Source organism: Micropterus salmoides, unplaced genomic scaffold (genome assembly GCF_014851395.1).
Source record: "Micropterus salmoides isolate LMB-PRFRI ecotype aquatic unplaced genomic scaffold, ASM1485139v1 Ms_hic_scaffold_1, whole genome shotgun sequence".
NCBI lineage: Eukaryota > Metazoa > Chordata > Actinopteri > Centrarchiformes > Centrarchidae > Micropterus > Micropterus salmoides.
The window spans coordinates 7,176,656-7,320,834 of record NW_024040040.1 but is presented as its reverse complement, the minus strand read 5'-3'; the positions used below and the strand labels follow the sequence as shown (position 1 = coordinate 7,320,834).

The window sequence follows — 144,179 nt, the reverse complement described above, 5'->3', positions numbered from 1 at the left end:
AAGGATCTTTATTGTCATTCTGCCATGTAAACATGAAGAACGAAATCAGTACTCAGTTCTAAAAATAATAATAATAATGCTTAATTACATAATAAAGTGCCTATTACATTAATTATCAAAAGGGGATAGAATAGCCTAAATGTGTGATTTTGAGTGTGATCATGATCCTTTAGGCATCCAGGAACCAACTACTACTAAAAAGCAATACACTCTAGCCACTCTAGTCACCACTGCCACTTTTAAAGGCAAAATCACCAACTTATTTACAGCAATCTGTCTCTGCTTCATGCGGTGCTATGTATTGATCTTGTTATTTGTTGCCCTGCTGCAGTCATTTAATTAAACTATTGTGCCATTTGCTGAATTGGTTTCTCTCTGTAGATTGTTGCATGTCTTAGTCTGTTATGTTTCGGTTGTCTGTGTTTAATTATTCTTTCATGTTGTTTATTTATGTCTTTGTGACTGGTTTATGAGGTTTGTTATTCTGCCTCTTGTTTACGTTATTTTACTTACCCACACCCTACAGGAGGCTTTTCTCTGCGGCCAGGCCCTTATTGTAAATAAGAAACTGTTCTTGCCTGTTTCAGTAAAAAAATAAAGGACTAGAGCAAAACTGACCAGGTAAACTAAAGGAGGGGAGGCCCGCATTCTCAGACTTTTGAAAAACACTTATCTAGAATATATGAAAGTTTTTCTTTTTTAATTATATTACCTTAAAAAATGAACTTTTTCCAAAAGTCCTACTCTAATGTTATTAGATGCACCTGCACGTTTTCCTTACAGCTGTTTTTGGCGCCTGAAAAGCTACTGGCTCAATGGGAACCAATGAAAACGCTGCAAATCGTTACTTTATTTATTTAAATATTTTTTCCCCCCATGATAACTTTATTGTACAGTAACAGTCAGACATAACTGTATTATGGCAGCATGCATACAGCACGTTTTAATACAGTAAAGAAAAGCAGATGGTGCAATTTTTTACCAACCATTGCCATAAAATATAAACTTTCTGAAATGCTTCATGCAAGTCCCTACTGTCGAATTAAGTGCTTTAATGTTTTAGTACTGCAAGATGTGTGCAGGACTAACGTCTGCGTAAAATCTCAAAACATCCCGGACAGAGTTTTAGTGCAGCCAGTAGTTAACTTCCCCACTAGTTTACCTGTCCATAGTGAGCAGCCCAGTGCATGGGGGTCCATCCGTAGCAGGAGTCTTCAGCGGTCAGATGAGCCCGGTTCGGGAGCTCCTGAGACAGGGAGACCAAAGCGCCAACATCTCCGTCCCGACATGCGCGGTGGAGGGGGAACCGGCTGTTGAACACCGCGTCGCTGGAGAAGTCGGGCTGTTGTCCCGCAGACATGAGTGAGCTGTGAGCAGCGGCAGACGGCGACGTTTCCCTCCCGTGTTCCCGGTCCGGTCTACAAAGCAGGTTGAATAAAAAAAAAAAAGGTTCAAACACAAAGGAAGAGGAGATAAGCCTCTCTGTGCCCGGCGGAGAGCTGCAAAACCCGGACTGGAGTCTGGCGGCGTGAGCAAGACAAGTCGAGCCCTTTCATCTGACAGGTGTGGCAAAAAAAACATCACTAGAAACTTTAAAATGAAACTCACAAGTAAGAGACTAAAGTAAAATGCTAATGCTAACGATCCAACAGGAAAAGTAAAAATCTACAAGTACAAGAAGACAACAATCAGACCGACCACAAGATGTCAGCGTCCTTATTAGGCGGGAAATCTCTGGCTCTGGGCCACGGGGCACAGGTAAAGACACAGGTAAAACAAGGACACTCTGGAAACACGTGTTTCCATCTGTGGTCGGTTGGCCTGTTCCTACCCAACTATGCCAAGATGTTCATTTACTCCTTAAAACGTAAAGCTACTACTACTTACTCTTCCCAGTAAATATTCCAACAATTCATTAGATACTAGGTAATTTTTAGTCACTTGTAGTGACTTGTAGTACTTAATTTGTAGTTACTAGTAACTGTTTCCATTTTACTAGTAACAATTGATAAGATACTAGTGGATTTTTAGTTACCAGTAACTATTCCATTAGCTACTTGTAACTATTCCTGTTTTACTAGTAACAATTGATAAGATACTAGTGGATCTTTAGTTACCAGTAACTATTCCATTAGCTACTTGTAACTATTCCTGTTTTACTAGTAACAATTGATTAGATACTAGTGGATCTTAGTTACCAGTAACTATTCCATTAGCTACTTGTAACTATTCCTGTTTAACTAGTAACAATTGATTAGATACTAGTGGATCTTTAGTTACCAGTAACTATTCCATTAGCTACTTGTAACTATTCCTGTTTTACTAGTAACAATTGATAAGATACTAGTGGATCTTTAGTTACCAGTAACTATTCTATTAGCTACTTGTAACTATTCCTGTTTTACTAGTAACAATTGATTAGATACTAGTGGATTTTTAGTTACCAGTAACTATTCTATTAGCTACTTGTAACTATTCCTGTTTTACTAGTTACAATTGATAAGATACTAGTGGATCTTTAGTTACCAGTAACTATTCCATTAGCTACTTGTAACTATTCCTGTTTTACTTGTAACAATTGATAAGATACTAGTGGATTTTAAGTTACCAGTAACTATTCTATTAGCTACTTGTAACTATTCCTGTTTTACTAGTAACAATTGATAAGATACTAGTGGATTTTTAGTTACCAGTAACTATTCTATTAGCTACTTGTAACTATTCCTGTTTTACTAGTAACAATTGATAAGATACTAGTGGATTTTTAGTTACCAGTAACTATTCCATTAGCTACTTGTAACTATTCCTGTTTTACTAGTAACAATTGATAAGATACTAGTGGATCTTAGTTACCAGTAACTATTCCATTAGCTACTTGTAACTATTCCTGTTTAACTAGTAACAATTGATTAGATACTAGTGGATTTTTAGTTACCAGTAACTATTCCATTAGCTACTTGTAACTATTCCTGTTTTACTAGTAACAATTGATAAGATACTAGTGGATTTTTAGTTACCAGTAACTATTCCATTAGCTACTTGTAACTATTCCTGTTTTACTAGTAACAATTGATAAGATACTAGTGGATTTTTAGTTACCAGTAACTATTCCATTAGCTATTTGTAACTATTCCTGTTTTACTAGTAACAATTGATAAGATACTAGTGGATTTTTTAAGTTACCAGTAACTATTCCATTAGCTACTTGTAACTATTCCTGTTTTACTAGTAACAATTGATAAGATACTAGTGGATTTTTTAAGTTACCAGTAACTATTCCATTAGCTACTTGTAACTATTCCTGTCTTACTAGTAACAATTGATTAGATACTGGTAATTAAATTGTTGTTACTACTGACTATTCTGTTAGTTACTTGTAACAATTTTATAGTTAGTAGTAACTAATTGCACATTTTTGCCAAATCTATGGGGCTCTGCAGTTCAGATATCATCTCTTCATTCATTTCCATATTACTAGTATCTATTATTTAGATAAGTACCTATTAATTATTCATTAGTAATTATTCCAAAATATACTAGTAACATTTTCATTCTTACTAGTACATTATTTTGGGTTACTAGTCATTTATTAATGACTAGTAAATGGCTTCTTGATAGTAACTGTTCAATTCGTACTAGTAAGAATTTAGTAGTTACTAGTAACTTATGGAATAGGTACTCTAAAAATAAATAATAGTGACTAGTAAAATGGAAATGGTCACTAGTAACTGTTCAGTTAGTTACTAGTGATGGAAGAATAGGTGATATCTGAACTGCAGAGCCCCACAGATTTCAATGGTAAAATGTGCAAATCGTCACTAGTAACTAATAAATAGTTACTGGTAACTAATGAAATAGTTACTACAAAAGGTTGTTGTAGTATTTAATCAATTGGGATCAAAGGGTTAATACAGGGTAAAAGCACCCGGACAGTTATGCTGCACATTTTCACAAAATAATAAGACCTTGCAGCTGTAGCTTTACAGTCCTAAACATATAGCAAGAAGCCCAGACCTCAGTCCAGCTGATCATGTGTGTCTTATGAGGAAGTCCAAAAAGCCCGCACAACAAGCAATAAGCAGGGATGGCTTCACAGGCCAGGCAGAGCATCAGCAACAAGTAGGGCTGCTTTTTTTATTATCGATTAATCTGTCGACCATTTTCTCGATTAGTTGTCTGGTCCATAAAATGTCAGAACATGGTGAAAAAAATCGATCAGTGTTTCCCAAAGCCCAAGATGACGTCCTCAGACGGCTTGTTTTGTCCAAAACCCAAAAGATAAACAGTTTACTGTCAAAGAGGAGCAAAGAAATCATTCACATTTAAAAAGCTGGAATAGAATAAAAATGATCCTTAGACCTCTGATGGTGATTGACATAAGGATCTGAGTAAGTTTGTGTTTCATTTCCACTTTGGACCCCTGTTAAGTGACGGGGATTAAAATTATAGCTGCAACAATAAATGGAATAATTGGTTGAGTCATATTTTGATAATCGGTTTGAGTCATTTTTTTAAAAAGAAAAAATATCTTATTCCAGCTTCTTAAATGTAAATATTTTCTGGTTTCCTTAGTCCTCTATGACAGTAAATGTCAGTGACTATCTTTGGGTTGTGGACAAACACAAGGCATTTGTGGACGTCACCTTGGGCTTTGGGAAACAGCAGATCAAACAGTGATCAACAATTTTTAGAAACTTTACAGACAAAGCAACTGATCGATTAATCGAGAAAATAATTAAAAAGCAATGAAAACAATCATTAGCTGCCGCCCGAATGTGAATGTAACTTTTCACTGTTTGACCAAACAATGATATCCATGAAGTTAATTGACCTCATCCAGCTTAAACACTGCAGGGACCACTTTAATGAACTGGTCCTGACATCCTGTTCAGCAGCTTTATCTCATATGAAGACAACCAGCGCTTAACCTGTGACTTCAGGCGGCTTACTAGGTCAAACACAGATAGCCTGCAACCTGTGTCCATCATTTTGTATTAGTGGCAACTTGAAAAACCACATGTGTAGAGATGAGTTATTTTGGTGCGTACCTTTTAAAACGCTTTCTTAACATCTTTTCCAAGCCATGTCTGCATTAAGGTATGTCTTTTTTTGTCCTTCAGGATGAGTTTGTCAGAGTGAGGAAAAGAGATTTAGAGAAGTTAACCACAGAAGTCATGCAGCTGAGGGAGTTCCTGCCCAGAGTTCTGAATGGAGACCTGATTGAAATGCTGCACAAAGCTCGAGCAGCTCAGACAAGTACGCTTCCATTAAACCTAACCTTGAGGCAGAAAATAAGGTGGATGGTGTGTTATATAGTGACTGTAAGACAAGAGTAACAGTGGTGTGCAAACTGTCATCTCCAGTGTTTTTGGAGTGTTTTGATGAGGCTCTTGTGGCTAAATGTTAGGGTTGGGCCGATGAAGTGTTTAGTGTCCACTTTACGCCCTTACTTAGGAGAGAACTTACACACAGCTGGTGCAACCCAGTGCTGGTCTGGTTTTTAAAGTTCAATGGATGTATTAAACCTCTTAAAGCCCACCCGGTCACCTGCTTGAGCTAGTTCAGTTAATTTTACGGGAACAGTGCAGATTTACTGTTTAAGTAAGTAACATTCAACGTTACATTTTTACACTTAAAGTGTTAGCTAGTTATTACTGTTGTACATGTGTGTCGTAACATGCTTTTAAAAACTGCTATTAGAAGGTAAAGTGACACACAATGAGGGCTGACAGGACCTTTCTCTTTAAACTACACTCCGTTTTAAGCTTTTCAATTCTGATTCTGTGTTTGAAGATCATAAGATTAGATCATAAATAATCCACAAATAAATATTGTCAGCTATTGCTATTATTTGTTATTAAAAAGCATGTTAGCGTTAGCATGTTGTCAAGCGTACATATATATATAAAAATGCAGAAGACAGCCCCCAGAAAACAACACCAATAATATCCATACTAACCAAATCTACTCTTGGTTAAACATCTAATAGAATGTATAGCGAGCAAGTTGCTGTTAGTTAACAGCACAGAGATCTCACGTGACCTGGGTAACTGCAAGGTAAACACGCAAACCCACAGACAGTGTGTATGTATGTGTGTGTGTGTGTGTGTGTGCATAGTGAGGGAGCGCCTTGCGGTGGAACAAGAGCAGTTGCAACAGGAGTGTCTGCACCTTCAGTCCCGACTGGATGCAGTGCAGACTGAATGTCAGAAAGAGAGAGAGGTGAGAGAGGGCAGGCAACGTAATTTAAATGTAAAATTCATCTCATGTTTCTTTACACAACAATGAGACGCTTTTAAACATATCAGACTTCTGCTGCTATATAGCAATGCAGATAGCGTATCATTATAAATTAACACAATTATTAATAAATTAAAAAAATTAAATTGAAAAATGTCCCTATATAGAAAATAATTAAAAGTTTTATGGCTTTTCCTCGTCCATTGTTTTGTGATATCAAGACACCTTGCCATTTGTGTGTGTAGGAGAAGCTGCTGTTACGTGAGCAGCTGTGGCAGAGCGGAGCAGAGCTGCAGCAGCAGGCAGACTTCTGCTCTGGTCTGGGATCTGCAGCCTGCAGTCTGCTGTGGAGCTGCTCTGCCAAGGAGGACACTGTGGCGCACTGGCTGGTTGATGTGAGTCATCTCCACAAGCCTGTCTTTCTGTGTGTGTTTGTGTTTATTATACTAATCCCAATGGCAGTCTCAGACTCTCAGAGTTTCATATTAAACAGTGACATAATTTGATATCTGATTGGTGGAGTCATATTGTCTGATGTGTGTACTTTATGTGTGCTGATGGTGCAGGGTAAGCTGCAGTCCTTCCTGACCTTAGCTGCTCAGACTCTGGAGAGCTTTGTCAGGTCGCTGGATGAGGAGATGAAAACTGAGGACCACAACTCCCAGGATCACCAGTTTGTGCTGGCTCTGGCTGGAACCATTACTAGTGAGTTCACAGCTTCTAACACACTCTATAAGATTTATTTTTTACACCACTTTTCTGTACACGAGTAGATTTGCCTCGCCTGGATCCTCTGAGTCACGTTATTCTTGTGCATTTCCTGCCCTTGTTTAATATGTATGCAAGTCATTAGTCGCTGTGGATGTCAGAATGTCATTTCTCAGGCTGATGGCGAGAACACAACAGAAAACTGCATTCACATGACACCGTGACCATCTCAAACAAGTTAAAATGTCAATTGACTGTGTGTCAGTGTCTCACAGCGACTCCAGACCAGCCGTCCTCCAGTCACCTGCCTTGTCTTTGTCTCCCATCAATCAGATATAGCAGCAGTGGCGTGTGGGCGGGACTTCCTGTCCAGCTCGGCTCATGTCCTACTGGACACTCTGACGAAGCTTCTGGAGCTGATGAAGCCTGGTGTCTTCCCCAAACTGAAAGTGTACGTGAAGCTGCCACAGAATGCAGAACGCAAACCACTGGTCTTTTCACTGTTGGTCTGAACATGGCCTGAAAGAGAGAAACTTATCGAAACAATATCTAACATAAAGCTGCATCTGATCATTATAACAATGACAGGATTAGATCCTCTGTACACCAGCTTTGCTTTCTTCTGAATTAGCAATTTACATTATTAAAATCAGATTGTTTTCATTACATTACATGCCACTGACATTGTTGCTTAGCCAAGGTTAGTTTGGACCCTGACCATGAAATGTGTAGATTCTGCACACACAAACAAACAAACGCATGAATGTTTTTTTTGTTTTTTTTACCTAAAACAGTTGTCATATAGTTTTCACCCCCTTACCTTTTTTGCTCACTGGGTTTGGCTCTGCCCATTATTAGGGCATCATAATCAAGCCATACGGATTGACAGCTTGTTAATGAATTGTACTGAAAAGAAATAGATGCTACAGAAAGGAGCCGACTCATAGAGCTCGTTCGCGACCCGACACAAGCAATCCTTTCATAGAATGAATGAGTCCTCCAGTTTTGTCCTCATTCTGTATAAAAATGACTTTTGTCAGCTGAAGTTAATATTAGGCTTCAGCAAATTCCCTTAAATCAAGTTGGTATCTTCCAATGTTTTTCGCACCAAATACCCAATTAGTGTTTCCACCATGGTTTCCACAGGCAGTATTTCCATCTTTCCATCCTGACCTGTGGCGGAGGGTAATGTGCATGCAGGATTGTTGCAAAAACAAAGCTATCAACCTACACATTCGTACTTGTTTTAGGTACCGAACATGTGGAATTTAGCAACAAGTGCAGCTGCAGCAACAGCTCAGCTCCGCCTCTTCTTGTTGAAAAGAAAAGAGTTGTGTATGGAAACCGGTGTTAAGTTAGTTTTGCGGCTGTTACCTGTCAATAGCTCTTTTTTAGAGCCTTGATTTCTCACAATTTTGGAATATGTTAAAGGGAGCTAATTTAGGCAGATGTTTCACAGTTTTGATCACCTCAAAATCACCAAAGATGACGATGCAGTTTGCAGCAAAAAGAACTGAATGTCTCTCTGACACACCTGTCACTATAGGCGGAGTTAGGGAGTCTTAAAAGTGCAGTGAGATCTATTTCAATTGTCTATAACTTGCATTATTTTTCAACATAGAAATCTCAAACCACTGCCAATATAGACAGTGACAACCCTTAAACGTTTCACACCTGTGAGTTTGATAAAGAGAATGAATTGATTAAATATTTATGAACTTTGTTAAGGTTGTTATTAGGGCCAAAAATTTTATCACGATAAAAACAATTCATACTGTTCGATATCGCTAATTATCACGATAAATGTCAATCATTATTTCTTTAAGGGCAGATTTTTGCTCCTGAGTAAACATTGAAGATACCAGATTGTTAATTGATGGTTAAGTGTGGTTAAACTTTTCTTTATGGTCACAATGTGACAAACACGAATCTGAGGCAGAAAATTCAAAACTATAATGATAAATTATTCTTTCAAAAAACATGATTTGTAAATCTTGTTTTAGTCCATTTCCCTCAACAAAATAAATATCTTAATAGAAAGATTAAGTGCTAATTTTTGCTTGTGAATTAAATGAATTAAATCAAATATTTATTGACAATTTATTGAACATTTGTTATACTGTTATTGAGGAAAACTATATTGCGATAATTATTATTATTGTTTTATTGCCCAGCCCTAGTTGTTATTTTAATAGCTTGTTCATTTATGAATATATTGACATTAAACCTCTTCTTATTTGTCCTGGACATCCACTCACAACTTTCACGCTGTTGGAGAGGAGGAATGATGAGTTTTCATAGTGCAATAGAGTGTTTATAGACAAGAAAAAAACATAACCTTTAATTTAATGAATGGCATGACCTCTTAAAGTTGAAACATTCGTTGTACTTGTCTGAGCAAAAGCTCATATACCCAGAATAAAGAAACACGATCAGTCATTGAACTAGACAGTGTAGACCAGCCGCCATGGGTGCACATCCACCACTTACTGATCAAGCTCAAATGAATGCGTGTTAGTGTCTAGATGTGGGCAGTAGGTGTCAGCAACGTTCTTCTGCAGGACACAGTAGTGGATTAGTAAAACTGACTGCTCGTGTTTTGCTGCAGGTTGATGCTGATGGCTCTGTATAATGTCAGCATCAGTGTTAAAGGACTGAAGTACATCAGTGAGAACCCAGGACTCCTGCCTCTCATCTCGACCCTGCTGGACGGTAAGGAGACCGCCAGTCTCATTCAGAGCAACTCAACTCTGGTACAAACTTGAAGACATGCGGACATAAATGTCACATACACGGATGTGCACCAAAGAAACCACTGATAAGAAGTTGAAAAGCTGGTATGTACAGTTCTGGTGAAACTAGGGCATTTATGTCAGGACAGTTTGGGGATTTCACTTATTTCTGCATTTGCTCTTTTTCTTTGACACAATAATTCAGAAATGTACAAAAAAATTAAGTTTGGTTTCATTTGTTTGTGGGCCTAAAAAAATGACAACCTGATGGGTCAAAAATATATTATGTAGTTCTCTAAATTATAAGTAGGCTTGGGCAGTATTACGGCATATAGCAGGGTATTTAGAAATCCGGATGGGATGTCTTTCAGTACCGCCACAAAACACAGACACTGCTCTTTCTGTAAAACTGATACTGATGCTATACTGAGGGGAAGGTGCTCCTGACCAGGTTGAAATGTACTTTCATGGGAGCTGCCATTGTTGTGTGATGTCAGATGACTTCATGAAGTCAGGGTTGATGGATTTGCCCCGAGTTAACAAGTAGGAAGTTACAATTCTTTTCATACTATGACAAGTCAAAATGTCTGCTGTGAAGAAAAGTCTTCTTGAGGGCGGTGAATGAGACTGTGATAATGATCCCAAACCAAATATGGCAGTCCTCCTGGTAGTAAATTTGTTGTTTGTTTGAGGGACAGCCTCTCTGTCCTTCCCCCCTCTGCGTGTCAGTTAGCCATGTGCTTTAATCTCTCCCAAGCCAGTTAATCTGCTATCATGCTGGAGTTCCTTTTTCACCTCTAAAAGCATGGGGTCATGCTACATGAAGATTTATTGAGTTTAATATATCACAAATAAATTGTTATTACAGATGGAAATTATACAGACTATGTCCCTGTAAAAACAAAACAAAAACACAGTGTCTAGGTGTCAGCCTCCACACTACCTCTGATCTGATCGGCTAAATGAATAAATGTAAATGTAAATGTGATCTGTTTGTCTGACAGATGGAGACTGGGAGGTTTGTCTCCACTCTCTGCGTCTCCTGCAGTCGGTGTTGTTGGAGGAGGATGTGCTGCTCCTGTTGGGCTCCTCCCTGCTGGATCCAGATCTCCAAGCTCGGGTCAGTCGTCTCACCTCCAAGGTGCAACCCAGCCTGAGACTGGCTGCCCAGCAGACCCTGGAGGACCTGAATGCCCTCCAACAGGTACCGCCATTAAAATACACTATATGGGCAAAGGTACTGGGACACCCCTTGTCCTGTTCTTTCATGATGTGGTCTTTGTTGAGGGAAATCTTAATGCTACAGCATAAAATTTAAGACAATAATAGTGTTTGGCCTTTTCCTGTTTCAAAAAGCCAAGAAAGGCTTTTTGAGATTAGGGTCTAAATATATGTGTTTACTTTTGCTACATACATTATTATGCAACATTTTTCTCGTAGGACAGTAGGTTTGTTTACCTCTGTTGTTAAAATACCTTGACTGGCAGTCACCAAACTGTGTTCCAACATGTGCCACCGTCTTTGAACAAGGAGGACTTAATTCGTCTTCACCTATACGTTGCTGTATTTTTGCCAGTGCTTCTGTAGGCTCCTTAGCCAACTTGATCAAAAACTGTGTAAATTTCATCAATCATATTGTCTATTACAAATATCCAAGTTTATGCGGAGATAAAAAAGGAAACAGGATTAGCGGAGCCGACGCACGTTATGCAAATCAACGTATTTCTGTAATCAAGTAAGTCGACAATAGTGATGAACCGCCCAAGGCCTAGTTTTAAATATTGTAAATGTGAAAATTATGGAGGTCTAATTAAAAATGATGACTTATTAAGTGTGTCTTTAACAGTAAAGCATAGAAGCGATAAAATGAAGACTGTTTGTGTGTTTCCAGGGCCGGGGGTGTAAACAGAGCAGCCTCTAATGTGGATTCAGTATGTTCAGCCCAGTCCTCCTCCTCCTCTTGTTTAACTTCCTTTCATGTCACATCAGATCTGTCTGTTTCTGTGCGTATAAGTGCAATATGAGTATCAGAGCTATTATAGCACATCACACCTATAAAGTTAAAGGAACAGATTTTCATATCTAAACTTTTATGACTGTTTTTACTTGCACTGTTGAGCCTTCAGATTTGTTCTCATGGTTTGTTACTCACTTATTGTAATACAGGTTTGTACAAGATACATTAAAGTTGTGATGTTTGCACACTTTTAGAGAACTGTCTTTCTGTCACGTAGAAGCAGCTGATGATTCACACACACACCCTGAGGCGAATACTGGACCTTTTACTCCACTACATTTGCCTGACAACTGTAGCTAGTAGTTACTTTTAGTCGTGGACCACATAGAAACCAACCACCACCAGCCATAAGAACTTTGTTATACTGCATAAGCAACTTTGTACAGAACACTAAAAACAAGTACTCATCCTGTGGATGTCACGTTGTACATCTTTGCATCCCCAGTTTTTGTTGTTGATCCCCCTGAACCCCAGCTTAATTTATCCTAGTATTTTTACACCCTTTGTTTTAGTACTTATTTGCCAAAACCAGGGTCTGAGAGAACATTTTGATCTTCTATATGTCCAGTACAAATGGCAGAACTGACAATACGGTTGACCTTGAATGTCTATTCAAACCATGTTGGCCTATCTCCAAATTTGGTAATTTTGAATTTGAATTAAGGATTAAGTTTTCCTTTATTGAGACTTACTTCTTTCTTCATTGCTGTAGATTAAACTACCTAAGAGTATATAAAACAGTTAAAATGAGGCTATTTTATATATATATATATTTTATTGCATTTCTGTCAATAGATCCTCCTACATATTACACACTGAAACTTTAACATATTAACACAATGCAAGAGAAAAATATAAAAACAAAGGCAGGTTTAAGCAGGTGGGTCTTCAGATGCTTTTTAAAGGTGTCCACAATGCCATGAAGCCAGTGTAAGTGGGCCAGAACGGGGGTAATTTTTAGTGTTAAAAGCATAGACTGTATAAAAGAAGTGGACGTAGTCACCGCGACGTCACCCGTTGGTTTGTGGACTGCCGTTTTGAAGCCTCGAGTTTGGCCGATAGAGCGCCGGTTAAATTTACACAGTGCCGTGGCCTGATTGACAGATTGCCGTGTAAACAACTTGTCAATCGCAGATAATCCCGCCCTGTAGCATACTCTGCTTTATGGTCTATTTTCCTCTAAATGGGACCATAATTTAAAATGAACATCGTGTTGTATTGAAGAAGACCTGAAACTAGTGATTGAGACCATAAACTTACTATGAAAGTGTTTAAGGAGGTAATGAATCAGCTGCGAAGTAGGGTCATTTCACCATTTTTTCTAATGGAGCCGTCTTCTTTTTGCAACCAGAAGAATCGCCCCCTGCTGGCCGTTCAATAGAATGCAGGTTTAAGGGACTTCCGCATTGGATTCACGTCTCCATTGGGAGAAATTTGGGTTTTGGGTTCTTGCCCAAGGACACTTTGACATGCAGACTGGAGGACTGAACGGCCGATCTTCTGATTAGTGTATGATTGGTGTACGTCCTGAGCCATAGGCACCCGGTATCATAATATCATAGTTAGCAATAGGCACCACATTCATTGAACTGAAACTTGATATGAAGGTTAAAGAATAAATCCACACAAGAGTTGCCTTTTTGTTAATTGTACAGCTTTATTGTATGTTTCTTTAGTATGGACTTGGAGAATGGAGTAATGAGCGGGCATCCATTGAACAAGGCCTAGACTACAGTACAGGATATATTTAAGACAAGAGAGGAGAGGATTCAGAGAGTGAGGACAAGAATGGAAGCAGCCAGGGCTTCAGAGAGCTTCACTGATGGGAAAATCTGGGACAAGACATGTGTGACATTTACCTCCAAGCTTAACCATCTGTACAGTCAGAGGGCTCGCTCTGACACACATCAAACAACAATCAGCAGAATGAAGCGTAGGCTATGTGAATGTCTCGTCCGTAGATGAGTTTGCGACTAAAAAACTTCCTCTGCCCCTCACTTAACCATCCTCATGGGGAGATTTATATTAAGCTCAAAACAATTATACTAATAATACTGTGAGAGTGTGCTACGAAGAATCTACAGAGGAGAAAGTGAAGTGAGGAGGACGCAGATATCCTCTCGGGGAAAGGGAGAAGAAGAAGCCAAGGGGTGGAAGATTCTGTGGTTGTCCATCCCGGTCGATGCAGGTGGTAGGAGAGTCGAGCCCCTCCAGCACCCCTGATCAACTCCCACCGCTCGGCCTCTAGGAGGATGGAGCAGCGTTGGTCTTTTCATCACGGGTGATGGGGATGCTGCGCTCGCTGCGCCCGGACTCACTCCCCCCAGAGACCTTTGGCCCGGTCAGAGTCAGCAGACCATCAGCTGATAGGGTGCAGGTGATTGCTGATTGGTCAACGTTGGAAGGGAGGCGGTAGCGGCGGTGAAACTCACGAGAGATGTAACCGTGGTCGTCCTGAAAAACAGCAGGATTAATGCCATGATGGCAGGGTCAGTCCAGGGAAAGACTTAATTATTAAAGGAAAATTTAACTCCGAGAATGAAGTCCTGTCTTTATATAAATGGCCATAAATTAAAGATAACACTTACTTACAGACCAATAGTGGCCAACACTTCCTACAAATTCACTGTTTTGAAACTCAACAAATCTCACAGTTGAACTTAAATACCAAAACTGAACTTGGATCAATGTTTTATCAGGAACTACAACAAATTATCAATTATTTTGCAGCTCCTGTAGCATATTTCAAATGTTTTGCAGCTGAATGTCACGGATTTGGCTCATGTGTTTTCTATAGCATGATCTTTTTTTGGCTTCTTAAAGACAGACATGACAGAAAAGATTTGAGAACCACTGTACTAAGTAATGCCATGGCTATAAAGGCTACTATAAGGGTTTGCCAACATTGACCATATTGTGTCTGGTATTAAACTCATAATAATGCACAGTACATGTAGCATTTAAATTAACTTTGAAAGGGTCCACTGTGCAGCGGAGCAGTCAATCTTTTTGTGAATATTCTGATGTCTTGATAAAATTAATTTACACCTACAGTGTTTCAAATATGGAGCCCCCTCTTATAATAAATTCTTTTGAATATTAAAGAACACCTCTTATAAATACCTTTAAGCAGTTACAAGACAATATTTTTCAATCTGTGTTTTACAGTGGTGGAAGATGTATTCACAGGTCAAAGTTAAAATACTCCCCAAGTAAAAGTGCTAAGTTCAAAACCGTACTTAAGTGTGTAAGTATTATTAGCATAATGTACTTTTAGCATCAAAAGTAAACAGACTTATTGTGCAGAAAAATGGCTCCTGTCAGTGTTTTACTATTATATGTTATGTTTTTGGGGGGTGGCTGTGTCTTAGGAGGTAGAGCGGTAGAGTCGTACACTAATCAGAAGGTCGGTGGTTCGACCCCATCTCCTCCTGGTGAAGTGTTGTTGAGCAAGATACTGAACCCAAAATTGTTCCTATTGATGTGTGAATGTTAGTTCCATTATGATATTACGATGAGCAGTTGGCACTTTGCACGATAGCCACTGCCAACAGGGTGTGGATGAGTGAAAGTGACATGTACTGTAAAGAGCTCAGAAGAACCGCCCTGTTTTCAGCTTTGTGCATTTTCCAGCTAATCCAAATGTTCATTTAGCTTAAGAAGGAGGCGAAGGTTCTCAACTCACAGAGTTCAGTTTATCAGAAAATCTCAAAAATCTCAGAATCACCAAATTAGAACATAAATGGTTTTCACTGGACAGTAAGGGTATGAAAAACTAAAAGGTCACTGGTAACTAGCTGTCAGACAAATGTAGTAGAGTAAGAAGTACAATCATTGCCTCTGAGATGTAGTGGTATAGTAGGATAACGTGGCTCAAAATGGAAATAGAAGTACCTCACATTTGTTCCACTACGGATGTTTTACAAAACATAGCGCTCTCTCAGCTCAAGTTACTTTTGGATCAAGGTTACACTGCACTTTGGAGGGAATAGAACCAAAATAATTGACCAACCCCATGCGTTATTAAGCAGTCTTACTTACTATTTGTGTGTATAAGAGAGAGAAGAGGAGTAGTACCTGTCTTTCCCCATGTTTGCCCTGGATCTCCATGTAGTCGTCAGTGACCTTCACACTGAGCTCATCAGGAGAGAAGTGCTTGACGTCCAGGTAGACTGTGAACTTATCCCTGTCAGACCTCACCTACGGGACACACACAAACCATAACATGGTCAGAATATAGATTTAAGAGATTGAACCTCTCAAAGTGTAAGTTCTCGAACTTTTAGAAACGTCGTTTCTTGACTGTTGAGCACAGTAGAAGTTATGTTTAGATGTAGAGCATTGAATCTCAGGACTTTGTCTGGAATGAACCAAAAAAAAATCAGGATATTGAATGTAAGTTGAAAGAAATGTAACGACTGAACAAAGATCAGAACAGTGGATGGGAAAAGGGGGATAGAAGTTACTAATGATAGATAAAAATAGTGTTAGAAGGGAAAATTCTATTGAACTAAGCATCTTCCTTTTTAGGAAACATGTTTAGATGAGCTTTGGCATTATCTCAACATCACTCTGTCTTTATATCTGTTCTCCTATGACCATATAAGTCTCTCCAAAGCACTAATGTGCTTACTGACATGAAGGAGCCAGAGTCGGGTGTTACCTCAGAGATGCCGGAGTTGGAAGAATCCAAAAAGCTGCGGAACAGTGACTGTCTGTAATAGGGGCTGATGGAGGAGGTGGTGTAGGGGAAGAGGTCGTAGTCAAACATGCCCTCTCCAAAAAACTGGTCAAAGAGTCGGGCGGGGTAGACAGAGCCCATGGCACGTCTGAACCAAGGGTGCTGGATGGCAATATCCATAGCGACTGGAGAGAGGTTTGGTCTAGCTCGGCTTGGCTTGGCTCAGTTTGGCAGATGTACCTGCGCAGCTCAGAGACCAGCAGGTGAGGAAAGGGAGGCGAGGCAAGATAGAGAGAGCAGAATGTGGATGAAAAGCGAAGAATGTTTCCAGAGTGCTTTGTTCTCTGCTCTCCAGCTGTCTCCTCTTTATATACCTGAGAGCCAAAAAGAGGGGCTTTAGTCACGATCCCTCTGGAATGGCATTATCTCATGGTGGGTTGGGCCCCGTCAGCAGAATCAGGGTTGAGCAGTCCACACCCTGGTGCAACCCAGGGCCACCCACACACCAGACACCCAGAGCTGCCAAAACAAACCCTACTGGACGCAGAGGAGGGAGGAGAAGGGCATGGCAGAGACAATGAGGTCAGGAAGCCAACGAAAGACAGAGAGGGATTTTACCTGGGTGATAATGCATCAAACAGACACACACATATCTATTCTGTCAGTCAGTCAGTGACATAATGCAGCTGTATTGTTCTGCCCGTGTGGTTGGACGGAGGGCAGATTTAGAAACAATGCTCTCCAGGGTCAGTGGAGCAACAACAACTGACGTGGAGAGATGAGAACAGATTTTTTTTGTTATTACTAACATTTAACTAATGTAGACTACTTAAGTCAAAAGAACAGCAGTATTTAAAAAAAACTGCCATTGAGATTTTTAAATAGAAATTAAGATTAAGCCAATTGGAAGCCCTCTTTCTGCAGACTGTGTCATGATGACTTCAACTCACTAATGAACAGGTAAAGGCCCATTTTAAGGAAAACCACAGAAAGGGCTGTAAACCATGTCCCGGCCCTAAACTATGCTGTAACTATGCTTTTCAGTTTGGATTTTCACCATACAACAGCTGTGAGACTGCTCTTATTGGGGTTTTGTGTCTTACCATTATAATATGACATGACAGATCCGAGCTAATTGCTTTTGGTGCCAAAGAAGAATAAGTAAAAGTCAGTGCTCACCTTGAACCCCGAATGTTTCAAGACCACAAACCGAGCTGACATTTTAACAGTGGTTCTCAAACTTTTTTCACATGTAGGACACACATGAGTTTTTGCTTTTAGATGTTTTATTACAGAAAGTATTCTGCAATCAAGTTGTCACACATTCTGTTATTGTGTTACTTATGGATGTAATTATAAAAAAAATATAGTTTCCCTTTTTGTCTGGGACCCCCTGGAAGCCCCTAAAGGACACCTGGGGGTCCCTGGACCCCACTTTGAGACCCACCGCATTAAGACAATATCAAAATCAGCCTACTACCTTAAAATATAGCAAGAACGAAGCACATGTCTCTGTAAAAAGTGTATCAGACAGAGTCCTCTGTAAGACATCAAAGCGGAACACATCGGTCAAAATATCAAAGAACTGACTATTTACTATTTCTGGTTTCTGAAGCACCAGATGGTTTAGAGCTTCATGCATTTCATTCAGAGGGAAATATTGTACTTTTACTTCACTACATTTATCTGACAGCCTTACTTTACAAATCACGATGTTTGCAAACAAAACATAGGAAGAGCTTCCTAAAAAATTATGTTTTGGCATTGAACTACACAACAGTATATACAGTTACAGTTAAAATGATTAGTTGATTGACAGAAAATGAATTATATATTCAACTGTATTTAACGGTCATTTAACTCATTAAGTCATGTAAAAACATGTCATGGTTCCAGCTTCGCCAATGTGAGAACTTGCTGCTTTTCCTTTTTATCATTTTAGAAATTTTAATTCCTTTTTAATCATTTTGAATTTTGTACTATTGGCTGAACAAAACAAGCGTTGTGAAGGTGTCACATGGGAAATTGTAATGACAATTCTCACTATTTTCTGAATTTTTACAATCAATTCATTGAGAAAACAATCATCCATAATGAAAATAATCATTAGTTGCAGTCCGACTGGATACGAAATAGTAAAAGAATTGCTTCACTGAGCAGTAAAATCCTGCTTTTACGTAAAAGCATGAGTAATGATAATCTTATACACACTGATCAGCCATTACATTATGAACACTGACAGGTGAAGTAGGTGGGTGGGATATACAAGTCAACAATTTGTCCACAAAGTTGATGTGTTAGAAGCAGGAAAAATTGGCAAGCGTAAGGATGTGAGTGACTTTGACAAGGGCCAAGTTGTTATTGTGGCTAGACTACTGGGTCAGAGCATATTTAAAACTGCAGCTCTAATGGGGAGTTCCTGATCTGCAGTGGTCAGTAAATACCAGAAGTGTTCCAAGGAAGGAAAAGCTCTGAAACGGCGACAGGGTCATGGGCGGCCGTTTTTCTGTTACATCACGTGGATGCCCAGGTGTGTGTGTGCATCGCTTACCAGGTGAACACATGGCACCAGGCCTCTTTCAGCAGGACAGTGCACCCATCCACAACAAGTTCAAGGTGTTGACTTGGCTTCCAAATTCTCCAGATCTCAATCCAATCGAGCATCTGTGGGATGTGCTGGACAAACAAGTCCGATCCGTGGAGGCCCCACCTCTTATCTTACAGAACTTAAGGATCTGCTGCTAATGTCATGCCGCCAGATACGACAGCACACCTTTAAAGATCTAGTGGAGTCCATACCTCAAAGGGTACATCCAAGGCTACACAATATTAGGCAGGTGGTCATAATGTTATAGCTGATGTGTGTATGCATAACACAGATACACTAACATGAACACTTGTACAATCTAATGCAATTAAAGACAACCGTCCATAGTTTGTAGCCAACAGTTAATTCTAATGTGAAGCTAAGGGTCACTTCCCATGCCTGTTGTTTCACCACCAGTGGCTTCCCGCCGCCTGCATTAGTCTAATCCCACAGGGCTTTGGCCAGCCAGCACAGGGGCTTAGCAGCTCCATGCCCCTCCAGGCCAAGAGCAACTGGGCCAGGCAGCCGGGGTTGTGGCTGTTTTAGGGACAGTTTGGGGAGGTTTTTGGGGTTGCTAGCTGCTGCAGACCGGACATAGATGCCGTTAGACCGGCTGCAGTTCAGCAGAGTCAGCATTCTGTGTTTTTATCAATGGGACAGACAATGCCTGAGTGATGGGTTTCCACAGTTCTGAAAAGCTGTTTTGGCCTATAACCTGGCAGCTCGGTTGGGTGGCTCATATTCATTCATTGGTTTGTTAAAGGATAGTTTCACATTTTATCTATCTTAATGAACACTACAGAATAGAGAGTAAAGCTTTAATGTCACTGAGGGGCAATATGGCTTGTAAACAGCAGTCAATCGCAGTAAATACAACAATAAATAAAAATGTCACTCCAACAAATTCAAACATAGAGCACATACACAAATACGCACACAGGTTAACACCAATGCCACTGATGTCATTGTCACCAAAACCATCAGAGGAAGCAGTGAAATAAAACACTAATCAGAAGGTCAGTGGTTCAATCCCTGGCTCTTCCAGTCTGCATGTCGAAGTGTGCTTAAGATACTGTTCTCCAAATTGCTCCTGATCGCTGTGCCGTTGGTATGTGAATGTTAGTTACATTCTGATGAGCAGCTGGCACCCTGCATGGCAGCCTCTTTCATCACTGTATGACTGGGGTGAATGTGACATGTACCGTAAAGCGCTTTGAGTTGTCGGAAGACTAGAAAAGTACAGTCCAGCAACAGTTTTTGGTCACTGTAATCAATCCTCCTTTTCATACTGAGATCTGTTCCTTACACAACCTTGTTTCCTATAAATGAGCCTCCCAGTCACTCTGGCTGAACTTTTTGCACAGAGTGAGGGCTGTGGATTTTGTCTCTCACCACGTTCAATAGAAATGTACTGTGAAGGAATCTCTTCTCAGTCACTAAGGTCAGGAGGCACAGAGGTGCTGAAGCACTGTGTATTTATTTATTTCTATGAATTATGGTCCATTCATGGTGACTTGTGAATTTGCTGCTTTGCTCTGTGGCCCAAATGCTGATATGTTGTCACTGATAGAGTGTCTGAATGCTTGAGTGACTGTGGTTGTCTTTGTTTTGTTTTTGTTTTATATGAACGGAATACTGAAACTAAGTTGTCCTATGATGATAAATAATTTTTGAATTGAATTTAATTGAACAATTACTGTGACCAAAAGCAGTTTCATTAGGCTCTACATCTGGGCAAGTGACTGTTGTTTTATGACAGGCTTAAAAAAATGTAAATCTATCCTTTACGATGCACCCACAAATCATGTTTTGTTCTTTCTTTAGCTTCTCCAGTTGAACATGTTTCAACGTGTTTCAACTCAAACAGTGATGAAGCAGGTTTTGTCATAGAGGAGATTTATGTAGCACGAGGCTATAATATAGAAGATATACTATATGTACTAATTAAACTTAGATATTCCTGCTCTTTGAGAGTTCCTCTCCACAGTCAGATCACTCTCACAGAGGCTGAGTTCTGCTGCACCCTGCTGGACTGACATCGGATCACTTTCATCACCTTTTAAACTCTAAAATCCCTGACCCAGATAGAGATCAGGGGCTACACTACCAGTGTCTGTCACATCTATCATGCAGAAACAGTTGAAAAAGTTGTGTTGGACACCTGCTTTAATTTGAATAAAGTTGTTTTCCATTAGTTATTTAATAATATGTGTTTGTGTGTGTAAATATCACAGTGATACTGCACCCTGCTGGTGTTTCTCTGCCCTCAGATGGAAATTGTTACTGTGTTCTCAGCGCTGAGGATATGATGTAATGACTTGTGAGCGCAGAGCTTTCAGTCCTGAATACCTGAAGCTTTTAGGGCTTCATATAGACACTACACATGACCCAAAGCCATAGTTGAAGGAATCATTTCATAGCTCTATGATAATTTATACTTTAAATGACATTATTTAAATGTAGTTATATTCATTGAACAGACATTTAAACAGGAATGACAAAAGATACAAACTCTGATCATTGTTTGAAATACACACTGATGAAGTCTTAAATGTTATTTAACACATTTATATAAAATAATATAATATTCTTCATCTGTCTACACTATGACATCTGTAGGTATTGATTATCACGCCTGTACACATGACACCATCCTCTACACACAGTACTAAACCAGGGATACTTCCTGTGGGATTGTGTGATCTTTCTATTGTTGACAGCCCTGATATTTCTTTTGTATGTTTTCTATGAGCTGTGCTGTGTGACGGTGACCGCATCAAGTGGGAGAGAGAGAGTGGAAACAAGAGATGTTAGTGGACTTAAACAAATCCCAAGTGCTTTGTTTTACAATATCTTACACAGTACTACTTCCTGTAAGTGGTGCTTAAAGTTTCCATTGTGGACTGAGACACATTTATGAAGCAATATGTTGGGTAAGTGTTTTGCTGGCACCCTGTCAGTAACACAAAGACACATTAGCAATACTTCACATATGTCATTTGAAGAAGTAGAGATTAAGATTTTTAGTGTCTAGTGTGGGTCAAGCTCCAAAAACACTATATTCTACATTTCCCATAATGCAGCTTAACCTTGGATCACCCATGCGTGATAATGCCCCTGTTATGAATGTGTAGTCTGCGTCCTAACAGAGCCCCAGAAGACTTACAACTGTTTTCACTGTTTGTTAATTGTGCAGTTCACATTGTTAGTGAAGCTTGATTAACTGCACATTTTTATTAATTAATTAATTAATTATTTGAGGGTCATTATAAATGTCATTATTACCTCTATTACTAATCTGCTACTTTATAGAATACTTACAAACCATTAATAAGACTTGTGAAAGATTCCTTTGACCAATGAGCCTTATAATAATTTGTTTAAAAGGTCATTAATAAAGTCATTAGGCATCATGAGTATAACTTTCTAGTAAACCATCAATTCTGTAGTTAATAAAGACGCTAATAAAGGCTCACTTTTAGTGCTGTTAATACTATGTCATATTGTATATACTGTATACCAATACACCTACCTCAGGTCATAAGGTCATAGGTCTTATTTATTTTTTCCAGCATCCTTTGCACTATGCTCCATCACACTGTGTACATGTGTTAATGTATGCATGTATATGTACCCGTATATCATATCCACCTTCAACATGTACATAATGAGAATAATAGTTTACTCTTGCATCCTTTGCACTGATCACTGCACTATTTGTCAATATGTCTATATTGTTTTGTTCCTAGTGTGTATATTAGTGTTGTCTATTCTGTAGTTTGTGTCTGATTTTATTTTATTATTATTATTTTATTATTGTGTTATGGTATTATTGTATGTAAGTAAGCACATCATGAGCAATGTACAATCTTGAGTCAATTTCCTCGTATGTGTACACATATTTGGCAATAAAGCGGATTCTGATTCTGAGAAAGTCAGTTTGTCATCTTTTAATTATAATAATTATAAATGTCACTAAAGCCTGCAGTTGTAAATGATAAATGTATTGTAGTCAAATCCTCTGTAGCTCTTTTCTAGATGATAAATGATCTATCAAGCAGGGACATTAAGTAGCCTACATTTACACAAGTACTGCACTTAAGTATTATTTAATTATAGGTATTTGTACGGTACTTTCTACTTTTACTCCATCACATCACTTCACTACATTTATCTGACAGGTTCAGTTACTAGTTTTATACACAAACCTTTAAAAACTACCTCAGTTTATTCAAGTACAGCTACTTAGTTGATTGTCAGAAATTTAACTGGCAACTATTGTGATAATCTTTTAAGTCATTTTTCAAACGTGAATATTGCAATCGATTAATGGAGAAAATTACCAGCAGATTAATCCATAATTGCAGTCTGATACAAAACATTTCAACCTCAACCAACTACTACAGCACAATCCTGCTTTTACATAAATGCATGAGTACTAATAGTTAATCTAATTATATAGCCCAATAGTTATAATAGCATTTTTTTTCTGCTTGGAGAAAGCTTTACCTTTAATTTTTAATAGGCTACTTCAAGTATTTTTACTCTTTAAGATCTGAATACTTCATCCACCACTGAGCATTAGGAAATGAGGCGCGCAATAGCATGCAGCCCAATTAATAGCCTATTAATGCATCATTTTGTAATTTCAGTCGTCACCGTTGCACAGTAGTTGCGTTGCTCAATAGATAACAAGGAGAGAGAGCGAGAAAGAGAGAGAGAGAGCTCAGCTGATTTCTTGCAACAGCTACATGGAAGACGGAGCAGAGCCCCTCTCCTACCGCTGCCAACTTTTCATTACTGCTCACTGACTACAGCCCACTTCGCACAGAGGGAGCTGGTGTCCTGGCTGACCTACCAGACCGGTATTTCTCTGCGGGGTTACGGGTTATTTAACAGAGCGCGGCGGCACACACGGAAGATGGGGCAGAGACGAGCTTTATTTAAATACGCACCGAAACAGTAACTTCTGGGGGGGGAAAAAAACAGGAAAACAGCATTAAGCAGCCGGCTCGACAGAGCGCAGGTAACATAATTATAACCTTATTAATCGTTAAACAAACGGTGCAGAGAGACCGCAGGGATGATGAGAGACTCCGCGCCTCCGGTTGTGGAGCGGCCTGGGCTGGAGGACGTGGCCGAGGAGGAGGACGTTTTCGCCGCAGAGGGGAGCTCGAAGAGCACGCTGGAGCGCGGCTGCTGTCAGGTAGGTGTGTGTGTGGGGGTGTTCACTGGTCCGTAAAACTGTGTGCTTCCTTCTACGCCCCAGCATAGTCAAAAGTCACGTAGTTTTGTATCATTATTGTTATATAATACAATGTTCTTACTGTATCAGCTGTTATAAGAGTTGAGCCCTTACTGTGTTGTCAACCAGTGCAGTGCGTTTAAGCACAAACTGACTGGTAAAGCTACACACTAAGTGAGGTCAGGGGAGCTTATGGGGAATCAATATATGTTTATAACATTATTTATATCTAGGCACAAGCGGGAAAGCAGAAGGTGCTGGCAGAGGAGGAGGAGGGTCGGCTGTCAGTGTCCCAGATGGAGGCAGAGTTTGTCCAGCTGACCTTCAAAAAGCAGGTGTCCTACAGGTAGGAAACAACTCCAAAGAAAACCAAACAGAAGAAGTGGAATGTGGCCCACTTCCTGCAAACCTGTTTTACCTGAATGCACTGTAGGGTGTTCCTGATTAGGTTGTCTTAGTGTTTTTCTTACTGGATGACGTGGTGCATGTGTGTCTGTGAGATAAGTTAACAATTAAAGGTGCTGTTTATGTCTTTTCTTCACCGAGACCAGGTGCTAAACCTTTGAATAAATAACCCCACCTACCTGTAATGTTTGCCAAAAACAGGTTATTCTGCATGTAGATTAGTGATTAACATGCTTGTATACAAGATAATAAAATGATGTGTACACACACCTGGCAAATAAAGCTGATTCTGATTCTGATATTAGCTTTTCTTCTTCGTCTTGATCAGTGACTGAAACTGACTCTGTTCTGGGAGCTCAGTGTTCTAGGAGTGTAATAATGTACTGTGAGCTCTTTAAGATATGACGGTGCCAGACCATTAAGGGCTTTGAAGGTGAGCAGAAGGTTTTTAAATTGAATTCTGGATCTAGCAAGGAGCCAGTGCAAAGAAGCTATTATGGGAGAAACATGATCTCCTGGTTCTTGTCAGAACACAAGCCGCAGCATTCTGGATCAACTGGAGAGTCTAAAGAGACTTAACAGGCATTCTGATAATAAGGAATATAATAATAAGAATTGCAGTAATCCAGCCTAGAAGTAACATATGTGTGGACTAGTTTTCATCATTCTGAGACAGGATGGTCCTGATTTTTTATAATGTTACGTAGTTTAAAAAATGCGGTCCTTGAAGTTTGTTCTATGTGGGAGGGGAAGGACCTGATTTCTTGCAGTGGTGCTGGAGGCCAGGGCGATGACAACCAGAGTAATTATATCTTTAGAGTCATTTGGGGCCCATTACAATAACTTGTCCAGGGTTTTACATCCTTAAGGCGCGCTTGAAGTTGAGCTAACTGTTCGGTTGCATCTGGTTTGGTAGATAATACGTAATGACAGCTGCTCTGACACTGTTTGAGATTAAAGTCAAATTTGAAGTTGCTGTGCGCTCATTCAGCTAAAAACATTTGACAGCTTTGAGGGGCGCAGTGGCACAGGTCTGAGTGGACTATAAAAACGTATTGAGAATGAATTTGCAAAGCAGATGGAGGACCTTGCAGTGCTCAAGATTCACATAATGCCACCCAACAAAGAACACGCTGATGTTAGCAGCTGAGTTTTGTCCTCTTTTCTGGTTAATTGATTGAAGATGGTAAAATATTTCCTTTTCCTTTCTTGGACCACTTTTAATAGGTACTGACCACTGCAGGCTGTTTTGGAGGTGCTTTGACCCAGATGTCTAGCAATCACAATTTGGTCTTTGTCAAAGTGGCTCACATCCTTTCTCTTGCCGATTTTCGTCCTTCTAACACATCATCTATGAGGACACATTGTTGACTTCCTTCCTAATATATCCCACCCACTGACAGGTGCCATGATAACGAGATAATCAGTGTTGTTCACTTCCCTTGTTGATCTGTGTATAATTAACATAACCAGGTCAAGGATTCAGGAAATTTTCTTGTGTTATTTTCACAAAGGGTTTCCCCTCCAATACCACCAGGTAATGTACCCATTTCCCCACTGATTGAGAATCTCTGCAGTGGATTCCAGCTAAAGATCTCAGCAATTCATTTACCAGCAGCTGTGATGGGAAGTGTGTTTGTCTGGTAGGCAGTAATAAATCTTACCAACTGTCCCTGCTGTGTTCTTTCAGGACACTTGCACATAACAGTCCACTGCACTGTCAATATAAACGCAGTTGCAGTTGATTTGTACGTGAATGAAATATTGGCCTGTCTGTTGCCATAGAAACTGTCGGCGTATGATAGTCCCTAATCTGATTGTAGTCCCTCCTCCTCCATAAGTAGACCTCTTCCGTAACAGCAGCCCTCTCAGTGCTCCAGGAAAAACCTGCTGAATGAAGTTTGACCTGGCTGTGCCCGGATGTTTTCCACGATGTGTTGCTGTCACAGACGTGCACATATACGCAGATAAATACACAGATGATTGTGAATACACACTTTGAATTATTTAGAGAGTAACTTAACACTGAGCTGGACAGCATTGTTTCACTGACCTCTTTGGTTGAATGTTTCAAGTCTGTTGCCCGTGTGATAACGGCCAGCATCACGACACTAAGTACTCTTTTAGATCACTGCAGCAAAATAGCTGGTTAATGTATTTGTACCCAGAGACAGGTCCCCGACGTGTCGCAGTGACAGCATTCAGCAGTACACTGCCTGAGTGTGGCACACAGTTTCATCTGTATTTTTCATTTAGTAACTAAAAAACTATTCCCATCACAGGGTCTAACTTGTTGTTTCTGGAGCTTGTGGCACTCATCTTCACCTGTGCTCTGTCTACCACTTATCTCTTGTGTTGGTTAGAGTTCATATTGAGATATTAAAATGTTGGGGGTCAGTGGAAAGCAAGAGAAAGCTCGAGAAGGCCGTCCATATTTGGCTTCAGAGCCCATTTTTGAACCAACCCATTCTCACTCCCAAGTCATCACATGGACGAACGTTCAGACACTGAATAACAACGCAAAAGGGGAAACAAGGGTGTTAAAAAAGCGACGCAGAGAGGCCAAGTGGGAGTGAGAATGTGTTGTTTGAACAGAGACAGGGGTTACAATCTCCCCCTACATAAAACCACCTGTTATCTTTTGACCCAAGTTCCTTACTTATCTCACATTATAATAACTAAACCACCTCCGTGACAACTGTTGTAGTTTGTTGTAGTCGTGTAACATGTTGTAGTTTGTTTTGTCAAGCTGCTGTTTCCAAAGGTCAAGAATGAACCTTTAAGGTAAAGTTCCCCTCCTGTCAGTACATCTTGTTCCTTGATTCTTCCTTGGCTGTGCAGGTTGATGTATGTGCAGAGTTTGTTTTTACATGAATCTGCTTAAGGTGAACATTCCTCTGCGCTCACCTTAAATCTCAGTTTAACACAGGGATCTAGAAGCACCAGCAGAAGGTCACTCCTGTGTTGTTGGAGAAACACTTGTCTATTAGACTTGAGAGGCTTCCCTTTTATTTTTGTATTGAATGAGAGTATTTTTTTCTGTTTGCTTGCTGGGATCCAGAAGAGGAGGTTTTTGTTGAGATATGGACTCAATCATTGGTGGTTGAGCTGTTGGTTTTGTATTGAGCCCCAGCTGTGTAATACACTGTGGTGAACTTAGTCTTCCTTGTCATCTCTTGGTACCTTTGTAATACCTGGTTTTTAAGGAAGATGTCATGTACTGAAATACGTGGGTCCTTTTTACATTTTAACATGCATGTAATGTTTTTGTGTAAATATACTGAACATTGAATGACAACATTATTTACATTAAATGATGGCTAAATGAACTGAATGTTATTCCTTCATTTAAAATTTCTGAATGGCAGATAAAAAAATACTAATAATGCCACAGTGTCAGGCAGTGAAAGTTTATTTCAGGCCCTGTTCTGCAGTAAAACATTTTCAATGAAACACACTTGTAGATTCCTTATACTTTGAACTCGTCATTTGAACAATAGTCAGTTGTCAGACACAAATTATTGTAATATTCAAAGCAGAGTATTTTCATCTTTGCATTCTGGTTTCTGAAAGTTGTGCTTTTATTCTCACCCTTCTCTCTCTTTTGCATTATCTTTCATCTCCTCCTCCTTCTCTCTCTCCCTCACTTTCTTTCTAATTAGGTAGAAAGGGTTATTATTTGTGTCTTGGGAGGAGACAGCGGTCATGCCTCTGAGAGAGAGAGAGAGAGAGAGAGAGAGAGAGAGAGAGAACCTGAACATACATGATTTGAGAGCAGGCATGTGAACCCACAAACACACAATAGATTTTGATAAATCACTGTATATTATGTGTCTGGAATAAAATATGTTTACTCTGTTTTAATGTTCATCTGTATATAATTAAGAAGATAAAACAAAACATAATACAATCCAGATAATAGTGCTTTTTAAAAAATTTATTTTATTATTTATTTATTTCATATTTAACCAATGCTAGACAGATTTAATGAATTTCTCAGGAGCATTGGGTAGCTCTTAGGGTTTTCTGTATGTAGGTAGATTGCATGTGCTTTATTTATTTGTAGTTTTTATCCAGACAATATGTTAGTACTAATACATATCTACTATTTGATAGTGTTTGGGCCCCTATATGCAAGCTTCAGATAGCTTTTCCAAGGTCTCCCTTTTTTACAAATCTGCATTAATTCTTATAATTGTACTTTTATTTTAATGTTTTGTGAATAAACTAAACTGCCGTTATAATATAATATATATATATAATGCAATATATGAACATAGAGTAATATATGATTTCTAAAATATTAATTTTTATACCTGGGAAGTTTAATTGTTCAAATCCTGTCTGATACTGAAGTGAATCATGACAAAGGAATACTTGCCAAGTGCTGAATATCATCCTACATAATGTGTATGGATTTGGTCCTGCCCTGCTTCAGATGTTTATTTTGTGTTTTCTGGTCCAATGTTTCAAGAGTCACCGCTGGTGTGGGGAGGATGTTTTCCATCACTGTTTTGGAGGTCAGATAGTAAGACAAAAATACACCTTGTTATGTCACTGCCGGCATGAGGCAAAATCTCAAAATAATTTGGTACAATCAGTAATCCAGATGGGATTGTGTGTGTGTGTGTGTGTGTGTGTTTGTGTGGGGGTAGAGCAGACTGGCACAGCTGTCAATTCTCCTGACTCACCAGAGGATTTATGTAAGGATCAGCTGTATCTGTGGCACAATGTGTGTGTCTGTGTGTGAGTGTGTGTTTGTACTTAATCCTACGGGTACTGCCTTTTCTCTGATGAGGTAATATATATTAGTGATGAAGTTGGAAGGTTTTGAAAGAAATATCAGTGGGGATCATTACAACCTTAAATCTGTCCCACATACTGTATAAAAGGGAAGCTGGAAGTGCCATCAGGAACATGGAGGTGGAGTTGGTGCTGGGATCAGAGATGTCACGAGTCTGCATGCATCATGTTGTTCAATGCAGCTACAAGTCATGAGAGTTTTCAGTGATGAAAGAGGACAGGGAAGTTTTAATTGTCTTACTGATATGTGCATCCCTATTTACTGCTGTCACTTACTGTCACACAGTCAACCAGACTGACAACAGGACACGCACTGGGAAAGACAAACAGTGTATTTTAGGAACGCCCCCACAAGGCACAACCTGTTGCACTCATATGTCTCTCAGTCAAGTGATAGCAAGAATTAGTGACTCTTTGATTGTCTTATCTGACACAGCGAGCATCTCAAACAACAAAAATATCATGTAGCCAGTTTCTGACATATATAAGGCTGCAACTAACGATTATTTTCAATGTTGATTAATCTGATGATCATTTTCACGATTAATCGATCTAGTTGTCTGTAAAATGTCAGAAAACGGTGAAAATGATCTGTGTTTCCCAAACCTCAACATGACGTCCTCAAATGCCCTGTTTCGTCCACAACCTATAGAAATTGAGTTTACTGTCATAGGGGAGTAAAGAAAATTATTTTAACGATTAGTTGATTATTAAAATAGTTGTTGATTAATTTAATATTTGACAACTAATCGATTAATCAACTAATCGTTGCAGCTCGACTTCTATAACACTTACTGCATTTTACTGCATAAACATTGCTCTGGAGCTCAATTCTGTGGCTGGTCCGTAGATAGGTTTCTAATAAATATAGCAACTGCAGATCAACCCATATCAATTTAAATCTTAAATTGATATAATCCTAATTAATAATCCTGCCCAAATCCAAATCCAAACGAAGCCCCACCCATTTCAAATATTTATACACATGCAGATTATTTAGTTGGTTAAACAGATAGAGATACTGTGTAGAATACCAAAATATGACCGACCAGCTTGATGTGACAAGAGAGCAGGTGCTGTTTGCACAAAATACAATCAAGGTTACCTACTGCATCTGGTATTTTTGTAATCACAAAGGTTAGAGGCTGCAGTTGGAACACAGATCTGCTGCCTTCAGATGGCTGTAAATACTGTTAATTAGCAGAAAGGGAGAGACTTGGTGATGTTGTGTTGTTGCCGCTGACAGATGCCGATAAGAATCAGACGTTAAACACTGCCATCCTGCCAATAAAAATACTAAATGGAAAAATGTTTTGTTTATTCTCTATAATTAGATACGTCTACTGTGTGAAGGATGAATAATGGAAATAAAACAGACAAGAAACAAACATGGACATAAAAAGGGTCTGTGATGCCTACATTTGCAGTATGTTGCGGACACTGGTTCAGTTCTGTGTCCAGTTTACCCATGTGTTGTGCTGCCTTCGGGACAAAATGTTCACCTGTCCACACAAGAAATAAAATCTAATCATCAGAACTGAATTAGGACATTCATGCTCCCGAAAGATGAACTATTTTAATTTTGGCCAGTGCATGAGTTTTTCACTAGCACCAATACTGGAAATGCCATCTTTGTACACAGGCTAATAACCCGAGGCTGGGTTCATACAGACAGTAACAGCACTGTGTGAAAATAAATGCAGGGTTGTCCAGCAATAATTTTCCACAACACAATGCAAGGCATTATGTTGGCAAATCAAATACATGCAGGTTATTCCTGGTAGATAGGGCTGGGTGTTATTTGATTGTGTTTTAGAATGAATGTTTTCGGATCTGCTCCCGTTTTGCCGTGTTAAAGTTACTGCATTATGCTCATTCAGTTTTCAGATCCCCTCAAGATAAAGTTATCAAATATCTACAACATAAATGCAATAAGAAAATGCACCCTTATATTCTTGTATTTGGCTTTGGGAGTGGTAACTGAAAACAAAATAGCTCCTCTTTTTGATATCATTCAGAGAGACTACAAGGTTTTGAGCATGAACCAATTCATCTTTTCAACTGGGAACAGGACTTTGATGAGGCCACTCCAAAAACACTTTTGTAGGAATGAAGTGATAGATAATAAAAAGACACGATTCCAAATCTCTCTCTCTCTCTTACACCCACACAGTCGTTTTTCCATCACTTCAGATTACATTGACTTCCCTTAATTCCTTATAAACTTACCCTAACCGAAACCTAAACTTAAACCTAACCTTTTACTTACTTGATTTACGTAATGGGGTTCCCTTCGGATCTACTTAGTACACGTCCTCTGTAGAATCAGATAGACAGAAATCCCTTACAACGATGGGGAACTAAAATCCTATAAACTTCAAATGCAGCTGCTGTCATCTTGGGACACATTATTGTCTTTTTGTAAAATCGTTTTTATATAATATTCTATTTCTGTTTAAATTTTCATTCTGCACTGGAGACCGTTTTAGGTAAAGGGATAAATTTGTGGTACTGCTGGAAATGATTTTGTGGTAGCTTAAATTTTGCAGTCACATCTGCCCTCCAGAAACAGAACACCACCTCCATGTGATCGATCTGTTGTTATATTTGTCTGGAACTGAAGTTAACTCAGTCAGTACAATGATAGTTAATCCGTTTGGGGAGTCTGTGACTATGTGGGAGAGGGAGATCTGGTTTCCTGCGTGTTAACAGCACCTGCTTTCAGTGCAGACTGAACACACTGACACGCACAACAAATAACTTGTGATATGATGATATTATCATATATCAAATGATCACATCAGTTGAGTTAGAGAGTTTGTTGGTTTGCTGTTTGAAACAGGCCACTTTGTGTTTCGTCCCTTGATTAGTACTTCACTTTATTTCTTAATTTTATCTAATGTATAGAGCTAATAGTTGGATACAATATAATGCAAAGACAGTAATGGTGACCATAAACAACCCTGTCATGAACTCCTTTTTAGGGTAAAGTTATTTGAAATATATCTGTTTCAGTGGATTTATTATCTAGTGCCTGTTTAATCATTGCGTCATGTTGAGTCGACCAAATCTATAGAACTTGATAGAGACGGTTCCAGTTTACCGAGTTAAATGTATTTTCATGCTTATCACTATTGCTTTAATTTTATAATTTGCATGTGGTTTGTCATTTGTAGTGTCCCTCATATTTTGTCTTGTGTTTGAGGTTTTTGAATAAAACCTTGGTAGCAACTTTTTCTAACCGTGTGGCTATAATCCACATTAATATAAGATATATGTCTAAACGATCCGCACACCATTTTCTCTTTTTCTTCCTTTGGTGCAGCAGAGATTCTCGCCTCCCTCCAGGTGGGTGGTGTTTGTGCCTGTTTTAAAACCCAGTTCAGTGTTAGGAGCATAAAATGTGTTAACTTATATGTGCTTCTGCAAGGCTGCTCGGGGGTATTCTTAGTCATATTAAAGGTTCGAAAATATTTGTTTCTTTCCCCAGGCCTTGTACAGAATATCTTCTTTTATTTTGTAGTGGAAATTAGTCTTTGACTTTATTGTCCGTGTTTGCCCTCTGAGGCTTCAGTGTCTGTGGTGGTTTTACCTCAGCTTCAGGCAAGACACTGATCATCAGACTGATGATCATGATTGACAAGTTTTGATGCATTAACTTGACCAGCTGAGGGAATGAATGGGGACACAACAATACACCATCCATACTAACCAGATGGTCGGAAAATAACTGGTAATGTTATTCAAGGGTGTTGAACACACACCAGAACACATTGGTACCCGTCTACTGAGCATCAGTGATGTGGGTGAGGAGTCAAAGTCAGGACAGCACTCTTATTAAGTCTGACCTAAAACATTTCTGTATAATTTTCAGCATGACGTTGTGACTTAATGCTGTCAGATTAACCTAGAGGCTGCGGCAGCAGAAGGTTAAACATGCAGAGAGAGGGAGATGTGAGTCTTCAAAGATCATTTTAATTAATTTAAATGATCTCAATCATCATGTTTTATGCACAGTGTCAGTTTAATAAACTAGTAAACACTGTGACAGGAGATTCTGCTTTAACAGAAATGATCTGATCAACAATCTCTTGCTCTGTTTGCAGTCTTCATTCATGCAACCAACGTGGATGAGTATGAATATCCAGCAAAACTCTTTACATGCAGCTTGTGAGAAAAAAAGGAGACTCCCAACTTAATGTCCTGTTATTCACAGCTTGTCAGACTTTATACAGCCAGCAGAATGTGCTCTCTAATAATGTTAAATTATGGAAATCATGTGAATATATAAGTGGATTTGCTGTGAGAGCGGGGGCGAGCCTCCCTCGCTCTCACAATGGTCATTAATCATGGCTTCAACAGTAAAATACATTTTAAAATCAACCAGTGACGCAGCCTGATAGTGAACAGAAAACTCTTGTTTGTGAGTTACAAATGAAAGAAATGACAGTGGAAGCAATGACTGCAGCTTGATTTATAGCTGATATGGCAAGTAAGTGCATAGGCTCAATAGCGACAACGTAGACGATGTAGGTCTCCTCAAAAATGTAGCTGCACAGACACCATGTGGAGACAACAAGTTTTAAGCAGTCAAAAGGTGTTAGTGTTAGTGTTAAGGTTGATTTTAGTTTTGTTGGTGGGTCGTGTCAGGCGGTGTTGAGATGTTTCAGCATTCATTTGATCTCGGTTTACCGTGTCAAAAAACTTTCCATCGCCGCTTTGACCATCTCTATTTTTCTGACTGCTGAGCTCCTAAAAAAATCCGAGCTGGAAAGTGAGTCGTTGAGTTTTTGATATGGTGATTTTTTCTTCTGTTTTGACATGTTTGAAAATATAACATAAAACGTAGTTAATGTCAGCCATAAGCAGAATGTGTGTCGGTATCTGAAGATGTTTTTTATTCTAATCTTAAAGTCATTTTATTATAGTATATATAGTGTCCCCAAATCTTCACATTTCCTTTCAGCTTGTTGTTGAGAGATCTGCACTGATGACCTGCTTTTTGCAGGCCACAGTGGACAGCAGAAAACTACTCAGCCTTGACACCACAATTACAGTCTACTGCCGGTGAGAGTGACTATTGTGTATCTGTTGTTCTGTTGCTACATCCAGTGTCAAAGGCCAGAGGTAATTATCCGGACATCTACTGGCCTGAATAAAGAACAGTTTGTTTGGATGTTCATTGCCTTCAAAGGTTTTTTTTCTCGTGGTCTTTACTTTAAGTCACCTTAGGCTGAAATTTTCATTTATGCACTGGGACTAAACTTGAATTGTGCCATTAAATGTATTAAATTTGGATTTTTGTAATGAGCTTTCCTGTAGTGCCTCTCATTCGGCTGAATCTCATCTTTGGGTATCCCATGATTATACAGGCTGCAGACTTGATTTGTTGAGTCTGCATTGCTTTAACACACTGTGATTGGCAACAGTAAATGCTGTTAGTGGTTAGTTGCCTTTCATACTGGAAATGAATGACACCCGAGAGCTGCCTGGAAGGTTTCACAATCACTATGATATGTTATGGAAAATGTTTAGGAGTAAAGTTATACATTATTCATGAATTGGACTGTATAGCCAGATGGCCATCACATTATCCATCAGCAACTTGTCACATGCAATCAAAGCATTGTTCTTCTCCATCCCTGCCACAGTACAGCCGCTCCAGTTAGCAGTCAACAAAACAAAACTACCACTTAGTATTAGCAGTAGGACTGCAAGGTCAGATGCAGTAAGTAGGTTAATCAATGTCACTGATCACTGCCGTCCCTCCACAGTAGAGAGTAGATAGAGTCCCTGACAGCTATATCATATTTAGTATTTATCTTACTCTTTCTTTGCTATTTTTGTAATGCAGTTAATGTTGTAATGATGATCAAAGTTTGATCAAACAACCGAGTGGACGAGGCACGATAATAACTTATTTCTGCAGAGAATGCTGCAGAACTCATTCCTGTAAATGTTAGAAATATAGTCAAGTACGCAATCGCTATTTTGTCACGAAAAATCATCCTTACTCACAAGTTGAGTTGGCACGACCATGGGTACACGATGCCGGTCCACAGATGGAGCTGACAGTCAGCAGACAGCATGTTGCAGATCTGTACTAATGATTCATCAACCTCTCTCTTTGTCTTTTCCGTGCACATCACAGTGAATATTCAGTCTGTTGGCTTATTTGGTCAAAGTTACACCATCATGGCGTGCCAAGGAAGTTGTAAGCAAGAACTGTTTGGAATACAATCAAGTGTTACACAATGATGGCAGTGATGCAAGGTGCTGAGCAATTTGGGGTTGATGGTCTTGACATGTCAACATGTAGACAGCCTGGCATTGACTGGACACCCCCCTCCACCTCCTGAGCCACAGCCATCTCAGTAACAGATCATAATCTTTGGAAAGCTTTGTTTTTGGTGTGTTTGGGAAAACTGAAACTCAATCGTACAAAAAGGTGCCAAACAGTTCATTTTTTAATGCTAAAGTTTGATAAACCAACAACCTCACTCTTGAATGGACTGCTTTTTGTCACCCGACTGTTTAATATCAGGTCTTCATAGTTATTGCTCGCAACTATATTGAAAAAAAAATTATATACTTATAACTTTTGTCCCACTATTCTGGGAGTTATGTTAACATTGGACTTTTCCACAGGTCAAGATTCATGTCCAATGCCAACATTCAGCAGTCGTGGCGGTGGGTGGCCATGTAATGCATTTAACTTTGATGTTGGATGCTGAAGTTCAACTCATGTCACAAACCAACAAATGGTTGCTTTTTTCTTTGTAACCACAATCCTTCCCTGACTTTAGCTACCATGTGCAGATAACTTTTATGCGGGAGGCTCAAATTCACATCTGATGGAAAGACATTCTTTGAAAGGGTAGATCAACATGATATTAGACACAGACTTTCATGCTCACAGAAGATGAATCCAAACTTTGGTATTCATCAGGACATCACTGATACACTAAAAAAAGAGATCAGCATGTTGCTGCTACTGCAACCACAACTTCTACATATGGCTGCAACTAAGGCTGGGCAATAAAACAATAATGATCACGAATGAATTAGCATTTCATTAATAAGATGTTTATTCTGTTGAGGAAAAGGTACTGATTATTTTAATATTTAAATTTACATATTTGTTGAAAAAAGATTTTATCATCATACTTGTTTTGAATGTTTTGTCAGATTTGTTAAATTTGTCATCAATTGTTTGTCATGATATGACCTTAAAGAAGAGTTTAAACCATCTGGTTTCTTCAACTTTTACTCTGGAGCGAAAATCAACCTGAAAGAAGAAGTAAGGATTTGACATTTATCGTGATAATTAGTGATATCGAATGATATGAATTATTTTACCGTGATAACATTTTTGGCCATATCGCCCAGCCCTAGCTGCAACACGCATTCTTAGTATTACTCATATAGTCACTGCTACTGCAACAAATAATACTCCTAAAATCAGAATTACTACTACATCTGCAACTTAACTTGACACAGACATGGAACATTTGCTTGAAATATGTATTCATCTTTATCAAAAGACCAAGTCCTCAGTGATTCAGGATTATTTTTATACACTATTTTGTGGATTCTGTGTCTTCTAATCACCACAGCTGTTTCCACTGTGTTATCAGACGTACATGTCCCTGCAAGACTAGACAAGAGAGGGACAAGCTTACTGCTGTGGACCATTTTCTGCAGCTCATTCGGAAAATTGTTTGCTTTGGGGTCAGATGTGGGATTAATGGTAGAATTTATCATCAATCCTTCGATAGAGAGAACCAGAGGAAATAGGTCAGCAGTGGGTGTTGGGAAGTTAAAAGGATCTCTCTGAATTATGTGCCGTGCTGTTGAGTGGCATTTTATTTGTCATGGAAATACTGAGTGGGCGACGGATGAGAGGGAACAGTAATGCCAGAAAGGAGAGGAACAGGTGTGTGTGTGTGTGTGTGCGTGTTTTGTGTGCATATAAATAAAAGTACTAAGATGTGCTCTGTCTGTCAGGAGGACTGAAACCATAATCACAACGCACCATAACTCCATTCTGCGCTGCTTTTATTCGCTCTCCTCCACACAGGATATAGATATTTTATTGCTTTATAATTCCATATTTTATATAACAATCAGGGCAGGGTACAGTTAAGTAATGCTGACATCATGTTCCCAATCCCAAAGATTTTGTTCCTGAAAGAGGTGTTAAAAAAATCACTGCCCTGTTTTTGCATTTTCCAATATTCAAATCAGACTCTGTTCTGCTGTTTCAGGCTGTGAATCACCATAACCAGCTCCACTAACTCCAATAAATCATTTCTAACAATAAACTAAGTAGCCAAGCTTAACCATCCCTAACTCAGTACCTGAAACCAACCATGTGATTTATGGAGCTTGTTGGGAAGAGTGCACATCTAGGGATTACACACTACCTGAAAGGTAAAATGTCTCTTAGTAACGGTCACTGTCCTGTCCTGGCTGTCTGTTTTACAGACTGTGAATTTACAAAATGGAGGTCACTAAGAAAACTATTATTCCAATTTACCGCCACTGTAACTTTGGTCATTTTGGGCAGCAGTGATCCCAACAGATGCCTAGTAAATTAATTTATTCCATGGCATCAGCATGCTCTGTTTGAAGTATGCAGTGGTCTAGCAAATTCCTGCTGCTCATCCTTACAGCAAAGAGGTGATTAAGGGGTGGAAATTTTCTCATTCTGGACTTTTTTTTATCTCAAAAGTTTATTTCTAGTGGGAATCGAGTCTTTAATATTTACAAATCTCTTATTTACCATTTCGCAAACAAGCAAAAAGGAAACTGCGCAAACAGCCACACTCAGGGGCGGAGTGAAAAGCCAGCCATCATAGAGAGGGGTGAGATGATGGCCAGATTAAAAACTGAATATAAGGAGTCTAAATTCTACTGGACAGTTATGGCTTAGAGACCTCTGGACTGATTCACTCTTGTTGCTTGACTGGACTAAGCACTGTCTGATTATTCTGATTCTTTGATTAGTCATTTGGTAAAAACAGGTACAGTAAGTCCGTCAGAGTGGTGGAATGTAACTAAGTACATTCACTCAAGTACTGTAGGCCTAATTAAGTACACATTTGAGGTACTCGTACTTTACTGTCATGGTGCCATTTTATGTTACCTTATACTTCTCCTTTTTCTCCACTAGACCTATCTGACAGCGTTCTTGGGTACTTTGAAAATGAAGACAAACAAAACACATGATCTGCTTATAAAATCTGACACAATGTTAGAAATTTAAATACTAATCTGTATATTTAAGCAGCATTGTGACTATTATTTTGGCTTTTATCAAGGCTAAATTTCCAGTCTTGACTCAAAACAACTAAGGATTTAAGAATAAGATTGCGGTAGTAAATATTAAATGGATGAGTCTGTGTTTAGAAACAACGCTTGTTTTCTAGCTGTTTCTCTGTGAAGCCACTTTATCTTCAGTCTAGGCCCCACTTTTTCGTAATGTTGTGAAGTAAAGTCTGAATTTAGGTCCTAAAACTGTTCTTCAGTACTGGTTTATTCAGGTTTTCAGCCTCTATACAAGCTGGGAACCCTGTTACTGGATATCTAATCTTGAAAAACTGCTCATGGACTGTGTGGTTGTCTGGTTTTCTGGCTGTTAGACAGCACCCTCATGTGGTCATTTACAGCCGTAAAAAGAGAGGAAGAGGAAGAAGAAGAAGAAGAAGAAAAAGAAGAAGCAGTTGAACCATCAATCAGTGGCCCAAATGTTCCCCTTTAAATGCATTGTTCCCGTTTAAATGCATTTAATTTAAATAAACAAATCTACAAATGTAGATTGATTCACCACTGAAAATAGTTCCCAATAAGTACGCTATTTCCTCCTGTTCCAGTAACATTTGATTAAAACTAGAGTGCCCAGACGTTTTTGGAAACTAATGTCTTAGGAAATAGCTTTTATATTTGTGAGCTAAAGAAGTATGTCTTCAGGAACCAATGGGCTTGGTGCATTGATGTCCTTCGTGGTTTGGGGCTGTTGTTTGCGTGAAGCTGGAGGACAGCTGTAACAGAACGGTTTGGTGTAAAGTGCTCCTCTTTTCCGCTGTGTTTCCATTGTATTTATAATGCTTCAATTTTGTTGTTTCCCCGAGCCTGGCAGGCGTGATGGGGGGAAAATGAATTTCTTACTCTTTCACATAAACACTGCAATTACTGTTTTTTTGGCCACTCTCACAACAAGTAATGAACACAACGCTGACATACCTTTTACAGGTTTTACAATTGCTAACATATTTCTCAATAGGAGTTTACACGCCCAGCACATGAGCAGTGAACGTGGACTAAACTATGGATCTCTTTTCATTGCTTTTACACAAAGTCCTTTCTCACGCAAACACATCCAGGAGAGGGATAAGGTGGGGCGGAAATACTGAAGGTTTTGTAATTGTATGTCATCACATACGTTACAAAACCTTGGATGCAGCGTTTCACCATCTCTTCAAATCAAAAAGAGGTTCTCAATCACAGCCCATACCAGGATGCTGTCACTTTTCCTTCTACTTTACTCTCCATTCCCCATAAAGGAAATACTTTCTTCAGGAGGGGCCTGTTTGTGAGGAAGTCCAATATCCAATTGCAGAATGTTGTATTTAAACCCAGAGTGCTGAGTTAGCTGATCAGCTTCATGGGGGAGATTGTGTTCAATGCTGAGCTGAAGTGGTGTCTGTATTCATTCTCTTGTAGCTCTGGTTTGGACTCCTGAGGGAAATATCTGGCTCTTTAGCTACTAAATGCTGCACACTGTTCACGAGGTAGCCAGGTGTCTTGGTGTAAATAGATTATTAGAGTTTTTTTCCTCCGAAAACAGCAGCTGACACTACGAAAGCGCTTTTAAAGTTGTGGGCCTGGCAGCTAAACAGTGAGCTGAAAGTCACTATAAAGCCCCATAAAACTGAGGGAAGCTGCAGATTTAGGTGCTAATTTTTCTGTAGGTTCATCATTACCAAAGACCCCTTTCATATTGTTTCAACATTGTCATTTAAAAATAATTTTGATTGCAATTTGTGTGCATGAATTAACAGAACATAACACTAAATTACCTGAAGTATCTATAATTATAGTCGTTTCTTTTCTGGGGGCAATTTTGCCTTTGTTGAGGATAGTACAGCTGAAGATATGGGAAATGTGGGCAAGAGAGAGAGAGGAAGACATGCAGCAAATGAATCAAGGGTCAAATTTGAACCGGGGCCACTGAGGTGAGGCTGTGGTACCTAGTCGCTGTGTATCCATGTATCTCCATCCAACATCTCCAACACCAGCAGCTCATTTAGATGAACTCTCACTGCACCAGTCTACACACTGGTATATGTGCAGTTAGCTGACTTGAAAGTCAAACCAGTATTGGTGCAAACACCATCCAATGTAGCATAAAATTTTTAGAAATAGTATATAAAAAACTGCATTGTGGGGACAAAGACAAATGGAATAAATGTGATGACTATGTGCACTGAACAAAGATTGTCCTCCCTAAGCATTGAACCTTCACAGACTTTAACCAGTGTCACCTGTGTAACATCAGCTTGAGTGTGTGAGTGTTTGTCGTTTGCTTTCTGTTTATAAGTCAACCAGAGAGCCCTTAAACATTTTTCAGTTAATTTCACAGTGCGACAGCCCCGAGCCATTACATATTTAACAGGAGCATAATGGTGTCACTGGAACTGCGCCAATTTGGGCGCTCCTCCCTAACCGACTAGAGGAACTTGACACTAATTTAAGAGCATGAATTTGTGACTTATATGCGGAAGTCTCTTTTGTCTGGCCATGATGCCTTGTCTGTGAATCATTGACAGAGAAACAGTTGACACACATGGCTAAATTTAGCAGGTCTAGCTGGCAAGTACACTTTTTGTCTACTACAAACTTATGGAGCACACACACACACACACACACGCACACACACAGACAAACACACACAGAGTCTAATTTTCTGTTTGTTTTGTAGTTAAAGGGTGAGAACAAACATTTAAATCAAATGTTTTAAGTGATGTGCAAACACATCTCAGGTATTTGACAAACTCTAAGGTGGTAGGTATGCACAAGTAAGTAAGAGTGGAACTGCAAAGTCAACAAGTCAAAAGCAACACAGTAAAACTACTTTAGAGAAGCCAAAGAGAGGAACTAAAGATGTGGCTGGTTAATGTTCAAGTTAATTAATTTATCATTATACAACACATGGTTGTACAATTAAAAGAAAGTTTGTGTCTCTCACTGTGTCTCTTCATGCAACACAAACAGATCATTAAATGTCTGTTAATATGGTAAAGAAATACAAACAATATATACTACAGTTATTTATATACATATATACATGGACTACATTTACACCCAGAAAATTCTGCAGGGCATTTTTTTAATTTAAGTCTGGGGTGAAGGTAAACTGCAGCAACAAGATGGCCACTGGTGCTGTAGGATGACGGCGTACACATGACTCTAGTCAAGGTGATTTCCATTTGTCTGGTGTCAGAAATCGGCCACATTAAGAAGTAAAACAGTGCAACAAAAAGCAGATCACAGCGGTGAGTCACAAGTGAGCAGCAGTTAGTCAGTGAGAGAGTTTCTGTCAGGCATGTGGCGGGGCAGCTTATAGGCAGGCCCTGATTGTTGTCATTATCCACTTCCTGGTTTTAGCCGGGCGGGTAGTAGTAGAGGATCAGTGTGTGTGTGTGTTTGTGTGTGTGCAGCAGCGTGCGACTCAGCTGTGTGTGCGCGTGTGTGTCACTGTGCACCTCACAGGGAGCGTAATTAAGCTCAGCAAGTAACTGAAGAAGAAGCGAGGCAGGAGGAGGAGGAGGAGGAGGAGGAGGAGGAGGAAACAGTGTAAAGTTAGTGAAGAAGGGACAAGCAGAAGAAGAAGAGGAGTGAAAAGAACAAACAGAAGGGAGCGAACAGTGACTGACAGTCGCAGGACGGGACTACTTCTGCACTGACACTAATATCACTGCGTTTGACAGCACTACTGCTGGGTGGGAGACATGGAGAGGAACGCTGAGAAGGATTATCTCTTCCTCAGGACTCAACACTAATCTCTCTCGCTCTCTCTCTCCGCACACCCACACACACACACACACACACACACACACACACACCTAGCTTGTGTTTTCTTGTAAAAGACCTTTGGCATGTGGATTATTGACTTTGTAACCTCTGCAGGGTAGCCATGTTTGAAGTCCTGGAGCAGTTTTGATGCAGTAATAATTCATTGGAGTAGTAATATTTCTGGGGGTAATACATATAATACATTTTAAGAAAGGCAGTTTGAGTGTAGTACCTTCATAATACTGCTTTGTTTCAACATAATTGACAGACAATTACACAGTTAATTGCTTTAACCTTAATACGTAAGTTTGTAATGCTGTTGTTGGTGTACCTGGAGCAGTATACATTTAGTTTAGCAGTTTCGTTATAATACTTTAAGGGTAGTACTTGGAGTATAGTACATATAGGAGTGTAATCCTGTTGGAACATAGAGCTGTAAGTTTATTTATGTTATGAGACTTCTCGTGCGGTCCTGTTGATAAAACATCTTAAGGGATTTTAGTATTGGACCCGGGTGTGGTTTCCCCCCCTGGTGGAGTCCTTTTTTTGGGATTGCCTGGACTACACACGAGATATTCAGGACACGTAAGGTCACATAAAGACTTTTGGGGAATATTGCAAGATTTACCCAGAATTACAGGAGCCGTAGCTCATCCTGTCAAAATGTGACAGGGGATGAGACCACAGGAACTGAACAAATTGTCTGTCATGGATCCTGACCCTGTAGCGGACACTGAACCGGAACACGGGGCTGGACTTGAAGCCTGTGGAGGTGCTGGTCCTGAAGAAACAAGGGGAGTGAGAGAAAGAGAAGGGTTGCTAAACACAAAAGGAGGCGATAGAAAATTCAGCTCTGCATCCTCCTCCTCTAATTCCTCCTCCACCCTCCCGTCCCCCCCAGTCTGTGTGGAGGAAGAGAAGGATCTGCTGAGCGGCTGCTCCAAGTCTTTCACTGGACTCAAGCTCTTTGGCAGGAGGTAAGTGAGAGAAAGAGAGTTAAAAAAAACAAGATCGAAAAGATTAAATGGTTTTAAAAACATCAACATAGTGGATGAATAGTCTGCACTGGTGTAATACCCAATATTGACCAGCAGGTAGAGCCATTGGCCCGAAATCAGCCTGCCACGATTAGACAGGATGTGAACAGATGTATATATGGCAGCTCACAGCTGCAGTAACGGCATCTAAGCCTTATCCACACACACACACACACACACACACACACACACACGTTATCCTTCAACACTGGCCAAGTATGGACCTTTTTTTTAAAAAATGTTGATGAAAATGTTGAAAATAAAATAATAAAAAAAAGACTTTTTAGTTCTTTTCACATACTATTACTGCAGATGGGCTTTTAAAATGTTTTTAAATAAGTTGCCAAGAGGAGTCTTGCATGCTTGAGCAATGTCAACACACACCTGGACCTGTGTCTATCCTTCCACCTAGTGTTTGTTAGCTGCAAATAATGTCTTTGTTATTTTCAAAGTTAACTTTAATATTATCTCACATGCCTTCACACCCTCCTACACACGGCTGTAGACCCTCTCTGACACACACAGGGCATTGTGCAATTTCTAGTAAAACAGACATTCAACTGTAAACCATCACACATCACTACGTCTACAGATATTTGATAACACACCAATATCATAAAGCCTCCTGTGGTTTAGTTCACACATTTGGGAAGAATCTGGGTTTTTCCCACAGTCCTATTTCCTGCTGTGAGTCAGCGCTGGATCCGCGTTATATTTGTGTGTGTGTGTGTAACCTTGCCAGTGGGTCACCTAGTCATCATGTGGTCAGGGGACAAGATTCCCACGGCTACAGGGGTCGCAGTTGTCGTGCCAAAAGTAACAGCGATGACAGTCGTGCCTCCAGTTTGGCTAGACACTCCACACGTTCATGGTTGGAAGCAAAGGATTATGGTGCAGCACTAAAGGATCACTTGCGTCGTTTGGAGCCTGTTTAGAAAGCGGAAAATGTTGTGTAGTCTGTGCATGTCGCATTAGTCTGGTAAAACTGTTCTGGTAAAACTGTCTTTGTGTATCAGAGGAGGCTCATTTTCACTATTAATATGACAGATTTATCTGGTTTCTTCTTGAAAATAATCTGGTAAAATAATGCATTTGCTTGTTATGTTCTTGTTTTTGTAAAATTAGCAAGGTCTCCGTGGAAAACTGATTAATTTCACAGTTATTAAAAATAAAAACATGCTGTCATTTCCAAAATGTAATAATGTCATTCAAAAGTGGCGTTAAATGTAATGATGTCAGTTACATATTGCCCACTAATGCTGGGAGGTCAGGCCTGAAATATCCATGCAAAAGTTGTGATACTGTTGACAGTTCTCCACTTTAGCTGCTGAGCACCCAATCTTCATCCCAATCTGCTCCAAATCCAGAAGTCCTGATTCATTTAAGGTGGTAAAAAAATGTTATCATTGGTCTACTGTTCACTATTTATTAGCTGTCAATCATTCACATTAGTGTCAAAATAAAACGATGCATCAGCTGACCAGACAACAGAAGTGTACAGATGCCGGTGTCCAGAAAGCATATTGACCAGATAACGCAACACCTATTTTGGTATTATGCGAGTTAGCTAGCACCAATTCATAACAGTTGAAAGTTATCTCATTGCACTTTTCAAATAGCCTAGAGTAAGTCCAGATCGTAGTTGTATTGGTAGTCTAATATAAGGATTTGCATTTAGCAACAATAAACCTTTTGCTTACTGTTAACCCCCAATATAAAAACAGTGATCCAGGATAAACTGACAAAACATAGAAACTAAAATTGCTTGTTTTGATAAATTTATGTTGTTGTATTTTTTTTTTAAATCATTTACTAGTATTAAACTGAGTATTTTTTCGATTTGAAGATTAACAAAATGGAATTCAGTAAAAAGCAAGCAAGTTATTCATGAAAATAACAAATGTAAAGACAATATTTGCATAAGAAATGTGCATGGACTGTTGGAAATTAAAATTTTGAACAATCCTAATAGAAGAAGGGCATCTGAATCCTTATCTTTCTTAGGCCTAGCTGTTTCCTCTTTCTCTCACTGCACATGATGTGCGTGTGTGTGCGTGTGTGTGCGTGTGTGTGTGTGTAAATTTATCACTGACAGTTTTGCGCTCGGCTTGTCAAGGAAGTAGAAGTTATTTTTGTCCTCACTCAGGCTCCCTCTCTGTCTCTCTAGGCCACACCCCCTCTATCTCTCTCTCTCTTACTTTCTTTCATCACACTGGCGGTCTCTCTCACCCCTCCCTCTCTCTTTCTCTCTCTGCTCTCCCGTCACTGTACAGCCGGATTTAGTGAAAGTAGTCGGCAGATAGACAGATGAGAAAGAGAAGCGGAAGCATGGATGGATAGTTTTCTCCTCTTTTTCCAGGTTGGCTCCTAATTTATTCTTTGTTTTTTAGAATATGAGAATAAAGAATAGTGCATGGGCTTTATTTCACATTCTTAAAATGGTGAACCTAGCAAGGATTAATTTCACATAATGGTAAAACATAACTTGCTGGTTGTTGTGTTGGATTATGAAAAACAACAGTTTAGTCTACAACTGAGTAAAAGTGATACTTAGTGATGTCAGTCAGGATGTTTGTGGGCTGATGCAGTGCTGTGCTCTTCCTAGTTTTCAGTCAACTCAGACATACTGTAAAGGACATGACCAATAAGACGATTATGGATCAAAAACAATCTGGCCAATAAATCGCAATCAATCAATTACAAAATCACAACATTTGGTTTTATTCATGGTGGATGGGTTCTGGCACAAAAGGCCTTATGAGATATTCTTTGTACTTTCTTATTCAAAGTCACTTGTTCTTTATCAAAAACCAAGCCATATACAATATTTAAAGTGGCTTTGATCAATGTTTTTATTATAACAGTGGATCAACTATGGATGTTCTAATGGGACATTTTGTTTCTAATGAACAATGACAATATCACCCAACTTCAGCTCTATGGAGCTTTTAAGCTTCTTTCAACTCAGTGTTTTGGTTTCCTGGCTCGCAACTTTACTGCTTTGGTTCAGTCTTATAGTTTTGTTTCAAGCAGCAGCAGCAGCAGCAGCAGCCGGCAGCTGTAAAACCCACTGTACACAAGCTGTCCAGCACCAAGCTGCACACAGACAAAGTTGGAAACTAGGGCCAAATATATTTCTCAGGGCATAGTGGAGTCCAAAAACAGAAGAGAGTGTACATTGGATTTACCTTTTAGTTGCAAGGCTGTAAGAAGTCCAACGCCAATAAATGTTAATGCACGTATTTGCTGGATGTGTAAATAAGCAACTGTAAGTGCTGCCCCCCCAAAATAAGTATTGCAAGTTCAAACTTTGAACTTGTTGGAAAGTGTTTTTTCCCTGAGAGCCGTTTTCCCTCCTGCTACCAGTCTTTGTGCTAAGCTAGGTTGAAAACGTCCTGGACTTGTCTATGTACTGGATGCACTGAGATGAAACTAATATCCATTTTCTTATCCATCTCCTGCTACAACACTGACTAATCACAGCATACGCTTTAATTTGTATATTTAATTTGAACAACTATGTGTGATCTGAAAGGGGTCGCTTGTAGAGTTCTACACTTGTAATTTTGCTTATTTTGTGAAGGGCAGGTCCCAGGAGGAGAAAAATTATGAGGAGCTGCTGCTCACTTAGTTTATGAAACTTTTTACTTTACTGGCTTGTGCTCTTATGTCATCACTTTAAAGGTGTAACTACCATCAACTCTGGGAATGATAACTGAAACATTGAGCCAATGTTGAGTGAAGGGATATTATTATTTAAGTATTTTTTCTCTTGTTGTGCTTCTAGTGTCTACGTCATTGTTTCATGCATGTTAATGCAGTGGGAACTGTGTACAGTGATCAAGGTTAATGCGATCTGAGCTGCGCTCACTGCTGGGTTCAATGCACTCACTGTGCAAGCCATCAGAAATAAGTGATCAACCATTTATATGGATCGAAAACCTTGGGACAGAAACGTTCCCACACATATGTTATTTAAATAATTCACTTATAGTATAGTAATCAAGTAGTCAGCTTACAGTGTTTATTTGGGGTCTTTCTGTACAAGACAACATATTGAAAAAATATTTTATTTACCGCTTTGGCATTTAAAGCCTGCAGTTTATTTTCTGACCAAGCTGTGGCTTAGTAGCCTATTTGTGCTGCAGCACAATACTTTTTTTTAGGCTAATTATAATTTGAACTACCATAAGCCATACTTTATATGACTATATAGAAGTGTGTTTGATTATACACAGTACAGTAGTTTAGTTTGTACAATCATTTTCGAAACAGTCAATAAAATCAGTAACTAGTTTAGCTGCATGTTTCATTACTTTATGTACATAGAATAAATATACAAATGTAAAAAATAATGTAATAAGCATCCGCTTAGAGTAATCAATATGACCAGGACAGACGTGATCACTGTAACAGGTTTCTGCTGTATTATAATTTTGTTGCGTCTGTCAGATGAGACTGTCCTCATATGTCTTGTTAATGCCTCTGTTGTTGAAAATGTCTGCAAATAGAGGTGCTGGGGATTACGCTGAGCACAGCCACTTAGATGCCTTTGTATGTGGAAATGTGCATGTGTTTGTGTGTATAATTTCCGTCATTAGGCTGTCATTAAAGGTGCTGTTTGGAGTGAAAACGTGTCACCATGCAGACCAACAGGAGAGAGAAAGAGAGAGAGAGAGAGAGAGAGAGAGAGAGCGCCTGTGTGGGCCTGGTGACCAACAAACCAATATTAAAACCAGATGAAACTGAAGGAGACTGACACTGAAGAAGTGTTTTAAAAGTTGACTGTTAACAGTGCTGTGGTTTGAACACTGTAACAGGAGGGCTAGCAGAGGGTGAAGGCTCTCCGGGGCTTATACCAACAGGTACCAAGGCTGACGACTCACTGCAATTTATGCAGCTCTGTTTATCCACGTGTCTAGTCAGCCAAGCTACGGAACACCGGAACGTTGTTGAAAGAGATTTTGGGAATCAAAATCACTGTAGAAGTAAATGGACTGTATTTATGTAGTGTTTTACTACCTTACTGGCCACGTTTTCTTCTCAGTCACCCACTCACTCGCACACACCGATGGCCTATCAGGAGCAACTTGGGGTTCAGCATCTAGCTCAATATCGACACGTGGTCAGGAGAAGCCAGTGGTGCCAGCCCCCCCCAAGTAGGTGTGGAAAAAGCAGGTTGAGGCAGTGGATCACCAGTTGAAATTAGAATAAGTTGATTGCAGAATGGGGCTGATGGCTTTTCTACAGACAGTTTGACGTAAATCATATAGACATATATGATAAGAATCATGTTATCACGTCTGAGCCTTGTAGAAGTGTACAGAGACAAGAACTAGCTCTTGTTGCATTGCTGCAGATGGCTACAAGGCCTGGTCTCACCCCATTAGAGCAAAACCACATTGCTGTAGAACACTCTTTATGTGTATTTGCATGCTGTTCCACCGTTTTTCATGTAAATATTTAACCCAACGCAGCACGGAGCTCTGGATAGTCTCACTTACACACACACTAACAAAACCTCTTTATTTTTTCCGTGAAGGGCACCCAGGCAGTTCACCTGAGCTGGCTGCTCATTCAGCAGAGCTTTTTACACATTTTTTACCTAAGAACACACGTCCAAAATCAACGAAGCTGGTGAGGATGTTTGGGCGTTCAGTGCCATCTCTCGCAAAAAGATGTTTCACAGCTTTAACCCTATGTCTATTATTGTAACCACTAACCTTAATAAAGTAATTTTAACCCAACAGCAGTGTTTCCTTGACCTTAAAAAAGTGCTAATTTGAACTCAAACCACAATCTTCCCTTAACCTAACTGAGGTACTGACAGATGATGTGTAATACGTGTGTGTGTACAACACAATCTCACTCCCAAATTGTTACATATGGACACCTTTTGTGTTGTTTTTTGATGCATTGGGCTCCGTGATCAAGTTAGCAATAATAAATATTGGTTAGACTTTCCAAAATAAAACTAGTGGTTAACGTTGTGAAACATTGCAATTATGTTAGGTTTAGCCAACAAACTACTTGGTTAGGTTTAGGAAAACAACATAGTTTGGGTTAAAATAACTTTGTTACTTACATGACTTAAGTTACATGAGTTAAGTAATGTTGTAACTGACGCTGAGAACTATGATGCTAAAGGGCTTCCTGACGCCACAGGCCATTATGTGACAACTTGGGAGTGAGACCGGGTTGGTGTAGAGGGCAGGGGCAAACAACATATTTTGTCATTTCATTTGGAGGACTTGTGTATAAATACTAAACTTAGAGTACATACCTGCTATCCAGATGATGTCCCCTATCTGTTATGGAGCATCACACATCAAAGCATTGCTCATATGTCCTAATATAGGCAGATGCAGTGCCGTGAGATTTACCGTGCACACTCTCAACAAACCCTTTTGTTTCAACATCCGGGTGGTCTTTCCCATCGAGTCCCTCTTAGGACATGTTGTTACATTATAACTGGTCTTGTTAACAACACTGCATATTAAAGTATATTTGAGTCAGTATAGTGCAAGTAAGCAATACGTGAAGAATATCTGCCGAAATGTGAGAATGTGTTTTCATGTCCTCTCTCAGTTTGCATGACCCAAACTCCCTATCGAGAGTCTAAGTATAGACGTCATCTGTACAGATTGTAAAGCCCCCTGAGGCAAATTTGTGATTTGTCATATGGGGCTATTTGAATAAAAACAACTTGACTTGACAGGGCTGGTGCATTCCAACAGCTCCACCGAATCCAGAAGAGAAACGTGGCCTCTTTTGCTTAAATGTGGAGGACACAACTGGTGTTTCCTTTGCAGGTTATTTTCTTTGCCCCACCTTTGCAGTGACTACTGAAGTGGCTGCTAACAGAAACACGTTCCTCGTGTTGATGATCTTGATTTGTTGTACTCGTGCGGGGGCTGCCTCTGCCGTTTGGACAAAGCTCTTAATAATTTCGCTTCAGGTGTTTCCAATTTAAAAAACTCTCAGAGCACAAAATTGTTGGTCTCTGTCAAAATTACTCCCAAACTTTAGATGGTCAGTGGCAAGCTGTTGTTTTTTTTACCTGCAGCATGTTCGCCAAAAGAATCCCTGGTTACACCGTGTGCAGTGATGAACCAACGCACGTAATGCAAATCAACGTATTTTTGTAATCCATTACGTTGATTATGCCAATGATTTGCCCCGTCCCTACAGATGACCATTTTAGGTTCTCTGTGATGCTGATTTCCTGTTCATCTGCCCCACCGATAACCAACTCCTGATTGAAATGCAGTGTCTGGTCAAACAGCCCAAACAGGAGTGTGTGTCTTCACCTCCTTTTATAAAATCATTGATCAGCTCTTTGGTTTTGCTTGACGTTGAGCTACACTGCACTCGATCGGGGTGATGATGGCGGTTTCTTCCCCAAACTTCACAACAGAGTTCTCTCCATGTCGGGGGATGCGCTCGTGGGTGTACGGCATTAACAGGAGGGGGCTGAGCACACAGCCCTGGGGAGCTCTGGTATTGAGTTGAGGAGGTGTGGCCAGCTATCTGAACTGTCTGGGGAAATTCTTGGGAGTTTGAACACTGGAGTTCAATCCATCAAGTTCAAATATGTACTTTTGTGAAAAGACCTACTGTTTTCCAGAAAGTGACAGTTTTACAGCCAAAGAGTCCATTTTATTACATTTTTACACTCAAATAACAAATAATTTAAGATTCAGGGTCAACAAAACGGGCAAAATAGTTATAAAAGAACAAGAAATGATCAATAAATGAATACACTAATGAGAGGCACGGTGCAGCTCTGTTTGATTTCAGTCTTGCTGCAGCCCTGACTGCATGATTTGTTTCAAGCATCCTTACAGCCACTGCTCTGTCTTTAAAAGGAGTCCTGCTCTCTTCAATAGAAAGTCTCTATTTCTGGAAACAAGAGACAGGAAGATGTTTCCAAATGCAGATTGAAATATCTCTGTTTTCCATTCTCAATTCAGCCATGCAAAGAGCATTAAGCTGCGCTGACATGCAAATAAATACACACTCAGGTGAGTAATGTTTCATTACCGAATACTCTCATCTCTCCCTCACTTCCCCCGGTTATGGTAGGGGATTATTGTTGTAGAAAGCAGCTGTTACATAACAGCAACACACACATGCACAGCGGGGAAAGACACTTAAACATAATAGAGTTGTTTAGAGGCAATGAGAGAGAGGAAGGAGAGAGAGGGAACGATCAGAAAAAACTGTTTTAAATAGTGGGGAAGTAAGTAAGTGTGCACAGACACACACTATATAATACTATACCGTTACTAATATAATACACTACAAATTATATTTTTATTCATTCCCGATTTTTGATATTTGAGAGTTTATGAAAATCTGATAATAAAACAGTAAATCATTCCAACCAGATATGTTATCTTGTAAAAATCTACTTGTCAGGACTCTCTGCTGGGCAACTTTAACACCTTAAACATTTGTTTGAGATTTCTGTCCTGACCGTTCTATAAAAAATGTACAGTATGTACTGTATGTAGAGTATGTTCAGTATGTATTTATGTACTCTCTGCATTTCTCCAGTCAACCTCTTCATGCATCTTGGTTCAGGTAACTTATTTGAAATTAAAAAAGCCAAGAGTAAATGCAACCAACAGGCAATAGGGACTGACTACAATGCAGCTGCTCAGAGAAGTCAGTTAGTGGTCTGTGGAAAAAGCCACATACAAACTTCAGAAACGACTCCAGCTACTTCACCACATATGCTAATACAGCCGTCATAACGTGCTGTGCGTACGAGAATCTGTGACAAGCGGGGTCTGCTGGTTGCTTTATGCATCTTGTCTTACTGAAGAATCGACTGGTTTGCTGGAAACTGGGAAGGTGCAAAAAATATACACTTAATTCCCCGCAACAAATATGGCCGTGACAGTGTGAGTGATGTCGGGAAGTAGGGCTTCCCAGAACATTTAACCACATTTGATAAATATTTGATCTCCGGTTTACTGAAACAAAGTCAATCATACAGCCACTTTTTTGGCTTATATCTTATGAAATTAATCAACTAAAGTACAGTTTTAACAAACGGGGTGAGAGCAGTGGTTGGACAAGTTTGAACTTGGAGTGAAGTGAGGAAGCAAAGACAGAAAGGTAGTTATTCCTTACCACGTGTTTGAAAGTGAATAGAAAATGGAAAGTGCGATGTGACCACAGTTACTAAAGTGAGCTAGCCTTAAGTCCTCAGTGTAATAAAGAAATAATAATAAAATGGCTTTATCTGAAGAAATCATCTCAGAGTATGACTGCCGTTAGCTTTGCTGTGTGGCTTTATGAAAGCCAGTCATCACTGTGATAACCCTTGATCTTTGTGATAGAGCATTAGCACATTGCCTGTGTTAAATGTCAGAGGTGGAATTAAATGAACAGCGGAGGTTTCAGTGTGCTGATGGTTCTCTGTGATGGGACTTCCTGTTAGACTGTATGTCGGTTTCAGTAACGGTTCTCAGCTGCACATGCTTTTGTCCTGCGTTGTTCTCATTTAACGTCTCGTGTTGCATGCTGTTCTATTCTGCTGCCATACACTCAAACAGCACTGATATCACGCTACGTGTCCCGTTCTCTTAGCTATGGTATCTGTCGTAGGTCAGTTTGTGGCGGTGTGGTCTGCTGTGTGGGCTTTTCTCAGTCATTCTGTTTCTTGTAAGTTCAGCGGTAAAGCTAGAAACAAATATGGAGCAGGCCTTCCCACTATTTTAACCACATAGAGAAACAGCTGAATGTCAGCTTAAAACATGATCAATGGAAACATTCTGTGACTTTTCAAATGTTTACCATTCATCATGTTTACCATAAATTTTGCTCTGCAGGAGGAAACGCAACAGAAAAAGAGTTGGATGGTTTCACAGTCCACGACTGTCCATCGTGGGAGAGGATGACAGACACGGTTACAGTTAGCATTTGACTAAGAAACCAAAACGCACTCACGCAGCATGCACGCACCACGAAATCTAGACACCCACACCGGCGAATAGTGACAGTTAACAGGAGCAGCCTGTTGTGAGGTGAGTGATAGGAGCAATTTTAAATGAACCTAAACACTGCAGAGATTTCAGAGAAGCTGGAAGGTTTTTCCAGTCTGTAGGAGCCTTATTATGAAATCCAGTAATTTCAGGTGGACTTTTTGAAACATGAAGAAGGAGACGATCTAAGAGAAAAATTTACATCTGCAGGATTAGTAGCTCCTGTAACTGGAAATTAATACATCTGAAAATTGAAACGTTTCTAATATGAAAGCTTCCTTTCTTTAGACTCTCTTTTTCCGTTCCCCCTAGCGAACACTCAAGGTCAGCAGTGTCAAGGCTGGTTGCGACGGTCTGTAGGCACACATTTCTGCTCACTGAAGATGTTGTCTCTAGTGCAGCAAGAGGTGACTGCATTGTCCCGTTGAGGAAAAGTTACTCACTCTACTGGCTGTTACAGTTATGGCTGCTGAAGTGGCTAACAGGCAGTCAGCACTGTCACATTATATTTAGACACTAAATCCTGCTGCTGTCTCGTCTCGTTTGTGCTTCTTGTGCTCTGCCTTCGATGTTATCTAGTTCAGTATTGTTTAGACTGACTAAACCTGTTGCTTACGACTGTCCCAACAATGTTGTTTTTGCGCACGTCTACCAAAAATGTATGTTTATATACCTTGTGTGTGCTTGTGCTTGATGTTGACCAACTGTTCTTGTTTTTATCTTTGTAGTTGTTTCTTTTTGCATTAGTATAATGAGCTTTTATTGTACTGGTGTAAATCTGTATGTATTATTTATAGCTTCATCCTTTTTTGTTGTGACCACCAGTCCAGGGACAGCAGAAGTAAAACAGCTGATTCTGGCAATTGATACATTTATTTATGTATTTATAGCGTGCAATTTCCCTGCTCAATAAACCTGAAACAAATGAATAAAAATACAAAAGCACTGCAGAAATATACTTAACATGCATGGCAGAAACTCCCAAGACATCTTATTCAGCCAGTAACTTCAGTAAAATAATTTACAGTTTTATTAATCTATGCATCTCTTAATCCATGCAAAATCAATGGATAACGCTGCTCTGTAGTTAAATCTGTGGCCTTGGTCTAATGTGCTGTGTACTTTAAGATGGTGTGGTCGGTTCTCTATTTAACTTTAGCTCAGAGATCTGCTAGCAACAGCATAAATTAATACTTTCTGACTCAACTAATTCTGGACACCAAATACCTCCGGGCTAAAAATGACAGATATATACTTCTCAATTCAGTTTTATTTATATAGTGCCAGTTCATAACAAAAGTTATCTCATTGCACTTTTCCTACAAAGAAGGTCTAGACCTTAGTCTTTGTAATATTATTTACAGAGACACAACAATGCCCATCAACAGCAAAGACTCCGCGACACAGGCAAGAAAAATCTTGAGCCTTGAGCAGAACCGTGACTCAGGGTGGGCGGGCCTTCTGCCTCGACAGGTTGGGGGGAGGAGAGAGAGGGAGAGAGAGAGAAATATACACTATAAGAAAAGAAAAACACCTTTTAAGCCTGGGTAAATGAAGAGAAATGGAGCGTGTCCCTGGCTAAACCCGGAACATTTATGGGCCTTTTTGCCCCGATAGTCACAGAAAGAGCTAAATCAGGAACTAAAAGTTAGTTCAGTGCATTTGTATTTGCATTGCCACTGCCTATCATGAAATCTTTATATTTGCTCTCTTCCTGCTTTGTACTGCAACTACTGCACACCATTTTCCCTTTGAATAAATAAAGTTCCATCTTCTGTATATATAATGGTGATGAGACACAACACAGAGTCCTCAGTTTGTTTTTTTTGTGTTTATAGATTACTGTTGTGCGACTGTGTTGTCAGATAAATGTTGGAAAGGAGAGGTGCCGAGGTGAAAAGCAAGATTAAAAGCACCAGAAGGGCAAGAAATCTGAAATTATGATTATCGGCAGAGTATTATTCTTTATAGTTTTAGCACATAACGACATTCAAATGCTCATTAGGTTAGGTTTCGGTTTCATCTTTCTTGCTTCCTCATCTCTCTATATTTCACGCAGTCTTTAGCTCATTAGGAAGTCAACTCATGTCTGGATATCCGCCTGTCAAAAAGTGACATTGTGTCAAGATGAGTAAATCCAGTCTAATTGATTCCTACTGACCTGCAGCATTAATTGAGTTTTTTGGAATATGGGGGGGTCATCTTATAAAGCTGTGTTGTCAACATGTTAGTGAACAGTTGCCTACTTACACATTCAGTAGCCAAAAAGCAACGTTAGCTTTTCTTTGGAGGGTGTTTGTGTCCGCCTGATGGATGTCTCGAGGAAGTCCTGAGAATAATATCTGGCTCTTTAGCTTCAGTAAAGGCTCCATTATGTCTCCTAAGTAGTCTCAGATTTTGTCTGTCTCCGGTAGAATACAGCAGGTTTATCCGAGCTCTTCTTTGTTGAAAAAAGTTTATTAAGACTGAACCAAAAATGGTAAATAAAAGCAAAACTATGAGTTAAATAAGGTTAAAGCTACATCACATGACATTTAATTAATTGCTAATGCAGCATCGCCTGTAAGTTTTTCACATTCAGTTTGAATGTATGCAGGTGCATTATATAGGTTGTATTTGAAACCGAATTGACTAAATCGCACAAAAGGAAGCAGAATTGCCTGTGTGTGACTCAAACTTCAACACACATTTTTGGGAGCTATTGGTTTCCATTAAGAAATGGTTTGAGAAGGTTGAAAGCTCTGAAAAAGCTAGTGAGTGGACCATTTGAGTAGAAATAATTTGTCTGTGTTCTGTCCAGGTATCTTGGTTATTAATGAGGATTGGCTCCAATGTCTGTGTACATACAGGACAAAAGTCACAGTATGCCGCAATGACACTACACGAGTGACACTAATCACTGTAAAACAACAAGTAAATGAATCAACCACACTGTGAATGTTGAGGGAATCAATGAAGGGGCCACCGGTTGATACCAGTTTTGATGACTTGAGTGACTTTAAACCAGGCAGCACTGCATCAGGGATCAATTGATCTGAATTAAACAGCTGTTAAAATTATTAAACATGGTAACAATTGACCTGTTTTAGTGTTTATTAATGATTTATTCCCTGGAGGGAACTACTTATGTTGATGTCATTATAGGGAACAGATTTAATTAACAGAAAAGCCTATTTGCCCCTCCAGCAGCTCTAAAGGAAGATTGGAGAGCGGGAGAGGAGCTGGACTATGATCTTATTCTGGTTTTTTATTGATACCATCTCCCGTCGCATGGATATTAAAACATCATGTAAACCAGTATCTGACCTGAAACCCGTAGCTTGGTGTCAGAGAAGACAGGGAAAATGTGCTATGTTCTTCACCCATGTCTTATCAGATGCCACAGATAATTGTTAGCACCTTCCATTTGGCACTGTACGAGTAACGGGATGGATTTGTTCTTCCAACGCCATTTCTGCCGCCGCCAAAAGAGACAGAAGCATCCTGCTGCAGTGCATCAGTCGGGTCCTGCTGTTCAGAGCAGTAAAGCCAGGAGGCGCTCTAGTGTCGGTCTGCCCTCAGTAGCATTATTACAGTCCAGACGCTCCTCCGTTGGTTTACCTCCAGTACCTGACCAACGTAGGCGCCCCAGTATTGGCTTACTGGTGGCCAGTGGACAGAAGCGACAGTCAATTATAGAGCTAGGATTAACAAACTCAGTGGGAGAGTCTGGAAGAGGAGGTGAGAGAGCAGATATAGCCATCAAGAGAGGAAGAAGGGGATCTCCATATAAACCTCACCATGCTCATGGAGCTCCTGGCACCGCCCCCTGCATACACCGCGGGCTGGCGGTGCGATACCGCCGTCCTTCTAAAGTAAAATCCATTGAACCTCATTTACTTGGATCCTCCATGTTACTCGCGAGTGTAGTCCAGATGGGCAGAGGAGGTAAAGAGAAGGAAGAGGATGAACCTGATGGCTCCCTGTGTTCCTACTCTGAGTCAGATGGAGAGGAAGCGAGTGATGAAGACGTGGAGAACAGAACAAAAAATGCAACAGCTCAGATGCACTTAACCCAGGCGGTCGTTCTGGAAAACATCGCACACCGCCCCTTGCTCCGCCCTCCTCGCTGTCTGAGACGAAACTCCTCCCACCTCCTTCCAGCAGACTCTGTGTTTCGGAGCAGTGAATCAGGTTACGGAGTATTTGGTCGATATAATCGACGAAGGTCAGGTCAAGGTCACTGTGCTTTAATTAATCCAATCCAGACTTCCACGACCAGCCCCAGTCTGAGCTCTGAGCCTGACACAGATGTGGCCTCAACTGGGTCTACGATCCATAAAAGCTTTTCATCACCACTGGGGGGACCAGAGGGAAGCATGTACTATGATCCTTATCTGGAAACATGGGAGAACTTCCTGTCGTATGTAACACACACACACATTCACACACACACACACACACACGCAGGATAACACAGCGTATTTGTTCTTGTACTGGTTTTGCATTTGTATGCAAGTATTTATAAAATTCATGGCTACCAAATAGACACTTTCTGCATCATTTGGCGTGAAATGTTCCTGCAACGCGTGCAGTATTCATTTAGTAATGACGTCTGGCTAGATGTTCTGACAGTGTCTGTTCTAAGTCTTCAGTCGGGATGGGATTCTCATCAGCTGCTCCTTGTATCCTTTGGTCCTGAGTGCTGCTCCAAAGTTTCATACTTAGGACACAGGATGGCAGTTACATTACAATGAAATTTAACACTCGGGTTATATCACAGTTTGAACGCATATCCATTCTTTCCCTCTTTACTTATGGGCTCGTTGCTTCTCAGATAAAGTGTGTAGATCTTTTACGTTAAGGGCGAATTTTTCGTCGAAGCGTGCCATTTTAGTTGAACCAGTGGGAATCCAGTGCTCACATTTTGCTGTTGTTTAAAATGTGTGAAACTTTAGAAAAGGCTATAAAACACTTTCTGTGCAGTAGTTTGAACAGACTGTATTTGCACTTTGTCAGTCAGGATGGGAGCAAGTTTGCTGGTAAAGGTGGCAATCTCAGTGCTTAAATTCACCATGCGGATCACATGAAATTGCAGTATTTTACTAAAATACGTTGTGCATTCCAGACTTTTTGTCCTCATGTCTGTGTTTGGCTTCCACTGTCCAAAGACATACAGCTTTGGTAACTGAATTGCTCAGAAGTGTAAATGTGAATGGTGTCAGCACCGTGATAGGCCCATCGCCTGTCCAGGCACACCCTGCCTCTCACCCACTGTGAGCTGGGATGTGTCACAGCTCGAAATATTTTCAGAAAGAATGGATAGAAAATGTCACTGTTGCGCTCTGTCGCCCAGGTTTATTTAGACATGTCTTGTGTTGGCCTGTCACAAATGATTGCTTGATCGCAGCTATTTGAGCTGACCGCAATCATTTTGCATGGATTCTACAATCAGGGGAATTTTAAGCCAATGCTAAAAACGTTGCAACAACATAGGTCGTTTCATCAGCTGGGTTGAGACAAATGAACGATCTACCTGAGCGTGAAGTTCCCATGTGCTAGACTGTACTGCTGTTGGGTTTTTTAGTTTCAGCTCAGGAGACAGAGCCAAATCTGTCGTGTGATATTCACTACATATGATTTAAAAGCGGTTCCATCATCTATATGTCTCAAACTCTCACCTGAAGCGAGTGTAAAACCTTTTTCTAACAAAGTGTTGGAGGTTTTATTGAATTTGTCGCTTCCATCCAGCTTTTCTAATTTAATAATTCTCATAAAAATGCTTAGATGGAATAGATGGCTTTGCATTTCCCTGTTGCATATTAACTTTTGAAAATAAAATCAAGTGTGCTTCTACATTAATTAACACTTTTGAACAAATTACTTTGTTATGATTGGTAGGCCATCAAGCGGGAAGCTTCCGGTCTACAATATGAAGCTGATGCGGAAGTCCCTGAAACCTGCATTCTATTGAAAATCCAGCAGGGGGCAACTCTTCTGGTTGCAAAAAGAAGTCCGGCTCCATTAGAAATAATGGGAAAATGACCCTACTTCTCAGCTGAATAATTACCCAAGTAAACACTTTCCTGATGGGTTTATGGTCTCGGTCGCTAGTTTCAAGTCTTCTTCAATACAAAATGATGTTCATTTAGTAAATTATGGTCCCATTTATTTTAAAATAGACCACAAAGCAGAGTACGTTTCAGGGCGGGATTATCTATGATTGACAAGTCGTTACCATGGCGACCTGTCAATCAGGCTAGGGCCGACTCGTACCCTCGGCACTAAGCAAGCTAGCGAGCTCCGCACACGGCTGTGAGCTCCGCCTTTTCGTCACTTCCGGGCACTTCCTGGTTGCAAAAACTCAACGCGGCGCTCTATCGGCCAAACTCGAGGCTTCAAAACGGAAGTCCACAAACCAACGGGTGACGTCACGATGACTACGTCCATTTCTTTTATACAGTCTATGAGGCCTACACAACAGTTTCAGAACAAGCATGATTATATTGTTGAATTTATTAAATTAAAGCAATGCAAATGTACATTACGCACCAGGAATTTACCCACCATATATTTGGTACTGAACTTTTTTTGTTTGTGTTGACCACGGCCCGGGCCTTTATTTGAGAGTGGTTTTTACTTGACTTCCGGCTTTTATTTGAGTAAACATGGTATTAGGCTTATATTAAACAGTAGCATGAAATGCACAGAAGAATACTTAATATTTGTATTAATTTATTAGTCAACTGAAATGTCACGATTATGACAGGGCTAGCTTTGTGAAGTAGTGATGATGGAAAGGTGACACACTCTGCACACTGTGATATGTACAGCTGTATAATGTAAAATGTGTCACTCATTAGGTACGATAATGAAGTGCAGAGATAGCAAATGAATCAAATTCATAATTTTGATTCAGTTTTCATGCTTTTATTTTGAAGGCCCAAACTAGATGACACTTTTTTGTGGTTGTCAATATGTGTTGGCAGTCTGAATTAAGGATTAACGCAATCATTTTAACATTTGAAGTGTCCAGCGGGGATGACGGTGAGACCACAGTTATGTTTAAGCGGCTCAAAACATGCATACAGATATCCAAACTCTTCCATCCAGCTGAGGCACCATTCCCAAGAAATCAGAGCTACACAGACATATTCAGATTGAGCATCACATTTACACGATAACATTTTTCAAACTTCTGCGGGATTCCCACGTGGTGTCAAAAAAAGAAACCAGCAGTATGCTTCTGCAACTGAGATATTTTTACTGTAAGTGCTACACATCCCGAAATGTGAATTTGAATCTCTAATTTTTCATTTGTTTATTTTGAATTTGAATGTATTGACATGAGACGACAACCTTTAAAAGGCACGAATGACCTTTACAAAAGGAAACCACAGTTCAGTTGGTGTTAAATTCTTCTTGAATATACTTGATGTGCTGATCTCATAGTGGTGTGATGTTTGAGTAGGAACAGTTAACAATGTTTGTAGAATTTTTTAAATATTAGGAATTGCTTTGTTTCAGATATTAAACTGTTTTCAGTTTCATTTTACTCAGAAACACTTAAATCTCGGTTATGTTTGGAAATTTTAGATTTACATTAAAATATTTTCTTGCCTCTTTGAATTGTACTGTTAAGAAGTTTCTGTCTCTCTGTGTTTCCAGGAAAGCGATAGCTAAGTCTGGCCTGAACGATCTGCCCAGTCAGCCCAGTACATCATCTCTGACCAGGACTGACCCAGAAGCAAACATCTGCAGTACTGTGGATTGGACTGTGAGTCTCGGTATCAGTATGACACAACAGGGCTTCGAGAAGACACACACAAATGTTATCCATGCTTTACTTTGCCTCGTACCTATAGGGCAGCTCTGAAATCGCTACAAAGCTGATGCTGAAATTTTAAGAACAAATTCATGTGCAAGGATCTGTACAGATAAACATATGAGTCAACCTTGACTGGCACAACCTTTCATCAGTGATTTACCTTCAGTGGTTTCACAAAGATTTTACACTCTTTAAACAAACACTATCTATACCTCATCCGCAACCTATCAATTATAAATGCCAAAGTGATGCATCATCATTTTAGGTGTGACAGTGAATCAGGTTTAAAGGTGAATTTTACTCGGTTTGTGTCCCCCTGTGACCCTTCGCTGTATGTTTGTCTCTGTAGGAGGCAGCTGTGTATGGAGATCATATCTGGTTTGAGACCAATGTGTCTGGAGACTACTGCTATGTGGGAGAACAACACTGTATTGCCAGAGCGCTGGTTAGTAGCACCCTCTGATAAGCCCTCCTGTTCTTCTCCTCCCTCTCTTCTCTCTCCCTCTTTGTGTTCTCAGCAACACTATTTTCTACATGTTCATATGCAGCTATCTTGATTTAGCAAAGTGTGTTAGGGGAAAGCATCAGTTCCCCATTCGTTATGTTTTTCTTCAGTTTATCAGACTGAACGTTTATACCTACATTTTTGCGTCTCATGTATGTTTACACAGCTTCACCTGCCAACATTTCTCAGTCACATGGTCCTTAAATAGCCGCATTAACTAAACAACTTGTGAAAAAGGGCCTGTTCGTCCAAATCACATCCAAATGAAAATGGAGGTGAATGTAATTTTGTTTGTGGTGGTCACAGCATTAAAAAATTCATCAGCAACATCTCTTTACAGAATCTTAGTATAGGAGAAGGGGGTAAGAGGAAGAGGAAGAAGCAGCCCGACACTATATCCACACAGATATACAAAAACAGTAAAGGTGGTAGTGGTAAAAAGAGAAAATTAATAATAGTTCTAAGAAAAATGTACCTCTAGTCTAGCGCTGTCTTGATCTGTGTGACTTTGATGGTTTTTAACACTTCAGAACACCAAAGTCACACTATAAAAAAAAACGGAAACACCAAAGTCACACAATTCCTCAACAAACTAACCGACCGAGGCAGTCAGAGACCAGCAAGCCCCGTGTTCTGTGAGGTTAAATTACTGTTTTTGTCAATGCAGTCTGATGGCTTGGATGAGAGAGATATAGTGACTGTTTCTGGTTAAAAAATAGGTTTATCTCCGGAGGGATCCTTTCCATAATGTTGTCAGACACTTTACACTTTAGAGGACAAACTTTGACAAGGCGCTATTGCCCGCAAGGACTATGTTGCGGCCTTGTTTTGCTGCTGCTGATTGCAGCGTGCTCACTCAATACTGGACCAGTTTTAAAAAAACTGTGTACCTGGCTGCAAGGAAATGGCATGATTCAGCAAAAAAAGGCTGGATAACTAAAACAAACCATGAACTGGCTCAGTCTGCGCTGCATTTTCCCTTTTTTGTATGATGTCAAAGTCAATGGGACATCTCTAAGTGCTCTGGGAGATCTGTGACAGTGACTCCTATGTATAGGGTAATCCTCTGTGATCTGCACATTTACTAAAATATAATTTTGCACAGGGATGCACCACCATCGTCCTGTCACGTTATATTTTTACTCCGGTCGGCTCATATCAAGGTCAAACACAGGGCCAGCCTGTCACATCACACTCCCTCAAAGTTGCCATTTGTCATCCGCTATCATGTCATATCATTTCAACGCATCTGCTTTCAGCTAAGAGCATTTCACTGTTTGCAGTACAGGGCTGACCCCTAGTGGTCAGAGATGACATTACTGCCTCATATTCAGTCAAAGATCCCTCCCCGCTGCTGAGGATCATAAAACAAATGACAGTTATTCAGAATAAGGAGTTTCCCCTTGTTCCTTGTTACTGTGATTTTATGTCTGGGTTTTTTTCTCTCCATTTTTCAAAACAGATCATGTTCTCCCCTCTTTTTCACCCCCTAATTCTAGCAAAGGTCTGCCAGTCGAAGGAAGTGTGCTGCCTGTAAGATAGTTGCCCACACCATGTGCATAGAACAACTGGAAAAGGTAATTTCTCTATCTCGTCTATTCCGATATTTTTACCAAGCAGACTGAAACACGGAACTTGTCCTGGTAGCCGGAGAGGTGCCAGCTCACCTCCTGGCTCCTGAAGGCACCAAGCCTCTAAGCAGCCCCATCATTCTGACACCTCTACACAATTAATACACAATCTATAGGTACTGTTTGTGAGTATATGAGTGTATTTTGGGCCTGTGTGTGTCTTTATTTGTTTCACTTAACTCTTCATTTTCATTTGTGAAGCACAGGACAGCACTTCAGAAAGAAACCGAACAGGGTGTTTTTAACTGTCCCTCCTGTCTAACCTGCAGTTTCCCAGCTCTAGAGCCATTCTGTTGGATTCCACCCTGCCACTCAGTGACCCCAACTTTAGAGTGAGATACACAAAGCTCCTTCTTTCTCTCCTCTCTCCCCGCCTGCGATCCCTCACTCTGAAAGAAACCCACAGACCAAAGGTGGTGTCTGGACCTCACTTCGATCAATTCATAAAGACACCAGAGCGCAACATGATATCAGTGTTTCCCTCAGCTTGAGAATTTATTTGGAGCAAGAAGTAAACAAAAAGTCTTTGTTGGTGGGGGCAAATGAATGTGGGGCTGCTGCCCAAATAAAAACACTACAGTGTATGGGAAACACAGATAGAGCATGTATTGTGTTTGTGGTTTGTGGATAATCCACTTTTCAAACGAATGAGTGAATAAATGGATTTGAAATATAATCCAGGTCAGACACACCCTCTGAAAACTTTCGCCTTTGGTCTTGCATCATTATAAAAGGTGTCGTTTTCATTTCCTTAAATCACAAAGAATCTTCTGTCTAAATCTAATTAATCTAACAGGTTTAAAGGGTTTGGCTTTGTTGATTTCAAAGGGTAAGGAGACCTCCGGGAGGTCACTTTCTGAAACTGGCGGTGGAGGGAACAGCACAGAGGGATCAGGACCGGTCACAAGCACGTCCTACTTTCTTTATCAGCAGATAGACTTTAAACTTTTAACTGAAAGCTATTGTGAAACTGTAAAAACAGCATTGGTATACACATTCAATGATAGTGTTTACAAATTAGTTTATCTGTAAACAAGGATTTTGTCTTTTTCCATGGCAAAGAACAAACTTTCATGTTTATAGCTGATTTATTTTGATTTATTTTTTGATTTCACGTGGTCACGACCTGTTCAATTCTTAAACCAGCATTTGATTTGAAGTTTCTTTACATTGCTAAGTAGAAAATACTCAATATACATAATGACAGTATGACACATACTGCACTGTATCACTGTAGTGAAACCACAGTACAGCTTCCACTGAGTGAAATATTCATGGACGGACAAATGGTTTGTACATCATTTTGTACACATTATACACACATAAATGATCTCTTTGGAAGCTTTCAGATATTTTCTGTGGATTAGAACAACATGAGTCTGTTTATGATGATAATAGTCACACACCCCATCACCGATGGCACAGTTTTGGGTGCGGTTTCTTGCTCAAGGAGCAGGGGTCTACGTCCTGAGCCACAGTCGTCTTTAAGAATAGTATAATTACTAATCATGTGAAACTAATGACTAACATACATTTATCATTATGACAATGTGGATACCACTGACGTCTGTGATGTGCAAGGCTGAACCACCACGTGAAGAAACAAACTATCATCTGTCATCAAAATGAACCAGAACAATTAAACAAAACAGCTTGGTTGACCCAACAGTGTTCAGCCTGGCAACCACAGTGTCCGGTGGTGTCCCTACTCTGCAGGGTGACCCTGGTTTTTCTTTTCTGTGGACATTTCACTTTGGGGAATCATGGTGCCTCCCATGGATGTGGAGCCCACTTTCACTGCTTCTTTCTCCTAAAACGAGTTCTACCTGCCAACCTGATCATTGGAAATCATTCCAATCATGGCTCTACAGATGTGTTCATGTCAGCTGACAGCTGTCTGTTCAGGAGGTCCATGCTTTTCCCCTCTAACCTTTCACAGTACCCAGTGTACTATAGTTTGGGAAAGCCCAGTTATCATCTAAGTGTTCACACCTCTCTTCCTCTCGACTCTCCTCCAGATTAACTTCAGGTGTAAACCATCGTTCAGAGAATCAGCCTCTAGGAACATTCGAGAGGTGAGTTGTGGAAGTTTCTCTCTACTTATTGTTGTTGGGGGTCCAGGCAGTGCTGCTGCTGGGGCTGTTTTACAATCACTCTAACAGGGAAACCTCAGAAACTACAAGAGCTACAGCAACAATCCTCACTTTGTCTTCACCTTGAATCATATTTTTACGTGGTTCATGGATGCACTGTAATATTAAGTTAGGTGTTTGAATTTGAAAATAACAAATTTTGTCATTTGTGTGTGTTCAGCCCATTGTGGCACGTCATCACTGGGTGCATCGGAGACGGCAAGAAGGCAAATGTAAACAATGTGGGAAGGTGGGTGGTACTTCTGGTATTATTTTTATGTTGATTATGTTTACTCATTATAACTTGAGTTCTTTAACATTAGTACATCGTGTTGTAGTACTTCAGACCGGTCTTAAGACCACTTTTTGATGGTCTTGATCTTGTCTCGGACTCGACCGCATTTGTACTCGGTCTTGTCTCGGTCTCGGACATTGAGGACTCGGTATTTTATTTCAAGACCAGTGAAGACCATAACTTTGGGAAAATATCAATAAATTGCTTTTGCATTGTCTGATTTATTTGTTAACTTACTAACTTTCATTGGATGTAAAACTCTTGCTTCAAATGCAACCAATAACCCTAATTAAAAATGTGTTGTTACCATTAACGTCACCCCTCCCCGCGATGGTAAGCATGGAAAAACAGTGTTGAATAAAGATGCTTATGTTGATTTCAGCTCTTAGTGTTTGTATGTGGGCGTTTTTATGGGAATGTGGATCTTTCAGATCAATTTGAGAAGTGCCTATGATCTCGTTCCACATTACATTGTATGTCATGTAATGTGGGGAACTGGTCTAGGTCTTGACTCGGTCTCGCCTCCCTTGGTCTCAGCCCTTTAAGGTTTTGGTCTTCGGTCTTGACTTGGTCTCGGTTTGGGCGGTCTTGACTACAACACTATTAGTCCAGTAAAAACACTTTCTCTCTTACAAGTTGTTTGAGTAACCTTTTAACTATATAAAATAAATGAAACTGATAGTTTAAATACTTTTTTTAAGTAGCAGTGAAGCGCAAGATCCTTTCTGTTTCTTTTTTCTGTGCAGGGTTTCCAGCAGAAGTTTTCTTTCCACAGTAAAGAGATTGTGGCCATCAGCTGCTCCTGGTGCAAACAGGCTGTGAGTATGTTTGAAAAAGGGACATTTGACTTGACTTAAGATGCACTACCACAAAATGATATTCTTTCTATTCTACAGATCTCAATAAACACATATATTTACTGTATTTCCCTCTTTAGTATCACAACAAGGTGTCCTGCTTCATGCTGCAGCAAATTGAGGAGGCTTGTCCAATTGGCGCTCACGCTGCCCTTATAGTTCCACCCACATGGATCATTCGGGTTCGACGCCATCAGGTAACACTGCTTTTAGTCACTCTTAACTAAGAGTGTTTGTTTTTATTGGGGTCAGAGACAACCACTAACCCTAACCCTACCCTCTACAGTACCTGTCTCATTATGCACGCACGAGTGTGTTTTACAAACACTGTACACGAGACTGTACATGCCTGTTCATGTATGGGACCTTTAGAGCAGAAAACATGATTGACTGTCCTTCATCCCATTTGCATTTATACTTAACTTACATCCACCCACCCACTGTAAGCAATGGAAAGTGTAAACAACAAAAGCTAAACATTTCAAGTGCAGAAAACAATGCAAGACTCCACATCATTACAGCCTCGACCGCTAACATACAAAAGTCATGCTCGGTTGGCCGTCGGGCCGCAACTCTACATCACCATTATCTTAATATGCTGCACAGTGTGAATCAAGATATACTGAGCTACTCTGTCTCCAACACAGATGTATTATGTTAATAATGAATGCGGATGTGTTGATGTTAATAATATACTATTACTTCAACTTTTCTTTTAATGAGGGGAAACACTTTTTCCTTTTATTGTGAGAACATCTTCCTCCCTGCTCTTCCTGAAATCAACCTGTCTCTGTTTTGTGTCTCTAGTCGTCAATGAAGTCGAGTAAGAAGAAGAAGAGAACATCGTTCAAGAGGAAAAGCAGCAAGAAAGGAGTAGAGGTCAGTCCTGTGATATATTCTGTGACTCTCTAGAAGCAGAACAAGAAGATATCACTGCTTTTCTCTCTATAAATACTCCTCATAGTGGTTTTGGTTCTTTGTTTCTGACACTTTAGCTTCTTATTATTTGCGTGCAACTTACTTCCCAGGAGTACACTAAACATCAAATATATGTCCACTTTTTCTGCTCATAGCCATGGAGGAAATCTGACTTGTCCACCCAAAGTTGTTCTCGTCACAGTGGTTTAGTTTCTTTGCTTTGTATGTGACCCTCTGAAACTCTTTGAAGGGTAAAGGATTTTAAGAGATTACACATGATTTCTGGTAGATTTGTGCTTGTGTTTATCTACAAATGAAAGGCTAACGAGCTGTTAGTTTTCCATAATGTATAGGAACACCATGCTCTGCTATTCAGGCTCTGAGTAGATCATCTTCTTCTCTGGCAGGAAGGACGACAGTGGAAGCCATTTATAATCCGACCCATCCCTTCACCACTGATGAAACCACTGCTGGTGTTTGTCAATCCCAAGAGTGGAGGAAACCAGGTATTCATGAACAATCCAGGGGACCTTTTCTCAAACCAGTTCATTAGTCAGCCAGTGTGTAAACAACTGTAGTCAATCAATAAATGGTCTTAGTCCTAGCTAACCCTAACCCTGCAAATTAGTTTTGTTACGTTCCAGTCTTCCAATGTCCTTTTGGTTTCTCCGCCTGACAGGGCACTAAGATCCTGCAGTCCTTCATGTGGTATCTGAACCCCAGACAGGTGTTTGACCTGAACCAAGGAGGACCAAAGGAAGGGTAGGTTTCTGTCTCTGTTTCACACACACATATTAACATCAGTGAACATCTACTGGTGATTCTGGTCTGATTTGACCGCTAACCAGTATCAATCTGTCGATCTTTTAGCCTGGAGCTGTATCGTAAAGTCCACAACCTGAGGATCCTGGCCTGTGGGGGGGACGGCACTGTGAGTAGAAATACACACAAAGACATAGACTATTTGTATACACATAGATGTATAATAAGAAATGTATTTGTAAAGTATAACACTAAATATTCACCCTACAAACTGCAGAGAGGATAGAAACAAGTGACAGAAAATAGTTGTGATTGAGCAGACTAAGAAATACAAAGAAGCTTAAAAAAGAATAAACCGTTGTGATACTGTGGATAGTTTAAAACATGAATATTTATTGGGAGGTAGCAGATTAAACCTGGTGATATGAGCACTTGTAGCTACAAATCTGCACGTCTGTGTGTGTGTGTGTTGAACCAGGTGGGCTGGATCCTGTCTTGTCTTGATGAACTGGCATTAAACCCTCACCCTCCTGTTGCTGTGTTACCACTTGGAACAGGAAATGATCTCGCCAGGACCCTCAACTGGGGAGGGGTGCGTGCAAACACTGACAAAACACACTGACACATAACTAAACTGAATTAGTACATCCAGATAGCCCAGCTGTTGGAAATCTGAGCTACTGCAGGCTCACTTCTAATTCAGCACTCAATGAGTCCCTCATATGCTGCATTGAATATTCTGCATTTGCTTTGTTTTTTCATTTAATCTGTTGGTTCACACAGCTATATGTTCTCAGCAGATGCATATGTACCTGTATGTTTTATGTAGCTCTGAATGTATTTTCAGGGCTACACAGACGAACCTCTGTCTAAGATCCTGTCCCATGTGGAGGATGGAGCGGTTGTCCAGCTAGACAGATGGAATCTACAGGTTGAACCAAACCAAAGCGCAGTGGCTGAAGCGGAAGAACAAATAACTGATAAGGTCAGTGCACATACCAAGCCCCCAGAGTGTGTGCCATGCTTTGAAGCCAATGTGACTTATTGGCCAAACCGGGTCCGTCACGTGACGCACACTGGCCGCAGAAGACTTAAAGAAGTGGCTGTAAAACCGTGGATAATTTTTTTCACTATGAAAATCATATCCATTCAGTTCGATAACATTTGAAAACTCTTGAGCCGCACAATTAAATCATTTTATCCACATTGAAGTTAGTGGATGCCAGGCAAAACTAAGTCTCTGATGCGCTTGCTTCTGTGAGGCTGCACATCTGGGTAATTTTATACTCCCCCAAAAAAACTTCAGGAAGAGTTAAAGAGGACAGACGAGCAGTAGATACTGCATATACAGAATAGGCCAGCATAGTGATATTACAGTATGGATAATCATGATCACAAAATTATAAATCGATTGTGGGACGAGGGCCGACACACCATTCGAACAGGTTGGAGAAAGGAGCACACAGAGGGAGAGAGAGAGAGACAAGAGGGGGGCTGAATCTCCTGGAGGACGAAGATCCAGATCCAGAATATCTCGAATGAAGCACCGACAGCCAGGGGAGAGAGAGAGAGGTCCCAGGACGCCAGCGGTCCAGCACAGAGACATCTGAGTGAAAAGATAGGACAAGGAATAAATAGGGAGAGGGGGAGAGAGACATGACAAACGGGGTTGCAGAAGTGAAGTTTTCAGAAGATTTACCATATACTCGTCAGCGGGACAAACATGGATACATTGAGACTGACTGATGCTGGAAGTCAAGTGGTAACAGCTACAAGATGATTTTTAAGTTTGGATTTAAAGGCCCCAGTAGAGTCACACTGTCTAATGTCAACAGGGGGTTATTCCACAGGAAGGGGGCACGAAGAAGAAGAAAATAAAATAGTTTTGTCCTAGTTCATCAGCAAGCTGATCTATTCAGTACCAGCACGCAGCAGGCCTTGAAAGCAGATTGAAAAGGTTCAAAGAGATAACTGTTAAATATGTGACACAACTCTTTCTAGTACTTTTGAAAAGAACGGAAGGTTGAAAATTATTTAGAGACCATGGATCAAGATTTCTTAAGTAAAGGTTTTACCACAGCAGAGATCTTTTAAAAAGTTTTGCTGGTAGGGCAACGAGGAGGCAGGTGGTTGGTTTAGAAGAATGTCAGAGAGAGATGGTTTCAAGATTTGCCTGCAGAGGTAACTGGAGATGAGTCATTTTGTATCTAATCTCATCTATTTTCTTACAGAAAAAGTGTAAACAATCATGAGCCATAGAGGGTGAGCAGCTAACAGATGGCAGCTTTTGAGAAAGTTTAAAAACCTAGGATTGTGTTTATTGTGGCTGATTAGGGAGAAATAAGCTGCTTTGGCTGCAGACAGAGCTCGCTTGTAATTCAATACACTCTTGAAGCCATGCACAGCATATAGCACATTCAACAACAAAGACATTCAAAGTGTTTTACATAAAACACAAAAGCAACATAGGGAAAAGACACAGAAATACAATTTTAAAAAAGAGTCAAATAGAAAATCAAAACATGTTAATTTACCTGATAAACATTTTAACCTACTGTTTAGTAAAATCTTCATAATTTCCATAATGGGTTATGATTAATCTGGCTTTCACCTGTTTTTTTAATTTCCCATCTCTCACACCTTTATCATAGGATATTTATTTCCTCTTATCCACCGTCGTCTCTGAGAATCCAGATTGTTTTTACCATAATCTTGGTAAAAGCAGTCAAAAAACAGCAGAGAAAAACTTCTGTGTGAACCAGCTAATCAATACTCTGTATAATTTTGGGAGTTTGTGACGGTGACATGACCAAATCAGAAGTTGGTCTTGTCTTGTGTTTTATCTTTGTGCGTGTGTTTGCTCTCTCAGCTTCCTCTAGATGTTTTCAACAATTACTTCAGTCTTGGATTTGATGCCCATGTGACTCTGGAGTTCCACGAGTCAAGAGGTACATTCATATTAATAATCAGAGCAATGACAAACAAATATTCCTGGTAATGGCCACAACTGCACTATATACTATCTGAGAAGCTCCTTAGAATTGTTTAAATTAATATTGATGCTACTTGTAAATGAAATGTTTTATTGATTTACTGTCTCTCTGTCTGTCGCTCTTTTAGAGGCCAACCCAGAGAAGTTCAACAGTCGTTTCAGGAATAAGATGTTCTATGCTGGGGTGAGTGCACCTCCGCGTTAAAGATCAGTGTGTGAATGTTTGTTTAAAACAGTTTTAACATTTTAACACAAAATATGCTTGTTTGCTGTCCAACGCACAATCACAAGTCGTCATTTTAATCTCAACACTGTAGTTACGTTGTAAAAATGAATCACAAGCATCACATGAGGTCGCTGGCACATGCAGCGTGGACGGACTTGATGAAGCTTAAATGCTGGAGGGCTGAATATCTTTATTAAATTAATTTGTCTCAATTACTTTTTCTGAAACATTTCATTTGTCAGTAACCCAAGTCAAATATTCTCCACTGTCATACAAACACCAGTTGCAACAGTCTTTTCACAGGTTTCTCACTGTCACCTTTCTGGGATGTCCGTATTCACATCATGTATCTTAAACTCAGAAGTAAATCATATTTCACTGAGTGTTGTTTTTTCTTCTTTTTCTTCTTTATTCAGATTTAATCTCAGACATTACCAAATACAGACAGTTTATTTAATTCCCAACCAGAGAGGAGAATATTTTGGATCATTGGTACAGTCAGCAGTGTCTTTCACACCATCCTTCACTCTGACCACATCATGGACCCCTAGTTCCTGCATAAAAGCAGAAATTAAAGCTCTCTAAACCTTTTGTAAATGTATCCAAAAACAGTGGATATAGAGGATCTTTGTGCGTGCTTGGACTGCTAGGTACCATCACGCAGTAGGGTGAGCTGTAACAATGACACACCCTGGTCTCCAGCCAAACTCAAGACAGTTGAAGCGTTCAGAGAGTTAAAGTACAGAAGCTAAACGACTGTACGCTGAGAAACTAAAGCAAAGGAGACTTCTAGTATTATTATCATACCAGCTGTGCTGCTAAAATGTTCTGGGGCTCTCCGTTATATCACACCAGTTGCCTTCCAGGATGTGTAACAGGTGTTGGTCTTCAGGCTCCATTTTATTTAGAAGACATTAAATGACTCAGGTCGGGCTGCTCTATAGAAGCGTGATAAAGGACACACTTAAATATGTTTGCTGTGAAGAAGACTGTTATTTGAGAACACTCTGTCTCTGACTTTGCCAGAGGCAGTGGAAGAAAGCTCCATCCTACTGTGGGTTTTCACAATGTGCTCCTCTGAGAGAATCCTGCTGACCTGTTTGCCTGTCTGTGTGTGTCTTATACAGACAGCATTCTCCGATTTCCTGATGCGAAGCTCCAAAGACCTGTCTAAGCACATCAAAGTGGTGGTGAGTCCCTGTCAATCAAGCAGTCAGTTATTGTTGTGGAAACACTGAGTCGCTCCATCTCTCTCTCTCTCTCTCTCTCTCTCTCGGTCTGTTTCCCTCTCTCTGTCAAAACATACTGCTTGGAGAGAGAGGATGAATGTGCAGGATGATTGTTAACTAGTGTGGGGGGATTTTTCACCACTGTGGTGATTCCACAGGCTGTCAACAGCTTTGTTTCTAAAACCCGACTGTCGGGCCACACAAACTATTTTTCACTGTTTCCTGTGGAATAACGATGCAAAAAAGTGGCCAAAATGTCCATTTATAAAAGTAGAAAAATAAAGTTTCCAATGTTTGAGTTTTACTCAGTGACTCTACAGTATGTCTCAGTGGTGCTTCACTGGAGCCATCTGTTCTGTTGGTGAGGGGGAGCTGTGCTTTAACCCTCTGTTTCTATGAGACATCTTTAATACTTTTTAATCATTGTTCTACTGCGTAGTCTGGTTATCATGTCTTGTCTTGCATGTCCTTGTTTATGAAGAAATAAATGTGTTTTAAAATGCAATCAAATCAGTCTCTCTCTGTCTCTCTCCGTCTCCAGTGCGACGGGACAGATATAACATCCAAGGTCCAGGACTTGAAGCTGCAGTGTCTGGTCTTCCTCAACATCCCCAGGTGACACTGCCACTACTGTTACTGATACTACTTTCAACCCAAAATCGTGCTGAAAGAGGTTACCCCTTATTACACAACATCCAGAAGTGTGAAATTACCTTGACATGTCATGCTAATGTATTTACTAAATTGTAATGTTTATTTTCCTTCCTGATTGACAGAGACTAAAAATCTGTGCATGTTGGTGGAAAGAATATGTATATGTGTGGTTTGTTCAGTGAATTTAAGCCAATATGTGCATTTTGCCAGCCTCTCAGTGTCACTCAGTAGGCGCCCAAATAATTTTTCCCATTTGAACACTTTAAGGTGAGGTGGACTACACATTTACACACAGTTTTATTTGAACCAATCCATTAAAGTATACCCATAAAGCCCTGATACAGATCCTCCTGTGTATTAATCCAGAATAAGTTTTGTAGCGGTTGAGCTAATTGCTTGTGGTTTCGGTGGTTTGTTAGATTCAGGATGGCGGCTCGAGGATCTGCTAATACATATTAAGCAAATAATTCTTGTTTGGGGAATCAGGCCTCTCAGCAGAGTCCTTGTATGTTTGGATTCTTTGAGAGCTCCCTTAAGCAGCAGGGCCTTTTCCACCAAATCTATCTGTACAACCACACGCTATAAATTGTCAGCATCTTGACATAAGTATCTCTGACAGTGCATGTTGTGTTCTTCAGGTACTGTGCAGGCACTACACCTTGGGGAAACCCCAGTGAGCATCGCGACTTTGAACCTCAACGCCACGATGATGGATACATCGAGGTCATTGGATTCACTATGACTTCACTGGTATGGAGCTCGCAGTATACTGGTAGAGAGTCTGTCTTTCTATAAATATGAATGTGATCTTACAAGGGGTGTCGGTTGTGATGATTAGTATTATTACTCTTTATAATAATAATTTACAGTGTTTGTGCCTAAGGTAAGTTTAGGTTTAGTTCAATTTAAACAATATTTCCAGAAGCTTCTTTCTAACTCAAAAAAAAGTTTTCTGTTCAATAAAAAGATTTTAAGCAGTTGCTAGTCCAAAGAATGATGGTAGCTGGAACTGTCATATTATCTTGAGTTGTATGACGTTTGAGATATTGACATGACCTTCCATATTTTATATTCTCATACAAAATAATGTAAATATTTTCTTGTGCAAAACAACCAATGAGATCTTTTATGTTATTTCCAGCTACATCTTTTGAGTCACAACACACATACAAAAAGTCTTTTAATGTGCAGCTGGACAGACGGTCAGATGAATGTTTGAGGATTTTGGAAAGAACAGCAGAGCAGAGTTAAATTATTATTTTACGTATTTCAAATATGACAAAAGACTTATCTTTCAGAGAAAACAGATGCTGTCGCACATAAATGTCATTATATTGCATACAGACAGTACAGTTTTAATTGGACCCAGTAATTAAAAACTACCATCGTAAGTTAAAAGCATAGAAAAAGAATCATCCATCTGTCGCACGATACGATGCCACAAGGAAATGGTAGAAATACACAGTATTTAATGAAGTCATAGAAATTAGTCATTACTCCAGCAAACTGAAATGTTGACGTGTGTGTTTGTGCGTGTGTGTGTGTGTGTGTGCGTATGTGTGTAGGCTACTCTGCAGGTTGGAGGTCATGGCGAAAGGTTGAACCAGTGCAGAGAAGTCACCCTCACCACTACGAAACCTCTTCCTGTACAGGTACATACTGTACATATACCTGTCACTGTACTGCTTTGTAGCACCACAGTTGTTAACATTCATACTGTTCCATATACAAACGGGGCAGGTCAGAAAACAAGGAGGCTTGATACGACCCAATACACTTACAAAGACCCGTCTCTAATACAAGCCTGCTTCAAATAAAGGCCTGTTTGAGAATTTACTTTGTGTGATTGATTGGTTGTTTTGTATTGATGTTAGGTGGATGGTGAACCATGCAGACTTGCTCCCTCTGTCATCCGCATCAGCCTCAGAAACCAGGCAAACATGGTTCAGAAAACCAAACGACGGACCTCGATACCACACCTCAATGAGTAAGTTTTACATTTACACACCTTTAGTCCGCTCAAGTCAGTAATACTTTCTTCTTTCATGGCCATGGTAAGTAGCGTTATCGTGTGTGACATTTACTTTCCAACAGGTGAGCCTTTAGATGGACATGAAAAGCTATAACTTATAATAATTAATCTGCTAAAAGTGGTCTGGTCTTGTTTGTGTCTCAGTCAGCAGCCAGTGCCAGACAAGCTGAGGATCAGGGTCAACAGGATCAGTATGGCTGACTATGAGGCTCTGCACTATGACAAAGAGAAACTACGACAAGCATGTAAGGAAACGCACACACGCACACGCACGCTAACATTATCACATTACATGTGTTTTGCTTTCACAGGCACCGAACAGTCATAACCAGACTTCACGCAAGAGTTTCTCATGAACAAACATACAGTGTTAATGATAATAATTATAGATTCAAACCAATGTTTTTGTTATGCCATGTTCACAGAAAGTTGATTTGCTCAAAGCAGCCATACAGTTTATTCAATTCGTGGAAACTATTACCTAGTGTATCTCAAGCCATGACGTGCTTCCCTTATTGTGAATTATCAAAATATTTGTGGACAAAATGTTTATCAAATATAAGCAAAATAACAAAATATGGACATATAGTCAAAATTACATATACTTATACAAACCAGGGAATGTATGTGCCAGTTTTTGCTTGAATCTGACTAAGTGTGTGGAAGTTATGGCCTTTAAATGGTGTATAATTCATAATAAAAAAAATCAGGAAATGTATGCTGTGCAAAACAAAAACAAAAAGCAATAGGCTTAAATACATGAAAAATACAAACACTTGTATTTTAAATGTCAATCTTATTTTCTGTAAAGATGATTTCGTCTTATCTGATCCAATTTTCTGCTTCTTGCTTGTCAGTATGTGATTAAGATGTCTGTTAAGAGGGTCATGAAGCTGCAGGTTGATGTAGCCTTCCTAAGTGACAACAGCATCTTCAGGCTGAAGTGGTAATAAAATCAGTTGATGATTAGAAGGTGGAGCAGTGATGTGAGGGTCAAAAAGATAGTTTCCCACTGTTTCTCATTCCTCACTGCTGTGTGTGTCTGTGTACGTATGAAAGATGACTTTAACTTACATAGAATGCTCAACGGTGAGCAGCGCTTGAATCGCTGATGTTTCAGGAATATAGAAAGGGAAAGCTCCTCGTATCTGTTTATTCTCTCACTCTCTTAGTTCATGTTAACTTTTGACAAAGTTTGGACACATGGTGGCGCTGTTACCTTTTACAACACTGTAACTATTTAAATTGATGTCAATGCAGAAAAGGTTCTTTTTGTTTCTGTGTTTTACATATCATTTGTATGTACTGTACAGGGACTAAAACCTAATCCATCATGGGAAAATGTCTTCGTGTTTCATACTCATTCATATTAAAATGTATCAAAAAAATGAAATATATCAAATTTAATCCCAAAATGTTTCCTCTATTGGTAAAATTTAAAAATCTCCATTCTTTTTTATAGCTCATCCTTTGTTCTTGCTCTCTGAAGTTTGAGTTGTTTTCTCATTATGCAAATCAATCACTGCTATCAACTTGTGGATGTGTCACACTTGGGGAGATGGTAAAAATATGCCTCATACCCAGAGGCACAGTGGTTATATCATCTCAATGCCATTTCTCTCACATTGGCTCTCTATTTTACCCTGAAAATGGATAGAAAAAAGAGATTGTTGCTGTTAACCTTTAACCGTACAGGTATAACTATACAAAAACTATCATGTAAGATACTATTAAATAAATTACAATAATATAGTTCGATGCTCAGGTGATAAATTACTTGTTTTGGCAGACCAACAAGTGATTTCAGAGAGCCTTAAGTTAAATTATTGTTTCTGACGAGCTTCTTTTTTAATCAGGGGCCAAGTCATTCAGAGATATAAAAATAACAAGATATGACAAGACCAAATGTCCAATTTCCAACAACAAAGCTATTACAATACAATTAGTTATAAATGCTGTACTGGCTAATATAGTGAGTTATAATGTAAAATGATGATAATGAGAATAGATGCAGAAGTGTGGCATAATGTAAAGTTACTGTGTGTAGTTTGTGTGCACATTAGCTTTTATGTAAATACATTGACATGCTGCACATTAACTGTTGTATTGCACATGTATTTCATTTACAATTATATAAAACAAAGACAAACATCCATCCTCACATTTGAGAAGCTGGAACCCGAGAAGGTTTGGCATTATTTAATGACACGTGACTTCATTAATCTGCTTTCAAAACGTTTGCCTGTTGTTATCACTAATTGACTAATCAAATAATCAACTTGTTGTTCTAATTAGCTCTAATATGTATAATGTCTTTGGAAATTGTTCAGCCCATTTGCCTTTTTTCCACATTCTGTTGTGTGGTTACAAAAATCCTGAACACATGAGCTATCTATCACATGCACAACAGAGCATGGTGCACCATGCACAGCAACCAATCAGTTGCTACTTGTCTGCTACTTGAAAAGGTCAGTTAAAAAAGGGAGCATCCTCAAAGAGTCTATGAAAAAAATGCAATAGTTGTTATTTGAAAGCAATGTTGTGGTGGTTGTTTGAAGATGGTTAATAACCTCCTCTGCTCTTCCTGCCTGTTATGTGTGAGGAATGTTTGAAGAGTAGTGAATTTGCCCAGAAGTGAACAGGCTACACTTTTCTAGGATCCGCCAAGATCTGACTTGGTCTCTGTTAGTTGAAGTTTCTTTTGCTTGCTTTGTCTTCTTCATTGAGGTATTTAGTGTCAATGAGAGGTGTGTGTTTGTGTCTGTGTGGGTGGGTTCAGGAGCTCCTCGCTCGGTTTGACAGCTCTCCCAGCACAATGAGCTGTGTGATGTACAGCCAGCAGTGTTGTGTTGGTGCAGCGGGAGGCAAACCTGCGCCGCCTCAGGGAGCAGCCTTTACTGTTTCAACGACGTACGTCGGCTTACTGATGACGGGCCAGCTTGGTCAGGCTCATTTAAAAAAATAAAAGACAAATGCCAACATCAAGTATGAATTTTGGCACGTTAAGTGTCAGATGTGGAGCAAATGTGTCGCCTGTGATTTGGCTGTATTGCGCCTTAATTATATTACCACACAGAAATTCTCTTTCATTTTTTTGTGATATTGAGCGGCGGTGGGCTATAGAAGCACTGGAGTTCCTATTCACCTCGTCTCATCTCTGAATAGGAGATGACTGCTGCACAATCAACGTTTTTATGTTCTTTTATTCACTATGATACAGCACAGTTACAGTGGGCAGAAGGTTGGCAGTGGAGATGTCTTTTCTCCGGTATGTTAGGGAAAAGCCACGGATTACTGTGTCGTTTTCAACTTGATTGTTTTTCATTAGTAGCAATCCACTGGCATCAAAAACACAAGTAACCCATGCTGACCAATCACAGTTCTTGTGGTCTCCAAAGGGTATCTCTGTGGTGGACGTTGTCCTTTTTGAGGAGGCTCTAAAGCTACACCGTAACCGTAACCCATGTAAAACACACAACTTTAAGTCTCCCTTGACTTGTAATTTGCCCTAAAAGACTTTAAACGACCCGGTGTGACCTTACCTATAAGCTGTTTCTGTCTGTCACAAAGAGTATGTTCTCAGCAAATATTCCAGTATAACTTCCAGCATTTTCTCTTATCTCAAAACTAATTCAGCTGTGTTATTGTGCCCCAAAACACTTGATGTAGCAGTCAGGCTGGTTCACCAGACTACCATATATTTAATTACATTCATCTGGAGTCCCGGGTCTACCTCCGTCCCTGCTAAGTGACCAGAATTAAAACTAGCAGCACTCACAGTGGCCTAAGGGCTTGAGTTGAGCACCACTGTATAAGTAGATATCAAAGTGCTGTTGGATAATTGTCTTGTTCCTCTGTATCTGCAGCCATTCCTATGGGACTGATCGTGGTTCACGGTGACAGCGACTTAGAAACCTGCAGAGAACACATCCAGCGTTTGCAGGAGGTAAGAAGGAGGGGGGAGGGGGTTTGTAAAGATGAAAAGGGCACAGTTGTGTGTCACTGATTGTTAAAAAAAAAAGAAAAAAAGCCGTCACACAAAGCCAGATGAAAAAGAGAGGACGCAGAAATTATTTTATTTGGAACAACACTAATCAAACAGTGTGCAAATTGAGTTAATGGAATTATGTCGGATTCGTTTTACATAACACAAAAAAAAACAGATGCAGAACAATCAGAAAGCAATACTGTGATGTGTTTCAGTCAGGAAAGTGGATGTCTTCGCATGATGGTCCTGTGGGAAGGGCTAAGTTCTCTCTGAAATTTGCATGTAATTGCTCAACCAATCAGTGGGCTGCAAGTTGTCAAGCCTGTAGACCACTCTCCTCTCTGCTCTCCTATGCTCCCGTCTTCCTCTCTAGGACATCTGCTCTGTTCATCCCTCTTTCAGATGCTTGGGACTGCAGGTCAGTAGTTGCTGGATGCTGGAGTTGCTGTAGTGTTGTTTTTGTTTGGCTCAGAGGCAAAAGGGAAACTAACAGCTGACACTTTTAAAAAGTCAGTCAAAAGTCAGTCTTATCTTTCATGTTGCATTGACAATCAGTGCAAACAAGCAACACTTAAAAGTAAAAACGATATCACACGCAGGAAAGACAGTATGCCACACTGACTGCCAGCAGAATTCAATGTAAATATGATGTCAGTGGAAGAAGGCAAATGCAGGGAGTTGGAAGAAACGTCAGTTAGGAGGAAAACAGTTAAGGAAAGATGCACATCTTTTAAATCAAGGGAGTACACAGTACAGGAATACACATTACACTAGTAGATGAACACCCTCCCCAAAATAATATATATATATAATAAATTGCAGTATGCTGTACCAAAGTTATTTACACCACAGTTACTAAACCCCATGGCCCATCTCTTGGGCATATGACTATAGGGATGACAGCTTTGGCAGTTACTGTGATAGCTACTATCACCTCACATCATACCATTGTAATGATTATGTCTGTGACGACATTAGTTTGACTGTAACACTAACTACATGCACGTGTTGTATGTGTGCAGTGAATCGACATGGTTGTGCCCACCGGGCGTTGTAGTGAAGCTACTGGTAACACATCTGTCATATTCGATAGAAGCGTTGTTGTGTAGCTTAATGATGCTCTCTTGGCTAATTAGTTAAAAGGAGAGTAGTCATAGTACAGCTACCATAATTATCCATCCATAGCATCGCAGATTCAACCACAGATGCAGCCGTAGTACGAGCAGTAAATCAGCTTCATCCAGCACAGTCAGGCAGAGCAGCTGCAGTTCTGCTCACGGCCAGTGGCTGAATACAGTCGAAGCACGGCCTTTTGAAAGGAATAATGAGCAGTAAATGTCAAGTGTCACATCATCTCTCCTTTCCCTAAACTGCCAGTGTTTTATAACTGGACTGGAACAACAGACTATCTGTTACTATGTATCATAGGGAATGAGAATAAAATTGAATGTAGTTCTGAAAAGATTTTCTATATGTGACGCTCTGGGGGGTCTGTAGCAAAATGTAAGATCTTTCTGGGACATGGCTCTCCAAAACAGGCTTATACGTAGACAACATTTAATCACAGCAGCAATATAGAGAGAGATTCAAGTAGGAGCTACCAGACTGCTCTGATTCTGCGTCAGGTCTATCAGGCTTATTAAAATGTTTTTTCAACCATCAAACCCATGAGTACTTCTTGTCTAAATCCAGAGGTGGATTTCGGTAGAACGGTTACATCTGACACCTGTGAGTGATAGCCAGCGTGACTGACTGACAGATATCTAGTTAAAGAGGGCTGTAAATGTTCCACCAACATGAAATCCTGCTTTAAATTCCTCCAACACACACACACACACACACACACACACAACTCTAAACAAACTAACACCACCCACACACATAAACAGAACCGATTCTGCACTCTAGGGGTTACAAAGTACAGAATATGGCCAGTAATGCATTACACAACACAATACACAAACACAGATACACAAATAATACCATGTTTAATCTTCTTACAGCAAAACAGAACCAATGTGAGATGGAAATGTTAAGTGAGAACAGGAATTGACTGATTTATGGATATAATATACCCTATTCTTATTACTCATTTAAGTTCTCCAGCTAAGTTTTTGTTTTTAACTTCTCCCATTAGCCTCCCAACAATCCCCCCCCTTCTCACAAAAACAAAGTAATGATAAATAAATAAAATAGCAACAATTATAGTACACAGTACAATTAATTGTACAACTTAAATACAATAAAATAAGAAGAAATTAATAAAGGGAATGGGCAGTTGGTGATGTACAAAATCAACATGTCAACCTTATGCACAGCAGCCCACAAGGTCACAGTCCAACATGTATGAACCTGTACATTGCTAGATCTGCAACCATGTTACCCTCTTGTATACAACTATATACATATACAACACATGAATAATACATGTGAGTTAAAAAAAACATTAGGAAAGTTGGAATAAAAAAATAAGTACGCAACTGACTAATAAAAATGAATTAGACATGGAGTTACTTTCTAGCTGGATCCAACTATTATCTGTAACCCGAGATCCAGAGCACAATTTTACGCATTTTAGCTGCCATAATATGTCATAATATGACTCAATATTTGGTTGGCTGAGTCCTCTCTGTGACCTCCCCCTCTGGAGCAGAGCTTTGTGAATTCTTGGGGGTTTTACAACCCCATATAAAATTGGAAATTATGGAAAATATAAGTAAGTGTTAAGGTAAAATTATGGGTAAACATTGAAATAGATAGGAGCACGTTAATATTAATGGATTGTACTCTACCAGCTAGAGAGAGAGAGAAGTGGGATGTTCCATCTCTGCAGATCAGTTTTCCCTTTAGTTGATAGAGCTGGACAATTTCCTCATGTAGCAAATGGCTGGAGCTAAATATTTAAACCTATGGGATACTAGATTATGGTATTCCCTGGACTAACTGAATATACAATACAATTTTGATTTAATAAAAAATATTACTAATTTTGATACCTCAACAACGCTAATTAGCTTTAAGAGCAATTTATAGGGTTCAATAAAGCTGATGATACACAGGGCAACTTTTTGAGCAATGTTGCTAATGGAAAGTCCAACTATGTTTCCAACAGATAGCGGTGGTGCGTGGGCGGGTGGTGGGGGAAGGGGATTACGGTAGTAATCTTTACTCATTACCACTGATGGCAACGTTGCCCTGCACGATTGCTCTAAAAGTTGCTCTGTGTATCATCAGCTTTACAGTCGCTAAAAGGAGAAAGGAAATCAGGCATCCTTGGCGTGTCCTGCGTGGGAAAAAAAAGAACTGATTGCTGGTACATATTGTACATTGGCCTGTAGGGAAGACAGTAAATGTATCCAGGATGTTAAGTTCTCTCTCAACTCATATTGCTTTAATGTGAAGAATAGATGACCACACACGACCTTGCTTTATGGCTTAGCTGGATGGTATCTGTTATTTATCATTGAATTGAATGGTGCCTCCAATTTTTTGTGTTATTCCACAGATAATTAGGGAACATTGTTAAGGCTGGACCTCGGTTTGAACCCAAATGCTGATCACAGTACCCGTGGATAGTATTATAGTATTTGAATATAAAATAATTTATTAACAGAATACTTAATGTACGGTGAGCAGCGTTTATGGGGGTTAGGTAAGTCCAAGTGGTTCAGAGAGTTAGGAGTGAGCCGAGCCAGGCAGAGGAACAAGCAGTGAAGTCAGATGTCCAGCCCTACAAAGCATCCACTAATCCAGAGACTGAGGTCCGGAGTCCAGACGTGACAGGAGCGGAGCAGAGGCAGGATCCAGGCGGAGCTAGACTGCAAGGCACATGAGTCAAGGATTGAGCAATGTTGATACAAAACATATAAAGACTGACTGAGGGTCTACAATCTGGCTGTGTGTTGGCAGGAACCAGGCATATGAAAGAGACCTGATTGGTGATGATAGGCGGGTGGCTCGACTCCTGCACACCTGACTCCACTCACAAGCAATCAAATCACAAACACATACGGGGAAAGGAGGAGGGAAAGACAGCTCGCCACTAAGCAGAAGCAGAGGGCATGACGAACATTGAGCCACTTGAAGAAATTTAACATGTCCACATCATCATCAGGTGATTCAGATATGTACAGATCAGAATAATAGGCTCTGAAAGTCTCAGTAAATCCAGAGGAGTTAATTGTCAGTGAACCTGGATTACTGGCTATTTGAGAAATTTGTAGAAAGCAATCTGCCTTTTCCCCATTTTTCATGCAATGTTCCCCGAGCTTTAAGCAGCTTCTATTCTGCAAGCCTACTGGACAAAAGATTGAACTCAGTCTGGAGGCCAAGTCTCAGGGGACAGAAGCTTCTGCGGTTTAGATGAGCCGTTGTGTCTAAAGGCGTGCAGTGTCGTCTCTTCCGTGCCTTGTTAGTATGAGCAGTGTATCTCACCTCCGAGGAATGCTTTAAGGAAGGCCTCTGTTCATCAGAAATAGAAAGTATTAATTCACACACACTGATGGCACAGCCTTCGGGAGCAATTTGGGATTCAAAATCTTGCCCAAGGACACTTAGACATGCGGACTCAGGGAAGTCGGGGATCAAACCGCCGATCCTCCAATTAGTAGGCGACCTGCTCTAAGCAATAGCCCACTATACATGACATCAATACGCAAAACACACATTTGTAGTAAACATGACCTCATTCAGTAGATACTCGTTAGGAAGTATGCCTTAAATGAGGCGTCAGCTCCATCCTCAAGGCACACAGTCTTTCTAAACTGTCAACGAAAAATGAGGGTGATACAACTCTTGACGACAGGCATGTTGGCAGAACAACAATACAACCCAGCCAACGCTCGACAGCAGTCATACAGCTTAAAATATTCTTGAAAAAACTGAGCTAATTCTTGCACTAATAACGGTTCATTCTATTTGCGGTATTGTAGATACTGCAGATACAACTGTAGATCAGATTATTTTTTTAATTCAGTAGGCCTACATTTTAATAGGTTGATGCAGGGGGGTCCTGTCAGATATGTGTTTAGCATACATACATGATATCTGCTGTTTGTTGATGGCAATACCTATCGACCTGTTGACAGAATGCAGCATGAGAGCAGGTCAATGTTTTGACCCTGTGAGGGGAATTCTGTAATACTGCTGCCTTTAAGTGACCTGACCGTTTTATTATCGCGCTGTCACCAACAGAGATGTTTATTAGCTTCATCTATCCATTATGGAGCCCACAACACAAGGAGGAAACAAGGGAGACACAGAGAAAAAGGTCAGCCAGAGCTGTGCCTCTAGTATCCTAAATGGTTATGTCTGTGACTATAAGTAGTATGCTCCACTACTATATACAATTGCAAGGACATGTGGTAAATTTAACACTGTTGGGAATACACAGACCCACTGCTGAGCGAGCGGTGCACACCACATAACTTGTGGTTTACTTAATAGTATCGATAGCATGAGTGGGGCATAAGAAAGACATCTGAAAGAAAGTGTACTGGGAGAGACGCCTTAAATACAATAAACTAAATCGCTTAGCATAAGGATGTTTTTCAAAGGGAGAGCTGAGTCAACCTCGTTCCACAAGTCTTGTTTTGTTAACCAACATTAAACATCATGGACACAAGACGTTAATTATCACTAAAGGTAGATACGCAGTATAAAGGCTATATGTATACATATCATTGGCAAGATCACTGGTCATGTCAGGAAAAATTAAGATCTTTTGACCGTGATAAACACATTTTCATCATTTCCTGGCCAGGACAAGTACCTGCTCTCTTTGTTTGTAGCATAGAAAGCAAATGGTCCGAGATCGTTCTCCTTCACTTGGTTTTGGCCTCAGCTTGCGGTCCTGTCATGCTCTGGCGGTGAGGTGAACGTTTGATCTTGCTATATGTCAACAAGAAATTTTGACATGAAGTCTGTGGCCGAGTGTCCTTCATAGTTCAACGAGGGCCAACTACTCTTGACTGTTTTCAGATTGGAGTTGTTCACCTGTTCTTCAAGGCTCGTTAGCCGGTCGCTATGGTCAGAAAGATCAGTTTCCATTATAGTCATGTAAGGGCCTAGGCCTCCCCCTTGATTCAAATTCGCATTTAAGGTTGTTTGAATATGAGCGAGGTTGCTGCTTGGGTCCGTAGTTGAAGTTCTTCCTGTCTTTTTTTTTTACCATCTATTATCCAGAGTTAGACTGTGGCCCGTTCCCTACAGAGATAGACCTGTTTTAACCAAAAACAGTCACTACATCTCTCTTGTCAAAGGCACCAGACTCCTTTTGATAAAAACAGTAATTGTACCTCGCAGAAGACAGGAGTTGGTCTAGCGCTGCCGTTGGTCGGTTAGTTTGTTTGTGTTATTGTGTGATTTTGGTGTTTTAAAGGGTTAAAAAGGTCGATCTCTGTAGGGATCCATTCCACTTACTTTGAGGGAAAGGAGGGGAAAAGAGAACTGTCAACTTTCTTCTTTTGACTTTGGTTATGGTTAACCAAAGAGTCATTATGTGGTCTTTAAATGGCTGTTGCTTCGTTAGTTTGACAAGACATATACTTTCTCTGGGGTGAAAAGTTATTGTCCTGTCTGGTGAAGACAGCTCTGCTTTGTGATCACTACATCAATGATAATCCCCCTTCTCCAGTTTTCATTGATGTCTTTTCACGCTGCACGATTCAGACAACTATCTATTTTTTTTTTAAATTGTCAGTCTGCAAAATCAGTCTTTTACTGTAGCAGATTTTGATTCTTAATATTGTTGGGAGACAAAAACAAAAACACACATGCAAGTTGTTTCCACAGAGATTAGTTTCCCCCATGTGTCTCAGTGTTACAGCATGATGCATGGACTATTCTGTCTGTGAATATCGGCATGTGTGTGTGTGTGTGTGACCTTTGCTAAGTGCATTTATTGCCTGTGTGTGTGTCTCCATGTGCTTATGCAATCCATATCCTGTTAATGTGTGTGCGCAGCCAAACGTATTGGTGAGTTTTTATTGTATTGTGACTTTTAATTGCCTATTCTGAATTTGTCCTATAATGCAGAGGTGATTTCCTTTGTTCAGAGGCTTTTTGGTCTAAAGAGATAAAGCAAGTGCTCAGTGTTGGCCTTTTATTTTCATTGTTCCTTTATGTAATTACAGGATTAGTGAGGTAGTCTTTTTGAGGTCCTGATCTTCTCAGGAGATGCTTGAGAACCAAGCAACCAAGGGAGAAAGATAATTCACAGTACAGTTCTAATGTTTGAAAAGTCTTTTTAGTGTTTAATTCATTGTTCAATAAACACACCATCTTTTTGTTCTGTCAGCAGAAGACAGGGTCAGATAGAAAACCTAATTATAAATGTTATAAATGAAGCTCAAAGAGCTTGTTACTTTTGAAATTGAATCTTGACTATAAAATGAAGTCACTTTTAATTCTTGTAGATTGTTGTTTCGGAAAGGTTTGTATTGTGGCATGAAATGTGCTACATGAAAATACAACTAGGGTTTTCTTTTTTGACATGAACTGCACTTTGAGTCATGAATAAGTGTATTTAGCAGAATTACAATATCATTTTAAAATGATTTGTAATCTTGTGGACAAACTGCATCTGGTCATCATTTTATGGATGAAATACTCCCAAACATTACACTTTGCAAGGCAAGTTTATTTGTATAGCACATTTCAACAACAAGGCAATTCAAAGTGCTTTACAAATAACATAAAAGCAGCAAAGGGAAATTGAAAAAAACTCACACTGAAATATAATTATTAAAAGGGTGACATAGAAAAAAAACACGATAAAATCAATTTTAAAGCTTAAATAGAATAAAATGAAAAGTAAATGCAGTGCAGTGTACGACACTGACCTATGCCTTACATTTGATTAAATTAAAAGCAGTGGTAAAAAGAAAAGTCTTCAGTGTTGATTTGAATGAACTGAGAGTTTCAGATGACCTGCAGTTTTCTGGGAGTTTGTTCCTGATATATGGAGCATAAAAACTAATCGCAGCTTCTCCTCGTTTAGTTTTGAGTCTGGGGACAGAAAGCAGACCTGCCTCAGATAACCTGAGAGGTCTGGACGGTTCATAACGTAGCAGAAGACCAGCAATGCAATTTGGCCCTAAACCATTCCGTACTTTATAAACCAACAGCAGTATTTTGAAATCAATTCTCTGACAGACAGGAAGCCAGTGTGTAAAGACCTCAGAACTGGAGTAATGTGTAATGTTTTTGGTCTTAGTGAGGACTCGAGCAGCAGCGTTCTGAATCAGCTGCAGCTGTCTCATGGATTTCTTAGGGAGCCTGTAAAGACACCGTTACAGTAGTCGAGTCGACTGAAGATAAATGCATGGATAAGTTTTTCCAGGGTCTGCTGAGGCATAAGTTCTTTAATCCTTTATATATTCTTCAGGTGGTAGTAGGCTGACTTTGTAATGTGTATGTATATATTTCAAGAATCCAACTTTATTTATTTATTTAATTAATTATTAATTCTGTCTTGCGTCAAAAATGGCCAAGTCATGTCGTAAAATGTGACACAACAGCATCTGAACCATTATGCATTCCAAGAATAAAACATGAAATGCCACGGTTGGACAGTTGGAAAGGAGATAATGACACAAGATTGATGAGCTGGTGTAATCGTGCCACAAACAAGCAAAATCCAGAGTTATGACCGACCAGTCTGATGTGAGTAGTGGTGTGTGTGTGTGTGTGTGTGTGTGTGTGGTTATTCTGTAGCCACCTGGTGTCATTTGCATATGATTTTAATAAAGGTGAACACAGTGGCGTACAATGCATAATGGCACTGTCCTCTGGTGCGGCACATCTCAAGTCAGAAGCTGCAGAATCATTAACATAATTGACGTGCTGCCTTCCTGCTTTAACCACTGCCACAGAATAAATTAGCATTACTCTGTTATTGTTGTGCATTTGCTAAGTGTTTAGTTTGCTCTTGTTGATAAAATCACCATTCAGAAACAAGGTACAAGGTAGATTTATTTGTCATTTTACAACTGTTAAGCGTCAAATGCACATATGTTATACACCACACAACAAAGGGTTGGAGGAAGAAGCTGCTCTGCAGTCTGGTGGTAGGACAGCCGATGCTTCTGTATCTCTGGCCAGATGGCACCCTATCTTTTAGTTTCCTTTGGGCTCTACAGGCCCGTCACCTCACCGATCTCACTGATGCTCGGTAGATGATCAGTGATGATACCAATGATCTTCTGAGCTGTTTTCATCACCCGCTGCAGAGCCTTCCTGTCCTGGGCCGTGCACATCCCATGCCAGTTAGCAAGGTTTCCAGTCAGGGTGCTTTCTATTGCTCCTCTTTAAAAGTTAACACGAACTTGGCACAGGATTTTGCCTTCTTTAGTTTCCTTAAGAAATACAGCCATTTCTGAGCTTTCTTCACCAGCGTGGAGATGTGAGATGACCATGTCAGGTTCTCTGTGATGTTGATTCCCAGGAACCTGAAATTGTTCACCGGCTCAGCCCCGTGCTTTGCCAATCCAAACTGTGTAGGGGTCTGTTTGTGAGGAAGTCCAATGTCGCACTTCATCAGAATGGGGGTAAGTGCCACAGGGCGGTGGGAACACTCTCCTGAGACAGTGAGACCGTGAACATGTCAGTAATAACATCAACTGGCCAGGGATGTTAGCAGGCCCAGTAGCTTTACTCATATTCACTCTCAGCAGGACTCTTCTCATATCTGCTGTGGATACTGACAGTGGCCGGTCCTCTGGAGGTGGAGTAGACTTTACAGCTAACCCTTTGTTGAGGAGATCAAAGTGAGCATAAAAGGTTTTTAGCTCATCCGGTAATGTGACCCCACACATGATGGGGGCACTTCTGCTTTTGGAGCTTGTGGTGTTTTTGATTGCTGCTGTAGCTTTTGGTCTGATTGACCAAAATGGGGACGAGAGACACAAGGTTGAAGGTATTGCAGTGGTAGTTGCATTGGATGACAGATGTTTGCAATATCAGTGTGCTGTAATTTCACACTAACTTGAGTTTATGTCACTTTGTGTCTGACGACTGGGCTTTGAATTTGATTTGAATATAATTGTCATTGTCAGTCAGAAAGGTAGCGAGGTGTTACCCACAGCAATGAGAGTGAGTTGTAGCTCATAGAGAACAAATAAAACCATGATAAATGGGCCAGTCTTAACATCCAACTCCATTGTGTATATGACAAAAAGAAGAAAAAAATTTCCCACCCTAAGGTCACCAAACTTTCCACATACCTTTTCTCCTTTTGTTTTAGAGATCATATACATAATATAAGAGACAGATGGACATCCAAACACAAAATCTGAATAAGAATCAGTGTGGTCAGATTTGTGCCCTTTTCATTCAGAACATGCTTACCAGTATCTTGCTTTAACCGGTCTTTATAAATCAAAGATGGGCTTCTTGAGATGTCCCAACGACATTTAACAAATACTGTCATGGAAGAGAGAAAACTAGCTCACCTGCTCACTGCTCCTGTGAGTCACTCTCAAGGATTGGCTCCCCCCTGTCTGTTTATCTTCTTTCTTTCCTCCCGGTGGCCGGGAGGATTTTGTTAGTGGGATTTTGCTGCATGTCACACTGCCGTGTGTGGTGGAAGGGATGGGGTTGTTGTCCTTTTACTGCTGGCAACCTGCAGTGCTTTTCATATCTGTGCTTTATAGAAGCAGAGTAAGAACCACTTAACCAACCAAAGTAACCTAAAGCAACTTAAAAATCCATACAATGTACAGATTTTTCCCTTCTCATTTTTAAAGTAGAGCAGATCCTTTTTTAAAATAAAAGTGAGGACTATTAGTGAAGTCCTGTAATAGCACAGTGTAAATTATGGCTTTTTCCTATCCACCACCATCTTCTAACTGATAGTAATCAGTATGGTAAGACTGACTTCCAAAAACGGTTTATGGGTTTCCAAAATAACCCAAAGGACTGCCCTAGAAATGACTCGTTAGTGTTTTCTAATTTGCCACCTCCATGGTTAAGGTCTGGTTCAGTCTAGACAACTAATGCTACTTGGTTAAGGTTACATGGTTTACTGAATTATGGTTTAAATGGCACCAACATTTATATCCAATAATCTAATAATAACAGTTGTTGTCACTGCTTTTAAAATAACAAATTCCTCTAAACCCATGTGCAAATTGTACTTTTAAGTGGTCTTGAAGTTATACTGTTTATTTGTGTATCTTAACAGTCGTTGAATGTGTGTCTGGTGTTCATATCTGTAACTCTGCTCTGTCAATATGCTGCTGTTTTGGGCCAGGACACCCTTGAAAAGGATGTTTTAAACCTCAATGAGATCATCTGGTTTAATAAAGGTTTAAAAAATATATTACTATAATTAATAATAGAATTTACCTTGCATTAAATTCACCTTGGGGCACCACTCTCAAGTAACACAATTACCATCAGTAGCTAATAGGTTGAAAGATTTTGAGTGTGACATACAAGAGGTTGGCGATATATTCACTCTTAAGTTTCCTCTCTGTGTGTAATGCCAAATTAGAGGTTTATATGTGTGATCTGTGTTGGATAACAGTTCAATTAAGTTAAAAAGAGTTTGTTAGCATGCAAAGACTGTATCTGTGTGGAGCATAACATCAATTTAGCAATGGCTGAGATCTATGGTTACAATAATAACCTCAAGTTAACCATGGAGAAGATCAGAAGATCTGGTCACGGCAGGACATGCTGGATTCATGGGTGGAGTTCGTACCAAGGTGTGAATACCTGGAGGATTGTGGGAAACTGAGTTCAATGGCTCAGTTTAATTCACACAAATTAAATAATCCCATCGGTCTCAACAACTGCCATCATGGTTAACAGTCAGCATCACGGTAAAAAGAATCGTCATCGAAAATCACTTCATGACAATGTAATCATAACAAATCAGCGGTTTAGCTTGTGGAGGGAAAGCAAAGTTCAAGTATTCAACTGTGGTGAACTTTGACATGCCAAATCATGTAGTCGGTCAATAGCAGACCACGTATTTTGATGGTCCAAAATCGTGGAAGCACAAAATGTAGCCGCTACCTGTACATTCACCAAGCTTCCAGCACCTTCTATTGAATATATATTTTGTTTTACTTCATGGTGTTCTATGTAGAAGTGTTCTCCAGTACTGGATGTGGTTACTTGTTCAACAAAGGACGCTTGTCAGAGAGAACACAGTTCCAGTCAGAGATTGCAGTCAAACGCTGCTGTTCAGCTTGGTGTTAAGTTGCCATATTTGAGAATAAAGAAATTTATACCCTTGTGAAGGGTCTTGAACATGCTGTAAGCAGACACCGTGGATGTGATGAGATTAAAGCCTGTGTTCGGTTCTCCTTATGTGGTTGTCATGTACCCACATCCTTCATTTCACAATGAGCCTTTTCATCTTCCCCTTCAGGAGCACGCGGAGCAGCACTAACTCCGTAAATGTTATTTTTAACACCTATCCTGTTTTTATATAGATTGGTTCACTAATACTAAGAAGGCAGCTCATGAGTTGTTGTCAGACCTTTTGTTGCTATTCAAAACCAGATGATGTAACAGTCGTTTCTCCTGCTCTCTGGTGACTGATGACGCTCACAGTTTGTGCTTTAGTAGGAGAAAATAATTAATATCTGATAATGACCCGATATGGTAAACTTTTGTTGCACTTACTGTAGCATATTCAGTACATTCAATCATTTATGATCATAACAATGTAATCAAACCTCAAGACAGAGTTGCATAATCAAGACTTGTTTAGGAAGACAATATTTTCTCAGCAGTGTGGCCTCACCCCCATGGTCCAAGTTTACACACAGGAGTATGAAAGCACAGGGCTAAATCTGAGCTGCTGACTCAAAAAGGATAGTATAGTGTAATCTCTGGACTTTTTGATAGTAGGAGACATTAAAGTAATGAATTAAAGAGATGAAATGATGATAAAAAATGAAAAATTTATACATGGGCTTGCAGTTTCATTATGCTTCTGTAACACATTCTCGCCTGCACAGCCCCAAACCTTCACAATCATTTCATTTCTGCTGGCTGGCGTGTGTCTCTCAAAATGTGCAACATTACAGTCCTATCTTTGAAATTAATTAATTTGTTTGACAAATTCATTCATCACAGACTCCTAGATATTTTTGCTGTCCTCCTAAGATTTCTGCAGAATAAGGCTTAATTCAGGTTTCTCTTCTGCACCACAGTCTTCACATGAACTATTTACACCTTGTCTTCAGAGGCATAGATCAGGCCTTTGAAAATTGTGTGAACCTTTTTAAAAGGTGCATCACACAGCTGACACCTGGAGCAACAGGTAAACTACAGTTCCAGGCTGATGCTCCTGTTTGATAAATAACACACATGACTCCAGGCGCCGAATATATCAGAAAGAAGCCCGGAAGGCTTTCTAAATCTGACCAAAACAGAGGAGGAACTCAGTAAGTTTATGTGTAAGATGATGAACAGGAGTGAATGGAGAAGAGACAGGAGAAGAAAGAAGGTGAAGAAGAGAAAAGTCAGTCAGTCAGACAAGTTCAGCTTTTGAGTCAGTGTTTGTAGGTTTGCTATAAAAGCCTGCGGGCAGTTTACTCAGCTAGAGACTGCTGCTGAGCTCGACAGCAGGATTAGATAAGTACAGACAAACGCAGAGCGAGAGTAGGAGAGGTGTTTACTTCAGCCAGCCTTTCTGTCACAGTCTGCATGAAAGGTTTGCAGTTTGAAAGAAAAATTACTTTACTTTCTTCGGGTTGTTCTCCTCCTGTCACATCTATCGGAAGGAGACTTTTTTACGTTCAGTCTCTTCTCGGCGGTGCTGAACTGAAATAGGTTGTTTTGTATGGCATTGAAGCTGCCCAAACAGCATTGATTATCTATAAATGTGATCAGTTTTATGCTAAAGATCCTGAGGATTCACTATTCTGCCAAGATTTTATCACAGCACGAAGGCCGGTGATGGCAACTGTATGACATGAGTGGCCAGAGTTTGCAGGCTTCCATCCAGACCAATGCATTTCACTTTGCTGTGCTGTGTAGGGATGTTGATGAAGTGACCAAAGATTTTGATGTAGCTGCAGTTTAATTCTCTTCCTGAATAAGCCTTTTGTCTAATTCTCAGTGAATTGTAGAATAATTGAATCTGCTCTCCAGAGCTGACTCCATCCCTCAGGACTAGTTGGCTGCTGGTCCTATTTCTCTTTCTGCTACGTACCATCAAACCGCAGATCCACTCTTTCTAAGAAAACAAATGTAAAATGTAGTGATGCAGCGTTTGGTTGTATTGGCATGCTACTTAGTGGCAGCAATAGCTTGCTTCAAGAAAATGTTACATGGTTTTAGAAAATAGCTATAATTTCTGACTGCTACCGGGAAAGTAGTATCATCATTATATGTAGTGTCACTATTCCCCAAGACTAAACAGCACAAGTAGCCTTCAAATTGACCATGCAGTTGACTCAACACATCTCTGAAACAGTTTCAACACGAACATTAGAACCTTCAAGAAGGGAGGATTTACTGCAGAGCTGTTGGATTTGATTGCATCAGTTTTATCTAAAAGTACACAACAAAGTTGATCCAAAGTTCTTTACAGCACATAGATAAAGAACGAAAGAGCGTGCGTACAACATTGGCCTTCAGCTACAGTGAAATGTGAGGCACAGTTAACAGAGTTAGTGAGTCAAAGTGTGTTGAAAACATCAAAAGAGTGAGGAAAAACAAATTGATGGAGGAAGAGAATTTAACAGTTTTGCGTCTGCTGAGAAAGCTCTATCACCAGAACATTTAGTTCTTGATCTGTGGAAAGACAGAAGGCCTTGGTGGGAGTATCTGAGGTGAGGTGTTGAACGGGGGTGGGAGTTCACAGATAGAGGCAGAGCCAAGACCATTTAGCCCTGTGTACACAAAGACCAAGGTTCTAAACTTCAGTCTACTGCTAACAGGGAGCCAGCGTGGGGAGGCAAGAATCTCAGTAAGATGGTGTCTGTTTTTTGATCTTGTTAAAAGTCTTGCTGCAGCATTCTGAATTAATTGGAAGCTGGATAAAAAGGAGTCCGAATGATAGCAAAATATAAAACGTTGCATTAATGCGGCGAGTGAATATGAACTTTCTCCAGACTTTATTCCTCAAATTTTCAAACATTACAAAGCTGATTGAGGCCAAATTTAATTTCTATTCTATTAATCTAATATATTGGTTCATTAAACTCGTAGTAGCAGTGATGTAGGATAACTAATAATTCATTGAGAGGTTTGTTGTTCCCCCGATCAGACCGACACAGATACATGGTTAAAACGTGTATCAGCATCTGTCTGAATGGCTCAATACACACATCATTTCACTGCTCATCATCGCCTTCTTCACAATGCAGAATCATTTCTTCAAAGATCATGGCTATGTGGTCACACAGACATAATATGTTTGCAGGGAGATAAACCGGAGGACATGAGAAGTTGTTAACCTTGGATTAATATGGGAGAGTCGGTGAATCAGCTTAAAATGAATAACTAATGGGGTCTGGCTGGGATCAGGCTCGTGGTGCTGCACATTTAACTGGTCTGAATGTGAATTCATCTGGTAACTAACGATCAGCTGGTGTGGGCAGAGATGAAAAAGAAATTGTTGCATTAATATAGTGTAGTGCTTTTATCAGAGAGCTTTGGTAGAGCTTTTTAGTACAATTTCCCTCTCATTCACCCATTCACACACACTCGCAGACTGATGGCAGCGAGCTAGTCCAGACAAGTCCACAACTTGAGGACAGCAGGAGCTCGGGATCAAACCGCCAACCCTGTGATTAGATTTGTTTATCCTACTTCAGAGAAAACACTTGGCATGACAAAATACAGCTTGGTTCCCATTTTAGGCCAACGTTAGCAGATAGCAGGCTAGCCACCAGCTTTATCTTCCACATTCATGGACAATGCTGTGAGTTCAGCATTTCCTGTGAGTTCCTGTGTGATCCCCTGCTTATCTGAATATTGTGTGGGGTTGGTGGTAACATTTAGAGATCCCTTTACAGAATGGGATGCATTTATTGGCATTGGCTACAAAAAAATGGTGACAGTGACCAAAACATGTCTTCAGGATTAAAGGGAGAGTAAGTGATTTTGCAGAAGCATTATTGACTGCCACTCAAATACACCCCTCCCTTCAGGGCTCCATTAGAAGCTCCGCCCCCCAAATTTAATTCAGTGAGTTTTCTCCAGCGTTGAAATGCCTTTGACCTTGCCTGGTTATACAACTTTCTTCTCTGTTTATAGTCAGTCTTCAGATCTTTTCCTCTTTAGCTGTTTCTCAGTCATCTCTCCTTCTTCACAGTACCTGGAGTCCAGCACATTCGAATGTGCCGGTGTATAGAACTCTCTCTTCCACTGCTCCTATGCACCAGCACTAACTGTTGCTGATTGGCTGGAACAATGTTGTGTGGCAAGGCCCACACCACTTTCTTTTGTTTACCATTTACAGAGCCAGGGCTGTGTAGGGAAACCAGATTTTTTTTTCTCAGAACACACACAAAACGGAGAGCTAGTGGACGGTGAGGAAATATTCACTGACTTGAACAAAAAGTTTCTTGTATTACCATCACTTACTCTCCCTTTAAAGAGAAAAATCTGAAGCATCAGCTGTTCAGTAAAAGAATTAACAGGTCCAGTCCACAGAGTTGTTGTTTTTTCTTCATTTTCTAAAGAACTTCTCTAAAGACCAAAGTCGCTGATGAAAGATTTAGCCTAAAAACGTCTTCACCTGGGTCCGTCACTTTGGGTCTACTTTGAGCTTGTTGTCAAGATACAAAGCATGGATGACATTAAGTTATTCACACCATGCAGCCCTGACTGTCATTCATCAGTGCCTGGGGTTATTGGAGTGTTACATTCTGTATTTATTTTGCATTAGGCCGTAATGTATTCCCTGAGATTGAGATGCTGGATTTGCACACACTTCAGATTTATGGAATATGTCTTTGGGTTTACTATTTCTGTCACTTTTATTATGCTTTCAGAAATTCCTTTTGTTTCAGTGCCCCATAACAGCATCACCAACAATCAAAAATCAAGTACAACAAAATTCAAGTGACACAGCTATCATGGCTATGATTTGTTTAAGAGTTATACTGGAAGCAATGTCTCTCCTATCTTTGAGCATGGGTAGTGGGTGGGGACAGTACCTTTCATCTTTATCCTGATGGTAACAACTCATATTCGCCATAAAGAGGATGTGATACATCTCTGAGGATTGACAGCCCTTTCACTAAGTAGTGTCATAACCTACTGTAATTTTATCTACCTGCAATCTCATACTATCCTAACCAAAGAAGCCAAAACTTCTGCTTCATCCATCCATTTCTTCTTCTTGTCTGCCCTCTGAGCTATTCTGTCAGCGTGCTGGTCCTTCTGTTCTATAAATAGATAGATCACCATTAACAAAAAAAGTTCCATCCTCAGGTCAGCTGAGCTTCTGTTATACTGTCAGCCAGCTATCTCCTGCTCTGCAATCTAACTGTTGTGTCTGTTTGTCATTCAGGAGGAGGCAGCCAAGCCGCAGATTCTTTCCTCGCAGAGATTATCTCCAAAGTGGTGTTTCCTTGACTGTAAGTATATCAACTTATAGGACATGAAAAAGTGAGCAGTACAAAAGAAATTTTCTTTTTTCCCAGTGTGATCTGAACTACTTATGCTCTCATTGCAAAGTAACTTGCTTATATAAAGTCATATAGCCGTAACAAGACTCATTTTGATTTAGCTTCTTTATTTAGTCTGTCTTTTCCTGTGAAATTGGCTTTAATAAAGCTCCTCACAAACCATCTATATATTATGTTTTAAATTATGTTCCAGGTATTTCATACAGTAAATGTATATGATATGTATTTTTAGTATTTCATTTGAGACAACCTACTAAAAAGCTCTACTGTATATATCTGTATAGAAGAAGTGGAATATTTTGCTGTCAGCTTAAATTAAGTCCTAACGTATTCCTATAAATAGTAATATCACAACAAATCTTTATCAAGGACAAATGCACTCAGCTTGTCTTAGGCAACTTACAACCATCCATTTCTTTTTAAACACTTGGACTTGAAATCCACGCTGACTCTAATATAGCATTTTTAAATGTCATTCATCCGTTATGTGAAAGTTCACCAAGCAAGTTCTATTAAAACTGGCTCCATGACTTTTATACAACTCTGAACACCCATGAGGATAATTATGACTGCATTGAAATGAATCCACAGAATTACAATGTAACACAAATCACAATGTACACTATATAATTACTCTGTAAACACTTCCTCCTAGTCCTAGTGATACTTAGCCCTGCAGAGTACACATGCTGGGTCCCTGCAAGCATCAGTGACACCTGTGACGCAATATTTAGATTGTCTCAAAAATGAGCCATTCATGAGTTTCACAGCAGAGAAACCTCCCTAAATATTTTTTTTAGAACATTTTAAAAGATTTGACCCACCATTTATAAAATCATTTGCACATTAATTGAAGTGGTAATAAAGTGTCTAGAGCAACTGTGAAGCATAAAGACTACCATGCAAAAAGGCTTCTGCGCTGGTACTCCCTCAAAATAACACAAAGAATAGTTCCATCAGATCCTGTTTTTTTTTCATTGGGGGAAATGTCATGAATATTAATCTCATATAACGGCAGAAAGCCAAAAATATCACAGGGAAAAACCAAGCATCTTACACAATGTTATACAGGCATTCACACACACACAACACATACACACCTCTGCTTCTGTTGAGTCCTGGTGGAATTTAGCAGAGAACTGGAGTCAAACAAATATAGCTAACTGAAAGAGAGGGGGAAGTGTTTGAAGAGGTGTAGTAAGCAGGTGATCAGTCATACTGTAATCCTAAAGTAATCCTAAATATACATGTTTTATTTTAAAGTGACACCCAAACACCCACGGTATGTGACCCTATAATTCAACATAGGGGTGGTGATGGTGCAGTGGATTGGTGTGAGAGACCCGGGTTCAATCCTCCACTGTGACACATCTACCAATGTGTCCCTGAGCAAGACACTTAACCCCTAGTTGCTCCAGAGGCGTGCGACCTCTGACATATATAGCAATTGTAAGTCGCTTTGGGTAAAAGCGTCAGCTAAACAAATAAATGTAAATAAATCTGGTAATAATAAAAAGATAATTTCTCTTCCTGAGCTAGTTTTTAGCGTCTGAGGATCTGTCCTGATCTAACATAGATGTTTCTACATAAAACAGCTGCACAATACATACTTAGTTGAAAGCAAGATGGGGATTATCAGTTTTTTTTTTCCTGCAGGTTGGGTATTCTCATTACATACTTTCCAGATTCCAGATTGAGTAATAAAACAGAGAAAATGTTTATTTTTAGAACGCCGTCTCGGCTACGAGCGCACTGGTTGTATAGAAATACCATGTGCTCACAGTGAGCTACCTGCTTACTGTCTTTCTGAAAGGCGTCCATCAGTGAAGGTTGTCTTGAAATCGGGATCTTCTATCACCTTTTTGTACTAGCTCCTAATCACCTGTGATATGTCTAAACAAAGATTACCTCTGGAGAAGACAGTCATGCTTTATATCACACTGGGTGATATTTTGATTATAATGCAAGACTTGTAATTAAATTTTGATCATCCCCTCACTTATTGAAGAAGCTGTAGTTGCTGTGTAACTGTCAAATGAATGAAAAATAATTTGAAGGAAAATCAATATTTTAAATAAGCAGGTATGGACATTTTGATATTGATCCACCATAATAAATGTTAATTAAAGAGCAAAAGTAGTTGTTGAATTGTTTGTGTTTGGAAGCATCTTTCCGTGCTGGAAAGGTTTTGATTTCTAGAACTTCACAAAATGTGCACCCTTCACTCGCAGCATACTGAGGCCTTAAGGTTTTAATCTCTGTCTCTGTATTTCTATTGTATTTTGGTTTTGTATTTATTTGGCAGGGACATTGCTTAAGCAACTTTAGAACTACCGTAAAACTTTAATTAAAAGCCTAGTCCCAATTTGACAATTAAAATAAACAATTTGATTGTAGCCTATTTCCCATCTGAGCATGGGTATTGTGGGAAAGGAATTAAAGGCCTGTCCTAAAGAGATGCCTGTCATAAATAGGTGATTATTATCAAATAAATTGAAGTTTTCCGGTATTTATCCAAGATGACTCATTTTCATCTTGAGCAAATGCAGAACACTGCTAGAAAACACACATTTAAACCACACTGATCACCAATTCAGTCCTCACAAATTGTTTGTTCTCTGCTTTATTCTGGTGTAAACACCATTAAGGTATTTTATTGTGTAACAGACAGAGAACTGACTGAATGTGCTTTTTCACAGTGTGATGATACTGCATTGTCTTGTTAGACTGCAGGTTGTCACAAATACTTGATTCTCAGTATAATTGCCGCAGCCGTGGGAGCCCACCTGTGCACAATTTAACAAATTTTTTTGAACTTTTGGTGACTGATAAACAATCGGCAGAATTTAAAGACTAGGTTTTCTTTCACCACAGATAATATTTGATTGGTTTAACACTGTGTTTCTGTTTGTCTCCTCAGCCACAACAGCAGATCGTTTCTACAGGATAGACAGAGCACAGGTATGTCTATCTCGCCTGACTCGACTTCACTGGGTATAATTTGTCAAACACAGCGGTTCCCAAACTTTTTAGGCAACACATTCCCTATATGGCTATATATATATTTGTTGGAATCGCTGGGCTAACGCATAATGAATGTAATTATAATTATACATTTAATAATGCGAAGGGGCCTGACATGAATACTTTACAAAAACAAAACAGAAAAATACGATTTTCGACCTTGGGTTTTAGTGTAAAGAAGAGTCCAAGTTTTTCCTGTGGTGGGGTCTGATTCTCTCCTGGTGACTTGGCTCGTCTCGACTCATGTAAACGCAGCAGCAGTGGGAGCAGATGTCCAGTGTTTCATCAGGGTGAACAGAATTTGGTTTTTATGCCAGCTTAATTATTCCCACTGTGGGGGTAGTGAAGGCGTACTTGGCATCGCTCTGACAAGTGGTTCACACACCATAGGTACATATGCTTCTACTACTGCAACTGTCTACTGTGCTAATATATTCAGCTCCTTCCTAGTTCAGAGTCAGAGTTCAGAGATTCACTGTTTCTACAGTTCGTCTCAGAGCCTATGGTTACACATTCATGTTTTATTGCAATCACTACAAATCACGTTTGCCTTACAGCTCTGAGAGCCACTTTCAAAGCATGTTACAGTTTTAGGTTTTCTCTGTCAAGCAATTGTCTGCAGTGTTGCAAATCAATGAGCCGCTTCAGTCAGTGTGACTGGTCAGCCATTTAATTTGCTTTATTTTCCCAAAAAATGTTCATGAAATTACAATATTACTATATAAAATGACAAATACCGTGAAACAGTGTATCAAAGTATTTTGCTGTTAATGTAGCAATTAAACAAAATAAAGATAAATATGTAAGACAAACATATACAGTATGTAGGAGCCACAAATGTCAATTTTTACATATTCATGTCGACAGTTGGCCTCAATAATTTAATTACAGCTCTGCTACAGTTTAGCAAAGGATTTCATTTAGAGTAATACGCAATAACAAACTTGAAATCAATAGTGTTTTAGGGATTTATGTTGAGTACTAACTGTTTGATGAAACTCTTTAATCAGGAACATCTCAACTACGTATCAGAAATCTCCCAGGAAGAGATCTTCATCCTGGACCCTGAACTGGTTATTATGACGACAGTAGGCACCTCCTCCTCAGACATGCCTGACCTGGTTAACCCTGCATCCAGCCTGGAAGACAGCAGGTAGGTCAATCACCACCACACACACAACCCTAACCTCACTAACCAGAGCCATTATTTTAGGACTGTTGCAGCAAAAGCTGTAGAAGGGGACAAAACATGTACCATCATCTAACTCACTGTCTAGCTGTTATCAAGGACCGCTTTGACTTTACAGAGAAAATTGGTCCATCTCTTCTCTACAGAGGTAGATAACCTAATGTATACACTGATAGAAAATTTCATATCTCTACAGTGCTTCTGATATACCTGCAGGAAAGTAGGCCCAGTGCTGAAATATTGAAACTTATCGAAACCAGCCTCCAAAAAATATTGAACTAAATAATAAACACCTCCTACAGATAAAAGGTAGCGGCATTTGAAAACATATTATGCTAACATTTGCAAATGTAACTAGCATAAGGCAGAAAAGGAAGAGACAGTAAGAAAAATGGCCACCCAACTACTCCAAAAATAGCTTGATGACATTTGGGAAAATGGGGAACATCACAGAAGAGCGTTTACTGCAGCGGGGGTTCATTCAGCCAAAGCCTCTGGCAAGAAAAAGAGCACGGCAGAGCAGCATGCAGTACACTTACCATTTGCCTACCTACCAAGTCCAAAGTCCAGCCCCAGTACCACCTCACTTTCATTCATGTATTGCATTGTGGGACAACAGCCTCTCTCAATATATATATATATAATTAAAATCAAGATTATGCTTGAATGCAATCATAAATTAAAAATGATTTGCATGCCAAGAATAAAGCTAAATTTAATGCGTTAAAAGCAAGTGTTTGCCAATTTACATTTTTTTTTGCGAAGAGGACTAACTGATATCAAATTTGATAATTCTGCAGATTTATTTGAGTACACTGCTTCTTATCAAAACAGGAATAGGAACATGAAGTTCAGAAGAATAACCTGCTTGTGGGCGTTGGGAGTGGGGGCCACTGTACGAGGAAGTTGGTCCATGCCCATTAGGAGAGAGAAGAGGCATACTGGGGGTAGTAAAAGTGGGGCAAGGACCCTGTCTCTCCTGGACATCTTGTCTCCTGTCTGCACTGATGCCAGGCAGATTTGCTCGGTGTTGATTTGAAGGGTGGTGATTGGACATGCGGCAGCTCAGCTTAGCGGCATCCATTAACATCACATCCATTCCCTTTATCTCTGATCTCAGCTTGTTAGAGATGCCCCGAAGAAGGGAGGTGGGGCGAGACTGATGAGGCAAACTTTTGGTGACCTTGCTTTATCAGTCTCATCCGCCCAGCAGGAGAGAAATGTTCTTTATTTCTGTCGTCTTTGTTATCAGCAGGGTTGGTGTTACAGAATGTGCTTGGCTAGGGTGGAGGCAGACCATGTGATTGGGTGAATGAAATGCAATTTATATTAAATTTTATATATAAATAGCACCATATCTAACAGAAGTTATCTCAGAGCACTTTTCATACAGAGCAGGCCGTTCCCTTCATAATATTATTACAGAGACCCAACATTTCCCACTGATTGGGGGTTTATATAACTTTAGCACAGATCAGTGGTTTACTACTTCAGCCAATAACCCACTCTATGCACAGTTAAATCATACAACAATCAGCAAGCAAGTGATGCAGGTGTGTGTGTGTGAGAGAGTAGAGGGGGGGACAAGGAAGAAGATGGAGGATGTGACCATGTTAGGTGGCTTGTCACGCAATGATCCAAAATGGCGGGCAGGCCCACGAGGCTTAAACCAAGGGATAGGAAAAGAGGAAGAAAATGGCACACAAAGCAAGGTTCAGCAATCGGGTTACTGGACTTTGGTCTGATAAAACACAGTTATTGGCTCCAGAGGCAGTATCAGAAAAAACACAAGTAAAGGCCCAGCAGCGTGGGAGCGACAACAATGAAACATGCCAAGCACAGGAGCAAAGAAGACGCGGCGGCAAGTTATTTCCCACGGCAAAGCAAAAATCACGACCATGAAGCTCAGGTTACAATAACACACAGTTATAAAGCTATCTCTGCCCAGACACGAGCCTCTTATTTGAGATTTCGTAAAGGAAACGCTGGAATCGTATCTTCTTTCTGCAGGTATGAGATTGTTAGGTGTGTAACAATCTTCTTTGGGGTCCAAAAATGTGTTCAGCAAAAGCAGGAGTAAAAGAGAGAAAAAGGAAACGAAAGAAACAGCCTGTCCAGCGAGTTAAGACTCTCACCTAGGGAAATTAAAGTCCAGCATTGACTAAAGTTACTACACCTCTGCGTTGGGGGTACCTGCGGTTCTGTGGGGCTCCTCTAGTAGGATTTCGATTCAACTTACTTCTCACATTCAGGTGCAAGTTAACGGACCAGAAGGGGTTTTTGCGCTCTTTTGCGAGAGGAGAGGGATGAGAAAGCACACAACTACGGGAGAGGGAAGATGTTGAGTTAGTAATATGTAACAATAGCATAAGAATGTTTACAGATGAGAGGGAGCAGAGGAGAGAGGAGCTCAGTGTAAAGGTGTCGCACAAAATTCTGGCCGTGTACATGTACACACTACGTCTCTAGATTAATGTCTCTCATGAATCTTTTGAAACATTTAACAATGTAATAGTAATAATAGTTGGAGGAGAGTTAAAAATGTTTTGTAGTGAAAAAGTAGCTGCCTGCTCTCATTGGCTGGATGTGGATGTCGAGTCGGCCCATGGCTCCAGATTTTTAGCATGCTAGATATCTGGTTGGCATTGGTGAGCCTCTTTGATGCGTCGTTGAGTACTTCACACGTAACGATTGGTAAGCACCGATCAATTCTCGATTTATCCAGCTCCAGCTCACTGACTTGCAAATCGGGCTTATGTCTTTCATTTTTGAAAGAAGATATTTTTGATCAATCTTGTTTTTATAAAGAAAATAATTATAGCTGACCAGTTTGCACCACTAACACAGGTAAGCTGATATATATATATATTTTAAGGGAACTTGTCTTGTTTCAATAGGGCAAAAATTAAACTGCAGCCTACCGGTAGGCCAATTTCTAACATAATTTAACCATCTAAATGTGAAAAATAGAACCATAGGTTAGATTTTAATTAGAGTCTGCCTCATTGATCACTATGATCTTAAAATTGGAATTATTCTCCTTAGTTCTTGGTTTTCTTGGCCTACTTGTAACCCTCTGAAAATGATGGATCATCTGGCGTGAACATTATCTTTTGAAGGCCGCTGCGGGCTCAGTGGTGTAAATCTTGATATTGCAATGACTCTGTTCCAGACATGTCATGCTAGCTTACAGGCAAAGGAGCTAAACATTGAGACACTGGTCTCATGCATTAGTTAGCATTAGTGTTGTTGACTGTGTATTGTTGGGGTTGCTTTGACATATAGTATGTTGTTCAAGTTAATAATAATCTGAAATTGTTGTAATTTTTGGCCATTCAAACCAGAATTTAATGTGTTGTTATTGTATTGACAGAACGTTTCTCAGCACCCCCAACTGTGACTGACTTCCAGCGTCCCTCCCTGCGCGTGTTAAGCAGTGTACGTGGGTTGTGAACCCGCCTGTGCATGTGTAACAACTAGGTCAATAATAATCTTTTTTAAAGAGCAGGAAAATACTTTGGCATTGACTTTACACCAAGTTTTGTTGGTCAATGCTTTCTGCTGCCTCAAGATAGCAACGCGTCTCATTTTAAGACCAACACTTCCAATGGGGGCGCATAGATGGGTGCAAGTACATTTGTTTCTTACACAACGTGAGCGCTCAGTCGGAAACTAGCAATGACAATTGCGCTGCGCTCTGCTTAATAAAAGGTGGAAGCTAGGGCCCTGAGTCTCGCCTGTCAGGTGGCGGCTGTGTTATGTAATGGAGGAATGTTTTACTTAACACATAAAATAGAGATGCAGAAGCAAAACATTGTCTTTCAGTAAAGAAAGCGTTTGTCAATATGCATTATAACATACTTATATGGCTGGTTCTGTGGGAAGAGCTCAGCTCATTCTGATTGGTTGAGCAAGCACATGTTCATTTCGCTGCTTCACAGTTTGAGTTGTCAAGGCTATAGAGCCTGTTAGAGGGCAAAGCCTGCCTGAAGTAGAACTGCATAATTCTGAAGCGCGTGCGTGTACATGTGTTTGGGTGTGTGCATTAGTGCGTGTGTGTGGGTGTATAAATACATGCATAATATTTTCTATCTGTATTTTTCCACAGGTTCTTTCGCTTCTGAGAAACAGCCAAGTGTTACTATAATATCAGCAATGGCTGTGTGTGTGTGTGTTCTCGGTATGTGTGTCTGTGGATAACAGTTTTTTTCTGCTTGCCTTGCCTCCATTTGAAATCCTTTTAACCATATTTACACACACACACTCACCCAGATTAAATTCTCACCTACAGGAACCTGTTAGAGCAGCTGTCTGTTGATGCTGTTTAAACGCTCGCTCTCTTCAGGCAGACTGAAGAGAAAACAGATGCAGTGAGAGAGGAGAGGATGAAGAGTTTCTCATTTTTCTCTGTTCACTGATTTTTAGGATACGTCTGGTGTTATTCTATTATTATTATTATTATTATTCTATTATTCTTATTCTACTCTCTTTTTTCTTATTGTCAGTAAATCCCATCAAAACACCCAAACCAACAATATGCGACACACACAGCTGTGCCGTTGTGCTTGATCCATGTAGTTGTAGTTGGCAAAGGAGTGCCAATTAACATTCAAATGGGCTTGTTCTGAAACAATATTTTACCTTTCGCTCTGTTGCACTTTATTTTAAATAGATTGTTCTAAAACTGTTGTGTAGGCCTACCTAATATAACGAGAGAGATGGCCCCTGTGGACTGAAGCGGTAGTGTTTCCACCGCCTCAAGTCGTAAAGATCTTGATCTGGAGAGCATTTGTTTTGGAAGCAAGTAAAATGCATAGCGATGTCTAATTGTGGTTGTGTAAGATGAACTGTAATGACAATGGTAAAACAAAGTAAATTTTTTTGGGAAAGTTATCAACATGTCATGTCTTCTTAATAATAAGCCAACACCAAGATATAGGTCTGTAACAAGGCCAATATAAAATGTTGTATTATAAGTCACTTGTCAAAGGGAGGTTACTATCGAGGAGAAATGGACTTGGTAGAAGATATTTGAAGATATTTCACCTCTCAATTTTTTAATTTTCTCTTTGGTGATCCTGCCCCAGTATTTGCCAAAACCACAAAATATAACTTCAAAAATAAAATTCTCTTGCTTTCAAATGATCTAATGAGAAAAGCTGGATGGAAGAAACAGTTTTCAACAAACCCTTCATAATATCTATTAAAAAGGTTTCACACTCGCTTGAGGTGTTTTTAAACTTTTTTTTAGCCATTGGAATTGCATTGTTGAATAAGTAATGATGTAACTAATATTACATGACAGACCAGCTGTTCTTGCAAAACACTGCAAAACAATTCTAAACAGGGTTTAAACATAAGCCTGCTGAATTTAAGCAGAAATATCTGTAAGTGATCTCCAGCATTTTCCCCAGAGCTGTCAAAAGCATTGCTGCATCCGTTGGAGCAACTCTCTGCTATGAATAAAGAGACCTGTTATTGGCACCCCTCTGTCATCATCTTGCTACGGAAAGCAAGAAATATGGTCTCACATGAGCTGAAACAAAATAACGCACCCAATAGCCCTTTTTTCCAGACAATATGTTCAAGTACAGTTTATTTACCTCTATCCCTGTATATTCCAAAAGTCCAGAAGACGGTCTGAAAGCTCTACCACTCCGCTCTGCACCTGCAGCTACTCACTGCCATAAAGTGGCATTAAGTGTTATATAATATATAGAAAATTTTGATTCATAGCCTTACTACTGTGCATTTTTTTTTTACAATTTTTACAACTATAGTCACTTAGGAATTCAATACTTAGCTAAAGATACTGAGTTAGTACATCACTGATTGAATAACTAACCAAAGAACTGACCACTTAAATGTATTATTATTATTATTATTGTATTATAACTGCCTATTTGACTGAAATAAATTTAGCTACAGATTGAAAAACTCTAGGCTGTATTTTTGTGCAGGTGCATTTAAGATAATGAAATGCAATTTTGTGTGAATTGGTGCTTCCTTTTTACCAGCTCAGATCACAAACTATTTCATGTTGATTATCAGAGTGATGCTCTTGCTCTTTTCACTGTACAATTATAATGGTAAAAGTATCACAACTCATAAAAGCTGTGACAGGACATATACAGTACCACTCACATGCTAATTGATGGCATTTATGAGCATGCCTTGATTACACAGACACAAACAATGCCAAAAGGCTCTAAATAAAGGGAATAAAGCAAAAAATGACTGACTTTTCAAAGAGATATAATTCTCAAACATTGATTATGGAGTTTTAGCACATCACTGCAAGATGCAAATGCTTTTCTTTTTTTACATGACAAGAAAAGGGAACCAAAAATCATCACACTGGGAAATAATGTATTGTGCAAACATTTTAGGCAGGTGTGGAGAAGTGCTGTAAAATAAGAATGCTTTCAAAAATAGACGTGTTAATAGATTATATTTATCAAATAATAAAATACAAAGTGAGTGAACAGAAGAAAAATCAATATTTGGTGTGACCACCCTTTGCCTTCAAAACAGCATCAATTCTTCTAGGTACACTTGCACAAAGTCTGGGATTATTTTAGTGATATCGCCAGATGTATGATTAAACAATTATACCAAACAGATGCTAATGATCACCAATTTAATATGTAGGTTGAAACACAATGACTTAACTGAAACAGAAACAGCTCTGTAGGAGGAATACAACTGGGTGGGGAACAGCCAAACTCAGCTAACAAGGTGAGGTTGCTGACGACAGTTTACTGTCAAAGTCATACACCATGGCAAGATTGAGCACAGCAACAAGACACAACGTGGCTATACTGCATCAGCAAGGTCTCTCAGAGGCAGACATTTCAAGGCAGGCAAGGGTTCCCAGATGTGCTGTCCAAGCTCTTTTTGAAGAAGTACAAAGAAACAGGCAACGCTGAGGACCGTAGACGCAGTGGTTGGCCAAAGAAACTGTCCTGCGGCTGAGGACAGACACTCGCAGCTCAACTCGCCTCGACTCGACTCTACTCGACTTGTTTTGGCCGTGCTCTGTTTTCCATTGCACATAGTACATGGGGTGGTGATGGCGCATAGATAAGATGCTTGCCATTGGTGTGGGAGACCTGGGTTTGATTCCCACTGTGAGACATCCACCATTGTGTCCCTGAGCAAGATTAACCCCAAGTTGCTTCAGAGGCGTGCGACCTCTGACATGTATAGCAATTGTAAGTCGCTTCACGATGAACTGTGGACACATAAGGTGTTTATAGTCCAGCTGGCGTTGATTGAAGAGTCCTGACTGGTAGGTTCGGTCGGATCACAGTCACACTAATAACAGACGCCAGCGAACAGCAACCAGGAAGTAGGTGATCTCAGCTCCAGAGGAACCAATCCTCGACAGGGAATCAAACAGCTAGGTTTGCATGTCAGAATCATAGGAACACAACAATTAATATACACTAAGGCAGCCAGCGGCGGCCGTAACAATACGAAAACTGTGAAATATAAAACTTTCTGTTGCTGGCCTCTGTCTGGCGCGCGCAATGATGATGCAGTGAATAGTGACTATTCTCTCTCACCAATCCGCCTCAGCTCGCTTGGAACCTCGACGGAGGTGATACGAAAAAAAGTACCTGGAAGCAGGTACAGGTACAACTTTTCCACAATGGAAAACCAAACAAAGGCGAGTCGAGGCGAGTCGAGCTGGTACTATGCGGTGGAAAAGGGGCTTTACTTCCCTTCGTATTCAGAAGTGCCATCAGCTCAGAGCTGCAGAAAACAGTGGGAGCCTGGGACCCATCTACTGTCCGTAGAAGTCTAGTCAGAAGTAGCCATCATGGAAGACTTGCTACGGATTAGCCAAACCTCCGACATGGAAAGATGTCTAAGCAACTCAACTATGCACAAAAACACAGGGACCGGGTGCAGAAAAATGGCGGCAGCAGGTGCTCTGGACTGATGAGTCAATTTGAAATATTTGGCTGCAGCACAAGGCAGTTTGTTGAACTGTTTACTCACTTTGCATTTTGTTAATTGATGAATAAAATTAACGTGTCTATTTTTGAAGACATTCTAACTTTACTGCATTTCTGCCACACGTGCAACTTTCCAAATACTTTGCACAGTACTCTATTTTACTTACTTATTAAAATGCTCTTTACACTGATATTCCATCAGGTGTTTCCTTTGAAGTACTTGGACCCCTCGTCCTCTCTGGTTGTTTTATTCAATCTTTATGTTATTGGCAAAAAGAACAATTGAAAAATCAGATTGAGTAATTTGTCATCACCTTTTTAAATGAGCCCGAGATATGTTTTCTTATATTATGGTAGCTCATAAACAACTGTACATCGGTACATCCCTGATAAAGACCCTGATAAATCTGTAGCTGCATATCCCCAGACATATGTCATTTTGTGATTCTGATGATCTTAAATAGACTAATCTTGTATGCCTGTAAACATGAATGTGTTTACTTCAGTTTACAAAAACATTGACAACAGAAAGCAATGTCATGTTATTACATTAAGTGCTTTAAACATGTCTCTGTGGTCCTGATCACATAATGTAATGTGTTTACTCATTAGCCTCAGTGCTCTTTTGTACCATTTTAGTAATGAATACTAATTAATAGTATAAGTGGGGATGCTTCACTGACAGCATCACTGAAGTTAATTGACCCTTGACAACAGATATGAGTGTATGAGCCCGGAACTGTGTTTAATCTCTCAAGTCATCCGAGTTTCATTGTCTGACGTGTCGTAAAAATTAACACATCTATTATCATCTATTGAAACAGCAGCGCAGACACTGTGACAGTGTGGTCAAATAAACACTTAAAGGATCATAATATTTCTGCTGGCATTTGAGCTGCTGTTTAAAATCTGAACATAAATATAAAGATAAGAATACAGAATAGAAAGAGGGAGTAAATGAAGTGCGAATAAATAAAGTAACAGGTACAAAATGAGAATTGTCAGAGCAACGCTACCTGCTGATCCTAACAGCACTTCCCTTTGGCTATGTGTGTGTGTGTGTGTGTGTGTGTGCACGTGTGTGTGTGTGTGTGTGCATGTGTTGGCGGGCTGATTTGCAATGCTGAGTGCACTGAGTGGGAGGATGAGGAGGAGAGATGAGACCGAGAGGCAGGGGCAGAGTGAGGGAGAGATGGTTTTAGGAGAAAGATAGTCAGAAAAACAGTGGATGGAGAGAGAACTGGAATACATGTCAGAGCACTCAAGAGTCACACCAATCTACTGTACTTAGACGCGCACACACACTCGCGCAAACAGTGTAGCAGTTTTCCCACGCAGGGCCAGAGGTGAGCGTTATTCCTCCCACTGTAATTACCTCTTTCTCTTCTGCGTCTCTCTATCCCTCTGTCTCTCTGACAAACACACTGAAAGACACCTACACACAAAACATTTTGTTTTTTCAAATGATTTCTGAGCTGATAGCTTCACATACTGTCTGTTTACCCTTCAGCGTCACATGAAAATCTGTTAAGGCAGACACATTCACACTCCGGAGGTCAGGGAGATGTTATGAAATATATCAGGAAAGACATTTTGACACATGAATATGGCAAAGATTTATTTCCAATATATTTTGATTGTATTATAGAGCTTATATTTAGTTAATTGACTGTTGACAACACAAACAGAGAGGAAACAACCTTAACAAGCGGAGAAAACTGAACTTAACAAAATGTTTGACTTTATCGTGGATTTATACTTTACTTTAGGGTGATGGTGAGTCTCATTTGTCAATGTGGAAAGTTTAAACAGTTCCTCTGCAACTGATCAAACTCAGTCTGCTGATGAAGCAGGTGCTACAGTCAAAAGCTCCAGAACAAGAGTGTATGTGGCTCTTGAGTCGAGACTGACTTGTCAACAACAAAATAGGGCAACTGGACTTGATTGAAGATTCTCGAAGACGTCCTCATCCGAGAGGCTTCTTCAGTTCTGACCATAGACCGTATAAAAGAAGTACACGTAGTCATCGTGACGTCACCCGTTGGTTTGTGGACTGCTGTTTTGAAGCCTTGAGTTTGGCCGATTGGGCGCCACCATGTTGATTTTTTGCAGCCAGGAGGTGCCCGGAAGTGACCATATTTGGACAAGACGGTGGCGCTAACGGCCATGTGTGGAGCTAGGTGCATCTGTAATTCATGTTAACTGTCATTTTAACAGGGCTTACAATTTTGTTTAGCAAACAACAGTCTTGAACACAAAATGTGCTCACCAGAGAAAGTGAACCAGAGCCAACTCCTAATAAGCTTTTTCAACGGCGCTGGTCGCCATGGTAACGACTTCACAGATGCAATCTCAGATAATCCCGCCCTGAAGCATACTCTGCTTTATGGTCTATATTCCTGTAAATGGGAGCATAATTTACTAAATGAACATCATGTTGTATTGAAGAAGACATGAAACTAGATTTAGACCTCAAACTCATTATGAAGGTGTTTACTGAGGTAATGAATCAGCTGAGAAGAAGCGTCATTGTACCATTTTTTTCTAATGAAGCCGGACTTCTTTTTGCAACCAGAAGAGTCGCCCCCTGCTGGCCGTTCAATAGAATGCAGGTTTAAGGGACTTACGCATTGGATCAGGTCTCAGACTGGAAGCTTTCTGCTTGGTTCTGACTCACTGAACTGAAACTCAGCTATTTAACCTCTGTGGGGGCGTCGCCAAGATAATCGATACTGCTGGTTTGTTAATGCCCCTGGCTTGCTGTTGTAACGACAGTCGTTTGGTCGTTGGAGTCACCCGAGGTCAAGTCTGAACGACCATCGTTGGCATCCTCACCTGAGGCCAAAAGTGAACGTTTGTTTAGTTTCCTGGGAAGAGATGAAGAGACAGCATTGTAAGTGGGGGGGATATGTGGTGTCGCAGACCTCCTCTCCTGTTCAGCGGTTTCTCAACGTGGGTGTAAATGTTGAGAAACCTTCGCTTCGCTTGATCAGGTCTTTTCGTGCTTTACTAGCAGATGAGACATGATCACAGCTTGTGTCTGCTTGGTGTGACTAAAGTAGGCTATACTGTGCACCTGGAAATAACTCAAACAATAAACTCAGTAAAATCTTTCTAGGTGTTCTCCTTTTCTCTGACAGTGCCCAAATCTCACCCACGCTCATTATCTCAGTGTTCAACTCTGTATCTAGCTAGGATTCAAATATACATGATACTTTAATCTAAAGAGTTGTCGCTCAGAGATTTGACATTCAGAGGCAGGCAGGTATCACTAAAGTGGTTTCAAAATACAAAACTAGCTTACAGAAGGTCATTAAGGGTGACTGCAAGTGCATTATGTGAAAATCTGTTGCATTACAAGTTCAGAGTTGGTACTTCCTCTTGATACACCGTATATTCATTTGAATAACCTCACAAGGATGTCAAAATAAGATTCTCTTTTAGGCAAAAATGTTTATTAAAAATGTAACAGTTAGGGAAAGATATTTCTATAGAAGAAAATAGTAAGGTCTTAGAGGAGGAATTGACAAACCACATGGTTCACATCCTCTAAAGAACATCTCCGCTCCATACGTTCCCGGGGCTGTCTGGAGACCTCAGCGAATCTCTGAACTCAGTACAGGAAACATTCAGACCTGGCTGTAAGATGCCTCTGACTGAGCTGAAGTTTGCTCACTGACTTTGTTTCCTCTGTGTTCTGCAGTGATTTTTCCCAGAGGCAGCGAGTGAACAGTGACAGCTCTGCTGCTGACGCGTTAACACACACACCTGTGGCCAGCAAACTCAGCAGGTATACACACGCTCAGTAGTGTGTTCGTCTGTGTGTGTCTGTGTTATCTTAACGTGTTCGAGCTGTTGGTTGTATCTTTTTTTTTTGTTTTTATCAGCATATAAGTGTTTGTGTCTGATGGTTGTATCTAAAACATTTGAATAACTATATTGGTCTGCTAAACACTAAGTGTGAGCCAGTTGTCCTTGTGAAACAAAAACTTGGTAGGTATAATACTGGACCAGAATCTTAAAAACATGGAAAATGGGCCAATAAACTTATATATATATATTTTACTCTGTATAATCTTAACAAGGTGGGCACTGAGGCGTAGCTCCTGGTCATTTGCTCAGTCCAACACAACACTAATGTTTAGCCCTACGTTTACGTCACAGCTTGCCTCTCATTTCCTTCGCAGCACGCTCTCATTCCCTGTCTTCTGCATTACTCCCTCTATCCGTCCCTGTAATATTTAATAATATTTAATTGGTATCCAGTGAGCAAACAAGCGGGCAGATATTGTGGTGGGTGACAATCGCGGTCAAATAACACGAGTAATGATCCGCGCGGTTACAATTTCCCATTAGAAAAGAAGAAGCTGTCAATGTTGCGACTGTCATTTCTGGTAAGTGCGTCGCATCCTTAGTCCATTTGAGACAACACTGTCCTGTTAAAATGTACGCACAACGTAAGTAAGTACACAATATACACTGTAAGTTAGTGTACTAACGGAAGTACCCGAATTGTGACGCAGCTTATGTTCTCTCCTTCAACTCTCCAGACCTGCCATCCTCACGCGTCCACCAGATGTCCTCAGACTTTCCTTCCTTTCCTCATCACCTGACTGCCCCACCCATTCACACACCTGTTCCCACTGCTCGTCAGCTATGCAGTCACCTGAACTCCCCCCTCTATCTCCTCACCTGCATGCCATTCACCATTAATACTGATCTGTTGCCTTTGCCCTATCATGTAGTGTGCACAGCCTGGCTGTCCAGCCCTCTGTTTACCTGTTTGTGTGTCTGTTTTGGACCTTTTCTGCCTGCTCCTTGTTTGATCAGTTTGCCGTTTGGACTGCCTTCTCTGGTTTTGACCCTTGCCTGTCTCACCATCCCATAAGCCTTTGTACCTCCACTTGTGTAATAAAATCATGAACATGTCATTTAGCCCAGCCTCCGCCGGCTTCATTTGGATCCTTCTCCTGTTACCCTGCTTGCACCAACCATGACAGTTTATTCCTTTTAAAAATGGTGTCTTACTAAAAACTCATTGCATCATTTTTTTTGCTATTTTTTCTTTGAACTTTAAGGGTGCTTTCTCTGATTTGGTTATAAGTAACCAAATAATACCCCCAGATCCCCAAAATGCTTCCCAGCTCGTTTTTGGTTTGAAACTCAACACTGTTCAGTTTAATCACTCCCGTCCCTGCCTGAACCTGCCATGTCTAACTCGGAGTTGTAGTCCTGGTTGGAGCTGCTGTAAATCACCTTGGGACTGTATTCTCTGTCGAGTTCAGAGGCTGTGTTCGGTGCTTGTCCCATGTTCAGTATGAGGTTGCTGAGCCCTCTTTGGTTGCCTGCTCACTCAGCTCAGGTTCTAGTGCTCCTTCTGGTGGAACTCCCTGGCAGCATGCCCTGCTGGGTCCTTTGCCCCAGGCCTGAAAACATCCTCCTCCTATTGGGCCAAAGCTCCTGTGCTAGAGGTGTAAAACAAACCAACACTCCCCTAGGTGTCCTGAGCTCACAGTCTGGCAAGCGTCAGCTAATATACACTAACAAGCTAATGGCAGAGCCATAGATGTATAATAAAGCCTTCTGAGTTCTCATAATACATCCATGGGCAGAGCCTACAGTTAGCAGCAGAGCTCCAGTAAGCGACTTCCAAGTGAGAAAATGTCCGTGTTGCAACAATCCCCTGATACGTTTGTCCCAGGTGTAACTTCAAGGAACAGCTCCCAAATGGAGTTTGAGGTTGTTGTTTTTTTTCTGTGACTAACTGACCAATGAAAACTCTTGTCATCAACTAACACTTAAGTCTGCTATGAATTGTTCCTCTACTTCTTGTTTGGCATCATGCTGTAATTGGTTTGTGTTTTGCAGGGCGGGTTGCATCCATCGTTCCAACACCACTGCGGCTGATTTTAAACCAAGACTGAGGTCAGTACACTTACAGACATATAATTGTACTGTTATTTAATCAATAAATCATCAATACATCACAGGAGATAAATATTAAACACTGTTATCCTCATCATTAACCTGTGACACTACTTAATCTACCACAAGAGACAATCTTACATGCCAATGTGTGAGAAAGCTGCTGTTTGATGTCTTTGTCTGAGAGTGTGTTCAACCATGGCCGTAAATCTCATCTAACAATAGGGGGGGACAGTAAACTTTTGAAGGGGAAATAATACTGCCAAAATTGTATTTTTATATGATACGTGTACACAGAGGGAAGTTTTGCTATTATTTTTCTGGCCAACAACACAAAGCAATAGTTGTTTAAATATGACTTAAGGTCATAGGTTCACCACGTGGCCATATTATCCTAAATAACTTGCGTCCTCTAGGCTACATAGTAATTTAGGTTTCTTGTGGGATAGAGGATGTCTCTCACTATAGCCTAATATTGGTTCACACAGGATTATTGCTGTAGTAAGAGATGCGCAGATGATTATTTTTCCTGGCTGATTCCAATTACTGATTTTTTTTTTTAAAAGGTCTGACCTGCCGATTCTAATTTTGACCGATTTACGGTTTTATTTCGTTCTAAGATCTATAACTGACTACACAAACATTTTTGTAACTATTTTTTGGAAAAATCTATTTTAATTAGGATCCCCATCAGCACCAGTATAAATGTTAGCTATTCACTGGTGTTGATTATAAAATAACATTAGCATTTTCACTGGAAGGAGCTGAAATAAATTGCACACCATTTTAATTCTACTTAATTCTCCAATTTATTTGTGTGTTTAATCACAAACCACAGTAAGCTAATCTGCTTTCTTTTCCCATCAGACACACAAGCACACTCCTACACCTGTCTGACTCTCTCCGTCTGCTCTGACTTTACTTGTCAGCAGTTTTTTTTAAAAGAACTCCTGTTTCATACTTTTCACCCGCGATTCCGTTTTCACAGATGAGCCACGTGTGGAGGAGGCTTGTTGTTAATTACCGATAAAGACCACCGTGGTATGAATGACATCGTCACCAACAGCTGTGTTTACTGTTGCTTTACCTGCTCCCTGCTTTACAAAATCCACAGCGTCTATTTCTGTATGTTTCTCTGCAGATGTAGTCATCGTTGCGTCTCCTTCACTCTCGTGAATAACTTCCACACACCTAAGACATGTTTCAGCCTGTGTGTGTGTGGCTGTGACATGAGGCTACAGTCTGTGCACACATGTGAAACACAACGCATCGCAGCCTGTTTGTAACGCTCAACGTGACCGGCAGAAAATTGGATATTTGACACTGCTCGGCCCCGGTCACCGGTCAGAGCCGAGTAAGCCAAACAAAACGGCCTATTTCAGTCCCCAGCTGATCAATCTGCGCATCTCTAGCTGTAGGAGGTGACTTACAATCCAATAAGTTGTTAAACAAGCTACCGGAAATGTTATAATAACATAGCGGGCTCATAGAAAAATAATCGGTTATCATAACTTTTTGTCATGATTAATTTATTAATGACTCAGCTGCAGGCTATTAAAGACAAAAGTTCATCCAATGTTTAAAGTGCATAAAATAGCCCTGCTGTCTGCTTAACATTACTGGAGCTTCCGAAGGATTTGAACTGGTTTTCTCCGACCGGACTCCTGTGAGGGAAAGCAGGCTGTGCAAACCATTGTCAGTCACGGGAGGGGGGACTCAAAATGTTTCTAAACTTAAAACGCACTTTAATTGCCCTGTTTGCGTTTGTATTGTTTTACTATTTACACAATTATTCTAAGTATATCATATTATTTGATGGTTTTTAAGGGGGGGACACCCCCCCCGTCCCCCCCGGGATTTCCGCCTATGTGTTCAACTAAAACGTTTCGTTCATTAACCCCTGCGCGAAGTTCTTGAGATTCTCTGTGTGAGTCAAGTCTCTATGTCACACCCCTCTGCTCATTAAAACATGCTGGTACTCATTAAAGCGAAACACTACTCTGCTCATTAAAACACTATCGCACTGGCAAAATGAGTACATGTAGTTTAAACAGTTTAACAGGCCTGTGTGTGTGTGTGTGTGTGTGTGGCCATGCATGAGGTTGGTGTTGGTGTCACGTGTTTTCCTGTATGTATTTCCACCAAATTATCTCCACAGTTCTAGATATGCGCTGTGTTAAGTAATGCAGTGTTTGTGATGGACAGTATGGTTGATAATTAAGTAAGAATTTACAGTTTCTTTAGGAGAGGTAGGAAAACTGACAAAACATGCAACAAAACATTAATCATCTAATTTATGGGAGCATTAAAACCCAAGATGCAATGCAAGATCTGAACTAATAAACTATAAACTATGTAAACTAAGTAAAGAGGGTGTTGAATTGAGCTCCTATCCACAATCTTCCACAGAGGAGTATAAGAGGTTGTCAGGTTTATTCTTTTCATAGTTTCTCATCATTTGTATTTTGTCTTTGTTTCTCAGCACCAAGCCCACAAATATTGGCAAATATTTAAGATATATGCAGTAATTTCTTAAAACACTGTAGTTTCTTAACAAATGTTAGTCAAACAGGAGAAAATAGTGCATTGAAGATTAAGGTCATATAAGTGTTTGAGCATGATTGTGTGTGTATGAGAGAGTGAGAATTATAGGTTTTAAGCACTGCAAATGGCTGTAAATGTAGACAGAACAGAAACCTTAAGTGGTTGAACAGCTCTTCTGTCTGTGTTGGTCTCACTCCCCAGACAGGAAAAGGAGAGAGAAAAAGGTAATACACACACACACACACTCACACACATTTCTGTGTCCTGTAGGTAGTTTGTCGGACATGTCTGTTACAGTTTGATATTTGATTTAAATATTTAATTTAAATTTCATCACACTGAACTGTACCATATAGCTGACAGGTGTGTGTGTGTGACGGAAGAAGTGAGACAGCTTCTGTGTCTCCAGCGTTTTCTTCTCTGACACATATTTTCTGTCTCTTTCCGCTCCCTTTGCATGCATGTGTGGGAGCCTGAGCTTTCTTTTTTATTGTCAGCTTCACTGTGGTTTTATTCTCGGTGGGAGCTTGCGTTTTCTGGTTCAGTTGTGTCTCTTTTTCGGCGGTGAGTTTGCCAGCAGGTTTGCGTTTGATTCCCATTTCAGTGTTTTGCATTTTGAGTTGAACACAACCCAGTTCTTGCTGTCAGTGATTAAAGGCACTATGGAAATGGGTCCCATTCTGCAGCAACAGCAACTAATACAGTAGTACTGTTATTTCTGAAAGAGCCAGGCTGACAGACCTCAGTCGAAAGCCTTCCCTACAACTTTTGACTGTTTAGCATACGTACATAAATTTACATCTTTTAAGGATAAGCCCGTTTTTTTCCAATTTGGGTCTTATTTTTGTAGTTTTGTCCATCATTTCTGTCAGTTAATCACCAAATAAATAGCTGCTGTATAGGAAAACTTTACTATCATATTATTATCCTTTAAGCCTGATAGCGTCTTAGCTTTTCAAAGTCTTGGCTATATTAACCCTCAACCCTTTTAGCATTGTGTCTGTATTACCTGTAAATGCCTTAAAGAAGATTTAAACACCCTCACCATCACATTATTACCAAATCTTGAAAGGATTCAATACTAAGTAATAATACAAGGGTCACCTTAAACCACAAACTAATTGTATGTAGTTCAGCTTTCAAAAGGAAATGTAATACCTGGGGAAATGCATGCATCAACCGCCATATTGTCTGTCAAGTAAACTTGGAGGACTGCGTTTAAAATACAAAGAATCAACTTGTTGATCCATTGAGGCAAATCTTATAGGTTTCAATAATTTTGTGTTTCTCTTAGAATGCTAAGTATAAGTGATTTTACTGTGAGTAATCCATCAGCCTCTCACATTTCCCGGTGGCTATTTCAGATTTCTAGCACCTTTGAAACGTTCTGAAGGACATTCAAAATAGTCTGTGGCCTCTGAAATAGCTGTAGGGAAATGAGAAAACAAATGTCCACCCATGTAGGGTTCAAACACACAACCCTTAGATTGAGACTCCCCTGCTCTAGCAACTGGGCTAACCAAGCACACTAAATTATTTTCTTGAGCTCTTGAATTAATTGTGCCGTTATATTATAATGTCAGTAAAACCATGAATGAGGTAATATTGACCGTGATGCGATGAATGACGTCACCAGGACCATGGTGATGTATGGTGTTACAATGAGCAGGACGATGTAGCGCTCACCAGAAGCAACAACCATGACAGCACTTACAAAAAGCAAAGAATATGACAGGACCTGCGAATGTGACTTAGCAATGGAACTAGTACAGTGCTTGTTCACAAAGCTGATGTGATGCCTCCCTGCGCTTTTTAGACAGCGCAGTGCTTGTTCACAATGTATGTCTCATATTGAACTTTGAACTTCATAAAACTCTTACAACTCTGTTTCATTCACTACCATATCGGAGCATTTAAAGCCCTGCCCCCGCGAGCGCACCCCGCCCTCGCTGTTGCAGAACGGAGCGGCTCACTCTGAAGATGTCGTGTGTTAAAATTGCTCTAAATGACGCACTGCACTCCCTTGGGCCCACAGCAACACACCCGCCACGTGTGAGGTTGATTGGATGAGCAATTCCCGACATAATCGAAATACAAACACACAGACACAGATTCCTGCCTTTATTAGAGAGATGCATGATGATGTAGTAATAGCAAATACCATCCACATCATGGGGATCTCTGTCCTGCCAGTCGAGAGTGTAGGTTTATTGCTTGTGTTTTATCCTGGAAACAAACACAGATGACTAGCAGGACATATCACTCCACCACGCAAGGTAACAGACTGTGGACACATAAATGAAGTATGTTCTAAAAAGCCAGAATTTGGAGGATACCCACTTGTCTAACTCAGACTGCTAAAGTCCATCTCTTTAATGTCTTAGTGAGCGTAAGTTAGTAAGATAGACTAGAATCTGAAGCTATCCTTTAAATACTTTGCTGTTTTTTTGGAAGCCCTTAGCTGCTCCCAGTAGCGTTCTCATTGAAATGAATGAGGAGACTGCATTTTTTTGACACAGCAGTATTCTCAGTCTGAACACAGGCAATCCGAGAAACTGACAAGTTCACTGAATGTGCCCCGAACGCTTGTTGACTACGATATGCACAGCAAGGATGATTTTGCATAATTTGTTTTGTAAAGAAGTAGATTTAGCCATGGAAACATTTAAATGAAATCTGTCTTGCTTTCTCTTCTTTCTTTCTGTCTAACATAACATGGATCTTCTATTCCTAACACAGACACCCGCCCTCTCTCTTTCATACACACACACACATGCAGATCAGTCCCATAAGGGTCAGACAGGTTGACTACGTCAAACTGACAGAGCGAGAGAGAGAAAGAGAGAGAGAGAGATCCCCAATTTATGAGTCTGTGAGAGTGAGAAGGGGGGGCAGGTCTTTGCAGTCTTTGCATAGCCCCTATGGTTTCATAAATCTCCTCTCCTCATCTTCCTTCCTCTCATGGCTTAAGACGGGCTCCATTTTCTCTGGTTTACTTAATTCCTTCCCTGGGCTAAATTCATTTAATTCTTACATACAAAGTGTGTGTTTGGTTTTGTGGTTTGTGTGTTGTCTTTGATTTTGTTTTTAAATAGGTTTTTGAAGCCCCCCCCCCCCCCCCCCCACACTCACACTCACACTCACACTAAGCCTAACATAACTGGATTAGGACTCAGCCATAGAGAGAGAGAGAGAGAGAGAGGGAGTGAGAGTGGGTATTGAGGTCAACCTAATAAACATTCCTCTCATATGTCAGCCTGGCTTCAGTGACACACAGTATGTGTTTCAACCAATAACCAATGATAGAACATGATATATTTGAAATGGTTTTGATGAGGATTTACTTGTAATGGCACTGTATATATACGGTTCGCCTCCTTGTTGTTTCTGTCCATGTTTTTATTAGAACGTGAAAGTGTGTGGTATCACACATCAAACAACTGCATCTGTTTCTGTAGTTTCGTCAAATATACAAAACAATAAGAAGAAACAATTATCTCTCTCTTTATCTATCTACATCTCTGTCAATTCAATTTAATTTAATGGGGCTTTACTGGCATGGAAAACACTTAAAAAATAAGAGAGAGCGAGAGATGGAGGAAAGAGAACACAGTATGTAAACACACTGAAAAAAACTGAAATACAACAATAATAGGACCAATCATAATTGTAGCAACGGGTGTCGAGCAGGAAAATCAGGGGACCACATATCCAGGCTCCACAGCTCTGGAGTCAGAAACACCTGCAGAAAGCGACACAAAGAGAGAGGAGAGGGACGAGAAAGCTCTAAACCACGGGAGAGGGAAGAAGTCGAGTTAGTAACATGCATTAATTGGATAAGAATGCATACAGATGGAGAGGCAGAGATGGAGAGAGGAGCCCAGTGCATCATGGGAAGTCTGGCTTCACTGATATAAATGTGCAGGACAAAATAAAAGACACACCTGTCAGTATAACGCAATACAATTCAACCGCATCACAAACTACATCCTCCAAAATGATCATACAGTTGAATTGTTCATACTGTAATAGTTTCCAATAGCAACAATTGAACTGCCGTGGTTACTCATTTTTTAAATTTTGCAATAGTAAGTTATTCTAATTTCTTAAGCCTGATAAATCCTGATCGGTGCATTGAGATATGTGACCTCACTTCACCCACCTCTTTAGTGAAATAACTAAAACTGTATGAAAAACCTCTCCATCAGTTGACTGACTGGATTATGGGAGCTCATTAATCCTGTGAGTCACAGCCTCCTTTCCATGTCACCATTTACAACATGAGATACAAAAGTGTTGTCACAATACCTAAATTGCGACTGTGATATGATACCTTCCTAAATATGTCCAAACAAATACTAAAACCTGTAAGTAATGGAGTTATGGCCTTATTATTATTATTATTATTATTATTATTAGGGTCCTAAATCTTCTTCTGTCTAAATCTTCTACTGTCTTTTGTCTTCTTGCTACAGCTTAACCAGATGTCACTTTATATTTTTGTAACTCTGGCACTCTTTTATCTGCAGCTTGATGTTTTTGTGTGATTTCTTGTTATCATAAGCTCAAAATCTTCTTTGTTGTCTCTGATTTGTCTGTTAGAAAACACACTAAGCAGAGAAGGCCACATGCTTTTTCTTTGTCTAATAGTCTCTCTGTCTCTTTCTCGTTCTGTCATGCTAGAGATGTTGATCGAGTGTGTGAAGAACAAGGATTTGAAGAAGGTGAGTGACAATCAAATCAATAATTAATGTTTCAAAATTCATCCATCACAGATATGGTTTTGTCTGAAAGCTTTAGGCTACTTTGGAGACTTTAAGTCTACCTCAGACCTGTTTATTGTCTACACTGTAACAACTTTCTCACACAATTTCAAGAAAACTTAGAATAGGGCAGAGTGACCAGATGTGAACAGGTGAAATTTGGGACAGAGGAGTTGGCAGTAAGCGTGGCCTCCAGTACATTCAGTGTCAAGGAACTGTAAAGTCAAACACGTCAGGTGTCGGGACAACTGCTCGTAATTTGGGACTTTCCCGAATTTACCCTAGAATAGGTGGGGGTTAATGAAGACAACCCAGGCCCATCGAAAAAAATCAAGTACAATTAATTAAAAATGGTACTATTTAAGAAGTTAAAGTTTTAGCATGGACTCTGCTATCACAACATAGGGGTCTATTTGGATCCATTTTTGCTTCTGGATATTTGATATTTTCAAATCAAGGTGAATCAGCTAAATGTCCAAACCACAGATGGTTGTTAAAATTTATGAAATTTGTTTCCTGTTTATATGTAGCCAAGCCAGTAGCAAGGGTAAAGGTGTGTTGTGGGAGGAAATTTTAGGATTTTCCAGAACCTGTTTGGAACACTCTTACAAAATGAGGGTGTTTATCTTTAAATCACAGTAATAAATTATTTTGGACGGATCGCTCAAGTGAAGGAACATGAAAAACCAAATTGGATAAACCAAATTTTACGGTTTATTAAGTAAATAAACGAAAACAAAAAATTGATTAAGTGGTGTCGAGAGACTGCTCCAGCAGAGTCTGCTGGCAGAGAGAGAAAGTGTGGTGCCACCGATTGTATAGGAGGAGTTAGTTGATTGGGTGCTACCTGAAACAAAGAACAGAAGCCAAGTACACACACACAAAAAAAACACATTTCCCAACGATACACTACCTGCAGAGCACCAAACAGCAGACAGACAGACTAGCTGGTGAACAGACAGATAGAGTTGGTGGTGGAGACCACAATCATAGGCTGGATATAAACAAGACTAAAAGAATACTAATGTTTCTCTGCATCTGCATGATGTATAAATAGGCGATGGTTTGTTAACACATTTTCCATCAACTATAGCTTTAAGTGAAATGAAAAGTGCTGTAGTATTCAGTTGAAATATTGCCACACATTTATCTTGTTTTTCATTGTAAAGCTCATTTTACCCCTATTTCACCAAAAGGTGCAGGAGCTGCACCTGAAGGGAGCAGACCTCACAACGCTGGACTCATCAGGCTGCAGTTTACTGCACCATGCTGTCAGTGCGGGAAGCAAAGAGATGGTCCGCTACATCCTGGACAGTGGTAACTGATTAAAACCGGTAGCATGAAAGATTAGCTCAAATTAAATTGTAATCAAACTATTGATAATACATTCAGGCTTCTGGACCACAAAATATATCATAATGGATTTATAAAAGCTGTCTAGATTTGGACAAAACACAAGTCCTTAAAGTTTTCTTTAACCTTTGTGTTTGGCATTTGAAGTCCTGGTTAAATCTTAAATTTTTTTATTTTTTTACAGCTCTCGAAAGCATCACACAATCTCAGAACCCATCAGCTTTTGTCTGACAACGATTTAGCCTCTGGGGCAAATGTTTTGGGGCTTCCTGTTGCAAGAGCCTAAGCTCGCTCAAATGTGATTGGTCAATACTTCTCAGTCTACAAATGAAAACCAGAACGCTCCTGATACCCAAATCTTGTCCCTTGCCTACAGATTCTGCATTCATATGCAGATATCTATTTTGGAGATTAAGCATCCCGCTACTTTGGTGCTAATTGTTGTCAGTGAACGTACAATAGATGGCTAATGCAGAACAGCTGCATATGAACTCAATTTGTTGGACACTTGGTTGGAATGTCATAGTTTAATTTGCACTCTACAGATAGGAAAGTAATAACAGTGAGAAATTAGGATCCGTGTTCCACTATTATAGGAAGATGTGAAATGTATTGGACTCAGTTGTTTTTATCATGAGATTTGGAAAATATAATTCTGAACTTTAATTAAGGAAAGGTTCATTATGTTCAGAGTGTTGTTATACATTGTGTTGTTATAAAGCTATATAATGCACGTTCTTTTTGCTCAAGAGTTATTTGTCACCATCTCACTGATTCAGTTTTTAATTTGAGTTCACAGAAAACCAGTGGACATAGAGAAATGTTTTGATTGACTTTTTACTGTGCCAGTGACACTGAGCAATAATAATCTGGTCTGATGTTGCAGTTATCTCCTCTCATCTCTCTGTTTTCCAGCTCCAAGTGACCTGCTTGATGTCACAGAAAAGCTACAGTAAGTAGAATCACCTTTTATCTTCTAAACCATTCAACAATTCAAGTATTAAAGTTGAATTAAACTAATTAGGAAAGAATTTGTGTTTTTAATTTTGTTTTAATCCTTTGATTGTCCTCTGACCACAATAAAATGTTTTATGGACATATTGTTGGTGAGAAAACTTTGTGCCATGACTGTAGCACCAGCTTTGACTTTGTTCCACACTGGACCAAATTTGAAAGAGAATAAACATAAGAACCCAAACAAAAGCAGTAGGGTGCCAGATCATAAATGGTACTCGACTCCCAGAAGATGTCAGAGGCTGTTATCTCATGCTCGCTCTCTCTCTCCCTCTCTGTCTCTGTTCTCTGGACCACCAGTGGGGAGACGGCCCTTCATCGAGCTGCATCTCTGTGTCAGAGGACCATATGTCATTATCTGGTAGAAGCAGGAGCCTCGCTGATGAAAACAGACCTACAGGTAGGTTCAGTACACATGTATGTATGTTTTTTTTTACACCTATTTCTAAATAGCCTGCTAATTTAAAACTCTTAAAAGTCTCAAACAGCTATTTCTGTTTTTCCAACTGAAAAGAAAGAACATGTTCCTGTTTTGCGCATTTCAAATTGGCCATAAACTTTTTATTTATTTATTTAACAGATGATAAAGTAATCAGATGTAATGTTTACAATAAGCAGACAGATTTTGTTTGTGCCAGATCTCATATGCTGAGTAACCAGATCAGTTTCCTGTTCCTCAAGTTTATACTCATGCATTACACATTCCCTATATTTATGGTGCGCTCTGGTGTTTATACCATTTAAATTATCTTTTGGCCTGTCTATTATTGTCCATCAAGAACATATCAAGCATTCTCCACAGCCTGGCAGTTCAACTACCTTAGGTCTACAGGGCTCCCTCCTCCATTTGTCTCCCCACGTTAGCCTGATGTGGTTACGAATAAAGGAAACACGAATGTTGAGCCTGTGACACCTTCAGAAGGCTGATGGCCTATAAACCCAACTCCAAGCTTCATTGTGTCCCAACTCAAACACTCCTGAATGTATTACTCTTTTTATGCTTAAATATATATTTTTAGCTCCTAACCCTGAGTGCAAAAGTTGTCAGGCAGTGGAAGGAACACTTTGAGAATCTCTAGGACCCGACGGACAACGCCTTCTGGTGAAGGCTCTGGGGTCGTCTTGCCCATTTCTCTGCCAGAGGTCACTAAAGTAGTCCAAAAGCCCTGCAGTGGCAAGGCACCAAAATGTATATTCTCCCTGAAATGCTGAACACTCAAAACTAGGTATTATGGGGCTGACTTGACACATCTTTTCAGTGTCACATGGAGGTCTGTGAAGGTGCCTGTGGGCAGAATGGGATTCAATTTTAGTATTCAATCTACGTTTTATCCTTCACCTATGGTCATGAGCTTTAGGCAACCCAAGAAATTTGATCCTGAAAACAAGCAGTGAAAATGAGACTCCCTTGTTAGAGAGAGAGAGAGAGAGAGAGAGAGGGTGAGGAAGCTTGACATCCAGAAGAAGTGTTGAAAGTCAGTCAGTTGAGGTTCAGCATCTAATCAGGATTTCCAGCACTTCCAACTGGGAGCAGACCCTGGGGCAGACCCAGAACATGCTGGAGGGATATATCCCATCTGGCCTGGGAAAGCCTTGGGATCCCCCAGGAAGAGCTGGGGTATGTGGGTTGACAAAGGGAAATCGAGGCTTTCTAACTTTGCCTGCTGCCACTGTGACACAGAGCAAACTGCAGAATAAGATGATTGAGTGCATGATTGAACTTTTTTTTTCTTTGCTAGGTCAAGAACCATTGCAGATATGGATCCATTATAACACTGTGTGCAATAGCGCACAACACAAATTAAACACGACAAAGTACTTTGCACTGTGAATAAACTTGATCATTTCTCTTGGAACCACCGCTGGTTGTCAAAATAACAGTTTGGAAAATTGCATTTCAGACTTGTTTTAGGAAAGGTCGGGTTCTGCTGGTGAAGTCTGCCATTTGTGTGTGTTTGGAGGGGGTGGGGTGTGCGCCCCAAATATGCATCTTCTTTCATTTTTTTGTTCAGTTTTCCACGGAGGCTTCAACCGAGTAGAAAACCCTTCTAACTGGCTGGACTCAGCAATGACCTAGATACAGAGAGGGAGAGGGGGGGAAAGAATGGAGAGTGTGAGACAGAGACAGACAGTGAGAGAGAGCGCGATGAATGGATAGAGAGACAAATGACTTGAGAAGGCTATGATTTTGACATTCGCGATAAATTACTCTGTTTTATCTTTACATCTCTCTGCAGTCACCACTTAGGGTCTCTCTCTCTTCACTCACTCTCACTCTGGGAATGTTTCCATATCTGGTAGAACCCTAAAGACAAACGCACACACACTGGACTCGTCTAATTAGAGTCTCTGGAAGTGCTTCAGCATAATGGCCCCATAAACAACCACTCAGAATATGTGTTGTGTGTGTGTGTGTGTCCTCTCAAGGACACATGTTGTTTATTTAATTTCAAATTCAGTTGTTTCTCATTATCTCATTTTTATCAGTTGGAGACAAAGCTACTTACAACACTTTTCAGTTAGAGAGAAATGTGAAGTGGAAAACCCAGGCGAGAGCTGCCCTGTAAACTTGTAAACTATCACACACATTTTAGACACCGCAAATGGAAGCCTAATGAAACACCACAGTCTCTCCAGCATAGAGGAGAGGAGAGGCTGTGGCAAGTGGGGATAAGACTCTAACCCAACAAATCCTGTCTTGCTTTTAACAAGACACAATGTCTAAAGCCCAGTGTTCATCACAGCTCACAGTGTAAAAGTGTTAGACAGAATGAAGAACACACTGATGATGTTGCAATTGTTAGAGTTGTAGGAGAAACACCGCTTTAATAAACACTCGTCGCCGCTGCACCACCCTATTTAATTATAGGGAAATTAAAACAAATTTACTAAAACTTGATTAAGAATTTGATCAGTCTCTGCAGAAGGAATTGGATTCTTTTGATAGATTGACCTGTACTTCCGCTTCAAAGAAAACACATAGACAACTTTTAACTGATTTAATTAGGGTATTTATTTATAGCTAAATACCTAATAAATGAGGAATTAATAATGAAAACAACAAACACAACAGATGAATAGCAGATATCATGATAAAACAAACCTGAACTTATTGAAAAAAGTGAGGTGGTGGTGCTTTCTGGTGTTGTGTGCAGAGTTCAGGCCGCCCGGCAGTGGGATGCAGTTACACTCCCAGGTGACTCCTGTAGAGCAGCTGGTCCGGTGTTGTGCTGGGTTTTGCATACCCGCCGAGAAGTGCGTGCACCTCACGGGAGGTAACACTGGTATATGCTGAGAAAAGAGGTGGATATATATCTCGGCATGAAGCCTACATCAACTGTTCTGCCGAATTATACATCCACCTCTCAAGTTACTTTTCAGACACTTTGCCGTGCACATTGATCAAATGCGGTTATCAGCGCAGATTTATACTGAATGTCAAAGAAGGCTACTTCTACTAGGTGTAATAAAATATAGATGACTCTAAACATTCATAAAATATATACTTTGAATCATTTATCAACATTGATGAATCCCACAAAGAATATTATATCATTTTTAACAGTACTTGGAAATGCATGCCATTCTCGCGGGCATGCAGGACTTGGCATAATACCGGCAGTCTTGTTGTAGGGCCAAGAACCGGGCGTGCACAGTGCACAGGAAGATGAAGGACTAGCTGTTTCTTCTGTTCTAACCCTTTTTGCGTTAGAACAGAGCAAGCTTCTTTTCAGAAACTTAGCTGGATTTCTTAATTAGGTAGCTTGCTGATTATCCTTAATTCAGACCTGGCTCAAAAGAAAGAATAATTACCCATCTTGTATGATGGACATCTGGCAAACCTTACCTCAGACCAAATGTTGGGAGAGAAGACAGTGTTTGTGTGTATGTTTAGTCTCTTGTGATTGCTAAAACAATCATAGAGAAGGTATATGGTTCTTCACATCGTGTACCTTCTCAGCGGTGAGAAGCTCTTGTCTTTCTTGGCAAGTCTTCAAAATGACACCTTTAAGAGAGAGACGTGTGGTTGAATCTGATCTGAAGGGTCTCGGGCTTATTCGATGGCAGTGACAATGTCAATGTGTGAGACTTCATTGTTCTCATTACAGAGTCTGACAGTACCAGAGGTCTGACTGTTTTAAGAGACCGCAGGTTCATTAAAATCCAAATGGTTCATCTTGAGAAGCATGAAAGCAAACAGTCGATCTGCTCATTAGATAATGAGGTACACTATCTGGTGTGTGAATTTTACTCGCTTGCGCAGATATGGATAAATTCTATGCTATTAGTCAGCAGATCATTTTACATGCGTAGGGAGATATAGTTCAAGCAGACAACAGGCTCTGTCGTGTTTCGTGCGCATCGGGATTAGTTTGATTCAGTCTCCTGTGCTAGATATCTGTCAGACTATCATCATAAATAGCCTGGTTTCCCAAATGTTCATACTAGGCTCAAAGTCTAACCCATCACTGGTTATGTGCACAGTTTCATTTGATGTTGCCCAATATATTCAGAATATTAACAAAAGACAATGGTGCCTGAGAAGAATCGGCGAAATCAGATGGGGCAGTGCGAGCTGGGCCAAAATGACACAAGGCAACACAGCAGCCATGGCCCCCATTAAATTCCTGCCCTGGATGTAATGTTCCTGCAACTCTCCTTAATCAGTTAACAAATATGTATCTCAGGACTAAAGAGGAAAATATGATTTTTTTGTTAAAAGGCTATTTTGAAAAAATGAAACCTAATAATAATAATAATAATAATAATAATAAAATGTTTTTTTGGTGCTCAATAAGGACAATTGATCACCAGATGAGTCTGTTGGACTCAAACAGGTGTGACTGGTTGACAATTAAAATGGTACTTCACTTTTAGACTTACTAAGTACCAGAATCAGTACTAGAATATTAATTACTTGTTATTTGATTTTTTTTTTTTACATTTAGATGTAGCATGTCCATTGTTTTTATGTTATGCTAGGTTTTGAACTTGAATAGTTTCCAAAATAGACGTGCACAGACTGTAAATGCACAGTTTTGCAGAGTTTGAGTGAGAAATCGATAACAAAGACGTGGTAATTGAATGCATTAGTGCCAAAGCGATGCAATTTCCTCCACACTTTAGTCCAGAGACACTGCTGTTGTCCTGACTTATTATTGAAAAGTGAACACAGTATTTAGAAATCCATGTAACCAACTGTACAATCTTTAATAAGTGACAATGAACTAAAAGTTGATGACAATGTGAACAGAGCTTCTGTGGTAAATAGCCAAAGTAAAAGCACCATAATACACTCTGAGCTGTGATAGTAACAGACGCAGAAAGGTCAGGGGGACTTCACGACATCCTGGCCTTTAGCTGTTGACATAGCTTAATGTGGACTGTAAATGTTGGGCTGCTTGTAGAATAAAAGAAAGGACAAGCAGCTGAAAAATAATCTCTCTGTTTTTCTGTGTTTCTTCATCAGGGTGAAACTCCTAAGAACAGGGCGGAGAAGGCTAATGATTCTGAACTGGCGGCGTATCTGGAGAACAGACAGCATTACCAGATGATACAGAGAGAGGACCAGGAAACAGCTGTTTGAAAGGGTTCAACTCTTTATGAACAGGATGTGGATGAAGAAACTGCTGTCTTCTTCCTTATCTTCATTAGAGTGACAGTAGCTCATTTAGGGCCGTGTGATAGGAGGACTGGTTCGCAGATTCCAGTTTGCTGCTGACCTTCCTTGAAAGCTCAGAGTGCAGACTAAGAGTGAAGCTTTGCCACAGCTGATCTCAAGATGCATTAAATAATGATTATGGCTGTGATTACAATGATGGTTACACTGAGGGTTGAAGCTTTTGTTAATGAGGTGAAGATATACAGTGAGATTAAAAGAGATCCATGAAGTCATTCCTTTTCATTTTGAGTAGCTCAAAAATAAAAAATGTTCTGAGGCCAAGACAATAGAAATCACTTTGGGGTTATCAGGATGTTGTTACTGACTTTGAATAGCATTCATCAAAACGCTTTCGTATCAAACTATTTCAAAAGGACTCATTTGGCACTAAAAGCGATCATTTATCATAAATTAGTGATAATGTAATGTTTTCCGGGGTCAGATTGTCTTAGTATCAGAATGTTGTTGTTGAAGAATCTCAGGACATTTATTTTATAAAAATCAAAGACTAAAACTGTAAAGCCAAGTTAGAGTAGTTTTATTTAGATGCTGCAATGTGCATTACACGCCTTATCAAAATGTAAGAACTGAAGGGGTACGATGAATTATGAAAATATCTCGTGTGTGCAGTGTTGACATTTTGGACTGAAGATGGCACTAGATGAACGGGGGAACCCCTGGAGAGAAAAACGGTCTCTCCCAAGAAAAAAAGAAGCAAATGGTCAAGGGATCAAAACCATTAGGAGACCTCCTCTTGGGACCATGAATATCTTTAGCTAATTTAATGTAAATCAGACCATTAGCTTATAATTTGCACTGCACCAAAGGTTGAAAATGTATGACAGAATGGTGTTAAGGTCAGTGGATCTTGAAGTATTGATGAATGGCAGTATCAGGTTTCATGGCAATCTAGTAGATATCAAGAGATCTTTTTTGGATAGTGTTGGACAGACCTAACTATGCTACTACTCCATCCATGAGTCCTGAATAGTTACTGCCCTGTTTGTTGGAGTGAAGCTCTGTGATTATTTCACAGACCATAAATGCCATCTTAAGTTATGTTGTGAACCTGCTTTACTCTAAAATGTTTTGATAGGTCTTACCTCACCCAAATGACTTTATCAATATATTGTATTTTCCCGATTTATATCAACATATTCTAGATTTTATGAATATTTATGTTTGCAAAATAATCCAAAAGTGGGAATTTTCTGGTGCCTGTACTAGGATTGAATGTCTTAAGTGAATTTCTGGACTGAGATTACTCCTCAGTCCATTTTAAGCATCCATCATGTTTCAATCAAATTAGATCATGATACACGCAGTGTACTTACACCCAAGAAAACAAATGTTCATATTTTCAGGTTGTTTAAGTCAAGAAAAAATAAGTCTCAAGTTATGTCTGATTATTATATTTAGTTGTGCCAAATTTGAAAGTTTGTTTACATTTAGAGATATCAAGCATGCAAATAATTATAGAGCTAAATAGCAACAACCTAAATCCCACATTTTCTCTCCACTCACTGACTGTTTTGAAACTGTAATGTGAACTGTGTTGAGTTCAACATCAACGCTGAGCTATAAGGGACATTTAGATTTTAGGGGCACTTACAGACAGTCACGTGCATTTGTTAGGATTACATTACTTAGCAAAAACTAGCAAGTCGACAACTTTGCTAACACCGGGAAACATCAAGCAAGTGCGACAACACAAGACACAGCAAGCCAGCTAATAAGTTATGTCTTACTCATCCAACAGCAAGGACACCAGCTCGGCATCTGTTCTGCGTCCTCTCAGCTCTTTTATCACTCAGAGTAAAAGCCAGTCCGATATTTACTCTGGTCCGGTGTCATGCTCGTTCACTTTTTCTCTTCCTCGCTTCCTCCGACGTCGTCTTTGGTCTCCTCACACCCTCTGCCATGATGTCCATACTGAGAATACCGAGCTATCTTCTTCCAAAGAACATACATTGTACATACTTTTTGCTTCTTCTTATAGCTCACTTGCTGAAGAGTCGGGTTGGTGCATTAAAGTATTACGACACAGTCGAGAAGGGTTTCGTGCACGGGATTCCAATGCTACATAGTAGCACTAACTGGCGCCCTGGCCCAAAGTGACAAAGACAGAGACACCATTCATCCTATTACAAGTCAGTGTAAAAAGTGTTGCTTTAAAGTCAAACCTCCCTTTTAATATCTGTCATCATTTATTCCTTTGAAATTGAATGTGGAATTTAAAAAAAAAAGACACAACCTCCAATCCAGATGTAAAAAAAAGTGTAGCCCTAATAGTCAGACTAACATTAGACAATGACTGCATTTAAATAGACACAGGTGTGTTTATACCTGTAAACATCACACACTTTCAGACACCAGGGTAAATTATGATCTTTACTGTAATGCCCAGCAGGAAACCAGTCACCACTCATTACATGACCATGGTTTTTTGTAAAGCTGTTTCACACACAACCCCACACAAAGCTTACTGTAGTATAGCTACATGTGATTTTGTAAGTCTTCTGCAGCTTTGCCTCAGTCTTTAATTAAGGTTTTGCCGTCTTTCTGCTAATAATCGCAGGTCTGAAATTGACTTGCTGGAGATACATATTTCAGAAATGTCTTTCATCTCGCCCATTGTCTCCTGGGATTGGCTCCAGCCCGTGATCTTCCAAGGATAACTGGGTATAACAAATGGATAGATGGGTAGATGGATGTTTTTTCATTTGCATTGCCACACGACTGGCAGACAATTTTTGATGACATAACTGATTTACACAAGTTTTGTGTAGAGCTGTGAAAATAACCATCTCATCACTAAACAAGGGATCTAGTTCATTTCCAGTGCAAATGTTTTGTCCTGCGGGGCAACAAGAATACACAGAGATTTGAACTAGGAGGACCTTGAACCAGCTGGACCTTCAGACCTTTGCTCTGTATTTGGACTCCTAGATTTTGCAAACTGAAGATTTGCAAATGATGAAAGGCACTGTGCAGCAAGTGAACTAACCTCCAACCTATTTCAATCATAGTTGAAGAAAAAAAAATGTTTCTGTGCACCAGGATTTTTGAGGGTTTATTATTTTTAAACTAAACTAACTAAACTTTGTACAGTAAATTATTGGAATACTCTCAGACTTTGAATCAGCAAAGCGGCTGCTGAAATAATTGGCAAACCAAAAACACGAGCCTCAAACTAGCCTCACTGATTTTTAGATTTTATTTTGCCTGTGAATTTTAGCATTTGGGATGTGTTGGTGTCTTCAGATTAGCTTTGCATTGACAAACCTGTGTGTACTGCATCGCAAGGGTGTATAGCAGGTTAGATCTTTTTTTTAATTACATCTGTGGCCAATCTAGGCTTTACTCTCTCATGTGTTAATTTCTTTTATCTGTCTTTCTACTTCTGCATTTGTTTTGAAGTTCTTTGATATTTGTACAATTTGTTTTTGAGATAAATGTGAAGATAATAAAGCAGTAAATCTGAGAATGACTTGTGTTTTTTCTTGCATCTTTTGTGTTTTCCCAAATTACACACCACACACACTAGCAAAGTGAATTTAGCATTTAATTGTTTGTGTTTCTTACGGCAAACACCCATGGTTCAACGGTAAGGGCCAAGTAAAATGCCACGTCAGGCAAGTAAATTTAGAAACTGACTTGGCTGATCGGGCAAGTGACATGAAAGTGACACAATGTTTTGGTGTAATTTATTATCACACTGTAGCCTCTACCCTCTTCTTTGTCGGGGAAGAGAAAGAGAGAGAAGCAGCCCAATGCAATATCCACACAGAAAAGCAAAACATTAAAGGTTGTCGTGGTACGGACACCAATGAAAATTAATATTGGTACTAACAATGATAACATTAATAATAGGACTAATTATAATAATTGTAGCAGCGGGAGTCAAGCAGGAACCTGGGGGCAGCAGAAAGTCTACAGTAATCTTCCATGACCACCCCAACCCCCTGCCTAGTGTGTGTTTTAACGTTGAAAGTCATCTAGTTTAAACTAGGCATTACGTTGCAGAAAGGGTGTCTTTATTGTCCACAGCTTGGCTGTTAATCTTGTTATCATGACAAACGCCTACCTCGGCAGAGGAATCAGAGTCCGTACTTGGTCTGGGAAGTGTGGGAGCAACACCTTTATGGTTGGGAGTGTGAAAACAGCTTTTAAATCCAGAGAAAGTCAAAGCAGGGTTGTTACTGCCTGTGATCTCCTCAAACACTTACCTACGGTCCCATGTGTCTGGGTAAGAATAGCTTGGCTATCACTACACTACAGAGGTGATACATGCTGCAAAGGTTCAGTTTAGAAAACACTGCTGCAAAACAGGCGGAGTACTACCGGAAAAGACAACAGGAGTGACTCAAAGCACAGGAGTAAATCACAAAAAACTAGCTACTGGAAAAACACTAGAGGCAGATTTAAAAAAGATTTTGAAATCAGATTAGATCACCTAATTAAATCTTGTTTTTTAGGATTGGGATACCTTTGATCCAAAAAAAACAGAAGGGTGGATTCAGGGTGGATTGTATAAAAACAAAATGTAATATCTATCCATCGTCAACCACCTATCCTGTGCACAGGGTTGCGGGAAATCTTAAAAGGTTTGGATCTGGATCATGGTGATCCATTCCATTGTTACTTTGAAAAAAATGGCACAAAAGTAAAATGGCTTACTTTATCCTGGATCGCAAAACATGGGGTTTCCAAATCCGGATCACCCTGATCCAGATACAAACCTTCCAAGAATACCAAATCTAGATTACCAGCGCTCGAAATGGGACTACATATCACAATGTAGACTGCTAGCTATATAAACAACAACAGGTTGAATAACCAGCGGGGAGTCACTTTACGTCACTTGTGGGGTCACTTTACTTTGAAAAAACAGCACGATTACACAACGACGGTTGAGGTCAATGGCAACTGGACTTTGTAGAAAAAACTAGAAGACGTTTCGTCCCTCATCCAAAAGACTTCTTCAGTTCTGACCGACTGGTAGGGAGTCTGAACGACAATCGTTGGTATCTTCACCTGAGGCCAAGAGGAAAGGCTTGTTCAGTTTCCCTGGAAGTAATGAAAGGACCACATTGTAAGTGGTTGACAAGTGGTGGCGTACACCCCCTCCTCTGTTCAACGACGGCTTCTCAACCTGGGTGTAAATGGCTTCCCTGACAGCTCTTTCAAACTATCCATCTTCTCTGTCTAAAATGTGCACCTGGTGATCTTCTGAAGGACAAAGGACACTTGTTTGAGGATCACCAGGTTAACCTCCCACTGAGGTTAAATAGCTGAGTTTCCCTACCAGTCGGTCAGAACTGAAGAAGTCTCTTCGATGAGGGACGAAAGGTCTTCTAGTTTTTTCTACAAAGTCCAGTTGCCCTTGACCTCAACCTTCGTTGGATAACTATGACCTGTCTACACGAACACGGGTATTTTCATAACCGTGACTTTTTTTACGCGGTTGGGCCGTTCTTCCTCACGGTAACGCAGTATCAGGTCACTGAAACCGCACACTTTTGAAAACCCCTGCCAGGGTGAGGATTTTCAGAAACGCCGGTTGCAGAGTTGTCGTGTGGACAGTAAAACTGGGGGTTTTGCCTTGCGATGTCAGATTGTGCGCCACTGCCTGCTTTGTTTAAAATTTTATTAGGCTCTTATTGGCCGACGTGGCTTTATGGTTAGGGTCATATCGCCGCCAGGTGGATTGGCATTCTCTTGACAGCTATTGATAACGTGTGTTTTCATGTGGACAGAGATTTTTTTTAAACGAAGGAGTAAAAACTCCGGTTATAAAAATACCCATGTCTGTGTGGACTAGGCCTGAGAACCTTCACTGACAGCACAATGAAACAACATACAGTACAATACAAGGTTTTCCCAAAACAATCAGACCACTTAACCCGACCCACAACAAATAAATGACAACAAACAAATATACATTATTCACAAATAAATTCAGGATATTTTAAACGTGCTTTAAATCATCAAGGCTAACTGAGCCTTGCTTCAAGAGGCAGATCTCAAGTCTGGCTTTGGTTTGCTGAGGTTGGGTAAGAGTGATTTGTTCCACTGCCAGACGAATCTGTACTTCTGCTTTTTCTTGTTTAAGAAGTGATTTATAGGCATCATCATCTTTGTTTGGCAAAGAACGCTTCCGGCCTCTTTTCTGAGCTCCTGTCTGTCCTGATTTTTTTATTGGGGCAAAACAAATCCTGTTCCTTTACTGTACTGAAAGCCTTAATATGTAATGCCTACTTTATCACTGTAATGTTTGAACAAAGTGCAAAATATAAATAAATGTATATATACAAAATGACGGGTATGTTATTCGTTGACCAATTTTAAGGTTTTATTACATTTTGTTCCTTAAATCCCTTTCAGGGTTATTTTAGTCTTTTTAACAAGCCATTTTCAAGATTTGATCTAATCCAATAGATGAAATCCGATCAGATTACCTCTGAACAACTGGGCCCAGGAGCATTTAATCAGGATGTTGATGAGTAAATTGATACCAGGTGTGCAGTTCCGCCAGGTGCCCACAGTGAACGACACACACAGACGAATATTTGGGACAATACACGTTTGTTGTGAGTCTCTGTTCTTAATCCTCCTCCTCCAAAACTGATCTTTGAAGATGAAGAAATGTCAGTTATGTAGAGAAATAGAGCATATTCTAACAACTATATTTTGACTGTAGATTCAACACAGTATGCAGATATTAGTTCATTAAATGGAACGAAAGTTACGTGCCTTGGTTTGAGATTTTGATTCAGTGAGAGAAGTGATATAATGTATGCTGCGGCGTTCATTCCTATGAAATCTCTATTAATTTTCCCTCTGACAAGCGCAAGCTAATTTCTCATGAATAATAAAAGCTTTAGATCTGATATAATTTTGGTGTCTTTGATCAGGAGCATGACACACTGCCAACTGTTCTTATGCTCATTAACAAACCTTAATCAAACTATATTATCTCCTGTGCAGCGTGGAATATCTACAACTTGTTGTTGACCCTGCTTTTACAGATATATTTTAATCCTCTAAATTGATGGTTCAAGGGTTATTATGGGTATTGCCAGGTCATGAAATGAATTGTGACCAGTCACCATGTTTGCTTATAGTTGGCCTTTAGTGGTATCATCCAGCATTTTTTCAATTATGTTTTTTTTTTGTATTTGAGTTAAAAAAAAAAGTCCATGCTTCTTGGTCTGTTTAAATACCATCAAAACTTCTCTGACACAATATGGCTTCAAACTTTTTTTTTCTCTGCTGTTTTTCTTGCTTTTATGCATTTGGTCTCACTTGGTGTGGATCAACTCGAAATATCCAAATGATAGTGACTGTGTTTTTGAGAACGGGAGGTGAATGAGGCTGATGTAACAAGAAGGAACTGGTTTGGGAGACAAAAGCTGAGAACTAGGGGAGGTGCATGAGAGAGACATAGAAAGACATAAGTAACAAGAGAGAGACTGAACTACCTGCTAAACAAGTAAGTTATCTTTATGTTTCAGCTCATCCTTTACATGAAATCTTCTGAACTGTAAGTACAGTACTGTAACAGAAAAAATTAAAAACGTGTGTTCTTCTGTAAAAATCACTCTGTCCTGTACATTATTCTTTCTCTAACACTTTTTATTTTGTGCTTATCATCTGCCTGCTGGTTCCTTTAGTCTTCATTTGCCCCATTTCCTGTGCCAGTTCCCAGCACCTTCCCCACAGCTCAACTTTAAAATACTGCAAGTAAAGTTCCTCCATACACACATTAGGTGTGTGTTTGTGTGTTAACTTATACTGAAGTAACGAGGCATTGAAGTTTGGGGAAATGTGTGTGTGCAGTTACAGTTAGGGTTTTAATTAAAAATGTTAGAAATTTTTGCTTCCTGCTGATACACGTTGCTTTGCAATGCTGGGCTGTAAGTATTTGGCACATTTCCTGTGTGTGTGCATGAAAGAGATAAAGAAAGGGCAGTCAGATGGGAGAAGGGTTGAGAGAATTACATATTATTAGCTTGGCTTTTTTGCTGACAAACAGAATGGTGAGCAGCAACTAAAGGGGAGTAGAGAGGAAGACAGATGCATCTCGATTAATTGTACAAACCATTATTGCCCCCAAAGTGAATGGTTATGACTCAGTCAGCTATGAATTACATTTAAGTGCACTGCCATAAATTCACAGATACTGGCCTCACCTCAGTGCCCCACTTTATTTGATACGTTATTATATTCACATCTGTTTTTATAAGAATATATTTAAAGTTTTCACTGAATGAAGCCTTAGCTTGGCGCACTAACTCTCCTCGTCCGTATCCACATCAATAAATCCACAGGACCACTTGGTAAAAAAAACTATTAGTTTACAAATACAACAAAGAAAATTACAGAAACAAGTTGATAAGTTAATAAGAGAAAAATAGAGAAAGAGAGGGAGAGAGGTCAAAAAACTAGGTGACTCAACTCTCTGCTTGCCTGACTTCCTAAACTTTCTCGTGAGAGTATCCCCAAGCAATTAAAGGTGCATGCAGTTAATAGGAAAATGCAAGTCCTCTATTCCCCAAATGAAACAATGTAATATAAATGCACTCTACACACATTTTAAGTGCTAGAAACCAAACAATAAACTTACTGCACCACTGTTAATAATGACTAATAAATACTGATAATATTCTCCACATCAATGAACCATGTAAATGACTGTTAAATAATTGCATATTACTCAGCTGAATATTTGTATTTATCAGCAAACTACATTTAGGCTCTGACATATATTATTTTTGTTTTGTTTTGTTTGTTTCCTCCCCTTATCAGTTCAATGTGTATAGCAGAGGTGCCAACACTATTTCACTGCTTGTGAGCTACTTTTAAAATGAACAGCTTAACATGATCTAACAACCAAAAAATAATATCACGTTGGACATAAAATGTACCTTGCATGACTACATGGGTGCATTGACAATGGCATTGATTGATTGATAGGACTGATTTGATTTTATATCAAGTTAACGGCTAACTTATATGAGGGAAGCACCAGGAAATACCAGTGGAGTTAAATCTTCACCGGCAGGCTGCAGTATTTGGTATTGATTGCGGACCTGGAGCTCCCCAATTAACTGTACTCTCATCATTTCTGTTTACACTCTCTGGCTTTTAACACAACTCTGGAACATGTCATCTCCAGAAGTTCTCGGATGACTCCTGCAACGTGAGCTGCATCAGCGAGGACAAAGAGGAATGTACACATGGCGCCTTTTGTAGTCCTCTGACCGCTTTCACACACTGATGACAGAGGCTAACGTGCAAGGTGCCCACTGCTCATCAGAAAATCATTCACTCAAGCGTGAGTAAATCCAAATAAGCTCTGACGTCGGAACTGAGTTTTGAGGGGTGCTATCAAGCTGAGCAGATAAATGAGAACAAGACGTGGATTAAAAGTGTGATGGGTACGTTGTGTTGCCTGTATGTGGACATGCAGTATAAACAAATGTTCTTCTACAGTTCTACAAGATGCAAGTACTGCAATATCACTTTAACTCTATTCAAAGGTGTACTGTGTAGTTCAGGCAGTTTCAGAGGCAAAATATATTTCACAGTATAATAAACAAAACTGAGCTAATAGGAGTAATGGGTCCCTGGGACAGTGTGAGATATCATACACAAGAAGAATTACAGGAAGTACATGTATAGTAATTATGTTTTGTAGACTCATTTTATATGATCTGCAAATGTGAGCAAATCCCCAATTGAATAACTAGTGTAGGGGGATGTCAGTGTAAGCAGTAGATGCCACATACAAGTGTTAGATATCTCCAGAAAGCTGGGACTGTGAAGATTCATTTTAGATGCAGCTTAACACGGTGTCAATGTTTTCCACACATTGATATATTAATAAAATGGAGAATGGTCAGAGTGTGTGAGAGAGAGAGGCATTATGTGGGAGACCTATGATAGCCATTGCCACGCTCCATTAAATGTAAAAAGTAGTGAGGCATTTCCCAATCCTTTGACTTAATCCTAATGTCTGGACTCGTGGACTCAAAATAATCCTCACAAATAGGTGGAGATTCACAAATATATTTCCACTGAAAAATGTGAATTTGATCTGCGAATGATGATATAAGAGTGGTAAATTAGAGGCACAGCTAGAGATTTACAGATTCAAATCACACACATTTATTTGTGCATTGTTTTTTTTTTTTACGAGTTACGCAACATGTCATTTGTTTGTGAATACTAATGAGACTGTTTTAAACCCATATAACATATCTGATACAGAGAGAAGTAGCTCAACCAGTAACATCTGTAAATTTGCAGGTTTTAATTCAAAGGCAGCAGTGAGTATCTGTTTTTAACTCTCATCTTAGAAAAGTACAAGTATAAAAACACTGAGACCCCGTGGGACTGATTATGTAAGTAAGTCAATAATCTTAGTCAATGATTCAGTGTGTATGTGAGGTTTGGGTGGTGGTGTTAATATGAATGTGAATAAACAATATTTAGTTGTGCATTATTTTTTTTTTGTTAACCTCACAGCTCATTGTGGATTCTCTTATACCTTCTCTTTGCAGGCAGCAGCTGCAGTCAGTAGCCGTCTTTCCATCAAATTGGTAAGCGAATTTGAAACGAAATTTTGTCACAAAGAGGAAATGTGAAAGGTGTGTTTCCATCAACTAGTTTGCAGTGAATAAAGTAGACTATAGCGTAGTTTTGTCCTTTTGAGTTGCAGCTGCACAAATAAATCGTGAGAGAAGCAGCTGTGTTATGGTTTTGGGTTTTAGTTTTATTATTTCCCGTTTTTATGTTGAAAGAGTCCTTCCTCATGTGTCTTCAATGCTTAAAACTGTTTAGTGTGAAATAGGCTTTAAGACACATTCAGACTGGGAAAGTCCGCTAGTTTACTTTCTTTGGTCCAGACCAAATACAATGTAGATTATGTTTTTTTGTTGTTGTTGTTGTTGGTGCGATTCACTTTCACACTGCCCTTTTTTGCACATATTTACTAAGGTCATCTATTCATTGGACAGACATTCTGAAGCAGGGAAAAGAAGAAAGAAGCTTGCTCGATTCACAAACCAAGCTATACTATACAAGCTCCGGTGGACAGAGCGTTCTTATGTGCGCCTACCACGGCGTGCTGACAGTGTCATCGTGCAGAAGATGGATCAGGTATAAAGTTTGAATTGATAGAGTTCACATAACCAGATCAACCGATTATTACGTCAGACATTATTACTTCTACTGCTGTGTAGTGTAATGAGTCATGTTAAGCCGTTCATCATCACTCTTAATTACATAATAAAAATCAGACCCTGTCACACTCTGCCTAGGCACACAATGCATTTGTCTCCAGATCTTTCTGTCATATGAGGTAGTTATAAGTAATGAGGTAGTTAGTGTAATTATAGACACAATCCGCACTGACTGCGAGATCCCTTTTAAAAAGGCTCAGTGCTTTCTGCAATTTTGTTGGATTGAAGTTGGACCACTTAACACCTTGAACCGTACCAGAGTTCTTTAGCTGGGTCTCGGTACGGTTGTTTGGTCCGTGCTTAAGTGTGATTGCTGTATTCACACCTGCCCAAAAGATCTGCACCAAGAAGGAAAATGAAACTCTAGTGCGATTCATTCGAACCAAGCAAGACAGGTGTGAAAGCACCCTTTGTTATGGTGTTGGTATTTGTGTTCAGTATTTTCCTGGTTTATTCCTGGTTAGGCCCTTTTCAGTGTCTGGTAGTTGTTATTCCCTGTTTTGTTGTTCCATGTCCTTTTGTTTTTTCAGTTGTTCATTCATTCATTCCGAGTTCTTTGTTTTATTCTGTTAGTTGCCATTTTAGGGAGTTTTACTTTCTGGTTTATGTTGGAATTGTCTGTGTCTGGTGTTTTTGTCTAGCTTTATTTTCTCCTAATCTCTTTCACCTGTTCACTCCTTCCCTCCTCTGTATTTATCTGCTGGTTTATTCAGTCTCCTCATCGTTTGTTGTGTGTTTTCTCATTCTTCAGAGAGTGTTTATGGATTTCGTTCCTTCCCTGTTTTGATACTGCTTGTACTCATTTTGAATTTGGACTCAGGGTTGGACTGGTAATCTGGCATACCGAGCAAATTCCCGGTGGGCCGACGCACCCTTGGGGCAGGTGAAATATATGAAAATGTCCCCAGAGTGCAGGAAATTAAGTTTTTAATGCTCCATCTTCTGGGAGGACACCCAGACCCCCCTATCAACTATTTCATCAATTATTTTTTTTACATAAATAGTAAACATATTAAAATAATATAAGTGTTTCATCACACCCCTAATCTGAGCCCTTAAATGGAAGGATGATGTAATGATGAGGGGTGTCTGACCGATTTTGTTAGGCCACCAGGGCCGGGTTTTTTTGTCCCAGCCCTGCTTGGACTCCTTTTGTGATGGACATTTCTGCAAGTGAATTTGTGCTCTTTATGTCTGGCTTTAATAAATCAAAAATACTGTCCATGCCTAGTTTTTTCCTGCATATGGGTTAGAAACCTGTTTTTCTGCCTGAGCCCACAGCTAATTGTGATACCCTTTGCCCCATGTGTCAGGTGTTTCAGCCTTTTCCCTAGTTTTGTTTGGACATCTATGCTTTGTTCTCTTGGACCTTGCCTGTATTTGGATTTTGCCTGCACCCTGTTGGATTTGTCTGCCTGATTTGGACATCCTTCTCTGGCTTTGGCCCGTGCCTGCCTGACCATCTAGTGAGCCTTCTGTACATCAACTGTGTCAATAAATAAATTTTACTGCACCAGTTCTGCCTCTGCAGCATTTGGATGCAGAATTTACCTTGTTCTTACCTTGCTTGCACAACCTTGATAAGCTGTCCTGATTAAAACTGAAGCATATTTTTTCCACCGGATAGACGTGAGACATTCTGTGTTGACAGGCTGTTACAGCTGACACTGAGATGTGTGTGTGTGTGTGTGCTGTCTCTCCAACTAGCTGTCTCTGTCTCTCTGGTAAAGTTGGTAGGTCATACAGGGACCAATAAAAAGTCATTTCCGCTCGGTTGATCTTCACAATCCCTAATTACAGAGTCAACAGCAATGCACATGCACCCGCAAACACACATCCACCAGCTCTCAAGCCTTTATCCCAAACCTCCTTTGCTTTTAATAATTTGGTCATAATCCAAACTTGGGTGTCTGGGGAGCAAAATTTGTCTTTTTTCACAGCACACTAGGCTTTTCAGCTTAAAAAACGAACATGCCTCAGAAATGTATAGTCAGCCTTTTATTTTGTGTGTGTTGCTTCAGTGAGCAACCGTGAGTCTTGGTCCTGTCAGATAAGAACACTGCCTGCTAAATGCCAGCTCTGCAGAAGTTAAAATTAAAGGTTATGTTTTGTAATCCTAGTTCTTCACTGCAGACAGAACCCTCTAAAGCTAAACTATTCCAGCATAAACTTGGACCTTGCTTAAAAATCTGTAAAGATGACGACGAGGCTGTCCTACCACAGTAACCATGGAAACCGCTGTGCACCATGAAAACAGTCAAAAGGGGCATTCAGATTGAACACAAAGTGATTTTTCACCTTGCTTTATTTGCACATATTACACCACTGGAGTGA

The 144,179-nt window shown here is 39.9% G+C and overlaps 4 protein-coding genes and 1 long non-coding RNA gene across 13 annotated transcripts in view; 3 read left to right on the top strand and 2 right to left on the bottom strand.

Annotated features, from left to right (window-relative positions):
* The window catches only part of ankrd10a (ankyrin repeat domain 10a), an 11,762-nt gene extending 10,370 nt beyond the window's left edge, over positions 1–1,392 (bottom strand). For both annotated transcript variants that reach the window (XM_038715954.1, XM_038715961.1), the window contains exon 1: positions 1,163–1,392. In XM_038715954.1, coding sequence (XP_038571882.1) covers positions 1,163–1,360 — 198 coding nt within the window. In that variant the 5' untranslated portion in view covers positions 1,361–1,392. The remainder of the gene's footprint in view (positions 1–1,162) is intronic.
* Positions 1,393–1,431: 39 nt separating this feature from the next.
* On the top strand, positions 1,432–11,887 carry LOC119900747 (heat shock transcription factor 2 binding protein). Of its 2 annotated transcripts, none has more exons than XM_038715981.1 (10): positions 1,432–1,563; positions 1,653–1,758; positions 5,121–5,256; positions 6,119–6,222; positions 6,486–6,635; positions 6,807–6,945; positions 7,282–7,399; positions 9,557–9,660; positions 10,685–10,884; positions 11,572–11,887. In XM_038715981.1, exons 2-10 carry the CDS (start codon positions 1,705–1,707, stop codon positions 11,599–11,601), a joined length of 1,035 nt encoding a protein of 344 aa, XP_038571909.1. In that variant the 5' UTR covers positions 1,432–1,563; positions 1,653–1,704; the 3' UTR covers positions 11,602–11,887. The 2 variants fall into 2 exon arrangements, with proteins under 2 accessions (XP_038571909.1, XP_038571902.1); XM_038715974.1 differs by having other exon boundaries at positions 1,653–1,770.
* A 1,468-nt stretch (positions 11,888–13,355) lies between these two features.
* Positions 13,356–16,711, bottom strand: cryaa (crystallin, alpha A). The gene is made up of 3 exons (XM_038715993.1): positions 16,361–16,711; positions 15,775–15,897; positions 13,356–14,151 (listed from the first exon to the last, which is right to left on the bottom strand). The coding sequence occupies exons 1-3, from the start codon at positions 16,556–16,558 to the stop codon at positions 13,942–13,944; spliced, it is 531 nt and encodes a 176-aa protein (XP_038571921.1). The 5' UTR covers positions 16,559–16,711; the 3' UTR covers positions 13,356–13,941.
* A 6,985-nt stretch (positions 16,712–23,696) lies between these two features.
* LOC119900707 (diacylglycerol kinase zeta-like) lies at positions 23,697–134,086 on the top strand. Of its 6 annotated transcripts, none has more exons than XM_038715941.1 (36): positions 23,697–24,171; positions 24,444–24,556; positions 61,175–61,283; positions 61,684–61,779; positions 63,339–63,416; positions 63,740–63,802; positions 65,489–65,545; positions 65,784–65,852; positions 66,644–66,715; positions 66,835–66,951; positions 67,562–67,633; positions 68,080–68,178; positions 68,352–68,434; positions 68,543–68,603; positions 68,913–69,026; positions 69,282–69,419; positions 71,304–71,382; positions 71,555–71,610; positions 72,780–72,842; positions 73,423–73,496; positions 74,174–74,285; positions 75,101–75,187; positions 75,410–75,522; positions 75,712–75,812; positions 79,434–79,513; positions 97,041–97,107; positions 100,079–100,119; positions 101,193–101,335; positions 113,039–113,125; positions 115,204–115,260; positions 118,006–118,028; positions 122,488–122,528; positions 123,764–123,884; positions 124,836–124,872; positions 125,235–125,334; positions 130,405–134,086. In XM_038715941.1, the coding sequence occupies exons 1-36, from the start codon at positions 24,049–24,051 to the stop codon at positions 130,519–130,521; spliced, it is 3,063 nt and encodes a 1,020-aa protein (XP_038571869.1). In that variant the 5' UTR covers positions 23,697–24,048; the 3' UTR covers positions 130,522–134,086. The 6 variants fall into 6 exon arrangements, with proteins under 6 accessions (XP_038571869.1, XP_038571860.1, XP_038571851.1 ...); XM_038715903.1 differs by lacking the exons at positions 23,697–24,171; positions 24,444–24,556 and adding exons at positions 45,699–45,891; positions 56,717–57,929; XM_038715896.1 differs by lacking the exons at positions 23,697–24,171; positions 24,444–24,556 and adding exons at positions 45,699–45,891; positions 56,714–57,929.
* Positions 134,087–137,185: 3,099 nt separating this feature from the next.
* LOC119900700 lies at positions 137,186–143,068 on the top strand. Of its 2 annotated transcripts, XR_005444091.1 has the most exons (4): positions 137,186–139,936; positions 140,911–141,009; positions 141,165–141,203; positions 141,601–143,068. It is a non-coding gene; the product is annotated as an uncharacterized LOC119900700 (long non-coding RNA). The 2 variants fall into 2 exon arrangements; XR_005444090.1 differs by having other exon boundaries at positions 137,186–141,009.
* The last annotated feature ends 1,111 nt before the right edge of the window (positions 143,069–144,179 follow it).

Bases quoted from the DNA above. Each gene is read 5' to 3' on its own strand.
- LOC119900747 (XM_038715974.1), top strand. From the start codon at position 1,705: ATGTCAGCGTCCTTATTAGGCGGGAAATCTCTGGCTCTGGGCCACGGG. The intron at 6,223-6,485 runs GTGAGAGAGGGC...TTGTGTGTGTAG, and splicing joins AATGTCAGAAAGAGAGAGAG to GAGAAGCTGCTGTTACGTGA. The intron at 10,885-11,571 runs GTACCGCCATTA...GTGTGTTTCCAG, and splicing joins ACCTGAATGCCCTCCAACAG to GGCCGGGGGTGTAAACAGAG.
- cryaa (XM_038715993.1), bottom strand. From the start codon at position 16,558: ATGGATATTGCCATCCAGCACCCTTGGTTCAGACGTGCCATGGGCTCT. The intron at 15,898-16,360 runs GTAACACCCGAC...TGTGTCCCGTAG, and splicing joins CCAACTCCGGCATCTCTGAG to GTGAGGTCTGACAGGGATAA. The intron at 14,152-15,774 runs GTACTACTCCTC...GCTGTTTTTCAG, and splicing joins GCAAACATGGGGAAAGACAG to GACGACCACGGTTACATCTC.
- LOC119900707 (XM_038715903.1), top strand. From the start codon at position 56,956: ATGGATTTGTTCTTCCAACGCCATTTCTGCCGCCGCCAAAAGAGACAG. The intron at 65,546-65,783 runs GTGAGTTGTGGA...GTGTGTGTTCAG, and splicing joins CCTCTAGGAACATTCGAGAG to CCCATTGTGGCACGTCATCA. The intron at 65,853-66,643 runs GTGGGTGGTACT...TTTTCTGTGCAG, and splicing joins AATGTAAACAATGTGGGAAG to GGTTTCCAGCAGAAGTTTTC.